Source organism: Prionailurus bengalensis, chromosome B1 (assembly GCF_016509475.1).
Source record: "Prionailurus bengalensis isolate Pbe53 chromosome B1, Fcat_Pben_1.1_paternal_pri, whole genome shotgun sequence".
NCBI lineage: Eukaryota > Metazoa > Chordata > Mammalia > Carnivora > Felidae > Prionailurus > Prionailurus bengalensis.
This window is the reverse complement of record NC_057344.1, coordinates 177,652,894-177,797,072: the sequence shown is the minus strand read 5'-3', so window position 1 is coordinate 177,797,072 and position 144,179 is coordinate 177,652,894.

The window sequence follows — 144,179 nt, the reverse complement described above, 5'->3', positions numbered from 1 at the left end:
GCATATCATAGTGTTTCAAATAATGGACTTTGGAGCTAACTGACCTACGTTTGAATTTTGGCTCACTTTCTATCTTTGTGCCCTTGAACAAGTTACCTAACCTCTTTGTGATCTAATTTCTTCATGTTTATAATGGAAATAATAATAGCAATAACTCATAGGGCTGGGATAAGCACTAAATGAGTTGATATTTATGAGCTCTTAAAACAGCACCTAGAAGGTAATAGGCAAGAAAAAGTACTTTGTTAAATAAAACGTTTTTTTGTTAGTTAAGTTGGAACTGAAGTATGTAATTTTTCTTGCTGTTTTTAATATATTCTTCATTTATAATTCATATTTTATATATATCTCATAAAACATATTTAAATCTCAGACATTTCACTGAATCATTAACTTTTTTTAAGCTTAGAAGACATTAAAGAAGTATGTTGACCAACAAAATAAAACTAAATGATGCTCTAAAAACTGGAAATGTTCGTATCGTCATTCATCAGGACTGTCACACAGAAAAAAGACTAGAATATACTATTTATGGATCGTGCTATTTCTATAGTGTTCTGGAAGCCCTGGGGAGGACCTTTGGAATGAAACCGAGAGAAAGAAGGTAAAATATGGTAGGAGTGAAGTACAGAGGGAAGGGACCAGCAGGTAACTATGCATGAAGGCAGTAAATCATAACCACACTACATGTATTCACACACACACACATGTACCCACACATGCACACACACACACAAATGACTATTAGTCATTACTTTTTTACATAGCATTAACATTTGATCATAAGGTACAACTTATGCAATCAGAGAAATAGAATAGGAAAGAGACCTTTTAGCATATACTAGAAGTGGCCCACCTTCCCTTCTGCTTAAGTGACAAACAAGCTAGCTTATGCATGACACCCATATCACTCACTCTGTTTGTCACCAGATAATAGAGATTTCCTGTTCTGGACTCAGGATATCTCTTACTTCTCTGTCGGCACCAGTCTTATACACTCCCAACAGCTGAAGCTGTTTGAAACTCGTTTTACATCAGATGTACTGCTCTCTCTCCACTTACTGGCAATAATAGGCTAAATATACCAGTTTCTCATAAAGCAGCAATTTTAATTGAATATGTCTGAAAGTCTGTAGAAAAAGACTTGTTGAAGATATTTGTGGGTAGCTCCTTTTTTGCAGACATAGAGATGCAAACTTTAGTGAAGGAAACTCTTATCCTCCTTCTGGCTATGATCCAGAATTACAAAATATTCGCACAGTGAGTTTATGTGTTTCAGTGACAAATATAAAACAGCTAGAAAACCAGGAAAGCCAGCCCAGGATGTCCTACACGTCAGTATATCGCGTTACAATTATTCCAGAACACACACACACACACACACACACACACACACACACACACTCTCACAGAGTTCTTGTCAAATTGAGTAAATTGGTCTTATTTAGTTAAAAAAGACCGTTATTTTTCTAGTAACATATAGACATCCTTAAGCCTATATTCTTCCAATGTGGGTAAAAAGGCTTTCAATTGAAGAAAAAACCCTCAAAATATCAAAATATTTGGCTATAAAAAAGAGAAAGGTGTATAAATATGTGGGTTGGGGTTTGGAGACATTGATATTTGAATCCAGCGGGGGGTTGAAATCAATGGGTTCTAAAATACCTGAACATGACTAAAGTTGATCATCAGATTATTTTAAAAATTTGTTCTTATGTATAAATTCTGTTCCCTAACTAAGTTTTTTAATTGAAGAAATGCTGCTTCCTCAGTAAAATTCTTTATATTAAAAAAAGTTTGCTGAAGCTAAAAAAGAATTATCTTTCATTTTTCTTTGATTTCCAAGGCTGATAGCTAATTTATTCTTAAAAGAGTAACTCTCTCTCTCTCTCTCTCTCTCTCTCTCTCTCTCTCTCTCTCACACACACACACACACACACACACACACCTTTTTTCGTTTTAAGAAGCTGGTGAGTGCACACCCATATTTGGAAACACAAAACTTTAAAATCATTTTAGGCTTATATTTTATGTGTGTGGGTATAGCTTTAAATAGTATTCTAGTTATTTTCCATGGATATTTTTATTCGGTGTTGGAATTACTCACAGGACCATCATCCGAAGAAATGTAAATTCATGGAACTAGAGTCATATCAATGAATACTCCCCAGCAATAAAAAGAATGAACCACTGACACATGAAACAACACAGATAAAACCCAAAATCATGTTGAGTGAAAGAAGCCAAAATCAAAACCAATCTATTATATAAGTTAAAAAATGGCTACTTCTGGAAGAGGCTGAGCATTTGACTAAAAAGAACATGAGGGATTTTTCTGGCTTGATGAAAATTTTCTATATCCTGTTATGATTACACAAGCATATTCAATTATCAAAAACCCAACTGAAGACTTAAGATACCTGCAGGTTATTGCAAAAATAAATATATAAAAGTTTGGAAGGAAATGTGAAAATGTGGTTGTATGATCTATTATCACCAAGTTTTCATCTGTTTTTCTAACTTTTGATATTTTTAAAATTTTTATATGAAGAAACATCAATATTTATACATTTATAACCTTAAACATTTATGCACATATATATACACATACATATTTATAACTATACATTTGAAGCACATATTTGATTAGAGAAAGTAAGATATTCAGTTTTTACTGCTAGGAAAAAAATATATAAGAGCTCCCTAGAAGACATGAATAGAGAAAAGTGGAGGTATCTGATTTTTCTTGGTCCTTGGAGTTTAATTTTGTTGTTGCTATTTGTTTGTTCAGTTTTTGCAAAAGGCTTCCTTCTAATCCTTTAATCTAACATCCAAATCTCTATTCAGCCCTCTTCTGTAGATAGATTCAAGACCAAATAACATAGTTCAGGTCATGGTCTCGTGGTTTGTGGGTTCAAGCCCTGCATCAGGTTCTGTGCTGACAGCTCGGAGCCTGGAGTCTGTTTCAGATTCTGTTTCTCTTCTCTCTCTGCCCTTCCCTTGCTCGTGCTCTGTCTCTCTCTGTCTCAAAAATAAATAAACATTATTTTTTTTAAAAGTTGAGAAAGAAAAAGAAAGAGAGATACAAAGAGAGAATGGAGAGATGATGAGTACTGGAAACCATAAATTATTTCAGAAGTTTGTTATATGAAACTGCAGAGGTATAAGAGTATCAAAAGAAGGATGCAAAATCAAGAGAATATTTTCAGGTGTGTGTTTTATTTTTAATGACAGTAACTATACAAACAACTATATTTTTCACCAGTACATTTTGAATAACAAGGATCAAATGAAAATTAGGGGATTTTCTAACTATCGAAAATTTTGTGAAATGACTAGAATTCAAAGCATTCTTAAAACTACTTCTGGATTATCAATAAGTACGTTATATTAAAAGTCAAAAGAAAATATTTGAGAATAAGATCTAGACTGGACTAGAATATACTATGATCTTTGTTTTGAATAGTAAAGTGCAGATTTACCTTTTTATATTTGGGTATGTGAAGGATATATTCATCTTTTTTGAAAATTAACAATAGGCTTCTAATTCAAACTTTGCAAAGTCAAAATTCTGTTTTCCATTATAATACAATAGCAGAGAAGGAAACAGAATTGTTTTTCTTTAAAAACCTGTTAAATGTTTTAAGGTAAAAATGATTTATTAAATATTATTTGGGTTATTCATGCATAACTAGACAACAATCCAAAAGATTAGATATAGGAGATCCAAAGATTACATATCTTACTTCAACCATTTATTTACTCAAGCTATGCAGTGTATCTCACTCAAATTATACTTCTCCTGAGATTCTCTTGGCCCCACCTGTTTTTTGGTCCTTAGCCACCTGCTCATTGGAAAGTCTGCCCACCACATTCATCCTGCTCATCACATTTGTCCTATCTCTAATGATCAGCTCTCTTAGCCTTCCCAGAGTTAGGGTTTTAACTCTGCTTCTCTCTTTATACCCACAGCACAGCACCAGTGTCCAGTGCAACCCAAACTATGAAGGCCAGTTTCTTCCACCATGTCTGGGCTTGCACCACACTGTAGGATGTGGGATCTTGCTTCCCTAGCAGGTACTCAGAGATGCACACTCCAGAAGTGTAGAGGAATTTCTACTTCACAGAGTAAACTCTGTGTAATGGGTAAAAGGAATTACGAAAAAAAATGGCAGATTAATCCATCTTCCCTCTTCGCCCTGAGAGGTTTTTTCAAGGATCAGTAGTCTTACATGGTAGTTCTGGAAGATGTCTTGCCAGACCAAGTAACCAGCTATGTTTTCTTTGGAAACTCAGTCCAGCTTCTTAATCAACTTCCTTTTTTTCTTACTCTCTTGCTATTGTATCACACAATAATGCTTAAGTGCATAAGCTTTGTCTCAGGCTTTGTTTTCTAAGGAAACTTGGTGAAGACATTTAGCAACAATAAATCCAGACTATAATAAGGTGATATTAAGTCCCCTTACTAGTGACTGTTATGAAATAAACGTGTTTAGGGAGGAATGTATATAATATTAGAGGAGATTGAACATAATAGGGATAAAATGTTGGCTCAGGTTTGGTTTTCTCTTTGAGTTGTGAAGAAGCTTGAGTGTCTATCACCATCGTAATGTAGCAATTATGTGATTTGCAACTAAATTTATATACATCTGACATCATATCACATATGTGATAATGTACATGTTAGACACTATATCTACTTGTGAAAATGGCTAAGATAAAAGTTGTTCTCACAAAACTCACAATTTTTATCAATGTTATATAATTAAGCCTAATTAATTATATGAAGAAAGTATTAATTAAGGTACAATTGGTATTTATTTACTATACCAATATGTAAAATAGCATGTTATATGTATTAACTGATGTATAACATCAAGAGATTTGAATTGTATTCTCAATTCTTTTTTTGGCTTAGCTAGTAAATAACACCTTGAAGAAATCACCTAGCTTTCCCAGTTCTCATCAATTAATAAAATTAATGAGTTGAACTATATACATAGAAAGGCCTAATGTTGTGAAAAGCAATATTAAGAAGCATTATTTGGGACAGTATAATAGAGTACACAGATGATGGCTAAAGATCAGAAAGCTTTTCCTATCTCAATGTAGCTGCCTGCTATAAAAGCATTGACTGCATTCAGAAATACTTTAAAGAATGCTCAATAAAATAAATGAGGTCAATGTTTATTACGCTCATTCTGGGTAATTCAGGGCATGAAGAATATAAACAAAATGTGAGATTTATTCATTAAGTCATGCAACAAGTATTTGTTGAATATCTACTGTGAGATTACTTTTGTATTTGATACCAATAATACAGTAGCAAGAGAGAAAGAGGTGCCCTCGTCAGTTACGCCACTCACACATATATGACCCAAAATGGCGGCAAATGCCCTTGAGAGTTGTTAGTTGTGTAAGGAACAAGAGGGCGAGAACTGCTCAGGCTAACAGTGGAATTTGTGGTTCTATAACCTCTTACAGAAAGGTTGAAAAATCAAGCTGTGGAAAAGGCAGTCTGGAATTCAAGAGCGACCCTCTCATTCTGTTCATCATCTCTTCTGCACACTGTGTTTTGGCATCCTTCTCCCTAACTGCATCTGGTTTACTCCACAAGGGAAGAAACATGACAATTGGGGGCTGATGAATTCCATCTCTTCCTGTTAAAGCCACTGGTGGGAGACTGATAAGCAGCATCTTTTTGTCTTTTGTCCCAGGCCAGATCTCTTGGAAAAAGAGATAGTGTCACAGCTTGACTTAGGTCTACATCCAAGACTCATCAAATTCAGTCACACATTTATCAACTTGTTCCAGGGCTGGGTCTCTGACCAATCAGAATGGACACAGATAGCGCTGCAGAGGTTTCTGGAGAAGGTTTTACTCTCTAATTCCTAGCTCATGGTGCAGTCCAGGGTGCAGTCCACGAAAAGGGTCACATAAGCCAGGATCTAAGTAGAAAATGTTGGGAGCGTTGAATTTCAACACTGCCTTCCAAAAAATGATCATACTGTTTTAGAAATTGGTATTAATAAAATAGTATTCTTTCTGGGATATACAGTAATAATAGATTGAGAAAATATATTTTATTTGGTACCTAATAACAAGTATCAAATATACACAAATGAGTATTGGGTTTGCTAGGATTTTCACTTTCTTACATACAAGATTTGTTTATTTTTAATAGTCACTAGGTGGCAATTCTGGGGCCAAAAGGCACAGTATCAGATTATTACAGTAGTTTTATGATCTATTAAATTTGCTGTTCATAATGGAAAGATAGCATTATCTGGGGAAATTAGCTATATGAGCTTTTTTTTTTCCCCAAATATATCTGTTTTCATAAGGTTGACCGACTATACAATCCAAATGCAGATAACTTAGTGTTCTTTAAATGTTATTTGACTAATACTCATAATTATGAAAAGCTTCCTACATTTTATTTTATATTCTTCACTTCATGGGATTTCAACAGCTTCTTTTTGATCACTAGGAGTACTGCAGCATAGTTATAGAAAATGTTTGTCTCGTTAAAATTTACCCTCCTGCAAGTTCAGAAGATTGTAAGTGTATGTATAATTTTATTTCCACTGGGTGATTTTTGTAATGTGTATGAGCCATTCTCCCTAATGGAAAGTGCAATCGTAAGGTACTTTAAATAGGCATTAATCCTCACAATACATTTGCAAGTTAGGTAAGCAACATGAAGCGTGGAGTCATAATAGGCATTATCCACATTCATCCACCTTCACAGCCTGCAAAGCTAGAAATCACATAGAACGATAAAAAAAAAAAGACATTTGCAAAAGGAATAGCAGGGATAGTTGTGGTATATTTCCTTTCTGGTTGTCATAGACAGATGAAGTAAAAAAGGAGCACAAAACTGTATTTTTTTTTAGAAAAAGAAGGAATAAATTAAAATTGCACAAAGCAATGCAAGATAACTGTCATGTAAAAGAAGAAATAAAGTCTTAGATAATTTATCCAGATAAGGGCATTTAGATATTGACACTATAAAAAATACCTCTTCCCATCCTCTTGCTACAAAACCTCCTTTCCTCTGTACCTTCATTGACACGATAACTTGTTCTTACCAAATAAATCAATGGAGATAGAGCATTAATTTATTTGGGTGGAAGCTGAAAAACTAACAAACAAAAAAAAAACAAAAACAAAGCAAACAACAATAACAAGAAAATGTCTTTGAGACTGTCAATACTTCCATGAAGAAAGGATTCCTGCATATCTTACTTAGAAGATACAGAACTATGTAGAAGATACAGAACCTCCCCTGAATCTCCTAAAACTGATGTCGTCCTATTGAATAATTTATTTTGTCCACCTTGGTCACAGAACATATTCTATAAGCCTCATAGCAGATATTTGGAATCAGTTGGAACATAATCTGTTTAAAAATATATATGGAATATAGATAGGCACACATTAATACCTAAATAATGAAAATAGAAATTTAGTAACTTAGGCTATATTTACACTAGTCAAATCAGCAGGTTAAAAAAATAACTTTATGGGTTTTTTTTCATTTTTTTGATATTTATTTATTTTTGAGAGAGAGACAGAGTGCGAGTGAGGGAGGGGCAAAGAGTGAGAGGGAGACACAGATCCCAAAGCAGGTTCCAAGCTGTCAGCACAGAGCCCTATGTGGGGCTCAAACCCATGAGCCATGAGATAATGACCTGAGCCGAAGTCAGACACTCAACCAACTGAGCCATTGGGTGCCCCTAACATTGTGGTTTTAAGCCATCTTCACTTCTCAACTGGATTGTTTGCCAGTATTCTTGATTACACAAAAAATGAGTCAGTAAGCCACTAAATTAATGTTCAACCTATATTTTTTATCTACTCTGATGTGATTTTAGTTTATATGTTTATTAATGCCTGCCCTTAAACAGTAACCTTAGATTGTTTATGATATACTGTAAACAATATTAATTCTTATTATTTAAGGTGACTGTGCATTTATATCATTTATGATTAGCTCAGACATGAAATTTTGATCATTCCCACATTTTTTTCCATACTTCTTTACATTAAATAAGGAATAGACTTCCTGAATGGTTTTTTTTTCTGTATTTTTCCATTATTAGAATGAAATGAATAAGTGCTTAGATAGACAGTATAAAAATTGTGAGTCAAAAAAAAAACCCTTCACTATCTGTACCTTGCCTTGGCATACTGCTCTTGCTGATTCAACAGAACTTTAATTTCAAAGACAAACTTTAAATTTCTATCAAATATTTCAAGGACAGGAAAGAAGACCTTTAAAATGTCATTCTTTTATAATAAGTATTTAAAGATTTATGCCCATACCAGAATATCAATTAAAATGTCATAATATATGCACATACGTCAGAGAAACTTTTTATCAGAGGGAAAAAAACTTCTAGCAACAGGAATTGAATAATAAAGATAAAAGTCACAATATTCCTAAAAAATATGTCTATTGACAGATATGTAATTATTCACTTGTTGTCAATTTCCTCCTACGGTTTTTCTACTTATTCTTTTTACTATTGTAGAATTTTAAATCTCATCACAATATTCCAAAAGTCTCAGTTTCCTTAATCGAAGACTAAAACGCATTCAAAATTTGCCAAATAAAATACCACACAACTTTTAATACCATCAGCATAAAATCTATGTGATAGATACAATCATACGGATTTTGTATGGTCCGTTTGGGAACTGTTTACATACATATACTGTTACTTCTGTTTGTCCCTCAAAAGTCTTATAGAACATTAACATAATTGTCCATGTTTAGTGCAAATTTGGTTTTGGAGCAGTAGAGTATATTGTAACAGGCAGAGACTGTCTGTTTCACTTAAATCTAAGAACCTTAATTCTGTACACATTGCTTCTTGGCTGCATGAAAAGGCAAAAGGTGGTCATACTATCTGAGGAATACCTGAGGAAGACCAATCAAGCTTCAAGTGCACTGCTGAATTCAGCCCTGAAGTGCCAGAGAACCTAACTGGAGCTTGATGGATGGGATCATGTCAAGTGGTAAGACTGCTGAGTGTTTGCGTAGCCAGAGGCCCAACCTCACTTCTCCAAGGGGACTTTAAGCACAAGCAACAGAGCTGCTTCAATGTTTGTCTTTTTCTGAGAAAAGAAAAAGCTCAGTGCATCTGAAAGCACATTTAGGTCTCCCTGAGCCTATGAGTTTGCAGAATGGGTAGACAAGTCAAACAGAGGTGGCTGATCATAACTCTTTTAAATATGGATTCTAAAGCTGCCAACTGATGGCCCCCCGGAAGGGGAATAGGGGGCGAAACGCAATCAGATTCGGTGCTAAAGAGGAGCTAGCTATTTTTAACTTGATGTTGTTCATTAAACAAACAAACAAATAAAACAGTGTCTGGTGAGAACCAGGAGATCTAAAATTAACGCGATGAAACATAAATCGGAAAAAGAGAACATCTAACAACATATTGTGGAAAAGATGTTGTGAGATAGCGTTACTGAGATTTGTACAGGCAAATAGATGAGTGCAATAAATAAGAATATGCCAAACATTTCCGTGAGGAGAACAAAGAATTATGTGCAAAACCATGGAGAATTTTGAATGCTATGTTCATGTGGACTTTATTCCCACTTAAATAAATGTTCTAAGAACTCTATTTCTTTTCCTAGCCAAATTTGGCTCCTACATCCCTTGAGAGTTCCTACCTCGGAGACTTAGCAGGCACACTACTCCTCTTTCCATGAAAATCAAATGCTTTCCGTCAGCTTACTCAAAGTCTATTCCTTAAGGTTTACTTCAAAATTATCATTTGCATCAAGCCAACCCCAAACACTCCAGTCAACAGAAATCTACCTCTTTGAAAATTTTAATTGTTACTCTGTGCTCTCTCTCTGGAACTTTTTTTTCTTATTCCCCTTTGAGTTGTTGGTCATCTCAACAACTCAAAACATGTGAGTTCTGTTTCGGACATGTTGGCTTAGAGTGTTCGCATGCCATCCAGGTGAAGATGGCAGCTTCACAGCAGACAACCTCCCTTGTGACGATGAAACTGCGGAGGATGTTTAGAGTCAGAAAGCAGTCTGTGGCTCAAATTCAAGTCCTAACGAAAACTGAGTGGATTGAATGGATTGTAAGAAATAAATTCAGAGAGACGCAGCAGAAAGCTCATACTTTCTGTCCTTCAAAAGTGTTTTTTTTTTCCTGAGATGGTAAGAATCAGCATAAGATTGCAGGAAGTCTGGGCCATGAAGGATATTGGAAATCTTGCCTCAGGCACGAGAGCTCCTAGCCATTAGCCATGTGGAAATTCTGCCTTCATTGTGGGAGGGGTGTCAGGGGAACAGAACTTGATAAACTCCTTTGGGAACGAACGGCACCCATCCTCAAGAGATAATTTGCTTAAGTCTCAACAAGAGCAGGAACTAGACTTTAATCTTATTATCTGAAAATTTGTGCATATTTGTTACTTTGTAATATCTGTTAGAGGGTTGAAGAAATCAGCCTCCACTTCCCACGTGAGAAAAATAAACAGTGACAAGATTTTGTGCATGGAACCTGCATGTGGAAGTTTCTGGAATTTTTTTCTTTGTTACCCCCCACTCAAACCAGGGTGGAGGTGGAGAAGGGAATGGCACTTAATTCTGCAGTTTCACTTTGAATTTTGAAACCATTCAAGAACAGGAATTTAATCAGCAAAAGTGATGAAACCAACATGGGCCATATGTGTTTCTTACTTAATATTATCTGAAGTGGAAAATAATAAAGGGGCTTTAAAAATGATTCTGACAACTATCTTTCTCACAAAGCTTAAACTTCGCATTTGCTCCCTACAAACAGGAGCACATAAATGCATATTGATGTGTTTAGGTTCTGACCAGTAATCAGATAGCTCCCTGGATAAGCATTGGCCTAAAACACCCCCTCAACCTAATATGCAAAATGGACAGATATACCAGGTCCTGTGGTTTGTCCTGAGTGAGGGTAGAACAGGCTGGGCAAAAAGTGGAGAATAAGAATAAATCTATCCATTTTCTAAGTGCTGACTATTTGCCTGACGCTTCACTTGCATTATCTATAATGCTCATAACTACCCAGTGAAGTCGATAGCATCCCGGATTTATGGATAAGAAAACCACAAGTCTGGAGGTTAATTAAGTTGTTGGAGGTCACATATGGAGTAATTAGCAGGACTTCAATTTGAACCCAGGTGAAGAAATAGATTTCTTCCTGGTCTAAACCTGTCCTGCTGGAGCTTTGAAACATCACGAAGGCTGACCCGTAAAATCCTTTGATCCAGCCCCGGAGACATCTTTGCAAAACTTGTGCCTGGAGTTTCATCATTATTTGTAATGGTGGAACAAGCAGGCACTTAACTAGATATTGCAGAAAACATGAAGGAAGCAGAAAGCTACTAAAACCAAAAGTGAAAATGTCCAGGTTGATTACGAAGCCGTGAATTATGCAGAGTGGCAGTGACAGCAAGCAGCATGCTGAGGATGTGAGGGCCAGGCTGCTCCTCTAGTGTTAAGCAGGCTTCAGAATTTCTGACGGGCACTGCCATCTCCAGGCATGTTGTCTTGACTTCCTTTGGCTTCCTCGGGTAGCACATTTCCTAAACTATTAGGAGCTGCGTTTGTTTTCTGTAGCTACCACAACAAAGTACCCTGAGTTGGTACCTTAAAACAAAAGACACGTATTCTCTTACAGTTCTGGAGGCCAGAAGTCTGTATCAGTATCAACATCAGTATCACCACCTGTGGCCAAGATCAAGGTGTTGGAAGGGTCACATTTCCTCCAGGGACTCTAGGGGAGAATCTGCTCCAGCTTCTGGGGGCTGCAGTACTCTGATCTCTACTTCTGTCTTCCTACCACCTCGTCTCCTGTGTGTGTCTTTGTGTGTCTCCCTTGTAAGGATGTGTTTGATGGCGTGCGAGACTCACTCACTGAGATCATCGAGGGTAAGCTCCTTTTTTTAAGATCCTTAACTTAGTTACGTCTTTTGCCCCAGAAGGTGATCGTCACAGGTTCATAGATGAGGGTGCAGACACATCTTTTAGGAGGACATCAATCTGTCCAATATAGTCACCAAAGGACAAATGGACACCTGGCCAGTTTGATTTGAATAATATATGATTTGCTTTGTCTTTTTGGCACCTACTGCATTCTTTTGACTGAAAAGTATGATGGTGGTACAGGACTGGTGGACAGATATTTAAAATAGAATTTTAGAGTTTAGATATAATTCATTAGGAAATACAAGTTGAAGGTGGAAGACAAGTCTTCTTCAGATTACAGTTCTTGTCCTTGGAGACCTAACCCTTCCAAGGGATGTGGACCAGTGTTTGAGTGGATTTTCATATGTGTGCATTATCCAACAGTAAGAAGAAATTTACAGTTAATGCTCTGTTAAATGAGTCTCAAAAGTAAGCACTTACATGCTTTGGCTACAAAATAAAAGGTTCAGTCAAAATGAGTAAATGTAATTACTATATGCATCATGGAGAATATTGTCCATGGATATTCGGAGAATATTCTCAGAAACCATGAAAAAAATCAAATTCAAAAAGTTTGGCAATCTACTCTCTACCCCCAGAGGGGGGATTTTAAATTTATAAACAGCTCATAATAATATTCATTTCTACATCTATCAAGAGTTCAGAAAAATCATTTCTCTAACACATATTTATTTGTGTATTTATGTATTTGTTTATTTATGTTTATTTGTTTTTGAGAGAGAGAGAGAGAGAGTGGGTGAGTGAGTAAAGGAGGGAATGAGAGAGAGGGAGAGATAGGATCTGAACAGGCTCTGTGCTGACAGCAGAGAGCCCAATGCGGGGCTCAAACTCACAAAATGAGAGATCACGACCTGAGTAGAAACGAAGTGTCAGACACTTAACCCACTGAGCCACTCAGGTGCCCCTTTAACACATACTTTTATAAAATAGTTACTAACTTTTTAAGTCAATGCTACTTCTTTTGTTTTTGCCTGAATTTCAGCAGATGATTTGGAACAGATATATCAACAATGAACAAAGATAGTGACAAGGGGATATGTGCAATCACCAGAGCTTTGTAACTGGGAAAGCATAACTTTTTGGAGACAGAAACAGAAGAAAGCGAAGTCTACAACCCAAAGGGTAAAGTAATGATTTAAGCTACAAGAGTTTACAGAGGGAAATTATGTAGATAACATCAACAGTGCTAATCTGGTAGAATATTTTATAAACATTAATTCAGACCCAACTCAGAACCAAAGTGGAAAGAACTGATTGGAATCAAAGCAGCACAATTCTGACGTTCCCACCATAAACACAGACAAGGGCTCACAGAAATTTCACTCTTCCTAGTATTTTGATTAATACACCTTTCAATCGTTTGAAGTGTTGCAAAAGATACTTCAAAATGTAAATTGTTATTCTGATTTTAGAATCCCAGGAGGAATATTATAAAGAACCTGTGTCTTATCCAACCTTACAGGGTAAGAGGAATAAAAATGAGGTCTGTTTAAGCTTTAAAGTAGAAAAACCACAAATACAAATTGGGACTCTCTTCCTTTAACATACTAGAGTTCTCTACATAAATTTACATTTCTACAGGCTTTTTTTGTTATATGCACATGCCCGCGAGGTTGGATCTTGAATTCTATATATTTGGAAGCATAGGATGTCAAGTTTTTCAATAAAATGTTTCTCTCTGTTGACAGTTTTATGTGGATGTCCACTAGGATAGGCTTTGCATACTGTGTTCTGGAATTCAAATAATAGCAATAATAGTAACAATAGTAACAGTAATAAATTTAGCACATATAATGCTTTGAATGAACCAATGTTTGTTCTTATTTTTTTTAAGTTTTTTTACTTATTATTTATTTTTGAGAAAGAGAGAGTGGGAGCCGGAGAGGCAAGGAGAGTGGGAGAATCTCAGGCAGTTTCTGTGCTGCCAGCACAGAGCCTGATGTGGGGCTCAAACTCACAAAACTGTGAAATCATGACCTGAGCCAAAATCAAGAGTCATATGCTTAACTGCCTGAGCCACCCAGGCATCCCAAACCAAAGTTTTGTTCTAAAACATTTACATAAAGGATTTAATCTTCAAAGTAGTCTATCAAGTATGACTATGCTATTTTATAACATAGAGAAAATTGAGGCATGGATGCATATCTGAAGAAAAAATATAATTTATGAAAAATGGTTGCCAATATTTACTATAAAACCAAGTCAACTAATCTTTGCTAGTGTTATAGCTCTTGTCAAGCTTCAAGTTGTTCCAGATATTTTATTTTTTTAAGTTTATTTAGTTATTCTGATAGAGACAGAGAGAACGTGAACAGGGGAAGGGCAGAGAGAAAGGGAAAGAGGGAGAAAGGAGGTATCCTAGGCAGGCTCCATGAGGACAGTGTGCAGAGCCCGACATGGGACTCAAACTATTGAAACTGTGAGATGATGACCTGATCTGAAATCAAGAGTCAGACACTTAACCAAGTGAGCCACCCAAGCACCCCCCCACCCCAGATATTTTAAAATAAATTAATGTGATAGCAGAATTGACTCATCTACAGTATATAATTTTAGTACATTATTGCTAGTGCCAGCTTGATTCTTGAATATTTTTAAATGTTTATTTATTTTTAAGAGGGGATAGGGGTAGATGGAGGGAGAGAGAGAGAATCCCAAGCAGGTTCTACACTGTCAGCACAGAGCCTGATGTGGGGATCTAATCTCATGAACCATTAAATCATGACCAGAGCCCAAATCAAGAGTTGGATGCTTAACCGACTGAGCCACCCAGGCACCCTGATTCTTGAACTTAGTTTTCCTTTAATAGAAACTTTGCAGCTTATACATTAATTGTAATAAACAGTAGTCACTTAAGCAATTTTTCTCCAAGCATTGTTTAATATTTAAACAAATTCTAATAGCATTAAAAAGCTGAGTGTATTTTCATCTGTAAAGGATATGTTTACATGTAGGTAGAAATATTATATCTACATCTCTATTTATATATCTAGACAGAGAAAAAGAAACAGAAAAATGAAAGACAAAGGACAAAACTAGAGACAGAGGAACAAGGAGTCCAAGAGAGCTACCAATTCTTGAACTTTTATAGCAAAAACCATTTTTAGCCAAAGCAAACAGTGAAATTGTTTCCTTGATTAACTAAAATGTCACAAAGAATGAGCCTCAACAAAAGCGATTCATGTATGTCTGATTTTCTTTTACTCAGCACATCAACATTCACTTGATAAACTTTTGATATAGGACCAACTGTTTCCCTTTGATGCTGAGTCACAAATTAAGGTTCTAAGATGTCTTCCATTTATAAACTATACACCCAAAAAATAACATAAAGTTCGGTTTGGAAATGGAATTCCAGTAGTGAAATAAAAACTTTAAAAGATAGGAAAAGCAATTTAATGCTCTTAATGCTAAATTTGTATAGCATTTTATTATTATTCCCAATTTGTCAGCAGTTTTTTGAATTTATGGTTTAATATTATTATTTTAGTCATTGACTTTCATTTGGAAAAATACAAGCCCCAAACATAAAAGTGTATAAACATATTAAAAGAAGGTAATTATTCCCTAAATGAACGTTCCTGGAAATCATACAGAAAGACTATAGAAAACAAACAAACAAACAAACAAACAAAACATTTCAGATCTTAGGTGCTTGAAACCTGTAAGGGCTCAAAGTTTTAAATTACTGGCTTAAATATTACGTTATATAATAAAAATTAACATTCTCCATAATTAATATGATAATACAGTATCAAGATAGTCAGCCTACACAAATAGGATATAAATTTACAAAGTACAGTATATGTTTAAAAATTTTCCAGTTAAAGAAATAATCTAAAAAAAACAGGAAAAAATGAAATCATGCAGAGTATAATTTTTTTTTTCAATATATGAAGTTTATTGTCAAATTGGCCCTTTGTAGCAACATGGATGGAACTGGAGAGTGTTATGCTAAGTGAAATAAGCCATACAGAGAAAGACAGATACCGTATGTTTTCACTCTTAGGTGGATCCAGAGTATAATTTAATACTCAAAAATATGAGCCCCCCAGTCAGGCTGCTTGCATTCAATTCAAGATTAAAAACCTGTCAACTACAAGCATATGAAAAAAATGTTCACACTCACTGTTCATCAGAGAAATGCAAATTAAAACCCCAATGAGATATTACCTCCCACTCATTAGAACAGGTACTATCACAAACCAAGGAAGAGAAAATAACAAGTGTTGGCTAGGATGTGGAGAAACTGGAATCCTCATCCATTGCAGATGGGATTGTAAAATGGTGCAACCACTATGGAAAACAGTATGGAGATTCCTAAAGCAAAATAAAATAAAATTAGAACTACCACATGATCCAGCAGTCCCACTTCTGGTTAAATACTCAAAGAAACTGAAAGGAGTCTGGAAGAAATACCTGCCTACCCATGTTCATAGCACCACTATTCACAATAGCTAAGAGGTAGAAGCAAAAGTCCATAGATGGATGGCTGGATAAATGAAATTGGGTATATACATACAGTCGGTGGGGGGAGGGGCTTTTCCTCTACCTATCTCTTATGTTTTTGATGGGGGGTGGTGCTGAAAACCGAACTGACTAAAGACAATTAGCAAGAGAAGAAACAGACTTTTATTCATATATGTATACAGGAGTTCAGAGAAAATGTGCCTCAAGAAAGTGGTTGGGACTGGGATTTTCATACCATCCTTTTTTTTTTTTTCTTTGTAAGTTTATTTATTTTGAGAGAGAGAGAAAAAGCATGAGCAGGGGAGGGGCAGAGAGAGGGAGAGAGAGAAAATCCCAAGCAGGCTCTGTATTTTCAGCATGGAACCCAATGTCGAGCTCAAACTCATGAACCACAAGACCGTGACTTGAGCTAAAATCAAGAGTGGGGCACTCAACCTGACTGACTGAGTCACCCATGTGCTCTGATTCCAAACAATCTTAAAAAGGAAAAGGGAGGGGAAGAAAGACACTAGAAAATAAATGACTTCTTAAAAAGGGAAGAATGGGAGAGGGAGAAAGGGAGCTTATGGAAAAAACAAAACACTTTTGGCAAAGATAAATCAGCCCTTAGGAGAACAGAGTGGGGATGTGATAGTTTTATAACCATGTATGTCTGTTTAGGCTTGAAGCAGACTTCTCTTGGGTGATGAGTTGATCTTCTGTGGTTGGGAAACTTCTGTGGTTGGGAGATGATTCATGGCAAATTGAGATCTATTGGAAGGTGTTGTTTTCTAGATGAAGGAGTTCAGAAAAAAATAATCCTATTATCAAATGTCTTTAGCTCAAAATTTTTAAGCTGCCATGGTGATGTCTTCTGGAATGCTTTATATAGTGGAATACTATTCAGCCTTAAAAGAAGGAAATCCTATCACGTACTGTAACATGATGAATCTTGAGGACATTATGCTATGTGAAATCAGCCAGTCACAAAAAGACAAATACCATAGGATTCCATTTCTGTGAGGTAATCTAAAGTCGTCAAATTTAGAGAAACAGACAGTAGAATGGTGGCCACCAGAGAACGAGAGAAAGAGAGAAAAGGCAAAGTGTCATTCAATGGATAAAAGTTTCAGTTTTATGGGATGAAAAATTCTGGAGATCTGTTTTACAGCGTGAATATACTTTATTGAACTGTACCCTTAAAAATGGTTAAGATGGTAAATTTCATGTTACGTGTTTTTTACCACAATTAAAACAAAAACCAACCTTATCAATTAGATAACTTTGACTAAGACACACTACTTCTATCAGCCTCAATTTTTGTTTCTGTAAAATGGTAATTATGGTAATAGCTCTGGCATATTAAGTAGAAAACTGAGATGATAAATGTAAAAGACTTCATGCAAGCCCTGTTCTACATAAACATAAGAGAAAACAAAAAGAAATTATAGGAGGTGAGAGATCATGGGACAAGCCGATGGCAAAATACAGTTTGGCACTCTTTCCCCTCCCCTCCCCCCTCCCCCCCACCCCCAGGTGGAATATGTGTGATCTTCCTCGGACACTCCTGGCTACCCAAGACCAAAGGATAGGGGTTTAAGTGCTTGCCATGGTAGTGTGGGAAACTAAGGCAAATGAAAAATTAAATTCCGTTACTGCCTACAGCCCATTGACAAGTCATTGAAACCAGCAGAATGACCTCCCTTTAGGAGTTCATCTGCTTCAATGACATTTTGCTAGGGACAAAAGGGAATCTTAACTTGACATTATCCCAACCTCGAGAATTCTGTAAGTCTACTTAGTTTATCTCAACTGCTCCAAGATGTATGCTGGCAATCATACTCCAAGCTTATGGCCCCTGATACACATCTGAAGCATCTCATGACTGAGGTTTTATTAAATGGTAATAAATAGAATTTCCCTAGCAACAGCTAGCCCCTCAAGGTCCTAGAAACCTTGCTTCCAAAATACCTTAGAGACTTACACTATCCCTGACCCCCTCCCAACCTGAGGGTATATAACAAGCTACCCCTCATGACCCCGGTGCAGCTCTTCCTGCCCACGGTTCCTGTCCCAGTGCTTTAGTAAAATCACCATTTTGCACTAAAGACGTCTTCAAGCATTCTTTCTTGGCCGTCAGTTCTGGACCACCTCCATGATCACACAAAACTTCATCATAGGCATAAAGGCAGAATAATTAAACAATAGCTTGGTTTAAAATGGAATTCATATGACACAAAAAGAGTTTACTCAGATCATAAGTGTGTTAATGATAACCTCGTTGCCTTCATGTGTTTGTTTACTTCTAGAATGAGAAGGCCATAAATCTTGGGACATTTCTAAAGAATTTCTTTTAATAGCCTTGCTATTATGAAGTTGAGATCTTGATTTCCACCAGGATGCATTCCGGCCTCTGAGCACATTGTCCTGCCTCTCACTTTTTTTTTTTTTCTTTACAATAAAACAAACTTTGGCCTGAATATTTTACCAGTATTTTGTGAAATAATCCAAAGCAAATGGGCAATGCTTTCCAGGATAGCCTGGATTTAATTAATCAACATTGGAAATTGCCTTGTTCAGTAAGACTGAAATTCAAAGAAAAAAATAATGTTTTGGGGTGGAGGGGGAGTATTAACCAGGAAAAAGAAATAGAAGATAAAAAGTCCTAAACTCTCCTTGCATAATGTGTCCATCTTCTCACCTGCTGTTTTTATCTTTTAATTTTTTATTTCCCTCATTATATCCTCATCAGGGAGCATTCCATGCTTCATTGCTTGATGCTATTAAAACTTAAGTTTAAAAAATAATTTTAAATCTCTTCCATCTGTATTTTTCTATTTTCCCATCAAGGATCCCAAGGTTGATTGATATTTGAAGACAGCAGTGCATGTGTGTGTGTGTGTGTGTGTGTGAATGCACACACACACATGTGTGCATATGAGTTTTCAAAGCTCAGATTGTTTACCACATCTGGCCTCTCATTCCATAATGACACATCTGATACACTGGAGAATAAGTTCTGAATTAAATTTTATCTCTTCAAATATTTGGGAATTGATTGGGAAGGCAATTCACTGGAGAGGGAGAAAGTCCCTTAGGAGTTGATCTCATTTACCTGGTACCTTCATTTCTCAGACCATTTGAGAGGCTAATTACAAATTGGTTTTGATTGTGCTGATGACCCAGGTAGTGACACAGTGGAAAGAAATCACCATTTGAATATATTTTGTTCTAATGAAGGTTACCGACTCAGGAACCCAGACAAGGAATAAATAGAGCAATATACAGGCTGTTTTTCTTTGTTTTCTTAGTATTTACATTGGTAAGCATAAAAAGGTAAAAAGGAACATAAAGCAATAACACTTAAATGATTTCACTTTTATGACTCCTTAGGTAGTAGATTTTCATAGATTACAAATAATTGCTGAAACAACATTTGAATATGTCACTTAAAATGACTCTTATTTTCAGAGTAAGAAGGTAAAAAGTATGGAACAGAAGTAGGTGAGTCAGACCATGTCTAGCCATGTTTTGAGTCTCCTACTGTTAATTTAATATTTTACTTTCAGTTTTGCTCACTAAAAACCTTCTAAATTCCTGAAACAACCAATCTTTCCATTGAAGTCCTAAAACATGAGTGCCTGATGTGGATTGAAGGGGTAACTTGAGTCTTGAGAAATCTTATTTATTAAACCCAAACCTCCCGCTGTGAAAGAAGTAGTTGATGTGTTTTTCCTGATGTCTCATTCATTTCCAGTTATCTTTTACCTACAGAAGCAACTGGCTAATCATCTAATATCCTTGATACCTGATGTGATAGTCTAATGTGTTTCTGCTTTCAAACATGAGAAGAAACCCTTCAAAACCAACAATAGGTAAGCAGATGTCCAATAAATCCTTTACACCTTTGGGCTTGAGAAAAAAGAAGCCTCATCTTCACTTCCCTTCTATCATTTTAATATGGCTGAACAAAGGAACAAAGGCTCAGCGGCTGACAGCACTGTCATCTTTCTCCAATTCAGTGAAAGCATACATTTTCCAGGTTTCCTGGCAGTGCATTAATGAGGGAATTGTCAGAGGGAAAGAAGGAGTGAGTTCATGGTTCTCAGTTCCATATGTCAATTCTTTAGCTACCAACCCACTGTATTATGGCTTCTAGAAAATATGCTTCGGTTATTAGTAAATGGTAATTTAGAGAACATTTATGCTTTCACCCTGTCATCTTAGTGACCCTCCTCAGCAATATTCATTTAGATTTTGGGCATGGAGTTACTTTCCTAATATTATCCGACAGCTTCTCTTCTCCTCAAATGCAGATATATATTGGCAATGAGCCACCTCTAATTATTTCTCATTACTTTCCTTCTTCTTTTAGCATGTTCTTACTCTGTGGAGCTTTGCCAATTGCTGACAAAAGCCAAATGAAAAAAAACAAAGCAGAAGATACTTTGATGGGTAATCTGTTTCAGCAGCACAGTAGTGCCATTCAAAACTCCACTGGAGTTTTCTTGTTGCCAAAGATCATACCTGCTGCCTTCCATGTTAAACACAGGAAATCTGATGCTGCTTTGGCTTTTGCTGTTGCAAACTCTGGAGGCCATGGAGACACCTCAAGAAGACAAAAGTAAGGCAAAGATATACCCATTTATTTATGTGCATATATGATGAGAATATTTCTCCATCCATTTCTGAGCTCTGCAGGCCTTAACCTGTTATGAAAATGAAAAAATCTATTTTCCTTCATTCAACAAAAAAAAAACATATTGAATGCCTTCTTTATGCAAAGCACTAGGTTAGACACTTGGAAGGGAACGACCTATTAAAAAGGTAACTAAATGTAGTTGGTGCTGAGAAAACTTTTACAGTATCATAGGAAGGATAATGGATAAATGATGATGATGTTGATGATGATAATGATATGGAGGAGAAGGATGAAAAAGAGGAGGAGGAGGAGGAGGAGGAGGAGGAGGAGGAGGAGGAAGAGATGAAGAAGAAGAAGAAGAAGAAGAAGAAGAAGAAGAAGAAGAAGAAGAAGGAGGAAGAGGAGGAGGAGGAGAAGGGGGGGAGGAGAAGTGGGGGAGGGGGCGGGGAAAATCATCAAACTAGTGTGTGCAATTATATACTTAGGAGTTCAAAGAGACAAGGGAAGTTTCTAGATAGTATTTGAGGAGACTGTTTTGTGAAATAAGTGGAATTTAAGGTCGATCTTGAAGGATAACTATACTTAAGTAAAAGAGAAAGGAAAAATACTTGCCGAACAAGAGAGTATGAAGGTGGCTTCATAGAGGTTATATTAAACCTAGTCAGAATCAAGGTTGGTAGAAAAGATGTATTATTGGAAGACAGAACTGGAGAAGTAGGTAAGGACCAGATTATAAAAGATATCTCTTACAATACCCAGGGACATGGATTTTATTCAGAATACACAAAAGTTTACCTATAGGGTGGTACTATCTCTGATCACTACTTTAGGAGTATTAATAATGGAAAATAATGAACATATTGATGGTTATGGGGAAAGGCTCAGATATGCAAGACACTATTAGTAGTCTTAAGGAGAAAAGAAGTTTCTTAATTTGTTTCAGGCTACAACAACAGAATACTCTATCCTGCGTGGCTCAAACAGCAAGCATTTATTTTTCACAGTTCTGGATGCCAAAAGCCCCAAATCAAGGCAATAGCAAATTAAGCGTCTGGTGACAGACCACCTCCTGATTCAAAGACATTGCTTGTTCACATAGGGTATGGGGTGAGGGAGCTCTCTGGGGTCCCTCTTAAAAGGGCGCTAAGCTCATTCATGAGAGCTCCACCCACCTTCATGGCCTAATCACCTCCCAAAGGCCCCACCTCCTTATGCCATCACATTGGGGGTTAGGAATTCAACAGTTAAATTTTGGGTTGAAGTAGAACAACTGATGGTTACCAAAGGGAAGGTGGGTGGGAGAATGGCTTACTTAGGTGATGGTGATTGTGGGGTGCACTTGTTGTGATGAGCACTGGGTGTTTTATGTGGGTATTGAGTCACTGAATTGTACATCTGAAAGTACTATTGCCCTGTGTGTTGGCTAACTGGAATTTAAAAAAGAAAGAAAAAAAAAACTACACTGTGTATAAATAAAATGTTTTTCATGTGAAAAAAAAATGGGTGGGCACAAACATTAAGTCCATAGCAAGAGATAAATGTTCATAATTGCTTGGGCCATGATGACAGCGATGGGAAAGCTGAAGCAGATGATATTCTGCATTACTGGAAACTTTGGAAAGGATGCAGACTCCCTTCTGTTATCTGATCCCGAAACCTCTTTGGGAATCTTTGTTTCTACTCCAAGAAACAGAGGAATAAGAGAGGGGTCAGGGCTGCTTCACAAGAATTCACACCAAAATTCTCTGCTGCACAGTTTATTTCCTACCCTCCAATTTGTGTAAACAAAACAAATTTAAAACAACTTTATCTAACTTAAGTGGTCACAAAAAAGGACGCAGGGGAATAAGTAACTCTGATTGCATGTTTCGAAGATATTTTATATTTATTCCTAGAACTCTACTTTGAAGGAAACCATCAATAGTTTGAATATGTCATGCAAATGATCTAGTTGCCACAATGGGTCACAGATAATTAGTACTTGGACGGGAGTCTAAGTGGGTAGGCAAGGGTTAACTAAAGACAGTGAACTCATGACCTTTTTTGTTTTAACGGCTTTGTAGAAAGAACTATTTTTGCCTGGTTATTCTTCATACATTTTTCTCTATCTCAATTTTGACTCTCAACCTTCTACCGCAGTCCTTCCACTGGTAACAGGAATCATGAAAATGATATACTGCAGTATTAGCAGGAAAACTCAAAACTTGGCCAGTTAAATTATGTGTAGCACTCCAGGTGTCCTTGCACGGTTTGGAGACGATCAGCCTCAGGGTCTAATCTTACAGTCTTTCATGTGAAGTCTGCACAGAAGAACTGTTCATAATGGAATATCGGTAGGGATTTTCTTATTACTGATGAAATAAACCAGAACTAGGACTCAAATTATTTCATGTATAATATGTTCCTTCCCTTTCATTTTATCTGTGGTCTGAGGATGTGTCCTTGCTGTTTTTTTTTTTTTTTTCAGAAAATGTAAGGACTTTCTGACCTGATATTCTTTTTTACTGATCTCCAAAAAGTAGCAAATGGTAAAAATTTATTACAGTGAGTCTTTTAAGTGATATAGGATCCAAATTATGCACATAAGATGAGTTAACCAAAGCCAAACCATCATATGCTAATTGAACTTCTTAGAGGGAGATGAAAAAATAAATATCAAACATGTTAAAAGGAAGTGACATAAATAAGTGTAAATTTACAGGAAAAGCATTTTATTATAGCACCTTTCTGATATTTTAAAAAATGTCATGATGTTTCTTAAGAATTACAAAAATATTTCCAATTATCTTATATAGCATATGTGCTTACTACAGGTCTCCTCATTCAGTTGTACTTATACTCATTTATTTTCAACAGATATTTTAGGTGTTTACAATATGCCACACAGTGTCCTGGGTGCTAGGGAACAAGATTGCATAAGCCCTAAAGGAGTGGAAAGATTGGTCAGAGAGAGAGAAATTGAGAGAGATCCAAACAAATAATTATTGTCAGTACAGTAATCAGGGAATACATAAGTATGATGCTAGTCAAAAGAGGGAGTGTTTTAGTTTTAACTCAATGAAATAAGAAAAGTTATTTCCAAATAAGATGCCTGGATTGCATCTGGGAAGGCAGTTTAAGATATCACTAATTAGACAAGAATAATTCCACATGAAAAGAAGTGTCTACGCAATGGGGAAGGAGAGAGCTGACAGAAGGAACTTATAGAAGTGTTAGGGTCCGATGCTGGGTAGAGTATAGAAAGCAGTATTAGTTGTTTTTCCTTTTATTGTTTATCATTACTTGGGTATAATAAATGTTGCATCAACCATGACAAAGAGCAATTGGTTAGATATTATAAAACACTACACTCAACACACACACACACACACACACACACATACTCCTCAAAATGGCTGATGTTTATCATCCTTGATGAGAAACGCATGACTGTCATGGACCTGTTACTTAGAGTTGAGAGAAACTGATCCTGAAATCATTTTATGGCTTATTTTTATCTGTTTTATCATTGTAAATAAAAGCTATCAAATCAAACAACACTTGAAAATCCAAGTTCAAAATTAGACCATTCATGAAGTTTCCATGTTGTATTTTCAAATTATGACATAAAGTATAGTGTATTCTTTTCTCCAGGGAAATAACATAGTTATAACAGTGTGCCATTAAGTTTACTTGGATACCTTTATTATTTGTGGTCTATTCTAGAATGTGATTACTTCAAATAGAAACAAGAAATTTGGAGAATTGCTGATGTCCTTTACATTATTACCCCCTTGTGTGTGTCTGGTATGTGTGAGTGTGCATGTGTTTAAGTGCAAGTGGGACTCCAAGCTCTAGAAAAATTGGGCAGCCTAAACAGCTGTTTGGAGTGTACTTACATATGAATAAGGGGATCACTTTTAGCATAGTTATCTATTACATCAAAAATATTCTGGTCAAGGAGAAACAATGTACTTAAGCATAATTTTAGAGGAAAAGGCTCCCATTTACAAATGATAAGAGAAAAATCAACTTACTGACATGTAATATCAAGAGATTATTTCTGGGAAAAATTATGGCTCTTAATTTGGCAAAACTGGTTTTGCATTGCTAACACATTGCGTTGGTTAATTGTTAGCTAGTGCATTTGACACTTTTGGTTCCCCGTTTGAGGATAAATTCCATGAATCCATGACTTTTCTTCATATTTTTTTCTGTATAAGTCATGTTTCCCAGCATAACTTTTTCCTTTACCCGAAAGGATTTTCCTGATGGGAGTGTGGAAATTCCACTGACAGAAGACAAATTAACAAGAGAAAAAAAAGCATTTATTAACATGGGCAGTGCACATGCCAAGTGAGAGAAACTGATGAGTGTCTCAAAGGGGTGGTTAGAATCTGGGACTTTCATAGCATCTTTACAAAGAGCACATTTGTAGAAAAGTGACAAAACAAAGGAAAAGGGCTTAGGCTTTTAGGGGCAGCAAACTATGGGGAGGGGAAGGGAAGATAAGGGTTATTTTAATAAGGTTTGTTGTGTGATTCTTCTCTCAGGACTGTCTCTGGGCTCATGAAGAGTCCAGAGTTGATTCTGGTCATTGGGATTCTAAGTCTGCTTTTAGGCAAATGGTGAGGGAAGACAGAGAGCTTTGGTGTTTGTTGTTTTTCTATTGTTTTCAGCTCAAAGTAATCCTTATGCCAAAGTGGCATATTTTGGGGTGGCATATTCTGCTCCCCTACACAAGGATTCTTCTTGGTGATAATTATTTTAGAAAAAAACTATGATTTTTGTTTTCATGTTCATCATCATCATCGCCATCATAGAAAAAGACACTGGGGGAAAATTCACAAATCTGAAGTTGGCAAATAATACACAGATATTTAATACCATGGGAAATGAATTAATAAACAGGAGACTATTTTTCTTTATTTGCCTTTTGATTGAGTTCTCATGTTTCTCAATCTATTAGATGATTGCCTTTGAATTTGAAAAGACTGAAGCCTGGAGGACAAGGTAATTTGCATATTTGTTTACTACCTGAGACACAGTCGATTTAAAATGAACATCATGGAATGGTCTAGCATATTTCATTTTCTGATGTATTAACACTATGCCCTCCAAAGGGCACTTTTCCCAAAGGGTGTTATTAATTGTTACACACATTTGAGAATTTCCAGACTAAATATATTTGAACAGGTTTTGTTGCTGTTGTTGTTGTTGTTGTTGTTGTTGTTACTTGAAGAATTTTTCAGAGTTCAAGATCCTTAGCTTTCACAGGAGTCTATGAATTTTCCTCTGAAAGTAGATGACCATGAAAATTTTTTTTTTGTCTTCCAAACAGCTTAAAAAAATTAATACTAGTTTGGGAATTGATGTCTGAAACAAGAGTTTCATGTGTAACTTTAATCAGATTCAAAAACTTTTTGAGAAGTTTAAGCAACATATTTATTGAGAGCAAAAAATGATCGGGACTTTTAAAAAAGTAAAAAGAAACACTTGTTTTTGTTTTGTTAGTTGAAGGATGGTATTTAAGGATTTTTCCTATAGATAGACTTACACATGTGTGAAGTGACATGTAAGAATATTTGTCGCTATATTTTTTATTGGAAAAAAATATTAGAACCAACCTAAATATTCACCAATGAGGAAAACCTTGGACATAGTATGGTACTTCCATATAACAGAACACTATACGGCTTGAAAAGAGTAATCCGTTTTTTTTTTTTATATTCATACTATTAATTCACTCTCTAAGTTGTGTGTATATATATATGTATATATATATACACTTAATGAGACTTATATAATAATATGTTTTTATATAAAAATATATACATATATATGTAGAAAAATGCATTAGAATGTCTGTCAAAAAATACTAATAGATAACAATAGTTGTCTGGGATGGGAAAACATTAATGGCTGATTCTCTGATTTTATCTTTTTTATTTTTTCAAATCTTATATTGACATGTTTACTCATCAAACAAATAACATCAAATGATGCAAAATTATTACAATGATAAAATCAAAATATACAGCAATTATTTTATTTTATTTTATTTTATTAAAAAAATTTTTTTAACATTTATTTATTTTTTTTTTTTTAATTTTTTTTTTCAACGTTTATTTATTTTTGGGACAGAGAGAGACAGAGCATGAACGGGGGAGGGGCAGAGAGAGAGGGAGACACAGAATCGGAAACAGGCTCCAGGCTCTGAGCCATCAGCCCAGAGCCTGACGCGGGGCTCGAACTCACGGGCCGCGAGATCGTGACCTGGCTGAAGTCGGACGCTTAACCGACTGCGCCACCCAGGCGCCCCAACATTTATTTATTTTTGAGACAGAGAGAGAGACAGAGCATGAACGGGGGAGGGTCAGAGAGAGAGAGGGAGACACAGAATCTGAAACAGGCTCCAGGGTCTGAGCTGTCAACACAGAGCCCAACGTGGGGCTTGAACTCACGAACCGCGAGATCATGACCTGAGCCAAAGTCGGACTCTTAACCAGGTGCCCCTACAGTAATTATTAAATTATAATAAAGCAACCGTATTATTTGGCTAATTCCTTATACCTAGTGCTGAAGCAAGAAGAAAGTTCCTCAAAGGTAAAGTGGAGGGTTGAACTTCTTGCTGTTCATGATGGCTATGGTATAGGAAATGTTGAAGACTTTGGATAATGGTTTTAAATTCCCTTATAAATGTTCTTCAGGACCAGAATCTAGAGATATCTGTGATGTCACTTTTGTTATTTTTTGTTTTTTGTTTTTAGGAATAATGAATGAGGAGTGTTAGTGTGCTATATTAACAATCCCCTAAATATTCTTTTTTAAATGTTTATTTATTTAGTTTTTGAGAGAGAGAGGGAGCATGAGTGGGGGAGAAGCAGAGAGAGAGGGAGGGAGGGAGAGAGAGAGAGAGAGAGGATCCCAAGCAGGCTCCATGCATGGAACCTGACACAGGAGGCTTGATCTCACGACCCCAAGACTATAGCTTGAGCTGAAATCAAGAGTCAGGCACTTTACCCACTGAGACACCCAAGTTCTCCTTAAACATTCTTTCAGAAGAATAAATGCATCATCTTGGTTGTTCATATGTGTGGTCTTTTACTAAGAGTGTTGCATTTTATTGTTCCTACTATACCAAGCAGAGTGCTGGGCACAGAGGAATTTGGAATTTTGAGATATTGCTGCTATACTAGAGTGATATTCTATGGAAGAAGAGTCTTCCTCCAAATACTCAAAGAATTGGGACAAATTTTAATTTAATTCTGAGCTGAATTCTGTTTTTGATTAAATTTCAAGATATTAGCTCTGATATTAATGTCACACTACCTGGAAGATCAGATGAGACTAAATAGTGTAGAACTATGTGTAATTAAGGGGTGCAGTAGTGAGAGACAAGGGTTTGCAACACAGAAGAAGGATGATAGCAGGACAAATCCAATGGAGGTAAGATTGGTTTGGAGGGGATTGGAATATATTCCCAGGCTACTATAAAATAAATGATACACTCTCTGGGATTTTTTTTAAAAACTTCATATAAACTTTAAGGACTATACATGTATGCTACTTTAATCTACAATTTAGTAGTGCTTAGCCTACAATTGAAGTATCAGGTTCAGTAAAACCTTAGTTTGCAAGCATAATTGGTTCCAGAAACAAGCTTATAATAAAGAGCACTTGTATATCAAAGTGAATTTCAAGAACAATGGGCTCAGTTGTAATCATGTGATGTTCGGCATCACATACTATTCATATTGCCAGACATCGCTTGTTTATCAAATGTTTGCTCTTCTTGCAGAACACTCCCAGAAGTTACTCGCAATCCAAGGTTTTTCTGTACTTCAAATAGTATCAAATATGACAACATCAGAAGATGTTCTAGGCAGAGGTTGGATTGGAATATTGTACACATGTTGTCTTCACTGCATCAACATAGTGTGAGACTTTAGTCTTTTGAAATGGTGCTCTAAACCTAGGATTCCACACTGGTTCTAAGTTAAAATGCTGTATCCAAGGGTACTTCTTGACCGTAACTGGAAGGTTAGCTTGATGATGCCATTGGAACATTTGCCATAAATTAACCTTTTTTGCAAGGTTGCCAAAGAATATAAAGGGACAGATCACTAAGACTTCATGGCACAATTTACAATATACTAGCAGGTCTTCAGGTTGTAGGGAGGAGTTCAATAGCAACACTCAGAGGTTGCTCTGAGTGTTAGAAGATAACAATAACTATTGAAATTAATCTCATGTTTGTGAACTGCTTAGCACCATAGGTCAATTTGCAACAAATGAGTACAGATACTGATCTCTTCCCCTAAAATCCCATGTTCCAGGTTTACTTAGATATTTTTCCAAGCAGAACCCCAAATTCAACCATTGCCAAGCCATTGTTATTCTTTCAAAAGCAAATCTTCCTCTAAATATCTCCATATCTGGAGATGGAATTTTTTGTTTTTCTCACTATGTGGACTTAAAAAAAAAAAAGTGGTATCACCAACTTCCTTCCCAGTAGCTAAATCCAAATGTTCATCTTCTGGGAGAAATTTCACATCCACCCACTTTACATCTGCACAACAAACACCCTGTTGCCTCTGTTACCCAGCACAGATGCTCTTTAAATTATATCCTGATTGATAACCCTTCCACTCTCATCTATCCTATTGAAAAAAAAATACTTTAAGGAACTACTGTTATCTACTCTACATATAGATTCATCAGTGCAAATATCTTGTTTGTTCAAAAGCTGGCTCTTCACACTATTATTAGGACAAAAACTTACTAGCATCAGGTAGTCTTGAGTGTGTCTACATGCACAATATTAATTTCTTTTTCTAGTTATTTGTGAAAGGGATCCAGATATACCACTTAACCTGCCATTTTGGCATAAAAATAATTTTGTGCTGATGGCATTTCAGTTCCTGAAATCCCTGGTCTGCCTGAAAGCAGTCTCCCCAAAGAACTCAAGTATCATAAACCCTCTCCCCAAATACAAGTCTGTCTAGTCCTCTCAGAGAGAAGTCAACACCACATCCAAACAGACGTCAAAAAATGATCATATCTCACATCTGTTCTCCTAAGGGGCCATTTGTCTTTCCAAAAAGCCTTGACTTTTGCCTAGACACTCTTTCTCCATCCTCCTTTCACCTTACTAAGTTAGGTTTATAGACCCCAAATTCTAACTATCTCTGTGGAGTTACTCATCTCTGAGTACTCCCATGTGCATGCACGAGATGCATAGAAATAACCATTGTTTTTGTGTTCTTAGTCTCTCTTTTGTTAGTCCATGGTGCTCAGGCCAGTGAACCTAAGATGGGTAAAAGAAAAATATTTTTTTCTCTTCTACACTAACGTGACTTTCTCAATCATTTAATTCAGGGTTTCATCAATGTACCCTAGCAGAGATGCCTTCCTAATCACCCATGATATATAGCCTCAACCTCTATGTTTACTTACCCTACTTTATTTTTCTTCATAGTATATATCTATACAGTATATGAAGTAATTAGTAATTAACTAATTTAATCAAATCTTTACAGTATTTTTTCCCATTTTTTGTGATTGCCTAGAATGATCCTTCTTAAATGGTAGATATTAAAAATATGTACTTGTTGAATAAATAAATTTTAAAAAGTAGTCATGTGGATCATAACTAGGTAATGTAGTCTATTACTATAATATTTCATAATCCACTTATCTATGTAGTTTTTTTTATCTAGAATGTACTCATTTCAGAAATTTTAGTCTTTAAGATCCATTTCAAATATTACTCTTATAAAATATTTTAGTTATTACAACATGATCCCGTGTCTTCCTGTTATTAACACTCAAAATGCAGTTCTATATGTGTATTTCTGCTAAAACATATATATTCAGTCCTATATTGGAGTTGTTTGTCTTTGGCTTTAAATTTATTTTTTCAACGTTTATTTATTTTTGGGACAGAGAGAGACAGAGCATGAACGGGGGAGGGGCAGAGAGAGAGGGAGACACAGAATCGGAAGCAGGCTCCAGGCTCTGAGCCATCAGCCCAGAGCCCAACGCGGGGCTCAAACTCACGGACCACGAGATCGTGACCTGGCTGAAGTCGGACGCTCAACCGACTGCGCCACCCAGGCGCCCCTGTCTTTTGGCTTTAAAAACACAATGAAATTAGAAACTCCTTGAAGGCAAGCACTGTGTTTTATGTCCCTGAAAATCGACCATAGTAACTGTAACAAGAATCTGACAATAATTTTTTCACTGAATTGGCCATCTGTGGAAAATAAAACTTTCTTTTCAGTCTTCCTATAAAATGTTCTGCCATCCTAATCCACTGAAATGTATGTGTTATAAGAGTAGAGACTGTTTGCTTTCAATTGTCTTATAAATATTTTCACATATTATGAGAACTATATTGGCAGCCATTTTTCTAGTTAACTGCTCTCTGATCCAAAGACTAATAACACTTTTTTTTTTTCATATCCCTCAGAGTGTCCAATGGCTACAGCCCAGACTTGGTCCTAGGTTAAACCTCAAGGTGCCTAGGAGACTAGAACATTACCTCCCTAGGAACGTACATGCCAAAGGGATGAAGCCCCAGAACTTGAAAACAAGTTCAGGTCAGAAAATTCTTCTGGAGAGGGCTGGAGTAAGGAGGAAACACTTTCAGAAGCAGAGATAGAGGGATGCATTTTCATTTTTATAAAAAGAGACAAATATTGTATGATTTCATGCATTGTGGAATTTAAGAAACAAAACAAATGAAGAAACAAAATTAAAAAAAAAAAGAAGAGACAAACAAAAAACTCCAGACTCTTATACAGTGATTAAACTGGTGGTTGTCACAGGGAAGGTAAGTGGGAGGATGGGTGGAAAAAAAAAAAGAAAAGAAAAGAAAAAGAAAAGAGAACAAAATAATATTTTTTCTTTTTTAAAAATGTCTATCTATATATCTATTTACTTTAAATATATATGTATACACACACACACACACACACATATATATGTATACACACATGCACACACATATGTGTGTGTGCATGTGTGTATACATATATATATTAAGAAAGAATGACCAGGGAGGCGGAGAGAAAGAGGGAGACAGAGCATCTGAAGTGGGCTCCACTCTAACAAAAGCAAGCCTGATACGGGGCTCAAACTCACAAACTGTGAGATTATGAACTGAGCTGAAGTTGGATGCTCAACCTACTGAGCCACCCAAGCACCCCTAAAGTTTATTTATTTTGAGAAAGAGGGGGAGAGCAAGCAGGAGGGCAGAGAGAGAAAGAGAGGGAGAGAGAGAGAGAGAGAATCCCAAGCCGGGATCCCAATGAAAATGTGGATGTGGGGCCTGAACCCACGAACAATGAGATCATGGCCTGAGCCCAAACCAAGAGTCCGATGCTTCACTAACTGAGCCAACCACATACCCCCAAAATAATTTTTTTCTTGTCCCTCATTTCTGGAGTGTCTGGATACTCATGTAGGAAAATTTCTCATCAGCTTTCATCAGTCATATTAAGGATAAAGACTAAGACTGGAGAAAGGACCAGCACACTTGCGTTCTATGAGGTAATAAGAAATCTCTAACCCAGAAAATACATCAAATGATGCCTTTTTCTTGCCTTTCCCTTGTATACCCTATTTCCTCATGGAGTTCATTTCTTTATTTATTGGTTAACAATGAGCTTATAACTTGGTCACTAGGGATATATAAATGGGAAGGATCAGCAGTCACTGGTGAGGCATTTTTTAAAACAAGTGAGAAATGTTTACTATCTATATAGTATGTACGTTGGACATTAACAATCATCATGTGGTTATATTTTAGGAAATTAAAATTGGAAGCAATTAAAAATAAAATATTGACCCATACATTTTTATTGCTCATGCGTTATGTGCTTCTGTGGTCCTTGTAAGACTTAGTAGTGCTGGGACAATGAATACAATCATAGAAATGGTTCCATTAAATGCTTTAATCACTTCCCATCTTGAGTATCGCAATTAACTCCTTTATTGTCTTCCTAAATTCTTACTCTCTGAGCATCAGGGGGTCCAAAATGTTGTAGGAAAGAATGGCACTATTTCTAATTCTAGGGCATGGAATCACAACATTCTTTTGCTTGTATCTGATTATTAATTCAGTGACAGAACTTGAACTTAAAGTTATCTCATTATATGACTTAAAGAAGCAACTCCTTTGAAGGAAAATTAGGGGGAGAAGTCAAGAGATTGAGAGAGTATAGAAAAGTCATAGCATCAAAGAATGAAAAGAACAAATATTAACAAAAATAAGTAAAGGAAAGAAATGAAAACTTAAAGATTGTGAAATCTATACACATGATCAGACTTGTATACAAGAAATTAATAAAAAGGAACCTTCAACTTGTGAAGATAAAGGCAGAACATAGTCTTGCTTGGTATATTGTTATACCAGAACTTGAGGTTTGAAAAATAATGATTTATAAGAAAAATTTTTAAAAAAAGATACTTAGAGTAAATGCATAAGATATTTAAGATATGGTATTTAATATATACTTGCAATGGACTATAATATATATTCATGAAATATTTCAGTATGTGTGAGCTCCAGTTTAGCAAAGTCCATGCAGTTATAAAAATTTATTGAATATTCAGAGGATAATCTTTATCTTTTGACTTTAGGAGCATAGAGGATAAGTATGAAGTTTGATCAGTCTGTTTTTCACTTTCAGTACAGTATTCAATAAGTGACATGAGATATTCAACACTATTATACAATAGGCTTTGTAGAAGATGATTTTTTTTTTAATTTTTTTTTCAACGTTTATTTATTTTTGGGACAGAGAAAGACAGAGCATGAACGGGGGAGGGGCAGAGAGAGAGGGAGACACAGAATCGGAAGCAGGCTCCAGGCTCTGAGCCGTCAGCCCAGAGCCTGATGCGGGGCTCGAACTCACGGACGGCGAGATCGTGACCTGGCTGAAGTCGGACGCTTAACCGACTGCGCCACCCAGGCGCCCAAGATGATTTTTTTTTTTTACAACTGTAGACTAATATAAGTATTCTGAGCACTCTTAAGGTAGGCTAAGCTAAACTACAGTGTTTAAACATTAGGCATATTAAAAGTTTTTTTTTTTTTTTTTAACATCTATTCATTTTTGAGAGACACAGAAAGACAGAGCATGAACGGGGGAAGGGGGAAGAGGGAGACACAGAATCTGAAGCAGGATCCAGGCTCTGAGCTGTCAGCACAGAACCTGACGTGGGGCTCAAACTCATGAACCATGAGATCATAACTTGAACTGAAGTCAGGCACTTAACTGAGCCACCCAGGCACCCCAAATGTCAGGTGTATTAAATGCATTTTTGACTTACGATATTTTCAACTTGTGATGAGTTTACTGAGACATAACCTCACCTTAAGTTGAGGAACACCTGTAGATGATTATAAACTCGCCTTCTAATGTGTGCATTTAGTATTCAGCACTGCTAATTCATTTGACTTTTTATTATGAGTATCCTTCATATCCACCATTTAATGGATATGCATTACACAAAAATGTGGGGTTTTTTTTTGCTATACCTTCACACAGTAAGATAATTGGTATAAAACTTTTCAATTTACATCCAATATCGTATTGTAAGATGTTTTGTATTTAATTATATTAATTGCTCTGTGGTTAGCACTTGCTATGGGCTTAGACTTACATCTTTGTCATCTGTTGTTCTGGTTAATTAATTTTTCGATTTTAGTAAATATTTAGAAATAAAATGTCCTCCCATTTTCTTTTTTTTTCTATGAGGTAATATTTGAAATAATTACTTGGAAGATAGATAATTTAGTTTTACTATTGTGTGTGTGTGTGCGTGCACTTGTGTGTGCATATCTGTGGTATATAATTGAGAATTTGCATTTATGAAACCATTGTTAATTGAATTTTTGTTCTATACCAGAAGAATAGGGTTCATTCATAAAGTATTAGGTTTTGAAAAGCTGACTAGGAGTTTGGGGACATTTTTGGCTGTGATAATCTTGACGAATATTATTTGCTTCCCTTGTTCTCTGTTGCCTTGAAAAGTATTCAAATTGGCCTCATGCCATTTGAAAAAGCAAAAGGACCCAGTACATGAACCCTAGCCTGGAGCTATTCATTTAATTATTAACACTTCACACATAAACTCTACTTCGTTGAGGGTAAAAAACACAGGGAAGAAAAACATCTTAAGAACTTATAATATATGTTAACAGTGCTGCCAGCAATTAATGACATTACTATGGACAAGGAGGGGAAGTCAGAAAAAGTATGTCTAAAATAATTATTTAGACATTTGTGTTTGGGCAGGTTTTCATTTGGCCTTCTAGATAACAGCACAATTCTTGTTCAAAACATGTTCATTGTTCTCAGCTGCATGTCAGTGACTGGCAGTAATAAAAGATGCCACACAATATGGCTTGTGTCACTTTGTGCAAACTAATTTGTGGTCAAAGGAGAGTCACAAAGCATCCAGCTGGAATATAATTACTTGGTGATGATTATATAAAGAGTCAGTTAAGGCTGTGTCGATGCAACCCAAAGAGAAATGAAGATTTTATACGTATGAAGCTTATTAGTTTGATGTGAGGAGAAAAGAAAACCCAAATTGAATTGCTTTGGATGTAATTATCTTTTTTAGCAATTATCTAGTTTATCTGATCCATGCTCTATTATTTGTCTATTGTGCTCTAACAGCCTACCTTATATTCACATATAAAAAATGGGGGAGGCTATTTGCACTGACTTACCCAAACACTGCTTCTGATTTAAGATAGATGAGAAAAATATCTGGGAATTCACTGACACATATTAATTCATTCGGAAATAGATATTGAGTAAATAGTGTGTGCTGGTCCTGTTCTAAGTGTTAGAATATGGGATAAACAAAACTGAAAAAGTCCTTGCATGTATCAAGGTTATTATTCATCCTAGAATGATATGAATGATAATGAAGGAGTCAAGGTACTGTAGGAAGAGGCCAAAAAAAAAAAAATTAGAAAGTAATGTTTTTAAAGCTAGTGTCCACCACATGTCAATATAAATTTAGATATTGATAAATTAACCCTTTACTCTTTTAAATGGTATTTATCAAAAATTGCCATTATTTTCTTGGATCAGAGGGCCAGAATCTGGCTGGGACTGAACTTAGGATGATTTCATCACATATTACCAGGCCAAATGGTATTTTTTTTTTGAGATATTTATTTGAGACAGACACCATCCAGTTCTAGGAAAATGTGTCAGTTTCACTAAGGCAATACATTACGAGATCATGGAGAGAGAAGCATAGCCCTTCCTCTATCAGAGATGAGAGAAGCAGAATGCAGAGAGGAGAGTGGTGGACAGTAACTCAAGTCAATTTTTGTTTTAATTAATGTATAATATTATGCCAAAAATTTTTGAGGCTTTTATTCAAAAAGATGTTCTATTTTGGGGTGCCTACATGACTCGGTTAAGCATCCGACTTCAGATCAGATTATGATCTCAGTTTGTGAGTTCAAGCCCCCATCAGGCTCTGTGCTGACAGCTCAGAGCTTGGAGTCTGCTTCTGATTCTGTGTCTCCCTCTCTCTCTGTCCCTCCCTGGTTCGCACTATGCCTCTGTCTCTCTCAAAAATAAATAAACATTTAAAAAAATTAATATATGTCTTTTCATTTAGTGTAGGATAAACCATGTACATTCTGAATCTCCAAATGATCATATAAAACAAATAATTTACTAAACTATTATTCAGTAAAAGATACTTTGGTAAATGGTAAACTACAGTAGTTCAGGATTCTCTATGGGCCCCATTTAATCCCTGTGTGGCATTTAAATCAGTCTTCCAGCAGGTCACTCTAATTGTGTTGGGGAAGCTGAATCTGATCTGCTCTAAACTACTGTCAAGATTCTGAAATACGTGAAAACCCTTAGCTTCTGCTACCCCTGGTTAGCACCTGTGTAGACATGAGCAAGCACTAAAACACTTTTGCTCACAAATAGCCTTCATTCTTATAAGAGGATGGAGCTGATAAATCAACCAAAGGCTCAAAGAAATAAAACTATTTGAAAGAATAAGCTATAAAGATAATTAACAAAGGTGCTGTGGCAGAGTGACTGAGTTCTTACTCTAGATGAGGGTCACTTTTCTGAAGGGGTGGTTTGAAGATCAGGGTCCATCCAGGTACACAGAAACCACAACGGTTATTTTAACAGAAAGAATTCAATAAAAGGAATTGGTTAAGCAAGCATTGGTGAATGGTAATATCAGAAAAGGATCAGTGAGCTAACAGGGAATATAGTATAAGGAGCAACTCTCACCCTTAATGTTAGTGGAGTCAAGGGGAAATCTGGGACACTCCAAGTACACAAAGTTGGAGGAAGACCAGGGAGGCTGGAAATTGATTGAGAAGGGAGCACTGTATAGCTCATGTTGATACCATGCGAGCTTAGGGGAAGGGTCTTTCAGAACTGGAACTCAGACCTCTTAAGGAGAAGATGTTGTATGTCTGCTACTGATACCTCCAAAGGGAATGTCTTCGTTTTCTCTTTCTTTGTAACAAACTGTCACAAACTTGGTGACTTAAGACAAACTCATTTTTTTTAATTATTATTATTTTTTTATATCAAAGTCCTGTAAGTCAGAAGTCTGGGCAGGCTCATCTGCATTTTCAGCTCAGTGTCCCACAAGACTAAACTCAAAACATTGTCCAGAACAGGTCTCATCTGGAGGCACCGGGAAAGAATCACCTCCAAGCTCATTCCAAGCACACCCAGATACTCTTTCCTTTCTAAGGTCGACTGTTCCATATAACATAACACAATTACAGGAGTGTCAGGAGCTTGTGAATGTGGGGCAGAGAATCCTGGGGGCTGTATTAGTTTCAAGGCCTGTGTAACAAAGTACCAAAATTGGGTGATTTAAAACAAGATAAATTTATTCTTTCACGGTTCTGGAGGCTAGAAGTCCAAAGGTAAGGTGTTGGCAAGGTTGGTTCCTTCTGGAAAGCTCAGAGGAAGAGTCTGTTCCATAGCTTTCTTTTAACTTCCAGTGTTGCTGGAAATCCCTGGTGTTACTTGGCTTGTGGCTGTATAATTTCAATCTCTGTTTTCGTTTTCAAATGGCTGTCTTCCCTCTGTGTGTCTGTGTCCTCATGTGGGAACCTGCTTTCCATGTGTGTCTATCTTTAGGTCTTTTCTCCTCTTCTTATTAGAATACCAGTCATGTTGGATTAAGGTCCCAACCTATTCCAGTATGACCTTATTTTAACCTGCACCTCAATTACATCTGCAAAAACCGTATTTTCAAATAAGGCCATATTTCACCAGCACCAAAGATTAGGACTTCAACATATCCTCCTGCTGATTATTTAATGCACAACAGATCATCTTTGGAAATTCTGGGAAGAAGAAAGAGGCTTTATCTAGGGGTGGGAAAAGAAGCTGGAAACTGGAGGTGAAACAAAATAAAATTGCTGCTACAACAATTTTCCCACTAGCTTTAAGGGCTGTCCTGAAACAATAGCTAATGAGAATAAGAAGCCAACAGTAAGAGAGAAATATCTTCTTCTCCAGCACTCTAGTATTTGGATATTACTTGCTATTTTCAAAAACATAACAGGGATCCACCTGGAAAAAAAGAAATATACCTTACAGTTGCCCAAGTCCAGGGTTACATATGGGGCATGGAAGGATCAGTTTGGAGGGGAGAAACAAGCTTGATAACTGATGCAAGGAGGGGAGCACATTGTATTTGTCAGGGTTTTTTACTGGATATACTTATCCTGAATTATATATAATTTAAGAATTGGTTCCTATAATAGTAATTTGTTCATGCAGTTATGGAGGCCAAGAAGTCTCACAGTCTGCCATCTGCAAGTTGGAGAAGCAGGAAAGTCAGTGATGTAATTCAATCTGAATCTGAAAGCATGAGAAGCAGGGAGGCCATTGGTAAACTCCCTACACTGAAACCAAAGACCTGAGAACCAGGAACTCCAATGTCTGAGGGTAGGAAAAGATGGGTGTCCCAGCTCAAGAAGAGAGAGAGAATTCACCCTTTCTTTGTCATTGTGCTCCTTTTGGGCCCTCAGTGGATTGGATAAAGCCTGCCTTCATTGGTAAAAATATATCTCTTAACTCAGTCTACTAAATCAAGTGCTAATCTCTTCCAGAAATACACACTCAGAAATAAGCTATGTGGGCACTTCCAACCCAGTCAAGTTGATAAATAAAATTAGCTATCACCTATCTTGAGTTAAGGAAAGAGGTAATTTAAAGGCCCAACCATGAACATGCTTTGCCATGTTTAGGTAAGAAAATGAGAGTTTATAATGAGTGACTAAGAAATAGAAAAACAGACCACTTGGGACTTAGTAAGTATGTTAAGTGCTATGAGAAGTGTTAGGAAGACTTTCAGCATGGGCTTTTCATAATTTTATATTTATATAAACTCCTTTACAACTATATGGGGAATAAAAGTGGATATTCACTATAAATATCATCTTCTTAGAAATAAATTCTAAATAGAAAAAAAAATCTATTTGTATTCCCCAATAGTGAACCTGGAAGGTAAAAGAGGAAGCGAGAAGCCTGCTTAGAAAAACATTTCAGTAGTCCAGGCAATTGGTGACTGTACCTTTGTTTACAGTAATCATACCATTGATTAGACAGCCTTCCCCTCAGCCTGACTAAGCTTTAAACAGGCTTCTTGACTACAGGCCCCGACCTCACTTTGCTTAGAACATTTATTTTTTGGAAATTTGCATCTGTAAATCCCTTCTTAATCTCTTTGAGATATAATTTGTCCTCAATTCAGATTCCCCACTCCCCCCCCCCCCCCCCCCCCAAGGATCTGGGACCTATCTCTTTGAAATGTAATCAACAAAAAAGGGCTCTCCTTTCCCAGTCTCAGCGGGACTGTGGGGGTGGGACAGCAGGAACTTAACTTCTTTGTTAAGCTACAATTAGCAAACACAGATGGTCTAGTCACATTGACCAACCTCCTTAACAATGTCCCCCAGTACTTTTCCATTAGGTCATCCCAGCATTTAAAAATCTGTGTTCAGCAGAGTTGAATGCAACCTCTCTCCTTTTTCAGTACTTTTGACTCCAATTTTCAATTTTGAATAAAGTCCTTCCTGTCTGTTTAACTGTTTCAGTGCAATTGACCTCTAGTTTATAGATGAAGAGATGTGATTAAACTTGGAATGCTATCTGGAGTTAGAGTTGTTAATAAATTGGATATGGGAATGAATCACAGAGAGGACTAAAAGATATAACCCAGTTTGCTGAATGGCACAACTGAGTGAATGGTTGTCTATTTACTGTCATGAATAAAACTTGAGGAATAAATTTAGACAAGATAATCAACAGTTCTTCATAGCTTATTTTAATTTTGAGATATTTATTAGCCTTCCAACTGTTTATATTAGATGGACAATTGAATATATAAATCTTGATTTATGGGGAGGAGCCAAAGATGGTAATAAAATTCTTGAGTTACCAGCATAGAGATATTTGTACCAGGAGATGATATGAAGTCACTTAGGAAAAATGTTTAGAGTAAGTAAAATATAGAATAAGACAGAATACCTGTGGTATTTCTTTCAACCAAGGATTCTTAAATAGAGGACACACCTTTAAAATAGTCAGCAACAGGGGTGCCTGGGTGGCTCAGTCAGTTAAGTGTCCAAATTCGGCTCAGGTCATGATCTCACGGTTCATGGGTTTAAGCCCTGCGTTGGGCTCTGTGCTGACAGCTCAGATCCTGGACCCTGCTTTGGATTCTGTGTCTCCCTTTCTCTCTCTGCCCCTCTCCTGCTCACACTCTGTCTCTTTGTCTCTCAAAAATAATAAATAAACATTAAAAAAATTTAAAAAAATAGTCAGCAACATTTTTCTCAAGTAGATGGATAGTCCAAAGGGATAATATAATGGTTTTATAAATGCATCTATATCTTCATTTATGCCATCTTTATTCAATGCCTGGTAAGATGCCTTGTTCACAGGACCCTAGCATGAAGTGAGGAGATTATATCCCTTTGATGTGGCCTCATGATTTAATTCATATTTGGGATGGAGTGTTGTAAATGTTCTTATCTAGTTCATTTTTATATTAAAATGTCCAAAACCTGATGATAATTAATGGCTTTATCTACATATTGAAATGCATTAATGTTGCATCAGCCCCTCGTTTTATCAAATAGCCTTTGAAGGGAATGAGACAGTACAGCATAGTCTCTCCTACAGAAGTTTGATTTGAAAGGCAGGAGATTGAGAAAGAGGGAATTTTCAATAAAAGTGGTTCTTTAGCACAAGCCAGCCCTAAAACAAGGAGTGCTGCAAAGTCATTAAAAAAGCAATAAACAGGGAAAATGTACATCAGATACATGGAACACTTATCAAGGAGTAAAAGGCTTATAAGTGTCCTCAGAAAGACAGGTGGGAGAAAAAAAAAATCAGCAGAACAAAGTCTCATTCTCCTGATTTCATGCAAGTATACCACACAGAAACTGGCACTTTGCTAACCCTGGGAGAGGTGAAAGAAAAAGGTCTGTATTACCAGCAGGAGATGCCCTCAGCCTCTGCCTCCACATCCTTCTTTGTTTTAACATTCTAAGCTCAATTGACAGGACTCACCCCCCACTGTCTATCTCCTCTGTTCCTGTTCATGCTCTGTTGAGTGTTTCTGAGCAAACCAAACTTTAGACTGGACCCCTTAGAATAATTGCTTCTTTGCCTCTTAGTACAGGGAAAATTCTTTCTAAATGACGGTATTACCAGTAACCCAATAGAAAACCCCATCACCAGCAAGTTACTAAACCCCCAGCACACTGTGTGTATTTCATGCTTTATTCTTGCAGCGATTTTTATATTCAGTGTATTCATCTCCAAGGATGTTGATTGTCTTTCTTCATCTAATCCTTGCTATTCTCTACTTCTTTCCAAATTTAATTTCGCAGGGTATGCTATATTCGAAGTAGGAAATGTGTGTCCTGGCCTCAGTTTGAGTAATTTCATCCTCTTTGCTCAATAAAAAAATCTATGTTTTCTCCTATGGTCTGAGAAACAATGTCTTATGAGCTGAATCGTGTCCTTTCAAAATTGGAAGTCCTAACCTCCAAGTATTCGAGAATGTGGCTCTATTTGGAAATGGGATATTTAAAGAGGTAATTAGCATAAAACGAGATCACATGAGTGGGCCTTAATCCAATATGACTGATGTTTTTATAAGAAAAGGAGATTAGGACATAGACACACACAAAGGAAAGACCATGTAAAGACAAACGGAGAAGAAGGTCATCTACAAGCCAGGAAGACAAGCCTGAGAAGGAAATTAACCCTGTTGGCATTTTGATCTTGAATTTCTAGTCTCCAGAATCATGAGAAAATACATTTCTGTTATTTAAGCCACTTACTCTCTCTGTGGCATTTTGTTAAGGCAGCTCTAGAAAACTCATTCACGGTAATACTACTTCTAGTATGGTGTATTTGCTAAGAATGTACACTCTTAAGTCATAGTGTCTTTATTCACATCTTGGTTATCATTTAGTTACTATGTAATCATGGAAGAGTTAGTTAATATTTAAATCTTAAGCATTTAGAGAAATAATCTATGCAAAGTTTTTAGCCCTTATGAGAGCTAAACCAATTTTAGCTGTAATTATTATTAGACCCTTACTGTTATTTAGTAAAAATGTTTTTTTAATGGAAACCAAAAGGATTATATGCCTCAAAATGGATTGAAAGACTGGAACTTTCTAAAAATGTCAGGAGTTATGTTTTATAGTTCTATTTTCAAACTTTGCTTCTTGCAAAGTAACAAGCATTTCCAGTGTGCATTGATCTAACAAAAAATTTATGTCACTGAAATGTGAACAAAAACAGAGCAAAGGCAAGGCACTCTTTAAATCTGTTGTAGAATATAAAGGCTTATAGAAATCTCTATGGAATAGATTAAATTAAAAAAGAAAGAAAGAAAGAAAGAAAGAAAGAAAGAAAGAAAGAAAGAAAGAAAGAAAAATATTGGCAGAGGCCATGGTCTTCTGATTTGACTACTGTGTTCCCAGTGTCCATTATTCTAATAGGTAAAAACAGGTGGTAGGTCTTAAAATTCGTGAATGAACCAATGTGAATGAGTTTTACAGGGGTATGTAAGAGCATCATACTAAAGATTCAGATGAGAAACTTATTTCTGAAAATAATTTAGTATGTAAAAAATAAAAATAATTTGTAAAAAGTGTCACATATACAATAAGCATAATGGTATCATTTTATGAGAAAATTTATTCTTATATGTTGAGGCTGCCAAAATATCTTTCTTGGTACAGCCAATATTGATCCACATCAATGGACATCTTGTTCTCTCATGCGACATTCACCCAATAATACTTTTCAGAGCTTTGGTAAGACATTTGTCATGTGGTTGTTTCAATTTACTTTCTTTGACTAGAATGATTCTGGAATGATAGAAAATAAATGTTTTAGTCTTCTTGCCTATGGATTCCTCTTGATATAGATTTATAAAAGTAATATCATGGTGTGATAGGCAAAATAATGACCATCCAAAGATACCTATGCCCTAATTACTGAAACCTGTAACTATATTAGATTACATGGCAAAAGAAAAATTCAGATTGCACATGGAATTAAGTTTGCTAATTAGCTGACCTTAAGGTAGGGAACCGTACCCTATATTAACCGGGTCCTTAAAAGTGGAAAAATGAATCAGAAAATGAAACCAGAGAGGTGGTAACATGAGAAGCCCTTGGCCAGACATTGCTGGCTTTCAAGTTGGAAGAAGCAGGCCACATGGTAAGGGATGTGGATAGCCCCTAGATGCTGAAAGGAACAGTAAAACCATTATCTCCTACAGTTTCTAGAAAGGAACATAGCTCTATCAACACTGTGATTTAGTCACCACCCATATTGGACTTCTGAACTACAGTCTTGTAAGATAATAAGTATGTGTGGCTTCAAGCTACCAACTTTGTGGTAATTTTTTTTTTTTTTACAATAGCAATATAAAACTGGTGCACATGACTTCCACTCCACATTAAAATACTTGCATTTTCTCCTCTAGAACACAAATTCATTTTTTATTTTTTTAATTTTTTTTTCAACGTTTATTTATTTTTGGGACAGAGAGAGACAGAGCATGAATGGGGGAGGGGCAGAGAGAGAGGGAGACACAGAATCGGAGGGAGACAGAGAGGGAGACACAGCCCAGAGCCTGACGCGGGGCTCGAACTCCCGGACCGCGAGATCGTGACCTGGCTGAAGTCGGACGCTTAACCGACTGCGTCACCCAGGCGCCCCACAAATTCATTTTTTAAACTGGCACTTGCTGGTATGAAATTTGATGCATTTTTTATAGAATCAAAATAACCCCAATTTTGTCAAATTCTGTGAAATAATTGATCTATTACATTCACATTAAATCAGCCTGATGCTGAATGATTAAGAGATGATTTAACAATTATGGTCAACTTGTTTAAGAATATTGTGAAAGATTCCTTCTGAAACTATGCAATTCTACGGTAGCTATTGCAAAAGAGAAACAATCAAACACTAATTAAAAGAGATTAGGAAAGATTTTATTTAGTACTATTGCAATAAAAAAGGGATGAGCTCAATTTCAAATATAGCAAGGACACCTGGGGATTTATAATCAAAAAGCAGAGTGAGGGAATCAATGGATAAAAAACTAGTAGGTGGAGACATCAAGGATTGGGGATTCTTACTAAAGTGGCCTAACAGGATTGTTGCTAAAGGCAGACCAAGGACTTAGCCATCAAGCTGGGGGAAGGGAAACTTATATCAGATATGAAGAATGATCAGATATCAAGAGTAGGGAGATGATTGAGGATTCTTGCCAACACTGGGCTCACCAAGGACAGAGACAGAAGACAAAGTTCAAGGCCTAGTGGAGAAGACAGGAACCTAACTAAAGTGTGGCCATGGGAAGAGTCTTTGACTATTATCAAATGTTCATCATGATAAACTTATTTGTCTTGAAAATAGATGTCATAAGAACTAGGAAAGAATTACATCTGTAACATACAGGCCAGCTCCGTTCAATAAAATATTATGTAATCCATTATTATGGATTGAAGGGCATGTGTTGAAATCTAATCTCAAATATGATGACATTTGGAGGCAGGGCCTTTGAGAGCGAATTAAGTGATGAAGATAGTGTCCTCATGAATGTAATCAATGCCCTTATAAAACAAAAACAAAAACAAAAACAAAAACAAACAAACAAACAAAAAAACGCCAGAGAGATAGATAGCTTGCTGTCTTTTCCACCACAGGAGGATATGACAAGAAGTCAGCAGTCTGAAACCTGGAAGAGGATGCTCACCAGAACCTGATAATATAAGCACCCTGATCTTGAAATCCAGTCTTCCAAACTGAAAAATAACTTTCTGTTATTTATAAGCTGCCTAGTCTATGATACTTTGTTATGGCAGCCAGAACTGATTAATACAATTACAAATGTACATTTATATTTTATAGTATGAGCATTACAAATATAAACAGAAATAGATATATTATGATTAATAATATATTGTATTTAACATATATGATAAATGCTATAATTTCATTATGTGATCAACATTAATAAGTGTCACAGACTGAGTCTGGAGTTCTTTCTTGTCCAGGAAGAGAGAAGATACAGAAATGAATACAAGAGAGGCTAATGTCTGGGAAGAGACAAGAACTCCCAACAGGGGTCTTGTCTCCTTATTTACTGAGTTCTCAAAATCTTACACACGTGGTGAACGTGAAGAAAACAAGATCTTATATATGTGGTGAACATAAAGAAAACAATCAGAGAGTGTTAACTTGTGTGTGTAAGAAGCAAAGGGTATGGGGGGCAAGTGGATTTTGTGATCAAAGCACAATAGTATATTGTATATATAGTAATAGTATTGGCACCAGATGGAAAGTAATTTCCTGTAAGGGATAAACAAGTTACTTGTGATCTCATTGTAATAACTAGCTAACTAACCTTGGGCGTTTTTGCCCCATTGGTGGCAGCTTTCCGCCCTAAGTTTTTTAGACTGTTTCCCCACAAATAAGACAACTAATGTTATTTTTCCATTGTAAATCTCAAAATCCAATGTGTGTTTTACAATTATAGCACATTGAAATTCAGACAAGTCATGTTTTATGTGCTCTATAGCAACAAATGACTGATGGTTACCACATTAGACCACATGGTTATAGTATTGCCAAACAAAAGTAATGGGTTTGTTATCTCATTCTCTCTTTATAGCTTTCAAATATATTGAGAAACATTGTCCCCTTCAAATAATCTAGAGAGAGGTACTATGCTGGCTAGGAGTTTAGACACAAAACCAGACCACCTGAGTTTAGAAGTCTACTCTACTTCTTACCAGCTGTGTAACCTTGTGAAAGCTATTATTTCTGATTGAGTTTCTATATTTTTAAAATGAGAATAATAATAATATTAAGATTTCATAGCATTTCTATGAAGATAATTAGTGGTCTAGCACTGGGGGAGTGCTGTATGTATTAATCTGTTTGCATAGTTAAAGGATATCTAATAGATCTGGGCACTTTACTAGGCAATATACTTAATTTTTTTTTTCTAAGTAATGAACATTCGGGATACCTGGGCGGCTCAATCAGGCCTCCAACTCTTGATTTAGGTCCAGGTCATGATCTCATTTTTCATGGGTTTGAGCCCTGCATTGGACTCTGTGCTGATAATTCAGAGTCTGCTTGGGATTCTCTCTCTCTGGCCCTCCTCCGCTCTCATTCTCTCTCTCTCTTTCTCCCTCTCTCTCTCTTTCAAAATAAATAATCTTAAAATAAAAAGAAAGGAACATTTCAAATTTCTCCATTTTTAGGCAACCTGAGCTATCTTCTTCACCCCAATAGGTATTGAACATATCCTTTCTCAAACTCTCTCACCCAACATGCCAAAAGTAATATTTGGTTCAATTGCAATCTTTTTTTATGTGCAGAAAGTACAACCTCCAACTCAGGCATTGATACCATAGTATAACCATTGATTATTTTTATCTTTCCAATGTATTCTTTAAAACCTGATCAATTTTGATTGTTCTCTTCCTGATAACCTGACAAAAACATTAATTTTGCATCTTCTATATACCAGATGCGATGCCAGACACAAGAGTATAGCTGTGAATAATAAATGCACAAGTTATAGTATGAAAACTTAAGGCTTTGTTTATGTACAGAGTACTAAAGAGACAATTTCAGTATGTTCTGAGAAATGCTCTGTTGGGCAAAATTTAAGAGGCTGTCTTCATCCGTTTGGGCCACTACAACAGAATATTGTAGACTGGAGGAGGCTTAGAAAAAAAAAAAAATTATTTCTCACAGTTCTAAAGGCTGAGCCTACCAAAATGAAAGAGCCAATAGATTTGGTGTCTGGAGAGTGCCTGCTTCCTGGTTTATAAATGACAGTCTTCTCACTGTGTCCTCACATGGAGGAAGGGCGAAGGGGCTCTTTGGGGTCTCTTTTTTAAGAACATTAATCCTATTCATGAGAGTTCTGTCTTCATGATACAACCACCTCCCAAAGGCCCTACATCCAAATACCTGCGTGGGGTGTTTCAGCACCTGATATTTGGAGGACACAAATGGTCTACAGCAGAAGTTAAGGGAGCCAATGACAAGGTCACCTAATCACTTTACAAAAAAATGAGACACACACACACACACACAAAGCACCTTTTACTTCTTTTCCTGAATCCACTTTCAATTCTTTTTAAAATGAGGAACAGCAAAAAGTCCATTTTCAAACAACCTCTCCCAACATTTATATCACCTCTATGTTTCCTAGTTTTATCAGAGAACCATTAATAGGTTCATAGCATTCTACTCTTCTCAGCTGATTTTTGAATGTCCCAAATATTTTAAATATATTAAGTAAAGTATGTCTACTTATAATTGTACTTCTTTAGAACTTAAAAACTGTATTTGCTCAAAATAATATATGAAGTATCTACTGTATATCCCAAATTATGGGTTGAGAGGACACTTAGTGAGTTCAATGGCTATTATAAACATTGAACATAGTAACTCTTTCAGAACATAAAGTAGCTAGAGGTCTTTTCTCTTTCAGAAAAGGGATCATAATTGCCATGGACAAGAAGGAGGTCAAGAAAGTTGACCTCTGTTGTAGAGATGCATATCTTCTTCATGCCTAGAAGGCTAGGAAGCTTCATCTCAATCTGTAGAAAAGCAAGCAAATGTTTTCTTAGTCTTAGTATAACAGAATATTTTTTTTTTACTGTGTTATCAGTAGGTGCTATTTGGAAATGGAAAACACAGAAAAAGTAGAGAAAAGGCCTATTGTAGGAGAAAGATTCTCAATTGATGTGTGTATTTTATGTAAATATGAAAATTAGAATCACTGATAGTGGGAGAATGGTTGTATGAATGGCCCTAATTAATTACCTCCCTGTAGCTACTCTCTTGGCCCTAAATAAATCTAGTTCCCTCTCAGTCTGACACTAGGCCTGGCCATGTGATTTACTTCATTTAATGGGTTATTAGCACACGGTATAGCAGCTTAAAAATACATGTTTATTTCTGCCTTCACTTTTGTAAAATTTGGCCTGCTCACGCTTGTTTCTCACCACAGCTGTTAGTACATGGCTGGCCTAGCATGTTACAGGTGGAGACACCTGTAACTGAATTGACTTTCCCCAGTTTTCCCGGCCAAGACCATCCTAGATCACTTGACAGTCAGTTCATCGCCAAACTCATGAAAGTACACTGAAAGAACATGAAAGAACAGTGGCCAGTGGAACTTGAGCTGGTATGCTAAACTCTCCCATTTATGACCTAAAGTGATCTCAGATGAACACCCTACATGTAGATAAGCATGCACAGTGAAATATATTCCATTTTTGAGACTGATCAAGGCTTTTAGGCAGAAATATCTACCTTAGTTATAATAAAGGATAATTCCTTTCCTTATTACTATTTCCATCTTTTCCTCTGGGTCTGAAATATACTCTGAAAGATAAAACTCAAATTCAAAGTTTACTTTGAAACCCTAAAGGATTAGCTGGGTAGAGCTAGCTTTCTCAAAAGAGAACCAAACATGAACAGGTCCTGCAGCAAAGAGAGAAGAGTGCAATTTCACTCTTACTTGCCTTACTGTTTCCAGATCCTTGTTGTTATTTGTATAAGATCCTTGTTTGGAACAGCCTCCTGTGAGCATATCTCCCAGCTATACCTGGATATGTAACATCAGCCTAAGACTGGGAATTTGCAGGGATATAGCTTCACCATGGGCTTTTTGTGGAGGAGGGAATAATTCTCCTCCTTTGTCCATAATTAGCCGCACATGAATCGTAGTATGCCATTCCTAAACTCCCCACTTTAAAGAAGAAGAAGAGTACCAGCCTGAAAAGCAGAGGAGGACATTTATTTAATGTACATAAATAATTATAAGGTGAGAAGAAGTCTGCACTCTCTAAAGGGAAGATGACATATGGCTCATGGATGCCACAGTAGCACGTGCAAATGTCAAGGCATCACGCTGGAACGCTGGCCTATTTTCTCCACCTTTTGCATTTATCACTTCTTTAGAGATTTATAGTCTCTGAATTTCAGATTTTGGAAGTGTAATGGCTATCACTATGAATAAAATATACCGGTGTACAAGTTATTAATCTCGTGCTCTCCTGGCACTTGCGTGGGGTCTAGCTGAATTTAGATGATAGCATATTCATTCTCTACTGCCTTCACTTAAAACCCTTTCTCGCAACTTTGTAAAATAAGCTTTTTGGTTTGTTTGAATGCCTGCTCTGGAATTTTAGTAAGTTGATTCCTTTTCTCAGTGATCTGAAAGATTGCAATGTGTAATGAGAAATGTTCACTCTTGGGGAAAAAAAAAAACCTTTCTATTTAAAATGTTTACAAACTAGTGTTCATCTAAGATGGGGAAAAGGATTAGCATCAAATGTAACAAAATGCAATAGTACATATTAAGTCAATTTTAATATACGGCAGATGCGGAGATATAAATTCTAAATTATTTTAGGTGCAGTGCCTAAAACATAACATACTCATAGATTTCAAGTAAGATTAAATTTTAATAATATTTCTTTATAAATATGCAGAATCAAAGTGATTTAGATTCTGGCACCATCATAAAGATAGTCTCAAATTTTCAGTTCATCTCTGGTTATTGTCAGTTATAAACAGAATATATGAATTTCTCCATTCTAAGACCTTTCATTATGCAAAGATAAATATACAATTATAATACTATAAGGTAAATATAGAATTGTATGCAAATTTCTTGGATATTTTAATAATATGATATATTCTTTAATAGAATTTTTAAAACGTGACATAAAGATATCTTCCTAAAATGCTGTGTCCTCATAATTTTTTAAATTTAAATATTCTAATTTTTTGGTAAGCAGAACTAACATACATCTATATAAAATAAAATCTATAGACATGCAGGAGTTCATGAAAATATTGGTGTATGTTGTTTCTCTTTAAAAGTAAAATCTATTTACCAATGTGTTAATAGGTAATTTTAATTCTATGGCTACGTGTATTATTTTTTTTAACTGGAATTGGTCTTTTGCTGGTTGAATATTTATTTTCATCCCTCTTGAATACGCTTTTCAAACAGCCTTTGGAATAACCCTGCTTCACTTATTAAGAAAACTGAAATCATCAGATCAAAGTATGTTCCATTCTATTGTTTTGCTTTTGTTTAGAAGGTAAGAAAATTCAGAAATAGTATTGTGGGAAAACATCTGTATTGTGGACTTAAAAAACAAGCAACATACTCACTCGCCACGAAATATTTCAAAACCTTTTGTCCTATTGTCTCTTATTTTCAAACTCATCTTTCTGTATTCTGTTTTACGATGCACCATCAGGGCTCTACCCACATGTTTTCTTTGCCAGCTCTTAGGTTCCCTGCTGTAGGGAAGCCCAGAAGGGACTTGATCCTTTCTGTCTGCTTCATTTGGGGGCAGTGCTTCTTCAACTCAGCAGGGTACTTGTTACAGGAATAGAAGTTAACTTCAGTTTGTTCGTTGTCCCCATACTTGTAGAACCTGCCTTATCAAATTCCTTCTTGAAGCGACTAGCCAGCCAGCTCCTGTTCCTGAGAGGGCTGGTTGATTCCCAGCTCGTTGGCTCTTCATTTGAGCACCTGAAGTTCAAGCAGCTGAGGCTGGAGCTGAGCAAGACCCATGCCCCTTGGAGAGGTCTGAATCCCTGTTTTGTAGGGTTCCTTCTCCAAGCTTTAATAATCCAAATCTCTTCCCTTTCTTTCCCTCAGTCCTGTCTCTTGTAGTTACTACCCCTGTAATGCCATAGTGTATCCTCTTTTCCATTCCAGCTCCCTGACACCTAGTTAACAATACTTTAAATTTTTGGTTTGTATGACTGGGGTGGGTTCTGTCTTCTGACCTTGCTGGAAGGTGCAGAAGCAAGAAACACAGTCATTCTGTTTTTCAACCTTAATTTTAAAATTAAGGCCTCAATCTTAAGAGTTATGTTCATCCCGGTTTCTAAAACATTATTGTAAACACACCCATACTGTGAATATTGAGGGAGTACCACCTTAAAATAAATGAAAGGACAGAAATTAAAATACAATGGACTGTTCCTGTATGCTAGACCCTATGTTCTAGAAGTTTCCATCATTTACATATAATATCAAACTCAAGGGAAAGAAAGATTACCCACAGATTATATATAAGAATATTTTTAAATTTTAAATTATTTTTTATTATTTTTTAAAAGTTTTTTTATGTTTTTTTAACAGAGAGAGAGAGAGAGAGAGAGAGAGAGAGAATCCCAGTTCAGAGTTTGATGTGGGGCTCCAACTCACAAACCATGAGATCATGACCCGAGCTGAAATCAAAAGTCCGATGCTTAACCAACTGAGCCACCCAAGTGCCCCTATATAAGATTATTTTAGAAGTTTGAATTCTTTATACTCTTAAGCATTCATAATTTAGATAAAAACAATTGCTTAACCTTTAACACAACTAGAAATTCAATAACACTAGCAATAAATTCCAAAAATATTGCCAGCTACCATGTATTGAACATTTATTTCCTTGTAAGCATTCTATTAAGTGCTTTCCATACCTTATTTCATTTAATCTTCAAAAAACACTCAAGACAATAACAAACTTATTGTCATCACTGTTTTCAAAGGAGGTGTAGATATATCAAATAATTTACAGAAGATTACACGCTAATTGACTGAAAGGGTAGGAATCCAGGTTTTGTTTTCTGTTATTTTTTTTAAACGGCAAAGTCTGTGGTTTTGAAAATCATATTTCAATTTACTTTCCAATTATATGGCTAGGGATAAATGGATTTTTGCTTAGCTTTTAAAAACTTTTTGTGCTTATTGTTTAATCTGTTGTCAGTAGCTGCACTCATTTCCATAAATTGCCCAATGTCTCTGGCAGAATGGTCTGCTACTAGTCCTCCTGCTCTTAATTTGGACCTGCTTTTAGTGTTTCTCTTTCTCCTGAACTCAAAGTCTATTCCTCATTTTCTAAAGCTGATATTCATGCAACAATTCTAAAAAAATCCTATATTTGATTATGCCCCTACATTCAGAGAAGTTAACGGCTATCAAGAGCATCTACACTGTGCTGTGTGATCTAACCAAAAAACTGAACTGGTGCCATCCATTCATATTTTGGGTCCAAGGCTCATAGTAGTCCATACACTAAACCTAAGTCTGATTACCATTCCTGCACTTACATGAGAAGTGTGAGGTCTAGTGCTTATATAATTCTTTAGATGATTAATGATGCAAAAATAAATGTAATTGATGGTGCCAAAGGTTTCATAATGTTGCTTAGCATAGATTTGCTTGTGTATCAATTAAACCTATTCTATCCATTAGCTATCAATCTATCAATGCTAATTGATAGCTATCAATTAAATAGCTATAGGTACAGAGTTTTGTAGAGGATCAGAATATGCCTCCCCAAATATGCCATTTTGGTGTAAGGATTATTTTGAGCTAAAGACAGTTGGGAAATGGAAGATAGCAAAAAGCTCTCTGTCCTCTAAAGGACAGAGGAGTCTTTGACTAAAAAGGAAACTTGCAACAACTCTACACTCTTATGTGCCTGGACACAGTACTGAGTAGAGTCTACTTGACAATTCTTACAAAATGACTCTTATCTTCCATTAGTTTCTTCTCCTATGTTTACCTCTGCACAATTTGCCCTTGTTAAAAGCCTAAACCCCTTTTTCATTGTCTTGTCACTTTTCTGCAAATTCGTTGTTCTTTACGATGCTATATAAGCCCCAAGTTCTAACCACCCCTTTGCGATACTCACTGAACTTCAGTCACATGTATACATGATGCACATGTTAACAAACTGTTTTCTTGTTAATTTGCTTTCTATCAGTTTAATTTCCAGGCACCCAGCTAGAGAATGGAGGAAGGTAAAGGAAGTTTGGTTTTTTGCTTGTTTCCCCCCCCTAAACTAGTAAAATTCTTTACTTAAGTAAAAAAGCTTGAGTTCATATTGTCTTCTGCCTGATTCTAGAGAAATATGTCTGACAATGGATGCCAGACATATTGTATAAAAAGAGAAAAGTGCTAATATGTGGAACCATCATTTGCTAAAATGTTAAATTGTCTTTGGTAATGGTCACAGAATCCTCCTAAGGAAAATATTGAAAATGTATTTCAGAATATTTTTCTGGCTAATAGAACAGGTGATCCTTCCTTGCCAGGATAAAAATATCAAATGGCCCTTGGAAAAAACAAGTCCTGAGTTATTATAAGAATGAGTAGTGAGGGGCGCCTGGGTGGCGCAGTCAGTTAAGCGTCCGACTTCAGCCAGGTCACGATCTCGCGGTCCGGGAGTTTGAGCCCCGCGTCAGGCTCTGGGCTGATGGCTCAGAGCCTGGAGCCTGCTTCCGATTCTGTGTCTCCCTCTCTCTCTGCCCCTCCCCCGTTCATGCTCTGTCTCTCTCTGTCCCAAAAATAAATAAACGTTGGAAAAAAAAAATAAAAAAAAAAAGAATGAGTAGTGAATGAAAAAAGTGATATTATTCCCCTTTATGGACACATCTTTCACAGGCAATGCAGATAAGGTCTGATTTCTAGACAGGTAGGTAAAGCAGGTGTTGTTGTGCCTGGAGCATGTCAATCCTTGGTGACTAACTCTATTACCAGAAAAGGAGGGGACAAAGTTGTCTCTGAGAACCAGAAGACAGGGATTAGGTGGGGTGGGTGAATACTATTTGAAAAGAATAGTAAGATTTGAAGAGTAAAAATCGCCTGTACTCATTTCATGGTGTTATAGATAAGCTACAGAAAAGGAAACCACAAAATATCTGACTTCAAGGTTCAAGTATATGATGATATGGGCAATTGTGTCCTGCTGTTCATCATTTTCACAAGATTCAGTATAAGAAGAAATGGACTTTCATTGGAGCCAAGAGGGACTAGGTTTTCACTGAAGACAGAATGAATTGATAGCAAGTATTAAAACTTGATATATGTTGCAAGGGACATTGTGTAACTAAGTATGTCACAGACTCCATGTGGTAAAGAAGTTTAGTGAAAGAAAAATTACTTTGGATTGAAACAAGCAAGGAAGACTTTTTATGGGCCATAAAATGTGACCTGAATTCTATACTAACATCTGAGAATGTCACTGAAATCAAAGTGATTGGGGAATAAACAAGACAGGAAAACATTTAGAATTTGTTCTAACATTTATTTATTATTTTTCATGTCTTATTAAGTCGGAGTGATTTTTATATACTGGGCATTGTTCTAAATGTTTTATCTATATTATGTCATTAAATCCTCCCAACAGTGCTATGAACTCAGTCAGGCCCTGGTGTTATCATCCCTTTGCAAATGAGGAAACTTGAGCACAAAGGACAAGGTCCCTGATTGTCATTTGGCTACTAAGTTGCTGAAGTGGGCTTTCTTTCCTGCTAGTTTGGATTCAGAGACCAAGGCCTTAACCATTGACACGGCGTGTTGTTCTCTTTCCCAAAACCACACATTACCATGTCCACCTACCAAATTAAGACACACTGACATCCAGAATGTAGGGTCACCTCGATGTTGATTTCCAATTTAAGAATGGCTTTGTTATAAAAAGAAAAAAAAAGAATCGCTTTGAATATTGAAAGGTACACTGAGGTTTTGTTTGTTTTCGTTTTTGTTTTTGTTTCCTTTTTGTAAAAAGCATCTCTTTGTTGGAAAAGGTCTTCAGAGATTAAAAAAGAACTGAAGCTGAATTAAAACTATTATTCTCACAACTAAAGCAGCAAGGTTTTGAAGACAGTGAAAAAATGACATGAGCATGTTTTTCCCCTCCATTACTACCTTCTACCCTCCCATGCATACGTGTATTATTTTGGTTCTTGATATACAGACATAGTTATTTTCAGCAGTTTACTTTTCTTTGTTTCACCTATTTTAAAAATATGGATTTAGAGCTTCCATGGTCATTTACCTTTCAATCTGTCCTTCACTCTTGAACAGATATTTAACCTCTTGGTGTGCGGTTAATATTTGGTGCCAAAAAAGGTCATTGGCCTTGTACATATGTAGTGTTGTAAATATGCTTAGAGGGAAACAGCATTCGTTCACTACTTGCTACTGGCACACTTTATATTTGGCCTCAACACTAATTCTGTTCCCTGCATGTCTGAACGTGGTTAACCGATATTGCCTTCACGTTCTACGGTTAGTTTTTCACCGCAAGTCTATTAACACAGCACTTCTGAGAGACTCTTTGGATTATCGTTTCTTTCTTGGCCTTGAATTTGCAATCACAAATTCCACTTAAAAGGAACGTGTTGCCCCAACGTCCACTACAACAGCCCTGCAAACTAGAAGCCCAGTAGTGAGTTGACAGAACAGATGATTCACACAAACACCAGCACTCATACATAAGAATGAAGCCCCCTAATGCATCCCTCAGCCCACCAAAACAAAACAAAACAAAACAAAACAAAACAAAACAAAACCTTTCTTATTAAGACCTTCCATTACGTCTTTGTCACTCGGTGCAGAGCCTTTAAAAAGTGAAACACTCACTTAACTCTTCATCCCAGCTAGATTGCAAAATTCCCTGGTGGAAAATTAGGTACTTTGGAGAGTACATTGACTTGTGCAGATGAAAAGCCACCCTAATGGTCTGAAGAGTTAATACGCTCTAACACCCTCCTGCTGTAAATTGGTTGGAGGATGCCCTAGTGATCCAAAACAGTCCATGTTCAAGTGCATCTTTTAACACCTAGTGTGGGAAGGCTTATTTAGCCACTGAAGAAAATTTAAATCACAGACGGCCTGTTGTCTAAAGCATCCTCAAGAGGCGAACGACTACTCTGAAAGCTGCATTAACTCAGTAGAAAAACTTATAAAGCAATCCCCTAGTGGCCTGAAGGAGTTAATGCCTGAGTCTCTGCTAAAGTCAAGTCAATTCTTTAGGGTCAGGAACATACCAGGGTCTTTGCTTTCAGGCCAAAATGCACAAGGGCACTCAGTAACAGCAGAGGGGGAGGCGTTTGATTAGGAGAGGGGCTGACAGAAATGATGGTGTTTCTTTCAGCACTATCTTCGAGGCTGAAGTTGTTAAAGTATTATGATTTGGTGGCTTAAACATGTTGGGATGCTTAAGACTTTTAACTTCTAACCTAGAATAATTTGACACTGTGGGGAAAAGAACAAGTTTTCCTATTTTGAAATATGTAGAGACGAAACCAGCAACTCTGTTGATGCTACAGCTTATTAAAGATGCAAATTAAAAATATCAAAAAGCATGGAGATTTGCTTAACCTTTTACCAAGTGTAAATCTTTAATCTGATCTTAATATGAACTTCGTTGATTTACTTAAGTTTAATAACACGGTGAACTTGTGAGGTGTTAACAGTACCTTTAGTGGTCAAGTGTTGCATTTTAGGATTGCTAGAAAAAGGTTAATTTGAAATCCAGTCAGGAAATCATATTATATTACACAACATATATCTGCTTTAGTGAAGAACTGACAAACTACGAATGCCTCAGAGGAAAAATTCTACTGAATTAAAAGCAAAAGATTAATGTACTTGGAAATGAATTTGCATTCAACTGTAAAACAATGCCATTATGCCATCCTTTCTTTATTTTCTTCTTTTTTTTTCTAATGTAAACAGTCATTTCTGAGGTTCCTGTTACTAAATTAGAAGGTTATATAATGCAAAATGCAATTGAAGACATTTGGATTAAAAAAAAATCAGTAGAAAGTTTTATTATAAACACTAGCTTTCCCTTAGTACTTTATTGTTGGGTTACTTTTGAACTTTTTTTTTTTTTCATTTTACAATAAACTTAAATTAGCCATGCTACATTAAAAATTTAAAATATACCATGCAGGAAAACAGCCACTGTTATAGCCTTTAGAATATGATTTAATTTAGCAATTTCAGAAGTAGCATTAATAAAACCAATATAATATCCAAATGACAAGAAAATAAGGCAGGCTTCCATGCTTATACAGGCCATTTCTTTCATCTTCTCAAAAAATTAGACTCACAAACATGTCATAATTACTTGAAATTGTCTGCAGTATCAGGAAGAATAGTTTAAAATCACTTTATCACATGCCAAACCACAGTCTATCTCTGACAATGTAAATTAGTCACTACTAAAAATAAGGGATGATGATTAATTACCCGAGAGCATACCTGCCAGAATTACCAGTCACTGGAACCGGATTTCTTGCTGAAACATACCCTATAATAATTTAGGTACATGCTTCAACATTTCACCTAGTCTAAGACACAATCTTTATGGTCTGAAAATAAATAAAATATTCCTGAGGTAAGTCTGTATGGTGCTAACAGAATAAACAGATAAGTAAACAATTCTGTTAATGAATATCTACATATAACAAATGCTTATTTTATCCATGACTTGTGATGTCTCAAAAATGGCTGGTCAGGGCAGTTTATATCATTGTCAAATATGACTTCCATCTTGAAAACTCTAATTTGATCCCTATATCCCCAATCATTTTAAATTACTCTTTAGTCTTTTTTTCTTTTCTTTTTTTCTTTTTTGCATTCAGGGAGAACCAGTTCTTCCAGTGAGAAGATCATAATATAGTCGTTGGGTTAATATACTCACATGCCTTGGATAGTATTTAGTGGCATGGCTGATTAATTTTCTAAAGATCAGTCTTGAACTTCAAACAGGCTTTACATTTCTGACAATTGAGCCATTATGTATATTATATTATCAGATAAAATATGAAATCTTTGGTGATTCTGAGCTAATTGAATTTTGGTTTCCAATTCCTAATGCATTCAATTAATAAATATTTTATTTCACTAGACTTGCAGTTGTTTACTGTTTTCAGTAATAAAGAACTCTGCTAATAACAAAATGCTGCTTTTTGAAATCTCTCTGAAGAACAATGAAAAATTGTTGCAGGAAAGGCCTTTCTTCAGGAAATCATTTAGCTCCTATTGATGGAAATAGATTCCACTCTCCAGAGGTTTTCCTCTTCCCTTATCCCCATGAATTTTTCACAAAGCCCCTAGAGCAATTAATGAATAAATCAGATTAGTTCACTCCACCAATCAAAACTTTTCAAAATGGCCTCTGATTCAGTTTATAATGTTCTACAACATAGATTTGGTGGCCTAGAATGATCTTTGCTATGTCTACCTCTTAGACCTTATTTTTAGCACTATTTCCCCTAACTAACCAAATAAAAGCCAGCGGGTCTTTAATGTATACAAAATGCCAGTCCTCACAAGGTATTTGGATGTGCGATTTATTTCTGACACTTCCACTGTTGAATTTGCTTCCAATATGCTTCCACTCTTGATCTGTATAATTAATACTTATTCCCGGTCTCCTTTCATTTTTTAATGTTCTTACCAATATTCTGCTACAACCGCCACCATCACCATCATCACTAAAATCCTTCTGTTATATGGTTGCAAAACATTTTTTTAACACTTATTCATTTTTAAGAGACAGAGAGGGACAGGGTGTGAGTGGGGGAGGGCAGAAAGAGAGGGAGACACAGAATCCAAAGCAGGCTCCATGCTCTGAGCTGTCAGCACAGAGCCCGATGTGGGGCTTGAACCCACGAACTGTGAGATCATGACCTGAGCTGAAGTTGGATGCTTAACCAACTGAGCCACCCACGTGCCCCAAAACTGTCTTTTGATGTAAAACAGAAAAATGCAGGATGTATTTTTCCTGTATCAAACCTACAAATGCATGCAACATCCATGTTTATTTAGGTCTTTGTTCTATGCATCATTTTTATAGATTTATCACCAAGTAAATATAATAAGAAAAGAGAAGGAAATATGAAAGAGAAATAGCATGTATAAAAACTTAGGGATCACTCACACAATAAGAGATAGATAATCTGAGTAGCCTTACATCTATTCAAGAAATTGAATCAATTATCAATAAACTTCCTAAACAGAAAACACCTGGCATGGATGAGGTAACTTGCAATTTCTACCAAATGTTTAAGAGAGAAGAGAAAAGCAGAAGGAATGCTTTTGAACTCATTCTATGAGGCCAACATTATCCTAATACCAAAACTCAGACAAAGACACCACCAGGAAAGGAAACTGCCAACCAATGTCTCTCATGAACATAGATGCAAGACCCCTCCACAAAATCTTAACAAATCAAGTCTAACAATGTATAAAAATAAATAGACATGATAACTAAGTGAGATTTATCCCAGGTATGCGGTTTGTTACAACATTTGAAAATAAACTAATATAATCTGTCACATCAATTAACTAAAGAAGAAAATACATGTGATCACATTAATAGAGGCAGAAAAAGTATGTGACCAAAATCCAGCAGTCATTAATGATAAAAACTCTTAGAGAACTAGGAATGAAAGGAAACTCCCTCAACTTGATAGAGAATATCTACAAACAACAACAACAACAAACACAAAGCTAACATCATGCTTAACGGGAGAAACTTGAAGTTTCCCAGTAAGCTTTATTTACAATTACCTAAACTTGGAAGCAACTGACATGCTCATCAGTAAATGAATGGTAAAAACCAAACAAACAAAATAAACTCACAAAAAACCTATGGTATATCTGTACAACATAATGTCATTCAACACTGAAGAGAAATGAACTATCAAACTCTGAAAAGACAAGGAGGAAACTTAAATGCATATTACTAAGAGAAAGAAATGAGTCTGAAAAGGCTACATACTTTGGAGTCCAACTATATGACATTCTGAAAAGGCAAAACTATGGAGACAGTAAAAAGATCAGTGGAGATCTTCCCTATGACCCAGCAATAGCACTGCTAGGAATTTACCCAAGGGATACAGGAGTGCTGATGCATAGGGGCACTTGTACCCCAATGTTTATAGCAGCACTTTCAACAATAGTCAAATGATGGAAAGAGCCTAAATGTCCACCAACTGATGAATAGATAAAGAATTGTGGTTTATATACACAATGGAATTCTATGTGACAATGAGAAAGAATGAAATATGGCCTTTTGTAGCAATGTGGATGGAACTAAAGAGTGTTATGCTAAGCGAAATAAGTCAGGCGGAGAAAGCCAGATACCATATGTTTTCACTCCTATGTGGATCCTGAGAAACTTAACAGAAGACCATGGGGGAGGGGAAGGAGAACAAAAAAGAAAAAAAGGTTAGAGAGGGAGGGAGCCAAAACATAAGAGACTCTCAAAAACTGAGAACAAACTGAGGGTTGACGGGGGGTGGGAGGGAAGGGAGGGTGGGTGATGGGCATTGAGGAGGGCACCTGTTGGGATGAGCGCTGCGTGTTGTATGGAAACCAATTTGACAATTAATTTCATATTAAAAAAAAAAGATCAGTGGAGCAGGCCTGGGGGCCTCAGTCCGTTAAGCTTCCGACTTTGGCTTAGGTCATGTTCTCACGCTTTGTGAGTTTGAGCCCCGCTAAGGCTCTGTGCTGACAGCTCAGAGCGTGGACCGTACTTCAGACTCTGTGTCTCCCTCTCTCTCAGCCCCTCTCCTGCTCACACTCTGTCTCTCTCTCTTTCAAAAATAAAATAAATATTAAAAAAAAAAAAAGATCAGTGGTTTCCAGGGATTAAGGGGGAGGGATAAATAAATAGGAGGAACACAGAGGCTATTTAGGGCAGTTAAAGTAGTCAGTATAACACTATAATGGTAGAGGAATGTCATCCAACATTTTCCAAACCCATACAACACACAACACCAAGAGTGAACCCTAATGTAAAGTGGATTTTGAATGATGATGATGTGTCAATATAGGCTTATCAATTGTAACAAATGTACCACTCTGTATGGGATGCCAGAAGTCAACAGTAAGGGAGGTCGTGCATATATTGGTATAGGGGGATATGCCAACTCTCAGTACTTTCTGTTCAGGTTTGCTGAGAACCTAAAACTTCTCTAAAAATTAAGTTTATTAATTACAATTATTACTTAAAAAGATAATTATAAAATTAATGAATAGAAAGTGTATTCATTGAAAAAAAAAGACCACAATGTCTTTTTAAGAAGAACAAAAATACTTTATTTAAAAAGAGGAGCATGGGTGTGTGTCAGCAAGATACCTCCTTAATTTGCAAAATATGCAAATACAAAAAAAAATAAAGGTAGACACCAATAACTGAACTCAGTTACTGAAGCAGATATTATAAACAAGGCAGTTCAAGAGGGTGAAAACTTGATGAAGAAACTGATGACATAAAGTACATCAATGGAATTATGGAAACATAAGTGAATCAGGGAATTAATCTCCCAATAAGCTGTTTTTTCTTGAAAATATTACCCAACTTTTATAGCCCAATAGGTAAAATAAAGGGATGAACTAAATAATCTCCCAGCCCCAAAATTACAAAATCTTAAGCAGGTATTCCTTAAAATCTACTAAGTTCCAGAAGTTGTGAAACATAATAGAAATATGACTCAAAGTATAAGATAATATGGGAAGATAGTTCACAGACTAAAGGTTCTAAAGAAAATAAGATATGTGAAGTCTTTATTGAAAGAAAGAGGATGAAAGAGAGAAAAGCTTGGAAAAAAGATGAAAATAATGTCCTTAGACAATGAGAAATGGAAAGGTAGTTTGAGACGAGGCCAAAGAGAAAAGGGAAAGAGGAAAAATTAGAGAACAGTGCTGTTAAAGGTCAATTTAACCTTCACATCAAAGTTTAACTCAATTTCCTGGATACATTTTGAGGTTAGCAATGTCTTATTAACTTAGTTTTCTCTGACTGCAGCTGGAATCTAAATGTGATCCTTCTGACTGCTGAGCACAGGAACTGGCTCACAGATACTTGAAGGTTTACGGTGGTCACATTCTGCCTGCATTCACCACAGCAATCTCATCAGACATGGAGGACAAGCACGCACCTAAATAAAAGTCTATATGTCTGATATATTGGGATCCTTGATATGCTATGAAGAAGCCTCTCATTTGTAATACTTCCTTCCCCCTTGATTCACAGCTCAAAGGGCTAGAAATTTTGGAGGGAACAACCGTGATTTCTTAGAAAGCATACTGGCTTAGAAACTGCAAGTTCAAGTCATGCATCAGCTACTTATCAGCCATGCACATTTAAAAAATAATGTTATTTTATTAATTTTTTTTAACATTTATTTATTTTTGAGACAGAGAGAGACAGAGCATGAACGGGGGAGGGGCAGAGAGAGAGGGAGACACAGAATCCAAATCAGGCTCCAGGCTCTGAGCCATCAGCCCAGAGCCTGATGCAGGGCTCGAACTCACGGACCACGAGATTGTGACCTGAGCTGAAGTCGGACGCTCAACCCACTGAGCCACCCAGGCGCCCCAAAAATAATGTTATTTTAGAGGCACCTGGGTGGCTCAGTCGGCTAAACAACTGACTTTGGCTCAAGTTATGATCTCATAATTCTTGGGTTCGGGTCCCACCCTGTCAGTGCAGAGCCCACTTGGGATTCTCTCTCTCTTCCTCTCTATGCCCATCCCCCACTTGCATGCTGGCTCTCTCTCTCAAAATAAATAAATAAATTTTTAAAAAGGTTATTTTATTGTGGTAAAAATATAACATGAATTCTACCCTGTTAACATTTTTTTTAAGTGTGCAATAAATTATTGTGGACTCTGGGCACAATGTTACACAGAAGCTCTCTAGAGTTTATTCATCTTGTGTGACTGAAAGTGTATGCGCTTTCGTTGGTTGCCCCACATTGACCTCTTCCTCTAGTGCCTGGCAACCCCCACTCCACTGTTTGATTCTATGAATTTGACTATGTTAGACACCTGATCTAAGTGAATTCATGCATTATGTGTCTTTCTTTGACTGAACTTAAATTTCACTTAGCACAATGTCCTCAAAGTTCTCCAGGACATGCCACATGATGGGGCAGAGAACAAGTCCTAAATTTAAAAAGGTTGAAATCATACCAAAGATCTTTTCTAATCATAATGGAATGAAACTACTATTTGTCGAAGGAAAGTTGAAAAATTCACAGATATGTGGAACTGAAGACACAGCTTTTTCTGAGTCACCTAAGCTTCCACGAACCTACATTTCTTAATCTGTGGAACTCTGCCCTCTTATGGTTAAAGTCAGCTTGGGATCTCAGCTGACTTCTCTAAATGAAATGGAGCTGCTGAGAATACAGTCACTACCTGGGTCATCCGTCCCAGGATATACACATAGTGTGACAATCACCCAGTCTGAGTCTTTTCCTGGTAGCCACATCTTCATGAACAGACACTTTTTTAGTAATGAAGCGATTCAGGCAGTCACATGCCTGACTGTGCCAGAAACTTGTGAATTCACTAATGCCATTACTGCTTTGGCTGAAAGCTACATTCCTGAAGCGCAAATTAAAGTCTGAGGAGGACAGCATGTAGAAACAAAGTAGTCGCGCAGGCCCATATATGAATGAATTTCTTCAGATCTGCCAATAGCAGTTCTAAAGGTGGGACAAGCAGGGTAATCTCTGGGGGACAGGCACAGAGGGAGACTAAAGCGATTCATGTCATAAAGTCTGTGAGAGCGGAGACTGGCCACAGTGACAATACACATTCCCTACATCCAGTTTTGCTGGAGGCCTGCCTTGCCCTCTGCTTTCTTAGCCCCACCAGGATATGACAAGTTCAATGGAAATTGAAGTGTTTTAGAAAAATTCTAAAATAAACCTCAAATACTTGTTTAGAGGATCCAAGTGATTTAAGTAAGATGTGACAATGGATGAAAACTTGACCGTTAAAAGTAGTATAGCATTCCCCTATACGAGCTATTTGAAAGAGATTATTTTTATCTCAGGAAGCTACATTCTCATATTCAAGAATTTGAATCAAAATTGTTGAATCCTGGTTCACCAGCTTGGTTCCTAACGCAAGGTAATATGAAGAAGATCTAACCCAATTAAGTTTCAAGACAAATGTTTTCAGTTGCATTAATCATTGCTCTGGGAGCTTTGGTAGTTCCTTATATATATGTCAAGATATTAGGGAGTTTGGTTCTATTTTCTTGGGCCTGAAAAAACTACTCTTTCTGTATCGTTGACATTTCGTATTTTAGCCCATACTTTGAGGGTGTTTTCTGGTCACCGTGCAAATCTATTTGGTAATTTTGATAATTTGCCAAATCTGGACATGTTACTTATCACATGCTTCCTCTATATTAACTCCACCAGGCACTCAGGAAAACTATCTCAAAATTGCCTATCATGAAAAGCCATACAATTTGTAACAAACGCTCCGTCAATTTTATAACTTGTAAAAAGTGAAATGGGCACTGATGTGATGGCGGCCAAATGAAAAATCATGGCAAAACCTCACTACGACTGTGTGATTGCTTTCATAACCTCATCCGCTCCATTTATCCATGAAAAGAATACTCACTATACATTGTTGATCTTCATATCATGTTTCAATCTCTCGTGCAAGCCTTGTCTGAGACCCAGTAATTGTAGGTGTTGTCCACTGCTTTGGAACTCCATTGGGCTGATGGTCAACGATACAGAGCCACAGCTCTGTGACAGGTGCTAGTGTCCGTGGACATCTATGGTGACCCAGAAGGGGCCTTAGCAGCTGCTTGGATGCCTGGACATAATGAAGGTGAATTTGAACAATTTAACTGACACCATTTCTTCAAGTTGGTCTAAAAAGAAACCCTGCTTGTAACACCAGTAGCACTTGCTCTAAAAGAAGTAAAATTAGACACTGATGTACTCGTCCAGGTGACAAATACTATTGACTTCCTACTATGTGTCAAGCAGCGTGCCAAGCACTGGGGACAAATGTGAGACAAAGTTCTGTACCACAGGCAGTTGTAGTCTCCCAGAGGGAGATAAGAGACTGAAGAAAAACAAATAGGAAAGTATATTTCTTGGTACTGTTATGATTTATTTCTACATTCCTTCTATGTTCTGTATGTTTTATTTTTAATGTTATTTATTTATTTTGAGAGAGAGAGAAAGAGAATGAGAATGCAAGCAGGGAAGGGCCAGAGAGAGAGAGGGAGAGGGAATCCTGAGCAGTCTTCTCACTGTCAACACAGAGTCGGACGCGGGGCTCAATCCACAAAGTGGGAGATCATAACCTGAATCGAAATCAAGAATCAGACAGTAAACCAACTGAGCCACTCAAGTACTCTAATGTTTTGTATATTTTTTAAAGGGTGTCATCTCTAACAGAAGTCTGCTTTTTTCGGTTAAGTCGTAACAGTCTTTTATTTCTGAATTGTTTTGATTAATGGTTCAGAAATAGACACACCGCATATACTTTTCAAACATTTATTTACCACTAACAAATTATAGAAAAGGAGCTCTACACTCATTAATTATCATTTTCTTCTGGACCTTGAATTTTATTGACATAAACTCATTCAATTTACTTTTTATTCAAAAACGAAAATTTTGACATATAACCTACATGTAATAATCTGTTTGAAGCATCAAAGTTCAGTCAGCATTGCCAAACATACAACCACCACCACAATCAAAATGCAGAATATTTGCATCGAGACAAAATGTTCTTTTATACCACCAACCCCTGGTAACCATTGACCTGGGTTTTTGTTTGTTTTGTTTCGTTTTTGTCACTGTAGATTGGTATTGCCTTTCCTAGAATCACGTAAAAATGAAATCATCCAGTGAGTACTTATGGCATTTTTTCTCCAGCAGATTTTTGAGATTCATCCATTTTGTTATGTGAATATGTAGTTCATTCCTAATTATTTTTGGGCAGTCAACCAAGTTTGGATACAATGAAATCTGTTTATTCTTTTACCCAAACATTTGGGGTGCATCCAATTTCTATTATAAACAAAGTTGTCATAAACAGTTTTGTAGAAGTCTTTGCAAAGTCATATTTTTGTGTTTTCTTGGGTAAATAAGAGTAGAATCATTCAAATGCATGTTAAGTATATAAGAAATTGCCAGACTATATTCAGAAGTGACCATAATCTATATTCCCACCAAAAACTAATGAAAATGTGAACTCTAGGTACTGTCAGTATTTAATTTTGAACATTCTAGTGGGCACATAGTAATATATCATTGTGGTTTTAATTTGTATTTTATTAATTCCTAATGCTCTTTTGAGTATCTTTTCAGTTACTTGGGGTCATTAGTATATTTTACTTTATGAGGCATCTCTTCAACTATTTTCCCAATTTTATTCAAATTGACTGTCCTTTGATTATTGAGTTGTAAGATACAAATGTATATTATATATATATATACATATATATATATATATATATATAAAAACCCCTTACATGCAAACATGCAAACATGTGAGAGATCCATGGAGAATTATCTCTCAACATAAAATTGTATGAATTTTAATAATGCAAAACTTAAAATCTGAATATAGATATATCTATAGCTATATATCTATATACCTATATCTCTCTCTATATATATCCATTAGAAATATCTATATCTATATTGATATTGATATATCCATATACCTAGATATCTATCTATAGATATTTATAGATACTTATGTATGTATATCTGTATATATATAAACCTGAATATATATATTATGTATATATATGTATGTATATGTATATATATGTATGTATGTATATGTATATATATGCATGTATGTATATGTGTGTATATATGTATGTATATACAATGACAGATATAGATATTCCAACTGGGAATATTGATATCTATATGTATATCTATATGTATACATGTTTTTACCAACCTTACTATTCATTCTAAAATTACTGTCTCAATTCCTCCCTTTAAATTGTAGTCAAGCCTGAAGGGCCTAGTCGGTTAAGCCTCTGACTTCGGCTCAGGTCATGATCTTGTGGTTCATGAGTTCGAGCCCCATGTCAGGCTCTGTGCTGAGCCTGCACAGAGCCTGCAGCCTGCTTCAGATTCTGTGTCTCCTCCTCTCTCTGCCCCTCCCCTGCTCGTGTTCTGTCTCTTTCTTTCTCAAAAAATAAATGAACCTTAAAAAAAACCTTTTAAACATGCAGTCAAGTTGTGGACCATTTATGCCCAGTTGAGCATAAAATTTTGTCAGTTTTTTCTATAAGGATTCCCATAGGATTCCCTCAAATCCCATATTAAAAAAATGTTTATTTATTTTGAGAGGAAGGAGGGGGAGAGTCAGAGAGAGAAAGGGAGAGAGAATCCCAAGAAGGCTCCTTGCTATGAACACAGAACTCTACGTAGGACTCGATTTCATGAACCTGACCTGAGCTGAAATCGGGAGTCCAATGCTTAACCAGCTGAGCCACCCATCTCAAATCCAATGAATCAGCATGTAAGGGGGTCCCTTAATATTCCTCTTTCACAAAGTCATACCTCTGTCAGTATCATCATCACCAAAACTGTCAAAATTGTGAATGGTCTGAGATCTTACCTCACTTGCCAGCTACCAAGTTAGCCTGACATGGTCTAATGGATACTAGAAATAAGTAAGACTACTAGGTCAAAGGACATCATTACTCACAGCAATAGCAGTCCTCACAGTATTAGATTTTTGCCATGAGGTTCTGTTAAAGAAAACAATATTTATTCAATGACATTTATTGCCGAATGGTAAAGCTGACTTTATTCCAGACCACTGCAGTATGTGTAGGGAGCATTACAGTGGAGTTCTGCAGTGGAGAGAGCTTGGGCTCAATTCCAAATGAAACAAAGAAAACTGGGAATTTATAGCTAAGGGATGAGAGGGGCAGTGGATAGAAAATTACTAAGAGGAAACATCGGGGGTAAGAAATAATTATGCTAAAGGGATCCCACAGGATTCTTGCAGAAACTGGACAATGCAGAAATAAACACAGATGCCCAAAAGTCAGAGAGAGCCTAGTTGAGAAGAGATTTCAGAAGAGCCCTACCTAGATTTTGGTCAAGGAGAAAATCTTTGTCAGTTGCCTACACACCATTACGTGGTGGGAAACGTGAAGAGAGCTATGTGACAGCCACACATGCAGTGAGTTGCATTACAGGAGTCTGAATATTAGGAAACTTGAATCTTTTATAATGGAAGTTGGCATGTCTATTCTTTGCTCTAGAGAGAGACACTATCTATTAGAATTGGAGAGTAAGTAAACCATCTTTTTGCTCCAGAGAGAGATACTATCCATTATCTAAAGCCATTTGCTGAACAAACATCTCTGAAAAGACAGAACAAAAGGCAGTCAGTGTTTTTGTTTGTAACAGATGCAAACATGGGAGAGATCCATGGAGAATTATCTCTCCACATAAAATTGTATGAATATTAATAATGAAAAACCTAAAATCTGAATTAGAAATAATGTAGCCTATTAGGCACTATACCTGAAATCACATTATGATATTGATAACATTCATTCCAAATATATATATTGGTTAATTACCATGTGCTGAGCATTGCTACACATTTTTCAGGTCAAAACTTATATTTGGAAAAAAAATCAGTGTTGCCTTCAGACTCAGACAAGAGGACAAAGGATCCTCATATACCAGAAACACAAATATGAATCAATATATAAAAAAACCAAATAGTTGACTTTTTTACTTGGAATCTGGGGCTTATTTGTGGTACAGAGAACACTATGACCATACGTAGCCAGTCTCCTTCATTAACACTCATTAGGCCTTAGTGAAATGATTCCCCTTAGCTATTATCCTGTATCCTCCAATAAAAGGGCAACTGTTACAAAATCTATGAAAGTGTTGTATATTGTGTTAGTTTGGAAGGTTCACACTGTTTCAGAGTGTAGAGGAGATTGAAAGCAGGAACCTCTTATATCAAAAAAAATTAATTAATGCGCTTATCTTTACATAATAAAATAAATCACTTTCCAGTCGTGGAAGAATTTTTTCCCCCTTTTCCTCTTCCTTTTTCCTCTCTTCCTCTTCTTTCTCTTTCTCTTTATGTTCTAATTCACGGTTCCTGAGGGAAATAACAAGTTATCTCCACATTTGCAATGGTCTCACAGAACACTGAAGTATATTTAAAACATTAACACTGAATAAATCATAACTTTTAAAAATATGTATTTATATTTTTCTAGGCAGAATATTTATAAGACATTATGCTGAATCTTTACATGGTCAACTAAAGAGATATTGGTCATTATAGTTTTATTTTATAGTTATTCAATAGGATTTTAATTAAATATTCAATAATTAATAAAACTTTGTTTAAGCAATTTACTTCAAAGATGGACATATTGTAACTATAATCTTGACTTTACATTTTAACAAAACTTAAAAAAAGAATAAAATATGTTAAACATGAAAACATTTTTAATGTTTTCAATTTAACATTGACTTTAATTTGACTTTTTGTTAAAATACTTAAATATTGTATATGTAGAATAAAATTACATTTAATTTTTTAAACTTTTACATCATCACTATCAATTGAATATAACTTACATGACAATCTTTATTGTAACAAAATAATTTCAGACATTGTTAAAAAAGCAAAAAATAATATGCACAGAATAAGAGCATAACATTTTGTAAGTTATTTATATCTTTATTGCCCATCCAAACATCACTAGCCAGTCAGCAAAGTACAAACACATGCAGAAGAAATATTAAATTCAAACTTTGATATTTTGTAACATTAAATCATACCAAAAAGGCTTTCCACATAGATTTATAAAGCTATAACTTTCAAGAAAAGAGGACAGAGTATATTTCATTTAATAGTTTGTTAGTTTTATTTAGAAACGTTAAATCTTCAGACACATCTTCTGTGGCCCTTCATATTTACTCTTGTCATTTACTGTGCAAATTTCGAGGTGGGCCTTCTGGTTGTGCCCTTTCCCCTTGCAGGAAGGAAAACATTTTGCATGCCACTGGGAAGAAAATTGAAAGATGTGGATTTCAAAGCCTCTGCTATTTTTGTGATGCTAAATGAAAAACCCGAGGTGGATGGGACATTCTTCAGTAGATAGCATCACAAACATAGGCTATGCAAAGTTGAGCAAGGATGCTAATATGTGCCACTGAGCTATCCTGTTCTAAATAATAAAAAGAGAACTGATTCTAGGAGGGAAGTTAATATATGGGGTGGAGGGAAGGCAATAACTCCAGTAAACACTTCTTCATGGAGAGTTGCCATATGTGAGTGTGAAGAGAAAAACAAGGAAAATAAGGTTTATCTTTGTAGGGTAATGGAGTCATAGCACCAAATAGTACATCGGTCATAAGACAATCATCTCTGAGCTAACATTTTGGAAGCTGAAGTTCAGATTACATATGCCGTCTAATAGGTGCTATACTAATTTCATTTAAACCTCTAAATATATGGCGCCTCACTTCAAAGTGTTACACAAATGTGAATAAGGCACAACCCCTGCTCTTAGGGAGTTTATAATCTGTTAAAGAGAGGCATGTGCACAGATAACTTCAAGTGAGTTTTACAAGTGCTAAAGAAGAATTATATAGAGTTTTACAAAAGATAAGGGTGGATGTAAATAAAATCACCTCATATAATTGGTGAAGTCTCAAAAGGGTGATATTTCAGCTGGTAAACTGTTGATTAGACAGACTGAGGATATATTTTAGAAGGAACAACATCTACATAAGCATGAGGAACCAGATAAAGCTCAGCATGAGCAAGAAATGGCTAGTATTGTAGTTTGTCTAAAAGGTAGAACGTGTAAGGGAGACATTTTTGAAATTACTAAAATCTAAGGGAGAGTTTATTACAATTCATTTTTATAACTTCTAGAGGCATGCCATGCATTTTTTATAGTTTAAAAACGTGTTCCAACTCTATTATCTCCTATTTCCTCCTAACATTTCACTTCATTTTCCATTGAGATCTTTTTTAAACCAAGCCATATGATTGGAAGTAGGGAATTTCATAAGTCTAAATCTTGGACATTTCAGATTCCTGCCAGGATAGTGAGTTACTACAGACTGCACAATCACTTCTCCAAAGGAAACTAAAAGAGTAACAACAAACAGGATTCTAGAAACTAATGGAGAAAAAAAAATGATCAAGATCTCTATAAGATAGTTTAAGGATGTCTCATAGATGATTGAATTATGCATCTATATGTATTGCACCTGTCCTATATATTCTGTATGTCTTATATCTGTATGTATTATGTGTCTGTGTGTATTATGTCCTTGAACGGATTATGTAAGTCAGAGGGCAACCAGTGGATATGAATCAATATTATTGGATATGTGCACTATGTTGAAATGAGGCTTGTTGAGGTTTCACATTGTCTTACATTGCCCTCAGAAGATCACTGCATTCACTTTTACTGCTGAAATCAATTGCAATAGCCCAAATTGTGAACTAATAAAATATAATATTTAATATCAGGCAGCCTTATACAGGGGAAAATAATGAAAATATGAAATATGTGTGACTACCCAGTTGCCTTCTGAATTCTCATCTGTTCTGGTCTCGCTCTGTCTCTAAGGATTTTGAGATTATAAATGAAACTGTTGCTTCTAAGGTTTAAAGGTAAAAACCTAACTTGAAGAGTTACTTTCAGAGTGGCAATAAAATTCTCTCATGTGTGTTACACCTATGCCTCCATATTTGGCATGTCTTTAAAACCACCATGACAGAGAGGCTGGAGCCTGGGTTTTAAAATTCCATGCATGGAATAGCTGATTTCTCCAAGGACAATGTGAACTCGCATCAAAATAACTAGATACCAGGAAAAAATCCTTTGATGAAAAATAACAAATTGTACAATGCATTCCATCTGATGCAGAAATATTGAAACCAGTAGATCAGAATTTGAAATAAATAAAATCAATGCACTTAAACCAAACAAGATTTTAGCAAAATGAAATAAGAATGGGAAATATAAAACAGAGCCAAGCAGCAAAGTCCTGTTTAAATTGCAAAGCATTTGAAATTTGTGCTGGTTTCAATGGACATCTCAATAAACTCACCTTAAAAGAAAGACACGTAAAACAATATTATCTGAAAACCAATATCACTAATATCCGATATAAGCCATCTTTACAGTTTATCATAAACTGCCATACATTGAACCAATTGTGAATAGGTAGATGACAGATAGAAAGATAGGTAAAGATAGAGATATATGCAAAATGGTAGGGTGTGTAAAACTGTAAAAAAAATGTGAGTTTTAAGATTAGATTGTGGAAATTTTCAAGAACAACAGCAGGAAAAGTTAACGTGATTGATACATAGAAAAAAATGTTGAGGAAAGATGTACTTATGTACAGATGATCCAACAAGAGAAAGTAATTTTTAAAAAATGAGATAAAATGCTTTAAATATTAATAAACACAAACTTCCAAGAATGAAACACAAGAAAATTTATGAGATCAATAAAATTATTCATAAGGTCCAAACATGATAAAATTTACAATGTAAACAAACAAATCAAGAAATGGAGGATTATTTTTAAAGGAAAAATTTTAGATTTATCTTAAGCTGCATATGTAGATATTATAAATAATAAGTTAATATTTATAAATCATTGAAGGAAAGAACTTCGAGTATAGAATGCTGTATATAGCAATGTTTCATTAGTTTATAAAAGCACAAATCTTATCATGTATAATTGTACTGAAAAAGTTTTCTAGGTGAAAAGTTGGCCTTGACACATTAGAACAATAAATCAAACTGAGATTCTTCTAAGGACATGGAAGACATATGATCAAATAGCTTACTAAATCTTATCACTGACTAAAACGAATAGTAAAAAAGGCTAAATCCAAAAACAGAGGAGAAATAATAAATTCAATAAGCAAATAACAAAATAGAAAGATATAGATAATATACACTGAATTGGGGAGGGGAAGTAACATGAAGGAATTCTAATATTTTTCTTCCCATTTCATTAATTTTGTATTATGTAAAAGTTTTGTTTGTTTGTTTTTTTCTTACATATGCCTAACTGGAAAGTATTAAATACATGATTGCCTTGTGTATTAAATACATATCTGTTTTTATGTTTTCCTACTGGTTTCTGTTGAAAAAGAGAAATGTAGTATTTTTTCTACACTTCCTTCCATAGATAAGCCAATAGGTAGAATTCCAGGAATATTTTTTTCTGTAGCTATTCTTCTCTTTCTTATAACCAGAAATACTGAAACCAATAGATCAGAAATTAAAATAAGTAAAAGTTTTTTTTTTAATTGTATATTGGGGAGCCTGGGTAGCTCAGTCGGTTGAGCATCCGACTTCGGCTCAGGTCATGATCTCACCGTCTGTGGGTTCGATCCCCGCGTTGGGCTCTGTGCTGACAGCTCAGAGCCTGGAGCCTACTTGGGATTCTGTGTCTCCCTCTCTCTCTGCCCCTCCCCTGCTCATGATCTCTCTCTCTCTCTCTCTCTCTCTCTCTCTCTCTCTGTCAAAAATAAATAAACATTACAAAAAATTAAAAAAACAACAACAAAAACTGTATAACATCTTCACAAAAAAACAAAAACAAAAACAAAAACAAAAAAAACCCTGGAAACTGGCCAACTGCCTACAGATCTGTTTACTACAATAAAGGCAGAGCCTGTTTTGGATTCAGAAGACATCTTCTGAAATGCTTCCCTGGCCACTTCTTAATTGCCTGATTTAGGTACAATTTTCCATTTCCTTGGCCCTAGATATATTTATCTGTAAAATAACAATAAAGAGAACTTCCCACCATGCATTCCAGAGTTCTTGTAGTAATATGTAATTCTAGTTTATGAACTAAAAAGATAGATGAAGTTAGGTTACTGATTAAAGACATGTATGTAACTGTTGCAAATATTTCATTAGTTTATTTTATATACTAAATGTATCTTCCTAAGTGACGACACACCATATATTTAATAACTTTTTTTTACACCAAAAATGTCATTCCTGAAAATATCCAGTCCCCTAAAGAACCAGAGGTCATTTCTAGATTCTTTAAGAAATAGCTACTATTTATACTTAAGTTTATCCTTTAATTATCCCATGAGAAAAAATAAACCCTTGGATCAAATTTAGAAAGAAAGAATGTATATACAGAGATATATACGAAAGGAAAGGGAAAGACAGAAAGAGAAAAGAAAGAAAAGCTGGTGGCTGTTACTAATACTCTGTGAGATTGTCTATGTATGAACTGGTAGGTGAGCAAAATTCAGAAACACTGAATTATTCCACAAACCACACTAGAATCAGAGCAGAGTCTTGAGAGATCCATCTGGCTGCCATTTGCTTGGGTTATAGTTTCTATGCTCTTAATAACCCTTCATTCCTTGTCAGCAGTGTGTCATAAACACACTGTATAAATCATTAATTGAGTGTTTCGCATTCTACTCTACATAGCCTATTAGCATTCACTGATTCTATAAAAAGTCCATTTTATTTTCCTTTCTCACATGAACCATTGTATTTTTCTATTCACTTCTTTGAGTTCCTGATGTTTATTCATTTATAGCTGACCTAGATTTTTTTTTCAAATTTTTTAACATTTATTTATTTTTGAGAGAGAGAGAGAGCAAGCAGGCGAGAGGCAGAGAGAGAGGGAGACACAGAATCCAAAGCAGGCTCCAGGTTCCGAGCTATCAGCACAGAGCCTGATGCGGGGCTCGAACTCAAGGACTGTGAGATCATGACCTGAACTGAAGTCAGATGTTTAATCAACTGAGACATCCAGGCACCCCTGTAGCTGACCTAGCTTTGAATAAACACTGCAAATATTGCAAAAGAGTTCCATCTTCTTTTTCCTTGAGGAAAGGAATGCACATATGAACCAGAGTCTATTAATATTGGTCTTCCTCGGTTTAAAATCTATTTTTTTAGGTTCATTTATTTATTTTGAGAGGGAGACAGAGCGAGAATCTCAAGCAGGCTCTGTGTTGTCAACACAGAGCCTCATGTGGAGTTTGAACTCATGGAGGATAAGATCATGACCTGAATCAAAGTTGTAGGTTAACCAACTGAGCCACCCGGGTGCCCCTGGTCTTCAATTTAAAATTAAACCATAGTTCACAAACTCATAAGTGCATTTCTTTACCTACCGTTCCTTCACCACTCCTTTCTGAAAAAGATGCATTATGTAACATTATGTCAAGAAAGGGTATATGTATCTGTAGTCATATTTTAGAAAGGCATATAAAATCTCAGATGGAGTGATTATATACTTACAGAATCCAATGCAAGAGCTAACACCTATCCCCAGAGGTGACCTGGTTTCACTATAAAACTATAAGGACCCTTTGTAGAGTGCCAGTATTTGCCAAGTATTGGTTGGTCATTAAATTTGTTTGCTTGTTTATTTACTTTTTTTATCCCAGATAATATAATTAACACAATAGGGCATAAATGACAGCTAAAAAGAAATTATATAGTTAAAACTTATATCATTCCATAAAGCAGAGAAGTTTATTGAATGCTTAGCAAATATTTATAAATATTATCTTGAAATTATCCATTGATATACTCATTTGCTTAACATTTATTATGTGACTATTATATAGTAGCAATTGCCCTAGGGTAAAGAGTTCAAACAATAAGAAAAAAAAAAAAAACCAAAAAACAAAAAAAAACCCTTCCCTCCAAAATTAGGTTCTAAACTCAATAAACTTATTATATACAAGTATATTAAATGTGTATATAGATATATACATATATGTAACACAGTAAAATGTCTGTATATAAGTGCATATATATAATATATATACACACACACAAACATGTTCTAACAATTATAAAATATTAAAATTTTAAAATAAATATTTATAAAATGGGAGATTTGGGGAACACGTCTTTGAGTGAGCCAGAAAGGTGTTCAGAAAGGAGAATCAGGAAGGTATTGAGGTAAAACTTAAATCATGAATAGGCACCCCACCCCTGAACTCAAGCAGTTAAGTGGGGGATGAGAACTTTCTGATAGAGGAAACAGCAAATGTATTGGCATGAAGGAAAGTTCAATGTATAATAAAGAGTGGCCAAATGCTAGAAAACAAAGAACAAGGACTAGACAACAAAGAGACATTTTTATGTGGGGAGGGAATTTAGATTTTACTTGTTAAGTAATTGTAAAACAAAGAAGACTGTGGACTGGGATAGTTTTGTCCTAATTAGCTTTCCCCTTTAAGAGTGATAATTGTGGAGTCATTAGAAAGGATAAATTGGAAAGGGGCAAAGTGATTTCCAATTTACTAAGAAGGATGTAATTTTGAATAGGTGAAGTGATAACTAATAAATTCATAAGTAGACAGTAACAATAGAAAGAAAAAAGATGATATAAGAAAGTTCTTTCACAGAGAGTGGGGAAATAAGGAAACATCTAGGATAATGCCAGTTTGCATTCTTAAAAGAAAATTAGTAAGTCTTTATTGTCCAAATGTGATTGGGGGTAAGACGGATGCTTTCACCAGGGAAAGGATTAGAATATTGTCAATTTTGTGTTCAAATTTAGAGATACTATTAAAGTTGAAATTCTTATGAAGTAAACATTTGCACATCCAAATGAATGTATGGATTCAGTACTTAGCAGGGATCTTGGCTAGAGATACAAATCTAGAAGTCATCAGCATTGATAAAGTAACTTTCTTTGGTAATAAGAGCAATTTAATAATTCCTACAATATTACTACACGAATTCTGAGAGTAGAGGCCCCAGGGTGACTTATTTGGTTACTCATCTGACTCTTGATATTAGCTCAATTCACTATCTGATCTCATGATTCATGAGATTGAGCCCCACGTAAGGATCTGCGCTCATAGCATGGAGCCTACTTGGGATTCTCTCTCTCCCCCAGCCCCCTCTCTCTCTGCCCTCCCCCTGCCCATGTGTGCTCTCTCTCTCTCTCTCTCTCTCTCTCTCTCTCTCTCAAAATAAATAAGAGTTTAAAGAATTCTGAGGCTATGTCTATTTTAATAATATTTCAAAGGAACAGAAATGGCTTTTAATAATCATTTGTATGATAATAATAGATTAGTGTCATGGAGTGCTGACCATGCTTCATGCAGTTTCTTTGTTTTAGGATAAAATGTATAAACTATGCCAGTTTCATTGAGAATTTAGAGTGCAATTATGAATTCTTTTGTTTCAGACTTCAGTTATACTTATTTATATATAATTTTTCTCTTGAATAATAAAATTTTATAGATTCTTTATTAACTTTTTATATTTTCATATAATATTCAACACAATAATTAGAAGTCATAATACAATATTTTAAAAGTTAGAAGAAATTATGTAGCTTGACATTTTTTAATCATATAAAAGGCATATAATATTATACTGAAGTTATTGCAGAAAACATTAGAACATTAGTTCTGGAGAACTAACTAGTCCTTCATGTAGACCTAAATAGAGGACAAAAGTAGGTTTTCTCTATTCATTCCTTGGTTAGAATTTCTACCTAGTCTATGAAGTGCTTTTAGGCAATCAATCCAAGTATTTATAAGGAATCAGAAAAATAAATGCTGTCTTCAATTATTTAAAACAAAAAAGAAGACAGAATTTCTTTATGAGAATATTAAACTACATAATACAAAGATCCACTCATGTGTGGAAGATGGTCACTCATCTATGCAGGTATTAGGCAGTAAGGTTGAGTGACTATGTGTAATGAGATATTTAAATCCCATAAAGATGGAAAATTTTATGGAGAGAGTATTCTCACATCAGTTTTCTTGAATTGTCAAATTCAAGTTCATGCAGCTAGTTATACAAGCCAGATATCTTGGTATCATCCTTGCCCTTCATCTCCTTTACTTCCTACAGCTAATAACCAAGAAAATTAGATCTCTACCTCCTTAATACGGGACAATCATTTTATGTCAATGTCTATCCCCACTGTTTCTACTTTATTTTAGGCAACCATTGTCCCTTGCCTGGATTGACACAACAGCTTCTTATACTTTTACCTGTCACCAATTCATACTCCACCCTGAATAAAGGTTATATTCAATTTCCCATCACAATCAAAACAATGTCTAAACTCCCGACAACTGTTCTTAGGAGGTTTCGTATAATTTCACCGTCTTACAATGCTCAACACTTTGCGCCTTATGATTCAACCATTATGGATCTTGGCACATGTGTATGTCCTTATTTGCCTTATCTCCTCTCTTTCCTCCCTCGTACCACTTTACCTAGTTAATCACTGAGAGCTCTCTTTTAGTTGCCTTCTCTGAATTTCCAAATCCTACTAAGGTGCCCTTCCTAGAAGTCCCAGGTGCCCACAGACACCTGCTCAATATACTTATATCATGCTAGCAAGACTGATTTACCCCAAATCCATGACTCAATTACTGCTTACATGAAGGTGAGAATTGTTTTAGATTCACTTTTATGTAATTATTTAGCCACACAACAACAATAAAAATGTAATTACTGGAGTCTGACAAGTAACAATTATTCAGGTATCTTTTGTACTATCTGAAATAATGTGTTATAGAACATAACTGCAGAAAATGTGAAATTGAATTTAGAAGCTTCTTTACAAATGCTTTACATTGGTTTTATAAACTTCATTTTCAATAATAAATAACATATAAATCAGAATATAAAATGTATTTAGATTTCAACATGCACCTATTTTAGACATTTGTCTTCTTTTTCCCCCTACCTTCATACCTTTTTCCCCTACAAATACATTATAGTATTTAATTTAGTATATATATATATATATATATATATATATATATGATCTTACCTTCATGTGGCATCCCTCTCTGGCAAGATATCCTGGACTTCATTATAGGATGGTATCTGGGTTCCATGAGAGAAGAAAGAGAGGTATCAGAACTCTTAAGGTTTAGAAATGGAATTTCACATTTTCACTTCGCAGTTTTTTTGGTAAGAGAAAATCATAAATCCAGTCCAGATTCAATGAGAACGAAAAATGAGAAGACTTAGTTTCTTGAAGGAAAGAGCTGCATGTGGGTACAGGGAGAAGAGAAATTGTGAGCTATTTTTGGAGACTATCTTCTATCACATCTAATATATTATGCACATACATATGTGTTATATCTGTGAGTGTATACATAAAATATTAAATATACAATGTTATATATAACATACTGTTTTATATCATATAAGTTACATAAGTTATGTGTAATATAAAAGTTAAGTATACGTTATGTATTATATTGTATAGTTATAAGGTATATAAATTTTATTATACATTATTTCATATTAGTTATATGTGTTTAGATACATGTTATATGTTATAATGTGACTGAGCATAATCATACACCAGGAATGGCTTTGCGTGTCTAAGCTGCAGATATGAACAAATTAGGCATCTGTCTTATCCTCCTAAGCAAATAATCCAGTGAAAAGAATATTTTATAATTAGGAAGAAAAAAAAGGAAGCCAATAAATACAAAGGGACTTAAATTATGAAAGATAAAATAGAGACGTTGGTACTAGATAAGTTAATAAAGGAAAACCTTTAGAAAGAGATAATACTTGAGAAGCAATCTGCTTAAGTTTATTAAAAGCTCTTTCTAATTTTTGCAATACAGTGAGTAGAAGTATATATTTGGAGAAGTATGTATATAAAGGAGAATGCATATAGAATATGTATGTAGAGTAGGAGTACACATATATTACACATATATTACACATATAGAGGGTTTACAAACAACAGAACCTCAGGAGAAAGGGAGGGGCTGATCTGGGCTTGATTATCTAGCTTGCTTGTTGTTGAAGGCAATAGGAATCCAATTAATATTAAAGGGTACTGCCATTCTTGGCATGTAGTCATGGAATAGCAAAATAAATTATTGCTAATGGACACTGAGAATGAAGTGTCCATTAAAGGCACAATTCTGGGGAACAAATGTCTATTGCCACAGGAAATAAAGGGTAGAGTTACTCAGGACTATGGGTCAGAGTGGCCACTTCTAAAAGATAAACACAGCTTTAAAACTACTGTGGACTGAAGCCTGCCGACATTCTATACCTGTGCTAACATAGTCTTCTGTCTCTTGCAGTTACAGGGTGATTAACCAAAATCCAAATGCATAATCTGTTCCTGCTTATCAGTGAATATAATCAGCTGAAGTCCCAGTCTAACCAGATAGTTGATGTAATGGGACATATATACTATCAGAGAGTGGGAAAGATTCTTAAAATCTGAATCATTTATTTGAGGGATTCAGAAGCCTTGGTATAGCCACACATTCCAACGCATCTCTTATCCTTTAGAAGTAATTATTTATTACCTAGTTGATCAGGCTGTATCTGTGTTTCTGGAAAACCCTTAAAAACCTATGTTTAAGTATCTACCCAGAAGACTTTGATTTAATTGGTTTCGGGTGTGGCCTTGCCATCAATAATTTTTACAAGCTCCTGAGATAATTATCATGTGCAGCCAAGGTTGAGATTCACTGGCTCAGAGTTTTCTGTGCTTTTGTTTTTTCCTTAATGAACAAATTGGAACAGCTGGGACTGGTTTTAATTGGTTGGTTGGTTGGTTGGTTGGTTGGTTGGTTGATTGGTTGGTTGGTTGGCTGGTTAGTAGGTTGTTTGACTGAAACCTAGATTCACCTAGGGCACCAAATAAATTAAGTTGAGATGCCAAACATTCATGGATATTGGTAAAGAAAGAATCTGAAGAGTATGGGAAGTGAAAGTGCTGGAGTGATTTTAACACATATGAGCTTGACGTGTCCATTCATTTCTCAAATAGTAACTTTTTGCAAGTCATTTCATTTCCTCTTTATGAGTTTTTAACAGTAGTTTTCTCATAAGATAATTATGAGAATTAAATAATTTAAGATCATTAAAAAGGTAAGAAAATCCCTGATATGTATTTAGTTTTATATAATTATCAGTAATAATTATGCTGATACTCAGTGATAATGATGAAAAATCACAAGAGGGAAAGTGAACAATCTTTTGTGAAGATCCCAAGAAATATATAAGAGATGGAGTGTGTCAACAAATTTGAGAAGTATTTAGGCAAGAGATTTCAATGGATATGATAGAAAATCCTCAGGTGTTAAAAGGAAAGTAATAACATTAACTTGCTAGAGGTATGGTTTGAAGAATTACCAGAATAGGCAATAGAAACAGTCTAGTTAACTAAAGTCATGATCAACATTGATTTTTGGTTTCGGCTATTTACTCATGTAGACAATTAGAATAAAATAGATGGGCAGTCTAACAAAGTCCTATATTATTTGTAAAAACACACGCAAGAAATCAGGAATGGAGATTGGATATGATTTGGAGCCATTATGGCAGCAAACTATGGCTCCTTACTCAAATCCCAGATCCAATTTCAGCCAGTTCACAGATACAGAATTATCTGAATGATGATGACTTATGGCTCTTTACTAGTTTCATTGTGAACTATGGATAGAAAATAGTCCAGGGCACCTGGGTGGCTCAGTCGGTTGAGCATCCGACTTCGGCTCATGCCATGATCTCGCAGTCTGTGGGTTCGAGCCCCCGTGTTGGGCTCTGTGCTGACAGCTCAGAGCCTGGAGCCTGCTTCAGATTCTGTGTCTCCCTCTCTCTCTGCCCCGCCCTCCCCCCACTCGTGCTCTGTCTCTCTCTGTCAAAAATAAATAAACATTAAAAAATTTTTTTTGAAAAAGAAAATAGTTCAATCTTCCATTGGTTTTTTACTACTCTCTGATTCCTTCCCAAAATTATGTTTGCAAACAAGGGGCAAAAGGAAGATTTTCGATTGATTGATAAAAATTTGGGGAAGAGATGCATAAACTTACTTTTTGTATGGATACAGAGTATGAGAACATTTATTATTTGAATGATTACAAAACGATCCCCCATAAACAGGGTAAAAGTAATCTCTCTTTAGATGCATGTCAATCTTCTTTCATAGCTATTTCATTTTGTTCAGTGAACTCAATCACAATATGATTGTAATGGTACAGCTGGAGATTTTGAAGGAGCTGTAAGCATATATTTCCTTACCCTAAAGTAAAACTGGTTACCACTCTTAAAGTTACTTAAGTTTCTAGCAGCAGTGACCAAAGCTGGAAATGCAATATTATATTCCTCTACAAGGAAGTGATAGATTGATTGTATTAGACCCGTTCCATCATGAAGAGACTTTTCCATTCTATCATGTGGTCATGTGTGGGATACTTAATACATTATCATGATCTCCCATACGACAGCACCACTAAAAAGGAAAGTAACTGCAGGGAAAGAAGGTGATAGTTTATGACCATGGAATGCACTGTTCTTTTCACATTCTCATTCACCTAGTGAAGCTAACTCATGAAAAAAAATGGGATATCTAACTTAAGATTCCCCGTAAGCTTGAGATGCTGTCCTGCAGCATGAATTACATGCTCTGGACAAACTGCTGTTGCTTTTCCCACATCTCAAATATGTGAGTACAAAACACAAAAGGTGGAAATGTAGATAATCCATTTCACAACTTTGTCTAATTATCCTCTCCGAAAATATTGTCTTGTATCTAGCATTCAGGAGTGCTATTGAGTTAAATGTTTTAGTAATTAAGGTAAACGTTTCTGACAGGATACCGGTCAGATTCCACCCAGCTCTTCTGGGCTTCTCATCTCTTGAATATACATAAGGGAGAAGAAAAGGGAGGGAGGTGGGTGAGGGTTATTTCAGGGAACTGAGTCTGGCTAAAACAGCAACAGGAAGAAGTATGGATAGAATAAAAGGGGACCTCTGAAGTTTTTCACAATTTAGTCAATGACCAGTGTAAACTTTTATGAGAAGTCTCCTCATCCATACAAAACACAAGATATCAGCTGTTTCAGGAACAGAAGTTGGAGCACCTGGATGGCTCAATGTGTTAAGCGTCCAATTCTTGATTTTGGCTTGTCACGATCTCAAAGTTCACGAGATCAAGCCCCGTGTTGGGCTCTCTGCTGACAGAGCAAAGCCTGCTTGGGATTCTCTTTCTCCATCTTTCTGCCTCTTCTCTACCCATGCATACTTACTCTCTCTCTCTCCCCCTCTCTCTCTCAAAATAAATAAACAAAAAAGAGAATATTATTTGACTAGGTAAATAACTGAGGCCTCCTGTGTGTTGCCTATAAACAAAGTAAGTATAGAAAGGTTTGAGAGGTTCAGTGTCATGAAGAAAGGCTGTGATCAAAAGCAGAAATGAGGGCTTTTTCACAGTCAGCTATCACCTTCCATTTAGTTTCATGTACATATTTACATCTTTGAGGCAATTCCTTTTCTTTCTTCCTTTAACTAGAAATAGAAAATGAGTAATTATCACCAAAAAATGTGGCATATGGAATTGGACACAGTTTCTGCTGAAACTTTAGGTGTTCTCCCTGAAAATGGCAGGTGGAACATAATTGTATGTTGGTTGTGGGGAGCAGTATATTATGGACAGTAAGTTTTATTTTTACTCTGGAAGTGTCATTATAGGAAGAAGGATGTACTTGTATTTGAAGGTGGAAACGGGATGAAACGAACTGGATCACGTTTCTGCAGTTTTTGCGACGGGCTTAACGTTTTATACACACTGTACCTTTCAGCAATTTTGCATAGAATGAATACTGGTGAAAGAGAAGATATTGTCTACCACAAAAGCAAGAAGTCCAAAAAAAAAAAAGGTCTCCCAACTACACTTCTAGATAGACACACCAACAGAGTCAAAAGAGCTACAAACAAATAACTGACCAAATCTCTTGATTTTACTCAGGATTTTTAACTGGATGAAAAATTTAAAGAAGTAACTCCTTAAGTTCTGGGAACGATTCTGTCCAGGGCAAGGACAGTAACGGCATAACCAGTGCCCAGCAATGGAAGTAGATGGTCATACAGATATCACAGACAGAGGCAAAGTTTTCCACAAGAGTGGTTCTTTAGGTGACTCTGTGGATTTTGTGACCTAGAGCCCAGATATTTGGGGCCATTATTTTTGGCTGTGTACTTTATCTCCTCAGTTAATTTGAAACCTACCCCAATAGCTTCCAAGCAATCATTTATACACCTAAATTAGCTGAAGTCAAATCCTGAGGTCTGCCACAAAATTATTGGTTAATATATATGCCTCCAAGGCTGAAATGAATTCGCGTCCTGGTAAAAGGCACTGACAAAAGTGAAACCTAGCAAGAATGGTACAATACTTAAACCAATATTGACTTAAGAGATCAGACACTGGGCTTTTTTATTTATTTATTTATTTTTGCTTTTCTAGGAGAAAGTTAAAGTTTAGTAGTGATGAAATTTACCTAAAACAAGTAACAATAATGTATTGAGAATTTACAATATAATAAGAAGACACCCTGCCAGAGACTTTGAATACATATTCTCATTTAATTCTAAAACATATATTGGAAAAGGTAGTTTTTATAAAGAATTTTGCTTTCTTCTGGATTGAATTTGTTTTATTATCATATATTCTTTTTTTAAGTTTTTTTTTAATGTTTATTTATTTCTGAGACAGAGGGAGACAGAGCATGAGCGGGGGAGGGGCAGAGAGAGAGGGAGACACAGAATCCGAAGCAGGCTCCAGGCTCTGAGCTGTCAATACAAAGCCCAACGTGGGGCTCGAACACACAGACCGGGAGATCATGACCTGAGCCGAAGTCGGTTGCTCACCCGACTGAGCCACCCAGGCACCCCTTAATTGGCTGGTCAGCTGCAACATTTCATTGTGCTATTTTGGTAGTTGGGCTGGAATTTATGTGATTCACCTTTAACTTATCATAGATGCCCACAAGTCATTTTATAGCACTTCATATAAAGTATGAGAACCTCACTTCACCTAAACTTTCATTTGTTTTTAAGCTTTGTTAGGTGAGCAATAATAAATTCCCATTTTTCTTTTCCTGGTGTTCGTGATATTGTTGTCACACATTTTATTTATACATATCTATAATTCCCATATTATATTATTTATACATTAAAAAAATCAGGGATTTTTGAGGCACCTGGACGGCTCAGTCGGTTAAGCATCTGACTTCAGTTCAAGACATGGTCTCACGTTCACGAGTTCCAGCCCAGCATCTGGCTTTGTGCTGACAGCTCAGAGCCTGGAGCCTGCTTTAGATTCTGTGTCTCCCTCTCTCTCTGACCTTCTCTCTGTCTCTCAAAAATAAATAAACATTAAAAAATTATAATTACAAAAATCAATGATCTTTGAAAAAACTTAAATACTAAGAAAAAGATCATATTCACTCATGTAGTCACTAATCTCTGGTGCCCTTTATTGCTTTTGCAAATACGGGTGTCGATCTTGCATTATTTTCATTGTGCCTTTAGGACTGCATTGAAGATTTCTTGTACTGTGGAAACATAGTTGATAAAGTCTTTCAGTCCTGTATGTCAGAAAATGTCTCTGCCTCATTTTTGAAAGACAGTTTTATTGGTACAGAATTATTCTGGATTGACATACTTTTCAAATTTTAATCCCCTGAACTAAAGAATTTAACCTTGCTCAAACAGAAATATGGCCTTTGCCCTCAGCTTCTAGGAGGTAATTGCTAAATCCTTGGAATATCCTGCCTGATAAGGGCGACTTTTTTTTTTTTTTCACTTGAAGGTTTAGGGCAATGCCCAATAGTTAACAGTGTGATTTATGGGGAAGGCGTTGGGTCACAGTATCAGTTTTGACCTGTGGAGGAGTTGGGGACTGAAGTAAACCACGTGGGCTGTTAACCATGCCCATAAAACCAAATCCCAATAAAATCTCTGAGCACCGTAAGGTACTGGACACTTTCCTTATTGGCAATACTCTGCATAGGGTCACATATTATTGTCAGGAACCTTATCACTGTCTGCAAATCCCCGGGGAGAAGACAAGTGAACTTTCCATGTTTAAAATTTTCTGGGACTCCGCCCCATCTATCTTTTTTTTTTCTGATTTTAATCTGTAATCATTTCGATGTAATAAATAGTAGCTGTGAGTATAAGAGCCTTCAGTGAATTTTGTACATCCTTCTAGCAAATTACTGAAACTGAAAGGGACCCCCACCATTACAACTGGTGTCAGAAATGAGAATGGTCTTGTAGAGCATTGCCAAACTTCACACCTATCTTCTAGTTTGCACTGTTCCCAATGGAAATTTCTTATCATTCTTCTCTTTCATCCTCTGTACATGATATAATTTTTTCCTTTGGTTGCTTTTAAGATTTTCTCTCTTTTATTGTCTGTAAACAATATGATTATGTATTTTTCAATCTATGTTTCTTAGGCTTGGGATTATTTAACTTTTTGATATATGAGTTTATAGTTGTAATAAATTCGTATTATTTTATTTTCAGCCATTTTTATGAAATATATTTTTGTGTGTGTTTCCCCTCCTTCAAGGACTCCAATTAAGTGTATTAGGTCACTCAGAGTTGTCCCAGAAATAACTGAGGCTCTGTTGATTTTTGTAACTATTTTTCTTCTCTCTATATTCTCTTTTAGACAGCTTTTATAGCTCTTAATCCCTCTTAATCCTTCTGTATATTTTTATCTCAGACATTGCAGTTTTTACCCTTGAAATTTCATTTCAGCCTTTTTTTAATATGTTTCTTATCTCAACTATCATGTAATCATCCCCCCCCAGTTTCTAGCACATATACAATACAGAGATATGACATACAATAGTTATATAACTGTTTAAATATCCTTATTAACTAATTGAATCATCTCTTTTATTTCTGGGTCAGTTTGGATTGGTTGTTTTTCTTCTCATTAAAGGTTGTAATTTCTACTTTTTTGTAATTAAAAAAAAACTTTTTTAGTGTTTATTTATTTTTGAGAGAGAGAGAGAGAGAGAGAGAGAGAGAGAGAGAGAAGGGCAGAGAGAGAGAAAAGAGAGAATTCCAAGTAGGCTCCTTGCTGTCAGTACAGAGCGGGACACAGGGCCTGCCCCCATGAACTGTGAGATCATGACTTCAGCTGAAACCAAGAGTCAGTTGCTTAACGACTGAGCCACTCAGGCACCCTTGTAAATTTTTATTCAATATCAGACATTGTATTTTACCTTGTTGGATCAGAATATTTTTGAATTCTTATAAACATACTCGGAGAATTGCCCTGTAATACACCTAGTTTCTTGTACTGTTTGATCCTGTCATTTCTTGTTCTGAAGCTTTGTTAGGTGGTACAAGAAAATTGTTGAGAGTAGGACAATTTTACCCAGCTATTGAGGAAAACAATTCTGAACAGTCTAGCAAATGTCCCGTGACTTTTGAGAATTGTTACTATGGCTGGTGTAATAAGAACTAATCCAAGCCCTTATAATACAAGGGGGAAAAAAAAAGAAAAAAAGAAAAAAAAAAAAACAAAAAAACAAAACCCAGCAACAACTGCTGATGAGTATCCTGAAGACTGAAAAAAGATCTTGTGCAAATTTCTAGAACTTTGCAGCTCTCTTTTTTGTAATCCTAACTGCCAAGCTCCTAAATGTTAAACTTGATCTTAACTCAAGGAGTTTATTCATAGACTCCTCTCCCTGTTCCACAACCTGGAAACCCTCTCCACTCAGTAAGCTTTCAGAATCATAGTTCTCACCTTATTTTATTTCCATCTCCCAGAGACAACTTTATTTTGTTGCCTAATTTCCAATATATTGAAAAAACATAGATTTAATCTATTTTGTGTGGGGTGTTTCAGTTGCCAGAGGAGAGTAAATCCAGTCTCTATTATCTGATTTTGATAAGAAGCAAAATTCTCTACAACTTAACATATTTTTTGGTAGACCATTTGTACATATTTTCATGATGAGTTACCGATAGGTTTATCCAAGATTATAGCACCAGAAAGAGGTTATAAGGTGTTCAAACCCAGGGTATCTGACCCACATCCAAATTCTTAAGGTTTGGTTTGTTAAAGTAAAGATTCCTGAAAAATACCATGGTATTCTTTCCTCTATATTACATCATATCTACTCTCCAAAATAACGTTGCCAGTGTTTTTAATGATACATAAAGGTACCATTTAATGAAATTTGCCTAATATTTATGGTAGGCACAGTGCTCATTCAACAATCAAAAATCATTAATCCAAATTACAATCACCTTGGTGTAACAGGGTCTTCACTGGAAGTCAGTCTAAATTAAATAACTGATCATTCTATCAAATGCTTACCAGTTTTTCTGTCTTAGAGACAAATCTAGTAGTCAGGCTAGCAAGCAAATATTTGGCAAGCAGTGCATTTCCAATAATGAAACTGATAATTATACTTCTTTCACACAGCTGTAATTGAATAAATCTAATTGCCTCTTCTGCTTAACTTTAATGCTAGGTTTCAAACTGTTGTATGGACAGGAAAGCAACATTAGAGAAATTACTCTAGTGTTGCTGTCTTTCCTATATAGTGGTTTGAACTTCGGCAATAAAGTGAAATGGAAAAGGCTCTATACTCAATTTTCAATTATAGCAAAGGCAGGGAGCCACAATTATCCCTTTCATTACTGTGATGCTTTTCACTGCTGCCTGGGCAAAACCTCTTCACTGTTGTTTGATGCTGCCTTGACTCCAAGTAAGAGCACTTGAAATCAAAGGTTAAAAGTAAGGGACCGAATTAAAGTGATGTGACATATGTAAATGTAAAAATTTACATGAAAAAGAAGAAATGGTGAAGAGAAATACACTGAATGCTAGATTGACTTCCAGAAGCACTATGGAGGATGGAGTGCTTGGAAAAATGTAATCAATCTTTGTTTCAAATTTTACTCATGGCAATAATGCAACTTACTTAAAATTTAGAAGTCTTCCAATAAAGAATATTTGTGTCTTTACATTAGAATATTTTCATAAATTTTGTAATAAACATCTAGTATTTTCTACATTATATTTGCAACATTTCTCAAATAATTAATCCCAAAAGCGTTTACTTAACTGTTATTTCAGAAATATTTCACTGCCCAGCTTCATAATTTTATAATCAGTTGGTTTCCATTTTAGCCATACGTCAACTTTTTCCTTTTTGATATTTTCTTATTTTGAAATGCTAAATTACTAATTACTTGAAAATATCACTCTGGCATCTAAAAATGAATAATGCCAACTGCTAATCACACTTTTGTTTGTTAAAGCAGCCACAGATAAACACAAATTTTAATGATAATCAAAGTTATTGAAGGTCAGTCTTGACTCCTAACTGTCCTTTTCCTAAGAAATCTGATAATTAGGTACCTGGCTGTAAGTTTATTAAACCCAATGGGGCTGAATGGGGTGCGGTGAATTAACACAGACACCAACATAGTCACGCTCGTGCACACACACACACACACACACACACACTTTACTAAGATGCTAAAAACAAAAATCACTTAAAGCTACCAAAGATTTCTTAGGACATGATCCTATTATTATCGTTTAAAATACTTTTAGACTATTAAGCTAGTGGTAATCCCAGAGGAATTTTCTATTTATTGAAATAATTTTTATAATTTTATTATACACATGGTTCACTTATATTTTTGGATTCTGGGTAGTCACCAATCGTTATATGTTTTAATAAGTTCTGAGAGGGTTTATCTGCTATTCTTAATCTTTAGTTTTAAATTAATTTTTACTTTCCTTTTATATATAGTGTCAGACTTTGTTTTACATAAGAATAATTTGTGATATTAGATTCTTCACCATCCTCAATAATTTGAAAAGTTATAAAAATATGAAATTATGAAAAAATATGAAAAATACCAAATTACTCATATTAATTAATCATTTCAAATTTCTCAATTTGATATTTAATATTATTCAATCTTAAATATGAATATCCACTTAATATTTATTTTATTTGATCACACTCATATACATTACTTACATAATAAAAATATGCAAATAACCTATCTAAAGATCAAAAGCTCATCTAACAACTTATAACATTTTTAGGCAAAATTGTGGGGACATTTTTATGAAGTAAGTTTCTTTTGTACTCTAAGATGGATATTATTGACTGGCATCTATTATTCTTCTAACATCACAAATTATGATTCTCATATATTTTGAAGCTTTTATGAATATAAATTGGCACATTGTTTTATTAAAGATGGATATAGTTTCCATCCCAAATGTTCTGTGCATTATGACCTTGGCATTCACCCAATAAAAGATGGAGTCCATTTCTCCTAAAAATATAGACAGGCCCACTGCTGACCCTTGACCAATCAAATACAATGGAATTAAATCTGGGTTGGGCTTATTAGAGCACTTCATAAGCCTTAAAACAACTGCTTCTTACCTTCTGGACACTGGAGCTGCCTTGTACAAAGTCTAGGCTCTTCTACAAGAGAGAAAAACTGTGTGGAGAGATCCTGAGACACCACATATGTTAATGAAAAAGTTACCTTGAATGTACATCCTTTGAATGATTCCATACAAGTAGCTCTGTAACTGTAAATGTCTGGAAGATCCCAAATAAGAACCACTCAGTATAGACCAGTTAATACACAAAATCCTGAGAGATAATAATAAATTATTATTTAAGCCATCGATTTTGGGGATTGTGATGGTATGTAACAGTAGTTAACAAAAATGGTTCATTTGTGATTTAATATCCAAAATAATAGCTAAACATAATAATAATAATAATGGTAAATAGTACATTGTACTTCATAGAGGGTTTGATATTTCACAGCAGTCTTATTAGTTTTACATATTTTAACACATTTGTAGAATCATTATTAAATGTTTCTTCTGGTAATTCTGAATATTCAGAAGCCTAGTTTTGAGTCTATGAGCCAAACTGATTTACATGGAACCTAAGTTCCTGGTTTTCTAAGATTAATCTGTTAACTCCATTGATTGTGGGAAATAAAGGAAATATAAAATAAAATTAGAGTGATTATTCAGGTATGTTTTATACACATTTTTTCTCAAGTAATATTGATTTACCTCTATTAAGCCCATATACTTTATGGTGAGGAATGCATTCAAATGCAGCAGAAATAAAATTATAGGTTATCACAGTTACACCAAACATATTGAGAACATGGGAATTACTATACCTTCTAAGCAGTTTCTAAACTTTCTAAACACTTTCTAAACACAGTTTCCAAGCAGTTTTTAAACATTTTCTAAGCAGTTTCACAATGAGGAATTATATGGTTGTTAGACCATAACTATACAACAATATATAAAATCAGCTGTCATAAAATGATAATTTACTGAAATAATAGTTTTTAAAATACCTGCTGAAAAAATTCTTTAAAAAAATGCTATACAACTGAAGGCACAACTGTATTAATTAGCAATGGCTGCATAAAAAAACTTACCCCAGAACTTAAAGGCTTAAATTATAATAAGACATCTTATTTCATAACTCCTGGAGACAGGTATTCAGGAGCAGTTTAGCTGGGAAATTCTCTTTCAGGGTCTGTTACAAAGCTGTTGTTAAATTGTCAGACAGGAGGACAGTAAACATAATGAAGGCTAGAGGAGGTGCTTCCAAGATGGCTCACTAAAATGGCCACCGAGCTTGTGCTGGCTGTTGGTGAGACCTTCAGTTTTGTTCCATACAAATCTCCTCAGTATTGTTTTAGTGTCTTCACTACAGGGTGGTGGGCCCCCAGAATACAACCAAGAATGGGAACAAGGAGAAGCAGCAAAGCCTTTTATATCCCGGCTGTGAAAGCCATACACTATCATTTCTGCCACATTCTATTTGCTTAGAGACATTTAGGCCAGCCCACATTCAAGCTGAGGGTAACAAGTGCCTACCTTTTGAACAGATATGTGCTGAAGAACTTTTGGACATGCTTTAAAACAACCAGAAGAGGTAACCGAATCTTATTTCATCATCACTTTCAAAAATTAATTGATTCAAAATGCTTGGCACATAGTTTATGAATGAGAAATTGAAGGCAAAGAGATTTAACAATGACTGTAGAATTTCTCTGGGATTTTTGGCTCTCTAGGAAGTTTTAATTAGAGATAGCTTGAAACTCAAGTAGTTCCCAATGTCATATTAATTTGATAACTAAAATATAAGGATTTTATTGGGAAAGCATACCACATGTGTTTATATAAACAAGGACCAGCATTGCTGATTGCCAAAGTTAGCCAGTTGATTTGTCTTTATTTTAACTAAACATAGATTGTTATTATCAAATTGAAATGTAAATTATTTCTTTTTTTTTGAAAAGTAAATTATTTCTAACTTTAACATTAATCTTAAACATTTTTTTTTAGGTTTATTCATTTATTTTGAGAGAGGGAAGCAGAAAGAGAGAATCTCAGGCAGGCTCTTCCCTGACAATGCAGAGCCTGAAGCAGGACTCCAATTCATGATCCGTGAGATCATGACCTGAGCTGAATTTGTACACTTAACTGACTGAGCCACCCAGGCACCCCAAGCTTAAACGGTTCTGACACACGTTGTTTAATAAAATAAACTGAAGCATTAGTAGAGAAGTCAAGTCGTTAAAGACTGAGGCTTGGTCAAAAATTTGCTAGGGGTTGAATCTAGCCTTCATACTTGCAAAGTATTTGGCCTTGGGGTAGCTTAATTTCTCCTTATCCTAGTTTACCTAGCTCTATAATGAGGATAAACACAGAACCTACTGCATGGGGTTATTGTGAGGCCTCACAATCTTAGAAGAGTGTAGTTATGCAGCAAGTAATCAATCAATAAATTCAACCTATTATAATTATTAAGAACAGTAAGTATCCTGGGACGCCTTGTTGGCTCTGTCAGTTAAGCGTCCGACTTCGCTCAGGTCAAGAGCTCACTGTTCGTGGGTTTGGGCCCCGCATTGGGCTTTGTGCTGATAGCTCAGAGCCTGGAGCCTGCTGCGGGTTCCGTGTCTCCCTCTCTCTCTGCCTCTCTGCTCATGCTCTGTCCCTCCCTCCCTCAAAAATGAATAAACATTAAAAAAAAAAAAGAAGAAAGAACAAAAAGTATCCTTAGAGTAAGGTTTTTTAAATTATTTTGATTTTAAGGTAGTGAAATAATCTCAAATGCATGCTTTTATTCTTATAAAACAAAATATTCAGTTAAAGAGAACAAAAAAGAAGAAAATCAAATTTCCTCTTCAATTTTCATGGCCTCTACATTCAATTTTCCAATGTTTTTTTTTAATCATCAGAAATCCACTTAACTGACCTACATTGCAGAGATGATTTTGTTTATTATGAAGGAAATCACAGGTAATGGATTGGAAATCACACTCTTATGAATTCTTCGTGATTACCTCCATTGTTTTTTTTTTAAATCTTAAGCAGATGAGCATCCCCATAAGACCTATTAGTAAGTATTCATTACACTTTATAAAAGGTGTTCCTATGGTGAACTGAGACCAGTAGCCTTAGGTTCTCAGGTAAGAATGAGAGGCCTCTGGAGGGAACATATATTTTGCATTTCACAGCTGTGATTGTTTTCCCATTTTATTTATATCCACTGCTTTCTTCTCTCCTATGGGAGAATTAAACAGCAATTTTACTCACTGGGGCAATTAGCACATCACTCACTTCATTTTAAATGAAACATTAAACAGGACCCTTTAGCCATTGTAATAACCGTAACTAGCATCTATATTGTTCTTGATAAAGCCTTCCTGTTCTCTCTGGAATGCTATCTTTATTACTTTTTTAATTTTCTTTGGAGGAACCAGAATCAAGTGTTCTATTATAAAGTCGCTGTAAGTCTTGTTTTTATCATCCACTCTTTTTCTTCAACCCAGTTGCCTGTGGATGATTGATAGAAAAACACCAAATGGTAGAACTTATTTTTAATCGTAATTTTTTTTTGTTGATGAAGTATTAATCGATATTCCTTATTCACACAAGTTATATGTAATCTGGTATCCTAGTAATTTTATTTTCATTTTTGTGCTAGAAGAATGCACATAAGAAAAGTATATATCTAGTGAGAAATGTTGTCTAGGGAGAATTATTGTCCTGGAATGTCCTAATTTCCTTACTATGCTCTTTGTGAGGAAGTGCGCTTAATAGTTGTAATGCTTTAGACAGTGGGTGAGGTATTGAAGTCGTTACAGGGGGCAAGGAAATTAACATTAATTGCATATATTTCCATTATTAATTAGCACACTGTTTCTATTTTCTATCTCGCCCTAAGTGTGTCACTGTATATTTGTGTTATTACATTAAAATCTATGTACTAGGAAAATCAACTGAAGAATTTTAGGCCACTAAATTAAATGTCATTATTTCTTTTTTATTGTTTTCTATTTTAATTTCAGCATAGTTAAGATACAGTGTTGTGTCAGTTTCAGACATACAAGATAGCAATTCAAAAATTCTCTACATTACTTAGTGCTTAGCGTCATAAGTGTACTCGTTAAACCCCATCACCTATTTCACCCATCCCCCTTCCCAACTCCCCTCTGGTAACTGTTCTCTATAGTTGAGTCTATATTTTGGTCTCTCTTTTTTTTCTTTGTTCATTTGTTTCTTAAATTCCACATATGAATCAAATTATATGGTATATGCTTTTCTCTGACTGAAGTAGTTTTCTTAGTATTATACTCTCTAGGTACATCCATATTGTTGCAAATGGCAAAATGTGATTATTTTTATGGCTGCATAATAGTCCATTGTGTATGGAATACACAGCTTCTTTATTCATCAGTCAGGGGACACTTCGTCTGTTTCTATAATTTGGCTACTGTAAATCATTCTGAATAAACAGAGGAGTGCATGTATCCCTTTGAATAAGTGTGTGTGTGTGTGTGTGTGTGTGTGTGTGTGGTTTTTTTTTTTTTTGCAAATACTCAGTAGTGGGGTTATTAGATTGTAAGGTAGTTCTATTTTTAACTTTTTGAGAAACATCATACTATTTTCAGTTAGATGCCAATTAGTTCTAATAATTTTGGTAGAACTCTGATATTTTTGCATATTGTTTATTGATCAAATCATTCATATTTTCTGTGGCAATAAAAAAATGCCAAAAACTTAGTCTTATTCTGTTATTCTCAATAAAATTTTTCATTTGTATTTGAGTGGATGTTTACCTTAGTTTTTTCAAATATTTTTAAATACTCAACAATGGAAATAACTACCATTCTGTATTTTTCAATATAAATAACTATAGCAGACTTTATAGCAGTCTTCTCCTTTCTGATGAATCAGTTTTGATTACTTTTAGTTAGATCATCTTTTGAGATATTTCTTCAAAATAGCTTAGAAAGTAATTCTTACTGTTTTTCCCCATAGCTAATGAAAGTTTAACCTGCCTATAATTACTCGCTGCATTATATGTCCCACTTTCTGAATAATCATGTTATGTTTGCTTGAAATTATTCACTAGAGTATTTCTAAAAATAACCAAAGAAAATGTATTAGTTTCCTTCTCATTTTTTCAAAGCCTTAGATCTATGAATTGGACATACCGTCATTAAATTTTAATAAATGTAAACTTTTGCTAACTTTGTATAGTTGTCCCTCAAGTCATACACTTTCACGTAAAGAACACAATCCTACACCCAAACTAATCTTGATCAAAGTCACAGAAACTTGTTTGTATTAAATTTCAAACAGTAACACAAACATTCTGATTAAAGGTCCAGTTATTTACCATGACAATCTGCTTAGTTTTCAGGTGCCCAACAAAACACAGACTTAAAATATTTAGCACCTCTAAGTATCTCCTCTAAATTATAAAAGCCAAATTTTACTAAAAGTAGTGATCAGCTCAGTTTTTCCTTCTTAAAAATTTCACTGTAGCCCTCCATGTTATAAAACCCTAAAGTCTGGGTTTTTTTTATATGAAATTTAGTGTCAAATTGGTTTCCATACAACACCCAGTGCTCATCCCAACAGGTGCCTCCCTCAATGCCCATCACCCACTTGCCCCTCCCTCCCACCTCCCATAAAGCCTTAATTTATTCTCAGTTTTTAAGAGTCTCTTATGGTTTGCCTCCTTCCCTGTCTGTAACTTTTTCCCCCCCTTCCCCTCCCCCATGGTCTTCTGTTAAGTTTCTCAGGATCCACATAAGATTGAAAACATATGGTATCTGTCTTCCTCTGTATGACTTATTTCACTGAGCATAACACTCTCCAGTTCCATCCACGTTGCTACAAAAAGCCGTATTTCATTCTTTCTCATTGCCAAGTAGTATTCCTAAAGTCTGGGTTCTAAAGTTAGGCTTACATTAAATGAAAGAAGAAAGTATTTATTATTCTAAAATGAGAACTACAATATACTGGCTGTTGATAGATTAGAATTATTGAGTGGAACTGCCCTATTTGTAGTAGAGATTACAAACTGGTATAATGAAGAAGCTGTCTTCATTTGTATGTTCAACTGCCAACAGCTTTCAAACCCCACTTCATTCTCTGCCTATCTGGGCCCACTTCTAGGAAAGTGAAAAGATAGACTCGGTGTTCCCTCTTTTGGTTCTGGAAGGGAGTTCAAACCATATAATCCCTGGAGAAGGAACCCTCCCTTCAAGCAGACTCCCTAACCATTTGACCCACTTTGTTCTCTCAAACTATTCTTAGACAAGTTTGGGTGTCTGCCCTGCCCTTCATAGAAAACCTCATGATGTGAGCGATAAAAATGAATGTCATTTGTAGTGCATGTGTGGCATCATTACTGTTAATATTTAAATCAAATTTTGGGTAGGTTTTGATTCCACCATTGTAGGACAAGCATAAAACAGGTAGCAAGTAAAAGGGCTGCTTTATCACCTTTCTATATATCTGTGCCAGGGTTAGAAAAAAATCAGTAGACTCTCACAAGAATCACAAATTCAGATTTCTAGGGACACAAAGTTTTAGTAAACAAGTGAAATACATTAGAGGAAATCTGGTCATCTAAGAAACACCTGTGCACCTCCACTAAATTCCCATCATTCATGTATGGCCTTTAAAGTTAGATTTTATAATTTTCTCTCTAACTGATAAAAGCTGGCAGAAAGGAAAGGAATGTAAGACAAAAACAGAGTATCATCACCTGGACTTAACTGACATTTGTATAACACTCCACTCAGTTCTAACAGAATAAACATATTTTAAAAAAAGTTTTTTATTAGTTTTCTTTATTTTTGAGAGGCAGAGATAGAGGGTGTGTCGGGGAGGGGCAGAGAGAGAGGGAGACACAGAATCCGAAGCAGGCTGCAGGCTCTGAGCTGTCAGCACAGAGCCCAATGTGGGGCCCGAACTCACAAACCATGAGATCATGACCTGAGCCAAAGTCAGATGCTCAACCGACTGAGCCACCCAGGCGCCCCAGAACAAACATATTTTTAAGAATGCCCATGGAAATCTGAAAAACATAGACTGTATACTAGAATATAAAGAAGTCTTAATATGTTTTTTTTTTAATTTACATCATACAGAGTGTCTTTTCTGAGCACAAAAAGATTAAGTTGAAAATAAATAAATTATCAACATCCACGGATATCTCATGGATCAAAGAAGAAATCAGAAGGGAAGTTAGAAAATAAAATAACAAAACCTCAAAATTTACATGAAGTAGTCAAAGAGGGGGCTCAAGGGAAAAGTATAGATTTAAAGTTTCATGTTAAAAAAGAATAAACTACATGATAAATGAACGTATTTTAATAAGCTACAAAACAAATGACAATGAATGAAACTTAAAGTAAGCAGAAGTAAAGAAATGAAAGATAAATGCAACTGAAAGCTGAAAATTACTAGAAAATATAGTGAAACCAGAATTTGTCTTTTTGAGATGAATAATTTGGATAAAATGAATATATATCTTGAATGACTCAAATTACCAAAACCAACTGGAATAGTTCAATTGTCCATTGAAAAAATACATATAAATGAAACATCTTTTCACAAAGAAAATTGTCCCAGATGGTTTCTTTGGTTTCTTTGGTGGATGCTTCCAAACACTTAAGGAAGAGATAAGACCAAAAAATAATCCTTAGGAATATCTATCTAAAAATCCATATTTAACAGAATTTTAGTTCATCAAATCTACATTAGATACAATGGGTAATATACATTAAATAAGACGTATTTATCCAATGATTGTTCAATAGAAAAAAATCAGCTAATGTATTCTATCATATTAAAAATAAAAATAGGGACACCTACGTGGCTCAGTCAGTTGAGTGTCCTTTCTTGGTTTCTGCTCAGGTCATGATCTCATGGTTCATGAGTTCAAGCCCCATGTAGGCAGTGCAGAGCCTGCTTGGGATTCTCTATCATTCCCTCTTTCTCAGCCCTCCCTGCTTATGCAAGTGTTCTCTCTCTCTCTCTCTCTCTCAAAATGAATTAATAAACCTTAAAAAACAATAAAAATAAAAGCCATGTAATCAGTTCAGATGCAGAAAAAAAATAACAACATTTGACACAATTCAACATGCCTTAATAATTAACTCTCAGGAAACAGAAAAAAAGGGTGGTGGTGGAGGGAACCTCCTCAAACTGGTAAAGGCATTTACTAACAATCTAAAGTTTAATTCGTACTTCATTACAATATACTGAATATTTTCCCTTGACCCAGTCTGGATATCTAACCTCCCCCTTCTCTTCAGCATTGTACTTGAGTTCCTTGCCATTGCAGTAAAATAAGAGAAAGAAATACCTTTCACACATAGGTGAAAGGAAGCAGTGAAACTACATTTGATTACAAACATCATAGCTGTGTGTATAGAAAGTCCTAAACAATCTATAAATAAGCTCCTAGATCTTGTGAGTTAGTAATGTCACAAGTTAGAATGCTAGTGTACATGTTGGAGAACTTATATACTTAATTTCAAGATGACTTATATGAAGCTATATTAATCAGTAGAGTGAAAGAAGTCTATACCTACAGGTCAGTGAAGTTGAAAAAAAAGAGTCCAATAAATAAATAAAACATATGTTACCTATTGAGTTTGGACCAAAGTGACAAGGTAATTTAATGGTAAAACGATAACTATTTCAACAAATTGTGCTGGAATAGCCAGATATCCACGTAGAAAACAAAAACGAAAACATCAGTTTGAACACTTACCTTGCAACCTGTATAAATTAACTTGCAATGTGTCATAAAACTAAACATAAAAGATAAAATTATAGATTCTTAATGAAAACAAACTCAAGTTAGTCAAAAAAATTTTAAATAGAAACCAAAAAGTATAAACCTATAAAATAAAAATTGACAAAATATTTCTTTTCAAAATTAAAAATTTCTGTACCTCAAAAGTTATTTTAAAAGAGAGTAAAGGTAAAAGAAATGTAAAGGTAAGCAATACACTTTTATAAAATGTTCGCAAAACACGTGTGACAAATGACTTGTAATGACCGTCAATGAAAACTACGTATATTTAATAATAAAGTTAAGTAAATGAACCTGTAAACATAAAGGGAAAGTTTTTCATAGACACTTCAAAAGAAAAGCTATATGAGTAGCTAAAAGAAAGGATACATAACATCACTAGTCGTCATTAATCGACCTGATTAAAACCATAATTAGATATTACTAATTACCCAATAGAATAGCTAGAATTAAAAAGACGACCAAAACAAGAATTGGCAACTTGTGGAGAAATGGAATTCTTATGATGGTTGTTGAGAATGTATAATGATACATCTGCTTTGGAAAAGAGTTTCATAGCTTAATATGAAGTTAAATCTGTGTGTACCATATGACCCAGCTATTGCATTGGTAGGTATTTTATCAAAAGAAATGAAAGTATATATCCACAGAGAAACTTGTACATAAATGTTCATAGCAGCTCTACTGTAGTATTCTCAAACTGAAAACAACCCAAAGGTCCACCAACAGGTAAATGGATAAATTCACTCCAGTGTATACACACTTGTATGGATACACATACGGCATGTGGCTCAGCAGTAAAAAAGAAATGAACTATTGGTACATGCAGTGATGTCTATAACTCTCAAAATAAGTATAAAGTGAATTGAAAGTATGAAGAAGCAAAACAGAAAAGAGCTCCTGCCAGGGGCACATGCAAACAATGTAAGAAATACAAGACATAACTCGGCATATCCGCTCTCCAAGATTTTATTTATCATCCTCATGCTTTAATCAGACAAAATATCACTTGAGCTGACCAACAGGTAATGTTCTATTTAATTTTAATGTCACTACAGAATTGCCTTAAATTTTAATTAATTTTGATAGGTATTCGTAGATCCTAAAGCAGATATACTACTACTCTCTAAATTAATTAAAGGGAGTTTATTTCCACTGCCAAAGTATTGTTCAATCGACAAGAAACACAACATCAGTTCTACCTTTATTAAACTATGTCTTTAGTGTGTCAACTATAGGCAGGTAATAAAGTTTGCTTTTTACTATACTTTGTCCAATTTTTGGTACTTTTGGAATATGTAGCATTCTGAGCATCAAGGAATATATTGACCATCCTATCATGTGATACAGATATCCCTAATATTCTCCCATCCAGTTATATGCAGAACTCCACTTATGGGTTGTTATTTCCCACCTTGTGGCCATCATATGTTTTTGTACTTACACCCATTTATGCCAGTCCTTCCAAGGAAGCCCTCCTTTATTATTTATGGCACCAGCACATCTTTATTTTAGTATTTGTTATGTAAATCAAAATGGTATTTCACATTGATGCTATGATTTAGTTAGCTGAGTTACTCTTATTAATGCCCAAAGTAGTGAGATTGTATTTGAAATTATTTGTTGGCTACACGTTGTCAATACACACACATATGTATGCGGATGGATAGTAGTTGAGATTAAGTAACTGCAATATAAGGAATACTCAATCTAAAACATATTTATAAGTAAGTTTTATTTATTGTTTTGAAAAACAGAAGGTGCAAATTAATGTAGAATGGAAAGAGAAGTAAAAAGTAGTGAAAATGGGGGGGGGCAGAAATAAGGGTTTAACACTAGACAATATAGAACGCAAAATTTCCTGAATTTAATCCCTGTACTGATATCATCTATAAATCTAGCAGATGAATACCCTACTTTAATTGGGGCACCCGAGTGGCTCAGTCAGTTAAATATCTGACTCTTGGTTTTGGCTCAGGTCATGATCTCAAGGTTCATGAGTTTGAGCCCCTTATCGGGCTCTCTATGCTGACAATGGGGAACCTGCTTCGAATTCTCTCTCTCTCTCTCTTTCTCTCTCTCTCTCTCTCCCCCCCTCTCCCTTTTCTGCTCCCCAAAATAAATAAATACACTTAAAAAATACCCTACTTTAGTTAATCCACATTGAATGATGGATACCATGTGGATACACTGTGCTAAGCTCTTTTATGTAATAAAATTATGAAACCCTTAGGTTTCATGATCTTTCAGATCATATATATATATGATATATATATGATATATCTATGATATATCTATGATATATATCTATGATATATCTATGATATATATCTATGATATATCTATGATATATATCTATGATATATCTATGATATGTCTATGATATATCTATGATATATCTATGATATATATGATATATATATGATATATATATGATATATATATATATCTCATATATATGATATATATGACATATATATGATATATATGACATATATATGAGATATATATGATATATATCATATATATCATATATATGATATATATATGACATATATATGAGATATATATGATATATATCACATATATATCATATATATATGATATATATGTGATATATATATGATATATATGATATATATATGATATGTATATCATATATATGATATATATGATATATATGATATACATATGATATATATATGATATATATGATATACATATGATATAGATATGATATAGATATGATATAGATATGATATAGATATGATATAGATATATGATAGATATATATGATATATATGATAGATATATATGATAGATATATGATAGATATATGATAGATATATATGATAGATATATATGATAGATATATATGATAGATATATATGATATATATAAATGATAGATATATATGATAGATATATATGATAGATATATATGATAGATATATATGATATATATATATATTTCCTTTACAGAGAAAACAATTCAAATTACAAATTATAACTCACCATAAGAAGATAGTGCTTTTCAAAAGTGCTATAGTACTTATTCACGTATAGTAAAAATAGATGACAATCAATTATAGTAGTTAATTCATAGCATTATTAGAGAATTACAGAAAACTGCTTACATAATTTAAAATCAGAAAGACAGGGGCGCCTGGGTGGCTCAGTCGATTAAGCATCCAACTTCAGCTCAGGTCATGATCTCCTGGTTTGTGAGTTTGAGCCCTGCATGGAGCTGTATGCTGACAACTCAGAGCCTGGAGCCTGCTTCAGATTCTGTGCTTCCCTCTCTCTCTGCCTCTCCCCTGCTTGTACTCTGTCTCTCTCAAAAATAAATTCACATTAAAAAATATTTAAAGCAAAATTACAAGATAAATGGTTGCCAATAATGTCTTTGGTGTACTGATACTGAAAATATCTCTGTGTGTTTCAGTGTACAAGAAAGAAATTAAATAATTAGTCGTGAAACCAGGGCTTTAAGATCTCTCTATATTGAGCCAACGTATGTGGATTATTTCATAAGGAACTTAACTGATGAGGATAGAGCAAACTATGGGCAGGTGAGCTCCTGCCTCTGAAAATGTCCCCCTTTAGCTCCGTCCTACCGTCATGTCCATCATTAGTTAATACAACAATCCTTCTTATCGCCAACAACAAACACAAAAATACCTTTCCCTGGGGTTGCCTGTTGCATGCTCCAAAGAATGCAAGGTGCTTATGAGACCAGGTGTGCACAACAGGAAGGAGTTAAGATAAAGCCGTCAGAATGATAACAATCGTGCCTTGATGAGTTCTTGTTATTTTAAGACACACCTGCTCCAAGTCAGCAGGATTTCTGAGGAAAATCAGAAATGTGTTGGATGTGTCCCAAGGCACATAAAAGATTGAATTCAATTCTGTCGAGCTGATGTTTAGAAATTTACAGCAGTGCTGACTGGGCTAAATGGCTTTCTTGCAGAATTCCAGAAGACACAGTGCTGTATTTGTCAGAGAAAATTACATAGCAGATCCCTTGTGAAAAATGTATAACCTCCTCCCTCACCTTTCCTTCCTCTTTCCTTGAGTAGGTGTGCCAGATTTGACCAACGTAGAAACGTGATAGGAAGTACACCATTATTTATAAAAAAAAAAAAAGACTCAGTATCAAGGTTGATTGATGGTTGCCACAGTGATTGGTATTATAAACCATAGAGACTAATCTAATTCTGTAAGATATAAAATATGTGTGCATTTATATGTACATACACATATTTATATGCATTCACACACACAAAACTCACTGGATAAGAGAGTTAGATATACAGGCGCACTTTGTTTCATTCTGCTTGCAGATATTGTGTTTTTTATCCATTGAAGTTTTGTGGTGACCCTGCACCAAGCTATTCTACTGGTGCCATTTTGCCAACAGCATGTTCTCCCTTTGTGTCTCCGTTTCACATTTCAGTAATTCTTGCAGTATTTCAAACTTTTCATTATTATTATATTTGTTTCAGTGATCTGTGATCTGTAAATACAACTTGCTGAAACTCAGATGATGGTTAGCATTTTTCAGCATTAAAGTATTTTTAATTAAGTTATATACATTGTTTCTTTAGACAAATAGACTTGAATATAGTGTAAACATAACTTCTATATGCACTAAGAAACCAAAATATAGTTTGACTCACTATATTGTGATAATTGCTTCATTGCAGTGATCTGGAATGAACCGAGAACATCTCTGAGGTATGCCTGTACATAAATATATAATCATTATTGTCGCCTTGTTCTTTGTACTTCCCACTATTTACCTATTTTGTTCAAAGAAGGCCCACTGGTTTTATAATCAGAAGAAAAGGCAATAAATGTTTATTTCTATTTGTTGGGGAAATGTAGTATATAATAATATAGAAACTAGAACAGTCCAAATGTATTTGGGAAATTTAAATAACATAATTCGTTGCCTGTTGCGGTTTACTAAAATTTAAATGTGTGCTCCAATATCCCATATTTTGAATTACGATGTTCATGGAGAAGTATTGACATGATAATCATATGTCAGAGGCAACCATAAAATGGAATTTTATCTAATATCCTGACAGAAAAAATGTATGCATATCATGTGTCATTTCAAACAACATTATAATGCTATTTTAGGAAATATATTTAACTCAACATGAATACATGAAGAAATGATACTAAATAGAACAAAAGGCAAAAACTTGAGAAAAAGATCAAACCCATGAGGAAGGTTTGAACAATAAAATATATGCCTTTAGTTCCTGTCTATTTTCTTTGTATGAGATGAAAATTCACACTGACATTTTCAGCAAAGATCACAAAGAGAAGGAAATGGAATCAATTACATGCTATAAAATGGCTATAAAATTAAAACAACAGCGACACAACTAAGTTGGTCTGTGGCCTAAGGGAAGCTCAGCTACTCTATCAGCAGGGCTTTAGGGAAACAATCATTTCCCCCTGGGCACACATACTTTAGATCAACTATTTTGTGTGATAAATCTTATCTAAAAATACACTCATAATAAGTACAAAATAAAGGTCTGAAGAGATATTTCTTATGTTACTTAAAATAGATTGATGGGCAGGGTGGCAGGGGTGGGGGGGAACTCAGCATACACTTTAGTTTCAGAAGCTCCCTTAACAAAGGGCAGGGAAGAAAGGGTCAGAAACCACAGGTTTTGGTGTTTTGTTGTTATTGTTGTCTTCAATTTTTAAAATAGAAATGGGAGTAGGACCTACTTATTTAGGTTGTTCTAGAAATTAAATGAGATAATAAGCTTAGCTCAGAAACCAGCATACTAAGCAGTAAAATATATTGGTTATTTTTATTATTTATAAAATGATGAATTGTTATTTGTTCGTAAAACCATCCCATAATATTATTTCTTTCAGTGATTCTCTCAGGATGTCTTGTTGGGCACTGTGTTCACGGGGATACTCATGAAATGAGTAGATTAAATGTACCAATACTGTATGATTACTAACTATATAAACACAGGCTTCCCCAAGGAAGTACCTACATCATGATCAGATTTGAACCTACTTCTGAAAAATGAGAAGCCCAATGCACCATGAGGGTGAATAGAAAGCCACATTTTTGTCTACAGTCGGTGACATGATGGGCCAAAGGAAACCCCCCTGGAAGGAACTAGTGTAAAAAATGCAGGTCAGAAGATAACATATATGAATGGACATCTAGTCTCTGTTATTCTGTGCAGAAAACATAGTCATATTTCTTAAGTCCAGAAAAAAATGAATCAAGTATACTAAATGCTTCAGATAAAATAATATAATATAATGCAATGTATAATAATATATAATTAATATAATATAATATAATATAATATAATATAATATAATATACCGTATCTATATATATTTTTTTAATTTATTTTTTTTTCAACGTTTATTTATTTTTGGGACAGAGAGAGACAGAGCATGAACGGGGGAGGGGCAGAGAGAGAGGGAGACACAGAATCGGAAACAGGCTCCAGGCTCTGAGCCATCAGCCCAGAGCCTGACGCGGGGCTCGAACTCACAGACCGCGAGATCGTGACCTGGCTGAAGTCGGACGCTTAACCGACTGCGCCACCCAGGCGCCCCCCCATATCTATATTTGAATCAGCCTCCAAACACCTCAAAACTCTAAAAGTGATTGTGGAAAAAATTTACTTTTCAGATACTGAAACACGTATAAAGATTAAAGGAAAATAAAGAGTGTGTGTACTGACTGATAAAAAGTAATAAAGAGTAATAAAGAGTAAAAGTGCAAAGTATGGTCCTCAGACTCCAGGGGGTAAAAAAACAATGTATTGTGATGAAGAAAGTGTTAACAATGTATATGTGTTTGAAAAAAAAAATGGGAGTGCCTGGGTGGTTCAGTCAGTTAAGCATATGACTTTTGTATTCAGCTCAGGTCATGATCTCATAATTTGTAAATTCTAGTCCCACATCGGGCTTTGTGTTGACAGCACAGAGCCTGCTTAGAATTCTCTGCCTCGCTCTTTCTTTGCCTATCTCTCTCTCACTCTCTCTCTTTCTCTCAAAAATAAATAAATAAACATTAAAAAATAAGCTTTAATAATACTCTGAATTTTGGCAATAACATGACAGCTAGTATATGTGAGTTAACCTAAGGGAAGGGTGAATTATGAATAGGATGCTTTTTCCTTTTAGCATTGAGAATCATGGGTATTTTAAATTTACACTAAAAGATACCACCACCACCCTTAAAACAAAAACAAAAACAAAAACAAAAACAAAAACGCCCATGGAAAAGAGACTTGAAAACAATCATTCTAAAGAAATTTGGGTTCAAATGTAATTCCACTTATATACACATAAGTGAAAAAATAGGAGTAAATAGAGTTGACACTTCTGATACACCTGTTATAAACCTACCATATACCAAATCATGAGGCAAATGATAATCTAATCAGACCCAATAGGAAATAGGCTAAAATTTTCAAAATACTAAGACATCTTTTATAAATATGGATTTTCTGTAATATGATAAAAATGTAACTTTTCTTAACTATATTATTCTGAAAACTTCACTGATTTCAGTAAGAGTAAAGTATTATTTTTCATCAGCATTTCAACTCAAAAAGTTCTGCATGTATGTCTTATATTCTAGTTAATACATAGATAAAAACAATTTTTACAAATAAACATACATGCATCGTGCTTAAACAACAATATTTTACTGACTTGGATGTGTAATCACAGAACTGGGAGAGCACTGGTGCGCATGCTGGAGTGAATGACCAGCTCTGCGTGGAAATCCATGTCATGGAGGAGGACGGTTTACAACCTGGGACATGAAGAACTGAGAGGGTTGCTTTGGTGTGGGGTGAGCTATCCGACTGAGAACATGATGTGCAGAAGCAAAAACCTACTTTGTGTAGATAGAGATAGGAGATGCTTAGGCAGGCATGACCATAATAGAGTGCATGAAAGACCATATATACATTGTTCTTTGTTATTTTTTAAATATTTATTTATTTATTTTGAGAGAGAGAGAGAGAGAGAAATAGCATGAGTGGGAGAGAGGCACAGAGAGAGAGAGAGAGAGAAAGAGAGAGAGAGAGAGAGAGAGAGAGAATCCCAAGCAGGCTTTGCCCTGTCACCGTAGATCTCTAAGCGGGGCCCCATCTCACAAACTGTGAGATCATGACCTGAACCAAGATCAAGATTCCAGTGCTCAACCCACTGAGCCACCTGGGTGTCCCATCCTGTTTTTATTTTATGATCATTTGTCATTCTGTCCCCCAAAAGCGGCTCAAACAGAACAATTAAGATGGAATCAAAAACTTTAAAGGTAGAAAAGTTCAAATGTTCATTGAAGAAGTTTTCAAACATTTGGGCTTTTGTCTTAAAGACTTCACTGAGATATAATCTATGCACAACACAATTCACATGTTTAAAGTGTACAGTTTAATGGTTTTTAATATTTCTGCACATATGTGCCACCATCAGCAGGGTCAATGTTTTCTAAAGATTTAATTAATTAACTAATTAATTAATTTATATTTAAGTAACTTCTACTGCCCACATGGGGCTTGAACTCAGAGTTCAACCAACTGAGGCATCCAGGCACCCCGGTCACAGTCAGTTTTAGAATATTTTCATCCCCAATTGTTTTCAGTAGAAATATTTCTTTAGAAAAAGTGAAGCCCAATATGTCAATGGGTAAGAGAGACTTTTGGTTCCTGTTCTCAAGTAAGCAGCTTGGAAGTCACCACTCTGTCCTCACAAGTAAAGGCTGAACAGACCGAAAAAGCAACAACTCTTCCAGGATGTTTAAGAGATGGCATTTTTAACTGTTGACCTCAAGGTTGGAGAGATTGACAAGTGAACACAGGAAAACTTACTTGAGCAGAGACTCTAGAGCAGGAACAGCCTAGGGAATCGGGCCCAAGGAAAGAAAACCTGTTATAACAGATTAATTTCTGGAGGTTCTATGTAGACAACTTTGAGAGTTAAGAACTCCAGGGGTATGCAGTAATAGGGGATTCCCACAATACTGCAAAATATATCTCAAGAAACTCCACTAGGTTCCCACAGTAACTATTGGAGAAACATCCCCTCATGGTTCTAGCAGACAGAGAGGGGACAGGAACCATTTTGAAATAAGCTAGAGCACTCTTGTTTTCAACAAGAGAAACCAGGAGAAACTAGTTAACCAGAGTCTAAACTTTGGGGAGTATTGTCAGGGCCTGACTGACTGACCGGGGGTGGGGGGGAAGGGAAATGTCAAACTCCACCCACCTCTGGCTATCCTGTCCCACCTAAAGGAAAAGAAAAAAAAAATCCCTGAGAAACACTTGTGAAGTTCACAGTCCAGAGGTACAGGCTCACTAAAAAAATGAGACCTAATCACAGAAATACAGATGCTTTCACTCCACCCACACCTCACCACTATATCCCCAAAAGCCTATTTATAACATTTACTTTTACCCAGTACATCATGTTTGGCTATCAAGAAAAAAATTACAGGGTATAGTAAAGAACGAGAAACACAATTTGAAGAGATAGAAATCATCAAAAGCAGACATGGCAGGGATATCGGAATTATCAGACAAGGATTTTATTTTTTTTGTTAAGTTTTAATGTTTATTTGAGACAGAGAGAGAGAGAGAGAGAGAGGGGCACAGAAAGAGGAAGACAAAGAATCGAAAACAGGCTCCAGGCTCTGAGCTTTTAGCATAACAGAGCCCCATGGGGGTGGGGGAGAGCTTGAACTCATGAGCCATAAGATCATGACCTGAGCCAAAGTCAGTTGCTTAACTGACTGAGACACGCAGGCACCCCAGACAAAGATTTTAAAACAACCATGATTAATATGTGAGGGGCTCTAATGGATAAAGTAACAGCATTCAATGACAGATGGAAACAGATGTAAATCCTATGAAAGAACCAAATAGAAATGCTAGAGATCAAGCACAACTGTAACAGAAATGAAGAATGCTTTTGATGAGCTTAGTGTAGACTGGGCACAAGTGAGGAAAAAAATCTCTGAGTTAGAAGATACATCGATAGAGGCTTCAAAAATTAAAAAGCAAAGAAAACCGGGACTGAAAAAAAATCAGAACAGAATATATCCAAAGAGCTATGAGACAATTACAAAAGATACACAGATGTGTAATGGGATTACCAGGAGAAGAAAGAGAAAGGATCAGAATATTCTAAAGAATAATAAATGACATTCCTGCAAATTAATGACAGACACCAAAGCACGGACGCAGGAAGGGGAGAAAACATCAAACAGAATAATGCCAAAAAATGAGGTCGGTAAGAAGTCATGCATAATTTGAGACAGTGTAGACCATCCAAATGAGTTCAGCCTCCATCACACCCGTTTCTCCTTTTTCAGCTGAGAAAACTGGAAACCATATCTGTTATGTCATATGACTAAATTCTCCAACTTAACTACAGAATTAGAACTAGATACATAAGTCTTTCCTTGGATGGACCCTACACATCACTGTGTATAGAGGATGCCATGTCTTAATGATCAAGTAGATATGGTATTACTAATGTAATCATGGTATTCTAAAAATTAAATATTCTTAGTAAAATAGCAAGAGCCTATGGAATACTTCAAGGTGCCATTTCATGACTATGGATTAGTTTTAAGTAATAAATAAAATTTCATGACATTTTTCAAATTGAGTTCACATTTTCTGATTTCATTAAGGTGTCATTTGAGACCAAATGTGATTCTACACTAATGCATTTAAATACCTGGGATCATTTTATTTTTAACAGTCAAATCCTTCATAGATGTATTTGCTAAACAGGACACTGAGTTTGATCTTGCTATTTTTTTTCTTTTTCATAAACACACTTGCAGAAGCTAATTATTTTCAATGTTTTCCCTGAAGGACAGATATTTGGTGGTGAGAACAGGCACAGTTTGTTTCTCATTGCTTCCTCTGATAACTCCCATGATAACTCTCCCATGCAAACAAGACAGGCTGAGAAACACATAATCATGAGGGCACAAGAATCCATATGTGAGAAATCCTCATTACATTTTGTAAGTGACAAAAAAAAAAAAGATTTTTTTGGTACGGTAATACACTGTGACTCTGCTAGCCTTCCAGATTTAACCAAATGGGGTTCATGATGGTGGGAAAATAAGCATCCTTCAAATAAAAAGAATTTAAGTATGAGATACACAGAAGGAATTTAGACTTTTGTGGTTTATGAAAATTGCATTTGTGAAATGTATTTTCCAACATAGGAACTTTTTAATGTGAACAACATTAGAAAATTTAAATAGCCAAAATGTAATTAGATAAACTTATAATAATAATTTAAAAGTTAAAATTTAATTTTACAAGTGAGGCTTAAAGTTTGCTCAAAATATCATTCATGTTCATATGTGGTGAAAATACGTGTTATATTCTTGTCCAAATCTATAAATGACTAAATTCTCTTTAATCTTTGACTTAATATAATTATATTCTGTTATTTGCTTTCAGAATTTGACAACTTTAATTAATAAAATTAAATCATTGTCATTATGAAATTTCATGGAGAATCATTGTTATAATTAAAAGACAATAATCATGGGGCGCCTGGGTGGCGCAGTCGGTTAAGCGTCCGACTTCAGCCAGGTCACGATCTCGCGGTCCGTGAGTTCGAGCCCCGCATCAGGCTCTGGGCTGATGGCTCAGAGCCTGGAGCCTGTTTCCGTTTCTGTCTCCCTCTCTCTCTGCCCCTCCCCCGTTCATGCTCTGTCTCTCTCTGTCCCAAAAATAAATTAAAAAAAAAAAAAGACAATAATCATTTTTCAATTAAAAACTGCAAATAATGAAATTAAGGAAATCAATTGTACTATATTTTGTATCATATGATACCAGCTAAAAATGATACTAACAAAAATATTTAAGGAAATAAGCATACATTCCACATATATTACTGGATATATTGTACAAAAATAAAGCTAATTAAGTGAACAGAAAAATCTATTTTACATATGTAGGCAAAACAAAGAAATTCACTTATGGAAACAACTCACAACTGAAGAAGTGGTTTGACTGAATGAGCTGATTCAACATGAAAAAAAGGTTCTTGCTGCCTGGTGCAGTCACTACAGAGAATTCTGATTTTGGTACAATGAGAAAATAATAAAGCACAAAAATAAGAATAAATTCCGAAGTTCACATAATATGTACAGATCACTCTCAAATATAATTCCAACTGCTGTAGATAAATAGTAGTTGCTAAAAATAATGTGTAATTCTTTTAATGAGAATAAAATTGTATGCACAACAATATTTTGTAGCATATCTGAAACACATTTGTAGCAGAAGTATAAATATGCTGTTGAAAATAATTGGCTTTAAAATTTTAATTTCCTCCCCTTATTTCCCTTCCACAATGAACTGAAAAGCCTAAATAGAGTAAAACATATTAAAAATACCTGGTGGTTTCTGAGGTTCTATTATATGCTAAATACCATTCTGTAAGGTCTGTATATTTGATCTCATTTTAATTATCATGATGTAGGTCAGCAGTTAACAAAATGCTGCCTGGAGGCCAATTCAGTTGGCCCCCCGCTTTTGTATATAGAGTTTTATTGGACCTCCACCTTAATTTGTATTGTCTATAACTACTTTGATGCTGTGATCATAGAGTTCGGTAGGTGCAACTGATCAATGATTAGCTAAACCTAAAATATTTATTACCTACCCCTTAACAAAAGAAAATAAAAAGTCTGGCAGCTACTAATGTAGTTAGCATGACTTTAATCTTCAATGAAGCTTAATATCAGGAGGGAAGTCATACACTGTAAACCTTGAAGTCAGAAAGGATCTCAATTTTGATTGACTCTAGGTGGTTGTGTTTCTGATATTACATAACCCAAGAGTTCAGAAAATCAACTACACAAGGATAGGATGGCATAGAGTTTTTTTTTAAATCAGCTGTTCATGCATAAATATGTCCTGGGGTTTTATCTGAATGAAACTCAAAAAAAAGTTTATATAATCAAATGCTGAGTTTATAGAGTAGTGGAATACAGCCCCCCAACTTTATTACATGTACTCCACCACGGTTCAGATACACTATCATATTTATTTCTCAGTACCTCATTCCTTTGTTCTTCCTTCCTTCCAGTTGCAAGTGTCCCTTTTATAATTTAAAGCTATTTCACTGACTCTACTTTGGATCCCCTATTTTCTGACACTCCCAAATCCTTCCTCTGTTTACTAGTCTCTTTCTTCACAGACAACGTTTTTGGTTAAAAAAATGCATTCAATTACGGTGCCTATTTTTTCATCTTTACTCAACTCATTGTGGTCTGACATCTGTCTCCTTCAATTCGCTGAAATGGTTGTGGTCAAGATCCATAAAAATATCCTTGTAACTGAGGTCATTAGACACTTTTAAATCCTCATCTAATTTAACTCTTTATTTTTTACACTACTGGACACTGCACTGATACTGAAACTGAAATAGTCCATACCTTTGTTTTGTGAAGTCACTCTCTCATTGACCATCCCTATTTTTCAAGCTACTGCTATTTTTTTTTTTTCATTTTTATTTATTTTTGAGAGAGAGACAGAGGGTGAGCAGGGGAGGAGCAGAGAGAGAGAGGGAGACACAGAATCTGACACAGGCTCCAGGCTCTGAGCTGTCAGCACAGGGCTTGATGCAGGGCTTGAAATCATGAACCACAAGATTGTGACCTGAGCTGAAGCTCAATGCTCAATCGACTGAGCCACCAGGAACCCCATAGGTTGCTGCGGTTTTTATCTTCTGAGTTGATCTATTTTTCTCTTGATGCCACAAATGTTAGTGTTGTCAGTATTCCATAGGGGAACTTGTCTTTTTATTCTGTTTATATTTTCCATAAGGAAATAGGAAATATTTAAATTTCTTTTGCTTATGTATTGCTTCTAGTGTCTTTGAATATTTATACAATTAATAAATGTAGAGTTCAGTCCATATTTTCTTCTAAATTCCAGAATGATATATGTAACTGCATTTGCTATGTATTTACCTAATACCCTAAGGCATCTCATGTACGTCCCAGTCTAATGAGATTTTGGTATTTGTCAAATGTATATTCTTTTACCCCATGTGCTGTGTTCTCTATCACAGTAGATGTTATTTTCCTCTACTATGACTCAAGATAGGAATATATCTTAATAACACAGTCAAGTCTGTGTAAAATTATAATAATAAACTATTAATTAAAAAGAGAAATATGCCATCCAGCACGTTGTCATGTTCACATTTCCTCATCGATGCTGTTGTCCTAAGGTGAATAAAAATGACAAAAATCAACATTCAAAAGTTGCTTGGGAGCACAAATTCATAGCCAAGTGTTTTTTAGGTCTTTATTCCACTGGGCAAACAACATATGAATAACATATGAACATTATTCATATGTTGTTGTACAAAACAAACAACTGTAATATCAAAGAAAAAGTACTGGTTAAATAAGTTTCACAAAGATGGTTAAATATTCTAGTTATTTTATTTTATATATTTCATAATAATGATAGGGGAAATGCTCACAATTACATAAAAATGAAGGATGCCTCAAAATGTTTTAGGATAGTATCTGTAGGACAATCTCATATATATTATATTGTTATATATCTCTCTATAGGGCCAGATAGATATAGACATATCACAGATTATAGCATGGGTATAGATCAATGTGTTTAGAGGTATAATCAGATGTTAATAGAGGACAGCATAGCCTAACAGAATAACTGAATAATATACTACTCTTCACACTCTGGCCAATTTGCTTGGGAGAGTTATTCAACTATGAATTTTCTTGTTTTTCAGAGTTGTATCACCACTAATATACTGATAGGGTTGTAGTGACAGTTTGTTGAAAACATCAGATATATAAACTCATATATTATCCAACACAAGATAGGCACTCACACATTGAAGATGATCATTTTAACAGTTAATATTTGTAAATGATGGGAATATAAATTCAACTATGGCTGTAAAATCCTTTTACAGTAGAACTTACATGGTCTGAGTTGGGGAAAAAATAAGCAGATATGGACGATATAATTTCAGGTAGCAATAGAATATAGCAAGCTTGGGAGGGTAGTCCTTGAGAAGCCTTTGTTATATATGGTAAGCAGTGATGACTTCTCCAAAGGGCTGAATTGAGCTCAGATGTAAAGGATATCCGTTCTGGGGAAAGAGTATTTCAGCAGTGGGGCAGCAATAGCAAAGGCTCTGAAATAGGAGGGACGTACAGCAGTTGTGGCTGGAATATACTGAAGGAGGGAGAAGTACAGGGAAAACAGTCAAAGATGTAGACAAGAAACAAAGCTCCATAAATATTTTCACATTCCTGTGTGGACAGGGCTTTTTGAGCAATGAGCACTGGAATAAAAGACGATTGAACAACACCTCTTAAGAGAGAGATCTCCAAAGAGATAGTAACTCTTGTCACTCATCAGGGTCACCTGTCTACTTTTCGGAGTAGTAAAGTTGTCGGTTATAGAAAAGATAAAATAACACATATTTTTAAGTAAAGTTGTTGGTTGTAGAAAAGATAAAATAAGACATATTTTTAAGACATATTTAAGACATATTTAAGACATATTAATCAGATGGGTGTATGTAACGCCATATATAGATTTATGGAAGATCGTGGCAGGAACAGGTTTGAGAGGGAACTTACACTGACACTATGACAAAAATGTGTATTTTTTAAATGTTAAAATATAGTAATAAAAAATGTTTTAAGATGTAACTCAGGAAATAAAATGTAAAGTTTTAGAAAGGACACCAATCGTGTGTTGAAAGGACATAAATTTCTGAGTTTAGAATTTCCCTACTACTCTAAGCTCTCTGAAATTCTCTAAGCTCTCTCCTCTGGTTTTCCTAGTTTCCATTCATTGGACTTTTACTCACATTGTCCTTTCCTGCTTAGGCTCATAAGGTGATGATTATTTACATCATTCCCCCAGTCTTCATCTTATTCCCTTTCTGAGAAATAATCTTGCAAGTTGAAACTCTGCTTTCTCCAAAAACAAACTCTCAGGTCATGGCACCCACCCCCATAAAATGCCTCCATTATAATCTTTGCAAGAACACCATTGTTCTCTTATTCACTATTAAATGAGAACATCTATTGGCTAAGTTCCTTTTTGGATCCATAGAGGTATTTAAAATAAAAAGCATAATATTATAATTTAAGATGAACTGGTACACAGAAATACAATCTAATTGGAATTAATTTAGACAATCAATCACAACTCTTGATGCTGCCAACAAGGGCTCAGATTAGCGCCAACATTGATTGTGGTTCTTTTCTGACAATTGTTTTATGGGTATTAAATGGAATGCATAATAGCATTGAGCTCAAAGGAATCCTGCTGCTTTCCTCTTTCAAACAGGACTTACCACTGCTTACTATAAATCTCTGCATCCATTCCTCTTCTAGCTTGTTACAGCATTGATTCAAATCCTTGATTTGTCCTTAGTTGCATCTTGTATAACAATTTATCAACTGTTTTGCTGAGATCTAGATAAAAGACTCCTACTGCCTTTGCCTCATTTACTTCACTACTCACTGCAAACACTTGATCAGATCTCTTGGGCCCTATCCTTCTATATCCTACAATGTTGGCAAACCCCACACTTGATGCTCCTCTCTTGAAAACTTGCATGCTTGTTTATTGTAATTGAAACGCTTACTAGTTGTATCAGTTTCCAGGAGGCTTTTCATTTTTAAAAAAATACAGGCAATTCAACACAAATCATTTTTTCTATTCAGGTTCTCAGAGGGATGACTGAAATAGTATGCTTCAGATTTTTGCATCCTTTTTGCCTATTTTCCCCTCATATCACTGTGAGGACTGCTGGCCCATCTCTTTCTGAAACTCTCTCTTACACAGGCCCTTTCCATACCATTCTTTAATGATTTTCCTCCTATTTCTCTAACCACTTTCTCTTTTTCTTCCTTGTCTGTTTCTTCCTCCAAAAGTTATTTGAGCCCTGGTGTTCATCAAGGTTTTGTACTCAACTTATTCTCCTACTACATATATATATATATATATATATATACACACACACACACACACATATATCCCCCCCCCCCTCACTGGATGATCTAATTTCTTCTTGTCACAAACCCTGTTTACTCCCTTGAAACTTTGTTGTTCACATGCCTGATGGATTTTTCTAACTTGTCTTTCCATAGGAATGTTAAATTCAACATTTCTATAATTAGCCTCATTTTTCACTCTACAATAGCCTGTTCTTTTATTCCCTCTTCATTTAATGTTACTATCTTCTGCCTTGTTTCTCAGTCTAGAAAATTGAGTTATATTAAACCTCTCATTCCCTCTTTCCAAATGCAATTAATCACATCTTACTGATATTTATTGGTAAAAGTTTCTACATTCTGCTTCTTTTTCTTGGAGTTTCTCATATTATTGTATCAGGATTATGCCAAGATTCTCCTATGTATTCTTTCTTGCTATGGCAGGTCCTCTGAAAACCATCTGTACATTACAACTAGACCAATCCATTTCACATCAACTGTTAAAATCTATCAACTGTTTTCCATATTGTAGGATGAACTTTAAGCTTCTAGCTTTGAGAATACAGTCCTACATATTGCAACCTAAGTATGCAGATACATTTTATATCTCTATCTATCTGAAAATCTCATTTCTGGCAATTTCAATAAGTTACAGTTCCTTTACATATTTGCCAAAGCGGATCCTTTTGTCTAGAAACCATTTTCTTCCTCATCTGAACTACACTTTGAATTTCAAATATCAGCTTGGGCTTCCTCTTTAGTAGAGGCAATATGTCTTCTACTCTCTACTCTGATGGCATCCTGGGTACACAACTCCACCTCACTTGTCACCACATGTTGAAATTGACTATTTTAGTGAAACTCCTCCCACTAGTCTGTGAGTTAATGAAATAAGGCTTTAATGCCTTTTTCATCTTTTTGTAACTAGTATTTGGCATAGCATTTGGCTCATGAGAAGTGTTAAGTAGAATTTGCCCGAAGGAAGATACTTTCTAGAGAATATTTCAGTTTTTACCCTCCTTGAACTTGAAAACATTTAGTACTCTTGACTTGTAAAAAAACAATCTCCATTTCCTATAATTCTGCAACTTATTAAGAGTTATCATGCCTCAAAATCTTCTACTCATGCTTTATGATAGATACTTAGGGTATCTATGCTTTCTCTCTTCTCAACTCTACCTTCTTCGTAAGTGACTATATTTAGTTCTATGCATTAATTTAGTATGACTATGTTGACAACTTCTATGCTAATACCCTTGGTTCCAGACCTGCATATCCCATTGTCAAATAACATTTTCATTTAGTCTAATTGACATGTCAAACTCACTATATGCATGTTTGAACTATTATATTCTCTCCAAAATGCATTTCCAGTGGTCAATATTCACGGGATAAAAGTATTCCCACCTAGCTGCTTATGTCAGAACTTGGAATTCATACTCAACTCCCCCCTTTTATGTCACCACTCACCCTTAAGAAATCAATTACCCAAATCTACTGATTCTTTTTCTTAAACGCATCTTAAATGTAATAATTTTTTCACTTAAGTTACACTCCTTAGACCAAACCACAGTCATCTTTCGTGCAACAATGTGAAAACCTCATAATTAGTACATGTCTATGCTAGCCTCCCTTCAATGCATTCAGAATGTAGTCAGAAACATTGCTTTTTTTAAAGTATAAGAATAATACCCCCCTTACCAATGTCCATATGTAAATCTCTGGGACCTGTGTATATATATTTAATTTTTTTTAATGTTTATTTATTTTCATGAGAAAGAGACAGAGAGGGAGAGAGAAGATGGAACATGAGTGGGGGAGGGGCAAAGAGAGAGGGAGACACAGAATCTGCAGCAGGCTCCAGGCTCTGAGCTGTCAGCACAGAGTCCAATGCAGGGCTTGAACTCATGAACCAGAAGATCATGGCCTGAGCTGAAGTCGGGGGATTAACCAACTGAGCCACCCAAGAGCCCCATGGAACCTGTGTATATTAATTTTCATCACAAAGGGGATGCAAATGGAATTAAGACTGCTAATTAGCTAAGCTTAAAATAGGGAGATTATTCTGGATTATATGGGTAAACCCAATATAATCACAAGGGTCCTGAAAAGTGGAAGGAATAATCCAAAGGGAGAATCAGAGAGATGACACCATGAGAAAGAATAGGTTTGATGTTGCTGCTTGGAAAGTGGAGAAAAAGGACCATGAGTCAAGGAAAGCACACAACCTCTAGAAGCTGGAAAAGACCAGAAAATGACTTATAACCTAGAGCCTCTAGAGAAGAGTTCAGCCCTGTTGACACTTTGATTTTAGTCCAGTAAAGACCTGTGCCAGACGTCTAGCCACAGACCCAAAAAATAATACATTTGTATTGTTTTAACCACCAAGCTGGTGGTAATTTGTCACAGCAGCAATTGAGAACTAGGAGACAAATTGGTGCTCCATCATGTCTTCCTCACATTGTGTCTTCTGTTCTCCGTATTTCATATCCATCCAACTGCTCATTAACTATCAGTTGCTGAAAGAAATCTTCTCTGATCCAAATATTTATCCTGTAGCCTCCCAACTCCTGGTCTAAGTTGTCTGACACTTTAGCTAGTTAGCTAGTATTGGTCACGATCTAAATTAATTGATTTGTCATGTAATTATATATTAAATCTCTGCCTCTTTTTTTTATATATTCTGATTTTCATAATTGTATGGTTTTGTGTTCTTTTATAATTAAAAACAAATTTAAGTACTCTCTATGCCCAATGTGGGGCTCAAACTCATAACCCCAAGGTCAACAGTCACTTACTCTTCCCAACTGAGCCAGCAAGGCGCCCTAAGGTCTCTGCCTCCGTAATGAGACTGTGAGTCCAGGAGGCAGATACCCCCCTACAGTCAACTTTTTTTTTTTTAATCTTCACCGCCAGCAGAGTATCATCCACTTAAACAGGCCCTTAATGGATATTTGTTAAATAGGAAATGCATTTATTCATTGTCTTCTGTGTAATATCAGTGTAAAACTTTTGATATGCCATATTTTTTGACTTCCCACAATATCTCAATAGTATAACTATTATGTCTGTTTTACAGACAAGAAAATTAAAGGCTGAGTAGCTAGAAATTTCTCTATAGGCCATATGATTAGCAATGGCTTAGCCACAAGATGAAATCCAGTCTTTGAATATTCATTTACTGTGTTCTTTTAATTATGCACAGTGGTCTTTTGAGAGATGCTACTATGGTCATCAGCAAACAACAATCAGGTCAGCTATCCTGCTTGAATCCTGTTAGTTTTTGAAGACATCTAGAAACACTAAAAGCTGAAATAAAAATCTTTTAACTATCAATTTATATCTGTCACATAGTATAGTACAGAATATAAGTAACCCTGATTAAACACAGTTTGATTTAAAAAAATGAATCAGTGAACAAACTGATGAATGAGTAAACAAATATTTTAGGTGTTTGTCTAACTTTATTTGGAGTAGAAAGAATGTCTGGGTAGAGAAGCCGTGAAATAAATTAACATCTTAGCAGATAAGTTTTTCAGTTATAGCTTTTTCTGAAGCTAGTCCAATAACGCCTCTCTTCCTCCCTAGTAGTACTTCTAAGTTTATGGGATAAATAGGGGAAATAAGACCATTATGTCTGAGGATACTACATTGATATTATTATCCTGGATAACAGTGAAAGTGAACTTGAAGTGAACAGTCTGTCTAAATTAATGTGACTCTACTTACGTTAAACTTTATGGAAAAGAAAAGTGCAAGCAAGAGAGATACTTATCATACATAGTAAAAATATCAAAAAAAGAATAATGATTAAAAATAGAAAAAGAAAGGAAAACAACAATGTATACTCTCAGTTCAAAACAAATTGAACATTAGTTGATGAGGTTCATTTCCCTTAAGATTCTCAGGGCACATGCAGTGTCCCCATGATGCCCTCTTGCTCTAGTGATTTTATGTTTGGAGCAACGTGACAAAGTTCATGTTGATTTCCTGATTCAGCTGAAACCCTTTGTGATTCTCTGGTTGCTTGAAGCCAGGTAGAAGTTATAACTGTTTGGAGACCATATTATCCTTTATTAAGCTCCTTCAAGAGTTCATCAAAGTGTGTAGTTGACACGAGCACACATGTAGCTGGCGTGTTATTTGCTCTATTTTTTCCCTTATTTCTTGGAAGAAATGTCAAGGCACTATAGCATAAAAGGTTAAAATATGGGTTCATAACTAGACAGGCATTGAAAATAAATCCCACTTCAAAATCCTCTTATCTCAATTTCCTCGTTTGTTGAATGTGGAGAATAAAAAGACCCACTGCATAGAATTGGTTAGGGAGTAACGAGGTAACGTATATGAAGTTCGGTATACCATGTCTGGCATATCTTAAGACCCAGATTTATTGAACATGAACTATCATTATTATATCATAATGTTAGTCATGATCTCATTACCCAATATAGAACATTCTAAAAAAGTCCTATTAAAAAATACTTAATGGTTTACTTACCAGTCAAATACTGAAACTGCTTTATAGAGCTTCAGTTTGTACTGTCCTGAACAAAGACTATAATCTTTTTATAGATTCTCAGTGATAGACTAGACACATGGCTGTGACCTCTCTGAAACATATATTATCAGTATCCCTTCAAATAGCCATTTTATGTTTTCTTATTTATGATATAAAGGTTTACTCTCCTATACCCTGCTGAGTGACACGAGGTCTCATCTTCTCTGTCTGGGAATCCTGAGGTGCTGCCTCCACTGCTGATCAAAAAATAAATCTTGGCAAGGATTTGGGGTTTAGCTAAATATGTAAAAAAAAAAAAGCCTGTAATTTGGATGTGTTAAAGAACGGGGATGGGATGGCTCCTCGCTAGTGAGCGCTCTCCTCCTTTCCTGTAAAACAGTGCTTAAAAAATTAAAAAAAAAATAACTTTTTACATTTTGAATTTGTATTCCTTTATTTTCTATGACTAAATCTTCTCTTTATACATATTCACGTATTCTGAAATAAGAAGAAACTAAATGGCAAAGCCAATATTATTGGAGAAAAACTAGTACAAAGCGTTGATATTTGAGTGATCCCTTCCAATTTTAGAACCACTCCATCCCATTCGTTTGGTCTTTTGTTCATTTATTCACAAAGATTTATTGAAAACTTACCATGTATTGTTATAGTCATTGGAATAAAACTACTAAACCAGATGGAATCCCTGTTACTTGGTTCTTCTGATTTCCGATTATTATTAAATAGAATGACCTTGCTTCTTCTCAAACCACAAAGACAACTGTATTCATGATACAGCGGTTCTATTAAAATACATTTAAAAATTCCTGTGATAACATTAAGCATGATGGTTCAAGTCACCATTTCTTAGAATCTGTTTAATATTTTCTATGTGTATTTGACTCTATTAAGATCTTCTCCAAAAATGCACTACCATTTCAAAAACAAGGAATCCCAAATATAAACACACGTATTTATTTGTCACATTCTATTTGTCATGAACTAAGTGTTATATAAGCTTTGATGTTATTTGACTTATTGCAAAGTAAATGCTTATTATATCTTAAAAGTCTATTTAAAAATTATTTTGAAAGTTAGAGATTTTTTTTTCCGCCCTATGAAGAAGTAGCATATTTTGGCTGGGACCAAAAAAAAACCCTATTTCTAGTACCTTTGTTTCCTTTCCATAAATCATTGTTCACAATGGTGAGCCAATTTACTATTAGTGTCATCGATCCTTTCCACTGATCTTACATGACCGTAAAGAATTTTGTCAAAGGCTTTCCAAACATCTAAGTTTAAAATCCTCTTTAACACCCTTCCCACATTTGTCTACCTGGAGTGAAATCCCTGAAGAATTTTACAAAAGTAGTGAGTGATTCCTTTTATTTCCTAAATGTGTGTTGTCTGTTCTTAATCAAGCTGAGCTTTTCAAAGTGGTCCCCATTTGATCTCCAAAAATAGTTTCTGAAAGTTTTCAACATAACAGAAGCTGAAGGAAACTCACTGAAATGCCTAAGTGTGTTTCCAAGACTGGCCTTCAGTTAGTATTTTGTTTCTGTCATAAATTTAAAGGAATGCTATCTTTCTAGAAAAAAATATAAAATATTGTAATGCCAAAAGCTACATGCCTTCTTTGAAACTTAAATATATTGGCAAGAAAATTTTTCAAATCTATTAATTGGCTATCATACTGTATTATTTTTTCATTGATGTCAGGGAACAATATATTTTTCTCTCCTATCAGAATATTGGATCTATTCATGCAGTTCTGAATTTTGGTAGCATCTCTAAATGGAGAGGTAGGGAATAGCAATGTTTGTCAAAGGTTTATCTTGAAACTATTAAATTGTTATTATTGTTTCCTAGCAATTCACTGTAAGTCTCCATTTAGTATTAAATATAGACCACAAAAATCCTGTGTGATTTTGTTTTGAAATATCTGATTATAATGTAAAGTTCTAATGACTTCTTTGCTCAGGATAAATGTGTGATTTTGAATGAACGACTCATTTTCCAAACCTCAGATTCCTCCATAAAAAACAGGTTGCCAGAAAAATTTAGAAAATGGTGCAAGACAGAGAAAATTAGATCATAAAGAATGTTTGCCTTGAAATCACTGTGTTTCCCTGTCCCCTGTGTTATAATGAACTTGGAAGTTCTTTGCAGACATGCAGTCACACCAGGTTCTCAGTTTTCATCTATTCAGAGATTAATCTGATCCCACTGAGGTGTCCCTGTGCCCCACTGCTACTCGAAACTGCCTAAACATATTCTCCAGTTTTTTTTTTTTTTTTTTAAGCTCAGTTTTTTTGTAACGGCGCTGGCGGATTACTTTATTGGATCTCCCCCATCTTGAGGTAACTTTTTGTGTATCATATTCTTTATGTTAATAATGACCAAGAACCTGGGCTGGATCAGCCTGGATGGATCATTCAGTTAAGCGTCCACATCTTGATTTCGGCTTAAGTAATGATCTCACAGTTCATGGGATCAAGCCCCACCTCAGGTTCTGCACTAATAGTGTGGAGCCTCTTGGAGATTCTCTCTCTCCTTCTCTCTCTACTCCTCCCCCACTCACTCTTTATCCCTGTCTCTCAAAAATAAATAAACATAAAAGGAAATGACTGGGGCACCTGGGTGGCTCAGTCAGTTAAGCGTCTGATTTCAGCTCAGGTTACGATCTCACGGTTTGTAGGTTCCACCCCGCATCTGGCTCTGTGCTGACACCTCAGAGTCTGCAGCCTGTTTCAGATTCTGTGTCCCCACTCTCTTTGCCCCTCCACCCATTGCGCACACTCTCTCTCTCTCTCAAAAATAAACATTGAAAAAAATTTAAAAAAATTAAAAAGAAAAGACCAAGAGCCTTTCCTCCCATAACTAGCTTGTGGTATTTTCAGCCCTTTTTCAATAAAGTTTGGTTCATTGAATCATAGGTACATACCTGGAGAGAAGAGGCACTGATTAAGCAGCTCTTCATGACATGACGATTTTGCATACTTTCAGCCAGTAAAATGCTAAAATAGATTTTCTATTTAAGAAATTAATCAAGAAATTATTCTACTCCACTTAATCAGCACAATGTTTCAAAAAGGTGATAAAAGAAAATCTGATTTTTTTGTGGGTGGGATTTCTCAATTTAGGGTTCATAGGCACATAGAATTTTCAAAATAAGTTTCAAATAATCCACACTTTTGCTAACATTGTATGTAAAATCATAGGCACATGACCTCTTACATTCTCTGGGAAAGTATATTCATGGCTCAAATGAAATTTATCATGGATTTCACAATACACATATGCTTACATACTAATTACCAATTTCTTTTACCTATTATTAAAATATTTGATTGCATTTAATTATCAACAAAAACTGAGAGAAAAGTAAAACAAATATATTTCTACATGTTTCATAGGTAAAAAAGGATTACTGGTAGTCTTGATTAACAGTTCCCAAAGTAAACACAGAGAAGTGGGAGGATCAGATTTTGAATAAAATTTCTGATCTCTGTACCACCAGCTCATGCTTCCAATTGTTCCAAATACTTATTTGATTTTAAACCCTTACCTTAGGTACTGAAAAAAAATCATAATTTATCCAAATTGTTTGACTCTCCCTTACCAGGACACAATCTCATTAGGTCTGTTAATTGCCATATTGACCACTATTTCCCTCAGACATTTCATCACATTCCATTGTTTTCCTTCAGGCATCGACTTTTTTCAAGCCAATCAAAATCTGTGGTTGTCCATCAAGTTTTCCCCTACTTTCAGCTTTAAAATTTCAACCATTTATTCAATTAATCGTATTACAGTCTCCTACCAATTGCCTAAGAATTATAGGTAACAAAAAAACAAAACAGGCTAGCTATCTAACCTTGTTCTCTCACATGTCAGTTTGTGAGTCTGTCTACTGAGCTGTAAGGGCATTTAGTATCGTTTTTTTTTCCCTCTTTTTCAATGGCTATTTCACTGGATAAGAATTGAGTTACAGGCAGACACATTTGCCATATCAATGAATAGAGTGAAATGTACTGTTCATTGATTAGAATGCCAGCTTTTACATCCAGAATAAGCAAGTCTTTGGAGAATGACATGGGGAAAGTAGACTAAAAATTACAAAAGTATTCCACACTATTAAAGCTGGACAGGGGGAATTCATACGCATGAGAGCGATAATGTGAATTCTAATTCTAACACTAAGGGCAGAAAGTTCAATAAATGAGGCACCCACTTGCCCACTAACCACCTGTTCCTTTTAGTAGAGGAGCTACAAGGAACTATGGCTCTACCTTTGAAGAAGTCGAACTTTATTATTATCAAATTCTTTCATAAAACTGGAATCCACAACAGATGGTTATTACCTGTTGACTGAAAGCTGAGTGACTAGAAGTTCACTGTGAGGCAGCACAGACATCACTGGTAACTTAAATTGTGAGAAAGTTTTGCTTTACTTTGAGACTAAGTCGCTGTAATTTCCACACATTGGCTGTAGAAAGTAAACCATTTATGCCAACTTGCATGAGTCTAAACAGGTACTAGTCTTTGAGATGATGATTAGTAGACATGCTTTTCTGATAACTCTGGTGATTTTCCTCTTAGGTATTCTGGTATGTATACTGCTTTCAAATATATTGTAATACCCAGACTGATTATGCTACATTATGCATACCATATGTATATACAGAAAGAGTTAAATATAATATCATTTTAATGCCCAGAGTTGATATTATTTTGGAAGATTTCAAAGTTCTTTAAAATTTTTTTTTTTCAACGTTTTATTTATTTTGGGGACAGAGAGAGACAGAGCATGAACGGGGGAGGGGCAGAGAGAGAGGGAGACACAGAATCGGAAACAGGCTCCAGGCTCCGAGCCATCAGCCCAGAGCCTGACGCAGGGCTCGAACTCACGGACCGCGAGATCGTGACCTGGCTGAAGTCGGACGCTTAACCGACTGCGCCACCCAGGCGCCCCTCAAAGTTCTTTAAATCAATGATATGGTTTTGGAGTGGTGGGGGTGGGGTGGGGTCCGGAACCAATAACCAAGAAAGAATTTTTGAGACTTTTTTGGTAAAAAAGGTCATTTTATTAAAACATGGGGACAAGACCCATGGACAGAAAGAGCTACACTGGGGTTGTGGGGGGTGACTGATTACATACTATGGAGTTGGGGAGGAGAAGCCCAAAGGGAAGTTTCCTGAAGGACTTTCATGAGAACTCATAGGATACTGGAAGCCTAATTATTGTCAAGAGAAGGTTGATCTTCTCTCTAGCAAAGCATTACCATTAAGACAGTAGGGGAGTTCCTGGAGAAATGTTATATTCTATTAGCCTCAAGAATTTGTCAGTGGGCTGCAGATTCGGAGGAAATTCAATTTTATCTAAATTTTCTTCTTACCTTCATTTCCCACCTCACTACAGATGGGAGGGTAAAGTTAGAGCTCTAAGAAACTTTTTTTCTTTTGGTAAATTATTAAAACAATTGCAGACTGTTGGAGACTCTTGCCCTGCGTGACTATGACCTCTATCAATTAACCATTTGTTTTCCTCTTTCCTTCATTCTTGCCTTCTACTCCTTCATCGCTCTATATAGTCTAGATTTTCTACAGTCAAATAAAACAGCTTTTTCACAAATCTAAACCAAAATATTATTATTTTATTAATTATGAATATTCTCTTGCACATTTTGATCTGTAGCCTGTTTCTTCTATCATTTTATTATTACATTTTAATCTATGGTATTAGCTAACTATTTACTAACAAGAAGCAATTGGGGACTTATTAAAAAACACCTTATTAGGCAATAAAAATAATATGTAACATTTACTATAAACCAAGTATTTGTATGAGTTATTTTAATTTTTGCAAAAATTTTATAAAATATATACTACCACTATTCCTATTTAAAAGATGGAAAAAGAAGATGCAGGTATACAGGTAACTTGACCAAGGTTATAGCTAAATCACACATCTCTGGCCTACCTCATTGTATTGAAGCCTGATTCAGTTCTCTTTTCCCATACAATAATTTCAAACTTTTAATACAAGACTCAGTCTCTGATCAAGGAAAAAGACCAATATTAGATCTCCCTTACCAATCTTACAGACATTCTTAGATAGACCTGAATTCAATATTTTATTTTTTAAGCAAGATATTAGAATATCCTTCCTCATTTACTGCGTCCTCGTAAGGAATTCCTGGAACATAATCTGCATATAGGTAATATAGGAATGAGTGATAAAATTGCAGGTAAGCATTAGAGCCCATTTTGACCAATCTGTAAGCCAGGTGATCAATAACATGTGAGCCCTCTTGGATGAAGACTCTTCCCAGGAGTACCATGGAGACTATTTGATAAAGGAAATATTTCAAATTTAAAATAAAGGAATAGGGACTCAGGCAAATATAACAGAGACTAAAATAAAAATACCTACAGAGTGGTATACCATTCAGTGAAAACTGGAAACAAAAAAGTAAAAACAGGCTTATAAGTGTGGGTACACATGTTTTATATTTCTTCAATAGATTAGTCAATTAAAAAACTATATGGGATGCCTGGGTGGTTCAGTCGGTTAAACGTCTGACTTCGGCTCAGGTCATGATCTCACGGTTTGTGAGTTTGAGCCCTGTATCGGGCTCTGTGCTGACAGCTCACAGCCTGGATCCTGCTTCAGAATCTGTGTCTCCCTCTCTCTGCCCCTCCCCCACTGTACTCTGTCTCTGTCTCTGTCTCTCTCAAAAATAATAAACATGAAAAAAATTTAAAAAAAATTTATAAGCATTCCTAAGGTGCCTGGGTAGCTCAGTCCATTAAGCATTCTACTCCTGATTTCGGCTCAGGTCATGACCTCATGGTCTTTTGGTTTGAGCCCTGCACCAGGCTCTGCACTGATGATGCTGACCTTGCTTGGGATTCTATCTCCCTCTCTCTACCCCTCCCCACTTATGCACACATGTGAGTCCTCTGTCTCTCAAAATAAATAAATAAACTTAAAAAAAATATAAGCCCTCTTTATTTAAGGGACTTGAGTTCCATGGCCATAAAATTATATTCCAAATATTTAACAACTGGTGATGATGAGGATTTCCAGATTTAGTTCTGATAAGTAAAGAGCTTTGAATGTGTGGAGCGCCTGGGAGGCTTAAGTCAGTTAAGTGTCTGACTTCAGCTCAGGTCAGGATCTCAAGGTTCCTGAGTCTGAGCCCTGTGTTGGGCTCTGAGCTGACAGCTCAGAGCTTGGAGCCTGCTTCAGATTCTGTGTGTCCCCCCAACCCCCCTCTCTCTCTCTGTTCCTCCCTTGGTCACATTATATCTCTCTCTCTCTCTGTTTCTCAAAAATAAACATTAAAAATTTTTTCAAAAGAGCTTAGAATGTGTCATCCCTAACCTTATATCAAGAGAATACTAGTTGAACCAAAAACTTTGATTGGATATGTCAGAGAATTGAGGTCAGAGGCATAAGTACTGCCACCAAATACTGAATTAGGTATATTTTGAAAGATATAAAGAGATACTCAAGATTTGGTTACCTAGAACACAAACTGGTAGATAGACACCGTAAGCTGGTAGAAACACATAAATGGTGATTTGGATCAATTGTTGGAGGATGAGTAGGTCAAAAATGAGAGTAGAAGATCCTGGGGCAGTGTTGGTGTTAAGATACACTGCTTCAGATCTTTCTTCTTTTCACCAGGTTATGATGGAGGGAATGCAGAACTCCTAGAAAGCTCAACACATGACCCTGAGAGAGGGATGGAAAATGTAGCTGTCATAAAAAATACTCATACTCTTCTTCTTTTGTTAAAAAGTTTATTAATTGATTTTGAGAGAGAGAGAGAGAGAGAGAGAGAGCAAGCAGGGGAGGGGCAGAGAGAAAGAGGGAGACAGAGAATCTCAAGCAGGCTCCCCACCGTCAGCACAGAGCCTGATGCAGGGCTCGAACTCACAAACCATGAGATCACGACCTGGGTCAAAACCAACAGTTGGACGCTTAACTGATTGAGCCGCCCTGGTGTCCTTCAGAGTCTTCCCCTTAACAAAAGCCTCATTTCTTCTTTTTTAAAAAAAAATTATTTTATATTTGAATCTTTTTAATGTTTAATTAGTTAATTAACTAATGTAATTTTTTGAGAAAGAGATAGAGACCAAGCAGGGGAGGGGCAGAGAGAAGACAGAGAATCCCAAGCAGGTTGCACAGTGTCAGCACAGAGCCCGATGTGGGCTGCAAACTTACAAACCACAAGATCATGACTTGAGCTGAAATCAAGTATTGGACGCCCCACCCACTGAGCCACTCAGGTGTTCCACAAAGGCTTCATTTCTAGGTAGGAAGGACATCACCGGCTTCATTATCCAAGGTGGGGGAATTAAACTACAATCCAGATCTCTTGTCTCATTTAGTGAAAAAAAATGAATAAAAGACATTATCAACAGAGGAGAGAACTTCAAGGAAATGGACTGTAGCAGGTGAGGGTTAGAGGACAGGAGAAAATGTGCCAGGGCAAGGCACACCCGGGAGACACAGTCCCAGTAAAACACTGGGAATTAATTAGAATATTTGAGATCATCCCCTTCCTCTATACTCTCCTGCCACACTAACAAACCTCCACTGATAATAATAGGGGCTTATAGCTGAAAGAACTGCAAGACCGACCCTCCCTGGGGAACAGAATACGGAGAAGCCCAAACACAAAAAAGGAGTCAATAAACAAGTGTCTGGAGGAATTTGAAATGTCTGGCAAATATAAACATATCACACATTAAACCTCCCATCCCTTGCCAGATTAACATGAATTCTTGCACTAGAGTTATATTTACTTCATTCCTTACTACCTGAAAAAACATGTCTGGCTTTCAGTAATAAATTACAAGGTAGGGCACCTGGGTGGCTCACTCAGTTAAGCTTCCAACTTTGGCTCAGGTCATGATTTCACAGTTCATGAGTTTGAGTCCCGCTTGGGCTCTGTGCTGCTGGTGCAGAGCCTGCTTGGGATTCTCTCTCTTTCCCTCTGTCTCTCTCTCTGCCTTCCTCCTCTCTCTTTTTCTCAAAATGAATTAATAAATTAAAAAAAATAAAAATAAAATTATAGACTACTGATACAACTTTGTACAAAAAAAATAGTAAACTGTATACTGTAAAAGGGTGGATTTTATGTAAATTACATCTTCATAAGGTTGTTAAAAAACAAAAGGGAAATAAAACTTTCATGTGATGGAATTAATTGCCAGATCTCCTCTGAAAGTTCACAAGGAGATTTTCAGATATATGGAAAATGCTATAGGTCCTGAACTCAGGTCTACATAGAGAGCGCAAGAATACAAGAAAATGAACAAATAAATGTAGTATATATTATTTTGTTTTTTATAATTGATATAACAGATAACTGTACGTGTAAAGCAATAACAATGCAATGGATGTTTATAGCATAGAGATGTGTGCAAAGAATGACAGAAGTATCAAATGGATAGGAAAGACTAATTGGTAATGCCAGATGATAAGGTCACTGGACTACATAGAAAGCAGTATAGTTTCATTTAAGGTAGACTCAGATTATTTTAAGATGTATATTGCAAACCCCAGGGCAATGAAGTTAAAGAAATAAGCAAAATGACCTATCAAGAAAGATGAAATGGAAATACAAAAGATGCTCAATTAAAACCAGAGAAGGCAGAAAATATATAAAACAAAGAGAACAGATAACAAGTAGGAAACAGTTATGATAGCAAATTGTTTTGGTCTTTGCCAACAATGTGTTTAAATAAATTCTGGTTCATTTTGCAAATATGACAAGTGAATAGTGTATAAGGCAATGTCTTTTAACTTACTAATAAGAAATAACACACTCCAAAGCAGATTTAGATTAATCACACCATTGTTCCAGGAAAGGGACATGAAAGGAATAAAGTTCAAATTCAGTTGATATGTACCTTTACAGGACTTGGTACTTGGAAGAGACAGCTTAGCCAAATGAAAAGGGATGTCCATCTGCTGGTGCAAAATTGGAAGGCCATTGGTGCTAGGGCACATTGCTAGGGAACAGGGGTACTGAGGAAGATGGGCAAGAAAGAATTTTTCCAGGGGTCATTGTCTGGCCTCATCACTGTTAGTAAAAGACTCACCCGTACCGTGGCAGGAGCTAATTCTCCCAGGGGCTTCAAAGAGATCTTTTAGATCAGCAAAGGATAGTCTCTTGCCCCACAATTTTGGATACTCATCACAACTCTCGGGATTTATCATCTGTATGTCTCCTTCTCACAGGTGCTTCTTCCTGTATTTGTGATAAGCCCCCTGTGGAGCCCCTCAGCAGCAGAGCCTTAGGTTCTTATGGGTGAGGACACATGAGATGATGACATCTTGACACAACTTACCTCATCCTTATATCAAAACGACTTTACTTCTAAACATAACATTGTCCATCTTTGCCATAAACAAGGGGATTGGAAATTCCATCAAACCAACACTTAACAATGTGTCCTGTGATTCCCCATCACTAGTCTCTCATTCACAAACATTCATATATTCCAAGTATGCTTCTTTTGACACACATTCTTTTTTTCTTTTCTAATGTTTGTTTGTTTATTTATTTATTTATTTATTTTTGAGACAGAGAGAGACTGTGAGCTGGGGAAAGTCAGAGAAAGAGAGAGACAGAGAATCGCAGCAGGCTCCCCACCATCAGCACGAAGCCCAATGTGGATTTTGAACTCACAAGTTGTGAAATCATGACCTGAGCCAACACCAAGAGTTGGACACTTAACCCACTGAGCCAGGTGCCCCTTGATGCACATTCTTTTTCACCATACTTTAATGATGTGTTTAAACAACCATATTTCTGGGGCACCTGGGTGGCTCAATTGGTTAAGTGCCCCACTTCAGCTCAGGTCATGATCTCACCATTTGTGGGTCAAGCCCCTTATTGGGCTCTATGTTAATTAACAGCTCAGGGCCCGGAGACTGCTTAAGATTCTGTGTCTCCTTCTTTCTCTGCCCCTTCCCCACTTGTGCTTTTTCTCTTTCAAAACAATAAACAAACAAACAAACAAACATAAAAGACACCATATTCCTAATGTTACCAATATAAGCATGATAAAGAACTCTTTAGCTTGATACCATATCCAATCACCCAACGACCAAAAAAAAGTTAAGCTTGTTAAACCACTCAGTTCAACTTCCTTGACAATTACAGTTCCAAGGACAATTACAGTTCACTTTTATAAAGCTCCAGGGGTACAAACTTGCATAGCACTACCAAGCACATGTTTGTTTGCCATGACATCAGAATTCAAGGTTGTCTTTAGTTTGGGAAATGCATGTTTTGTGTCTTTTCAACATCTGTGAAGTCATTTTGACTTTATTAGTATCATCTTCCAAATGTTCTTTTACTTATGTTTTCCAATATATGATTTATATTTATTAGATTAATCTCAGGATGTTTGATGTGAAATATTTCCTTGCTTATGTTAATACTTCCTTTATCTTCCATTCAACTCAAACATCTTTTTCCTTCCAGGATCATCTTCATTATCTGTTCTAGTTATATCCATCCCAGCATTAGATGCTTCAAAAAAATTTTTCCGGGGCGCCTGGGTGGCTCAGTCGGTTAAGCGTCCGACTTCAGCTCAGGTCACGATCTCACGGTCCGTGAGTTCGAGCCCCGCGTCGGGTTCTGGGCTGATGGCTCAGAGCCTGGAGCCTGCTTCCGATTCTGTGCCTCCCTCTCTCTCTGCCCCTCCCCCGTTCATGCTCTGTCTCTCTCTGTCTCAAAAATAAATAAACGTTAAAAAAAAAATTAAAAAAAAAATTTTCCCTTGACTCCAGTAAATTAGGGTGAGATTTGGCTTAGAGAATATTTTCCTGGTCCAATTTCTCATATTATATGTAACAGGGTGAGGAGGCATCAAGGCCATAGTCAGAGATGTTTGTCCCATAGATATAGACAAAGGTCCAGCAGTAAAAGGGTATTTTGCATTCATCCAACAAACATATCCTTAGGAACATATTGCCCTTTTATCATTAAGGTGCTTTCTGAGGGCTGTAGGTTCCACTCTCCCTTTTGATAGTGTGGAATCAATCATAAGAAAGAGTGTGCTATCACAATGTCATGTTTCTTCCTGTAATGCTAACATAACCATTTCACCATTGCCCATGAAATCATAGCCTTTGGAATGGGTGGAGTAAATTTTAACCTAACACTATCAATAACCACTTTAAATCTAAGTGGTCTAAATATTGGTTACAAGAAATTATGAGATTCAATTTTAAAAATGCATAGTACTTTATAAATAAGAAGTGTTAAAAATTGCATTTCATTTTCTAAATAAGAAAAACTGTACATAGTGTTAAAATTGGCAACAAATGATAGAAATGGCAGGATAAATTGTCAAATAGGCAAATTACTTGAATAGTTGAAATTTTTTGATAATTATTAGAAGTGATGAAATTATCTTTCTCTTATTTGCTTTTTTTTTTTTTTTTTGCGTGTCTTTTTTCCTCTCAATCTCTACCCAAACTATGCTTCTGCCTCAGTCATGATTTAATAGCAACAAAATAAGCTCTTTCAATAGCTTCCCTATTGAATAATTGGACACTATGTGACTTCCAAACTTAATAGGTAGAAACTTTTACTTATATATGTTTTTTTTTTTTGAAAAAAAAAAGAATGTTTATTTTTGAGAGAGAGAGTGCAAACAGGGGAAGGACAGAGAAACAGAGACACAGAATCAAAAGCAAGCTCCAGGCTCTGAGCTGTCAGCGCAGAGCCTGATGCAAGTTTGAACCCACAAACCAGGAGATCATGACCTGAGTCCAAGTTGGATGCTTAACCAACTGAGCCACCCAGGCGCCCCTTATATATAATGTTCCTAATGATTAAATATTTCCTCCCCATTTTTGTGGAATTAACGTTACTAACATTAAAACTTCTTCTAAGTGTTATAATACTGAGATTTTTATATACACTATTCAATAGTCTCATAATAAACTAAGACAAAAATTATCTTAGAATAATCATATTTGGATTTAGTTTTATTGACATTCATTTTTGACATACAGAGTATTCTAAAAATCTTTTGGGAAAGTATCAAGTTTTCATAAATTTAAATAAATTAAAATTCTTTATTTTCTTCATTTTTGTTAAAAAATAAACAATTTCATGTAATTTATAAGAAAATCCTGTGGTTTTCCTTTTGGAATAAGCATTATTTTGCTTTGTATAGCATCCATCTATTTGGTTGGGCTTTTTGGTTTTATTTTTCCTCTAGTGTTTCTGTTCTTTATTCCCTTTGGTTGGTTTTTATATGTGCAACTACTTTTGTTATTAATCAGTTTGTTTGATCAATTTTTTTCTTTGAAGTATAAAATATAATTGTTGCCTTTATTATATCAGTTTGTTTGATCAATTTTTTTCTTTGAAGTATAAAATATAATTGTTGCCTTTATTATATCATCATGTATTTTTTTTAGAACTCACTTTTCAAGTTTTGCCAGAATTTCCAAGCTGCAATTTCACTTTAGCAAAAATAAATAAATAAATTGCCAATGAGGATGTAAATAGTTTTCTGAGTTTCGTTATTTCAAATCTCAACTACACAGATAGGTTGTTTATCTGTGATGATTATGATTTATCATCATAAATAGAGAGTATATGGATGAATGATTTAAATGGACTTATTTAACTGTTATTTGATTGGATGCTTCATAAGTGGTTGCATCCTTGCCATTGAATATAACAAAGGAAGTCAAGTAGAAATCCAAAGAAAAAATTTTCTGATACTCCAGGCTATTTTTCTACAAAGTTACTGATACTATATGTGCAAAATTCAATATGGTTTCTATATTTTTTTCTTTTATAATTTTTTTGTTTATTTATTTATTTTGAGAGAGACAGAGCGTGAGCAGGGGAGGAGCAGAGAGAAGGATAGATAGAGGAAAGAGAGAGAAAAAATCCAAAACAGGCTTCGTAGGGTCAGCACAGAGCCTAAAGTGGGGCTTAAAAACATGAATCCGTGAGATCATGACTTGAGCCGAAACCAAGAGTTGAATGCTTAACCAAACTGAGGCACCCAGGTACCCCTCATATATTTTTTGAGGACACTTTTTTTTTCAAAAATCAGTGGAAGTTTTGTACATAATTTTAGATGTCAATGTGTTCAGCTCCACGAACTTAACAACAACAAAAAACCACATTATTTTTAAAGTCTTGGAATTTTCATTACTGAACAACTTTTTAGGAAACATTAGAAACTTTGTCAACCATGACTAAAATCTTCATGTTTTTTCAGTGTCAGCCTATTGATAGTGATGCTGTTGGCCAGAAATGCCTGAGGCTTTCACCTGAGCCGGAATTACTTAAAACCTGCCACAAACATTTCACCTACCAGAGCCAATACTGTGCTTGGACCAGCCCTGTGGTTCTTATTATGATTGCAGGACACACGTCAGCAAAAACCATCTGGGAACTTTAACGAACAAGATTTACTTATTCCTAATCCTGGAGGGTACATGTCACACAGGAAGGCCACACAGCAAGGTCAGGGGTGGAGAGAGAAGGAGGTGTCAGGGACCTGGAGATTTGCAGTTACTAGTGCTCAAGGGTGGGGTGCCTAGGGTTTCACTGGTTCACTCTTTACTGATAAATTTAAAGCCTAAGAACAGGAATTAGGTGAGGGAAGGGAGAAGCAGGGTCATTTAATCTGGTCAGTTATCTGTCACCCAGGGCTCTCTAAAAGGGGAACTTCCTGGGTAGGACAGTTTGGTTCTTTAGAGTTGTTTTGCTAGTGTTATGCTGATGGATGTCTCCGAAATGAATGCTTGGGCAACGAAAAGCATAATGACAGGCACTTACATTATAATCAGAAAGCTTAATTTTAGGCACTTGCATTACCCTGGATTTATTTATTTATTTTTTTAATGTTTATTTGAGAGAGAGAGAGACAGAGCATGAGCAGGGAAGGGGACTGAGAGAAGAGGAAGCACTGAATCCGAGGCAGGCTCCAGGCTCCAGCTGTCAGCACAGGACGTAACGTGGGGCTTGAGCTCACAAGCCTCGAGACCACGAGACCACGAGACCTGAGTGGAAGTCAGATGCTTAAGTGACTGAGACACCCAGGCGTGTCCACACTACACTTGATTTATAAGTCCCTAAAAAATATCTCTTAATTTCAGCTGACATGTTATATGTTATTACATGTACTAGATTATTTTGTTATGCCTATGTAAATATCATTTTATAATCTGAAAATCCTCAATTATTTTTAACGACACAGTAGATCTTTTTTTTTTTTACAGTTCTGATTGTTTTATATTTTTTTTCTTTATCAACGCTAATGAATAAAATATTTTCTGAGCTTTCCTTTCTGAATTCAATTGCTTTATTGTGTGAAATTATTTCATGTCTCTTTTATTTATGATGGTAAATTTTCTTTGTTTCAAGCATGAGCTGAAAAGAATATAAATGACGTTTTAATAAGACATAAATTTTTAACACTTTCAACTTTTAACAATACAGCTTTTGAGCATAACTGGTAACAAACATTTTTATGATATGAATGTTACTCATTTTGGTTGAAATAATCAAGCTGTTTTTCAATCGAGAAATATAAATTTGTTATATTGGTATTAAAAGGTATTAAAAGGCTTTCTAGGTTCCTCTGATTTGTGCGAAATGTCAGTAAGTGCTGCAGACTCTTCATTATTAAACCTATTTATTCTTTATCACAGACTCAGAAGACTCATTTTAGTATTTTAATGGATATTTGACAACATTTTATCTCTTTGCTTTTTCATAATTCCCAGATTTTGAGAAATATTTATGCATAAATGTTTTTCTGTGCAAAGTATAACTTAAAATTACTGAAAATATTCTATATTTGTGCTTTGTAAATGACCAATTTGGTTAACTTATATTCATTTCAATCTAAAGAGCCTATAAATAAAATAATACATAAAAAGATAATACCTCCACTGTTTCCACAGAAAATTTTGTATTAATATAATTTCAGGATCAGATTAAACAATATAATATGGGGATATACACTACTCATAATTTAATCAGGTAATTGAAGATAAAAGAATCAAGAAGAGATACTTTTTAACACATGCCAAGCCTACTTGTTCTAGAACCAAATATGCTTTGATTCAGAGACTATTCTAAGATCCTGCATAATTTTAGCATCGCCAACTTTCACCTTTCTTCCTTACAAACTCTATTTTCCAATTTGTAGCAAATGGAGAGGCATAGCAATCTAAATTATAAATTAGATGTTACTAATATTATTGTTAGAACCAACTATACAGAGAAGAAACAAAGGTAAAGCTGACTGCATAAACTCATTAACACCAAACTGATCTAATAGCAATTTCTATTTTTGAAAATTCCTTGTTCCTTTGTCTATCCAGGGACACTATCATGGATCCATATCAATTAACAATGGCCCACATCAGGGAGGATTATATCATTATGCATATGAGCAAGGTGATTCAGTTTCACAGTTTTATAAGTAACTGGTTTATGGTGGCCCATTTTTGGGAGTTTTACTATTATCTATTGTTCTATTTTATAGTTCACAATTCTCAAAGGAAAGTTAATTAAGCGTGATTTTTTTAAGAGATAGGCTTCCTCTGGGGCAATGCAAAAGTCCTTTTCATATTTCAACAGTCACTTGCAACACACAAAATTGCCTTTTAAAAATGTCACCTGAAAATCACCACAATACAAAAAAAAAAAAAAAAAAAAAAAACATCAGTTATAGCAAAGCCAGCCATGTAGCCACCTAAAGATAAAGTTAATAAAGAACTCAGAGTGAAGCAAAAGATACCAATAAAGCAAACATTTAGTCATTCTAAATGTTTCTTATTATTAGTCTTATTGGAATAAAATTGGCATATATTTGTTTCAGGTGTACCACGTGATAGTTTGTTATTTGTATACACTACAAAATGAATATCATAGTAAGTCTCGTTAGCATCCATGACCAAAAAATTGATCTCCTTCACCAATTTTGCCTGTTCCTCTCCCCTGTCCTTGTTCCCTTCTGATAACCACCAATCTATTTTCTGCATCTATGAGTTTGGATTTGCTTAGTTTTGCTTGTACATTTATTTATTTATTTATTTTTATTTTTTTTTTCAGATTCCATATATAATATAAATCGTATGATATTTGGTCTTTTTCTGTCTCACTTATTTCACTTAGCATAACACCTGAAGATCCATTCATATTGTTGCTAATGACAAGATTTCCTTCTTTTTCTTTTATGGTTGAATAGTATCCCCTTGTGCATATACACGTGTGTGTGTGTGTGTGTGTGTGTGTGTGTGCGTGTTTTACACATGCACAGTAAGGTCAAGAAAAAGCATAGAAAGGACACTCTGTGGCTTTAACGAGTCTTTGTCTGAAAGTACCCAGTGCCTTAGCAAGGCATAAGGAAAATGCAAAAAGGGCATTTACCAGCAAAGAAATCCCAAGTGGTCCCTACCTTTCTAGCAGATGCTTTAAGATTAGCCAATGACTATCTTTCTCATAGAATCCAGTTACCTTTCAAACTGCTTCTGGATCTAGGACAAGTGAGTTTATGGGTAGCACCTCAGAATCCCCACAGTCCCTTCAGTCCCCTGGACATAATAAGGCCCATTGGTTTCCAAAGACACATGTTTTTGGGGTTTCATCTTTCTAAAGCAAGTCCCTGATATAGGGCACAAAGCCCTCACTCCTCAGGGAGAAGCTCCATATCTGTGGGATCCCTTTCCGTGATGTGTCATGTGCTGGGGTGGGATTTTTGGTGAGACCATTATCTCTGTCTCTCCTGCCCTTCTCAACATGGCCCTTTCCCTCTGTTGTGGAGGGGGGGTATTTAGCTATTTTTCCGTTGTTTTTCAGCAGGAATTATTCAGTATGTACCTGTAGATCTCGTATATCCACGGGAAGAGGTGAGTCGAGGGTCTTCCTACACCCTGTCTCCCTAAATGTTCTTACACGCCCTAGATTTGAATTTCCATTCCTCCTGTTCCTCCTTTCCAAGCAACAACATTATTCCAAGTAACACCCAATCAGTTAATACACCATAAATTTTTCTCCTATAATATTCTAGGGGAGCCTGGGTGGTTCAGTCAGTTAAACGTCCGACTTAGGCTCAGGTCATGATCTTGTGGTTTGTGAGTTCGAGCCCCACGTCGGGCTCTGTGCTGACAGCTTGGAGCCTGGAGCCTGCTTCGGATTCTCTCTCTCTCTCTCTCTCTCTCTCTCTCTGCCCCTCCCCTACTCATGCTCTGTCTGTCTCTGTCTCAAAAATAAATAAAACATTTAAAAAATTTAATATTCTAATTCTGCCTATGGAATTGTCATTTTTATGTTTACAAATTGAAATTTTATATATAACTTATATATAATAAATTACAAATACATTACTAATGTTTCCGTACTCAGGCTTTTTATCTGTTCTTCACTTTTACAACTTAGTTTTCTCACAAGAGGAAAAGATAAAAATGTTCTGTATTTTCTCACATTCTTCTCATATGGGTCTAATCATATTTTTGAACTCATGAAAATAATCTATTGATTGTAGAAAATTATTTACATAACATCTAGTTCACTAATATCTTCATTTTGACTTAGAAGGAGACACATTGAATTTAAATGATTGCTACGTTTTATCCTTTAAAATTTTTTTCTAGATGACTTACAACAAATGTTGAACTTTAATTTGGTAAGGTTTCCAAAAGAAAAGTTTTTTCTGGTTCCATGAAGGATTTTTAAAAAATGGTTAAGGATCCAACTTTAAAACGTGTGAATGTTGTCTGAGAAAGGTTTGCTGATTTAGCCATTTTAATTCTCGCTGAACACTTGTGAGACATACGGTTGGCAGCTATTATTATCCACTTTTTCCTCTCGCACATTTGTGCTGCCCTGTGATAGAACAATGGACAAGAGTAGGACTTTTAAACACATGGTCATTTCATTGTTGTTTACAACTAGAGAAAAAATGTGTATGTCTATGCAAACATGTCACACGTAGATATCTTTAGGTACAGTGTGCACAGTATCTTATGCACTTGGGTGGAAGATACTTTTGTTCGATGTCCCTCTGATTCGCTCTAGTTTTCTTCTAGTCCGTAGCATAGAGTCCAAACAATACCACTTCAGAGGATGTGCTGCTTATTAGTTAATTGTCAGAAGTAGCCCACTGTCCTAAGAAGATTTGGATTTATGGCAAGATCTAAAGGATTTAATCATTATACATAGAAATAAAACAAAAATAGCATACGTTTAAAAACTATGTCTATAGTAGAGTACTGCATAGTCCATAATACCTTATTATAAAACTTTTAGAAAGAAAGATTTTGAAGACCAACATTAATATTTAGGAGATACAACATATCTTAAGAAAACAAATCATTTAAATGGAATAGTAAAGATTAAAAACTTAATCAGATAGAACACAGCAAATAAATTAGTGAATAAAACCTACAGGTGGCTTTGGCCAACATGGCTAGCTGTTGCCAATGTTTTCCCTCTCTCTTCATTTTCAATGATAAAATAATTATTTTTAGCTGGGTGTATTATAGGGCCGCTTGCAACAAGGTTTGCATTTCCTGACTTCCCGAACAGAAAGGTTTGGCCAAGTGACCTTAGGATAAGATAAGCTGTGGGCCATTTTCAAGAAATGTCTTTGGGGTGCCTGGGTGGCTCAGTCAGTTAAGCATCTGACTTCGCTTCAGGTCATGATCTCACGGTTTGTGAGTTTGAGGCCCGCTTCGGGCTCTGTTGACAGCACAGAGCCTGGAGCCTGCTTCAGATTCTGTCTCCCTCTTTCTCTCTCCCTTCCTCGCTCTCTCTGTCTCTCTCTCCCTGTCAAAAATAAATAAACATTAAAAAATATTTTTAGAGAAATGTCTTTTATAGCCAGGTGCAAATCCTTCCCCTGCTATTTGGAAAATAGATATTACATCTAGGGATTAGTTCTTACACCAAGAGGCAGAGGATGATAATGTGATCACAAATGGGGGACCCATCCCTTTGGATGGTGCAGTTTCCATTATCAAACGTGGAGCAATATTGTGCAATGCTGGGTACGTGAAAGAGAACTTAACTGATCTTTCCCTTTAATTGCCCTTTGCCCCTGTTATAAAAGTATCTTACCTCTGAAACTAAACAATCAAAACAGTTAAAAAGAATGAAATGGATAAGTGGGCCCAATTATAAATTAGATACAGAAAATGACATATTGTTAACACATATAAAGAGAAAATAAAAATATTGTAAGAAGTTTGTCGGTTATTTACTAATCCACACGAATGTTTCCAACATATTTTTTACTTTCTTAAACAAAACCCAAAATTGATAAAATAAATGGAAATCAAAATTAACCAGTAATGATGATGATGATAATGGTCATTATAATAATACTAATTCTAATAATAATAAATATGTTTTCATCAAACAGTATGAATTATTTTAAAAAGCTCCATTACAGTAAGTGATGAAAGTTACCCAAAACATGTTATAAGCAAACCTTTTTCTTTAAGAACATTGACATGAGTCATCATCATTATTATCCATATTTATAAAGTGTGAGGTTTCTTAGAGTGTTACTAAATGTCATCTTATTACTTAATCACAAACACAATAAAGCATTTATCATTTGACAGGTGAGAAAATTCCGATTTAAAAATATTAAATGATTTTTACAAAGTCATTAAGAATGGACATCATTGTGGCTTGAATACTGTGTGCGTTTTTTAATGTTTATTTATTTTGAGAGGGAGAGAGTGCTAGCCAGGGAGAGGGGCAGAGAGAGAGGGAGAGAGAAAAGCAGGTTCCATGGTCAGCATGAAGCCACATGTGGGGCTTGATCCCACAACTGTGATATCATGACCTAAGCCAAAATCAAGAGTCAGAGGCTTATCAGACTGAGCCAGCCAGATGCCCCTGAATCCTGCCTATCTGACTCTGAAGGATGTATTCTTATCCACTACATGTACTATCCCTTCCAAAGATTTTCAAACTGGTCTAATTTTTAGGAATATTTATAGATGTTACTTGGTGAGGGCAGTTCAACAGGGGAATTTTGGTAAGTAATGATTAATCAGTTAATTTTCTCTAGGTCGCATTTTTCAAAAATTATTAAAATGCTAATGCAATTTTGGATTTCATGAAGGAGGCTATCATGCTAGGATTCTCAAACATATTTTGGTCATTAAATGGTTTTGAGGGTATAATTGGTAAACCAGTGTTCCACTTAACTGAATTTGGAATATCACTATAGAATACTCACAGGCATCACCAGAGAAGTAAAATTTGTATATGGCAATAAATTTGTTACATTTTATCAATCACCATGTTTGAAAAAGTCTAGCATGGATTTTCTTTTCAAGGTCTCAGTCTTCAATATTGGTTTCACCTTTTTCCTCTATGCATATCTTTTTCTGCAAATTTCCAAACTTTAAAATTAGCTATCTTTCTCTTATGCTTGTGAGCCTCTGGGATTCAATCATTCATATCATCTCTCTTCCTATAACACTTGTTTTTTCAACAAAGGTGAGAATCCACAAATGGTCCAATGTACCAACGCCCTGTTGAATTCTCCTTCTTTCTTTTATTTTAGGTGAGGCATTGATTTGACTCCATTGAATAATATAAAATAATGAGTTTCATACCTTTTTTATGATATATTTAGTTTAGTATCTTTCTTCTTTTATTGCAGGATGTCAGACATTCAAATTGATGTGAACTCGTAGCCCTGTCCATTATGTTATTATTATTAAACTAATTGTTACTATTATTATGAGATAGATTGGATATATTCAAGGATATAAAAATATATAAAGAACACCTGTTAAACAACCTTATTTAAGAAATAAAATATTACAAATGAAGGTATTAAGGGACTGGTTTACAAGAGCAGAGAAATCCACAGAAAGTTGGTTCCACAGAAAGTTACTGGACAAAATCATAGGAAAACTATAGATGTAGTTTGTAATTTGTAGGGGTAAGTGACCGCATAAAGACTTGCAGTGAGACTGGAGTGTCTGCATTTATGTTTACTTACCAGAGAGGGCTCGCCTCCAAATGAAGTCCACTACCAGGGTCAAAGCAGATGAAGATGCCCGTATTTCAACAGGTGTCTTTCTGGCTTATCCACATACTAGCTTTCTTTTCTCTGTGCATGCTCAATTCCATCTCCTCTTGGTGCTCCATTACCTGACAATTACCTCACACTGGTTATGGTTATGCCCACAATAGTCTAATAATTTTTCTCTTTGTGTTTCATCTATGAACTTCTTCATAAGTTCATGGAATTAGAATCCAGCGTTCGTCTCCACCTCTAGGAATTTTGGTTGATCTGCCATTTTCCAGCATACCATTAAACTGCCTTTTTACTTTAATATTGTATGTGAACATCCTATATTGCAATACCTCATCTTCTTGCTGCATTGTATCATTTTCCCAACATTGGAAATTTATTAAATTAAAAGTCAGTGTGACACATTCTGCTGCTTTCCAGCAAACATTTACACTGTTAGAGTCTTGCTCAGTGGAGTAAGTACAGTCTCCCTCCCTGTTAATAATGAATATATTGCTTGTTTTGGACCTAGGAATGCGATGGAAGTGATTTCATGTCCAAGCAGAGAATTTATAGGTGCTTGAGCAGTTGTCTTGAGCCCTGGCAGTCCTTTCAAACACCGTGAGAACATCAAGTGTCCTGGGAACACTGAAACTCACCTGCCTATCCGTGAGCAGGTAGTACATATTTGCTGTTGGAAATTACTGACATTTTGAAGTTGTTTTTAAGACAGAACTATTATAGCAAACTACAAACAGCATATCGTAAAGTAGAAGAGATCCAGATATCTTGGGTTTGACTCTCAGCAACTCCTACTTCTATGTGAACATCAAGTGAATTCCTGAAAATATTGTAGCAACTCACGTCAATGAGTGTGTGACAGAAAATCAAGTAAATCATGTGCGGATTTGGCTTTCCTTGAAAGCCATCTGCACTTCCATCCAATGTGGTATTAAGCTTTACTGTCTATCTAGACAAAAAATTCATGACCTTAATGAATTCAGGTACTGTCCTTCCTTCAAACGTTACTTATGGTCCTAACATTCTGAAGTACTTCTAGTTGGCTATGGTTTCTTTCCCATGATTTTTTACTTTGGAAATTCCAATCTTAATTTCTAAAATATTTCTTCCTATCATCCTCATCAAGCCACCTCTTGCTGACATTCAATGCAGCTAAAACAACCACTCTTGGGGGAGGTTTTCTGTGGTTTATTTTTTT